This window comes from Macrotis lagotis, chromosome 5 (assembly GCF_037893015.1).
Source record: "Macrotis lagotis isolate mMagLag1 chromosome 5, bilby.v1.9.chrom.fasta, whole genome shotgun sequence".
Classification (NCBI taxonomy): Eukaryota; Metazoa; Chordata; class Mammalia; order Peramelemorphia; family Peramelidae; genus Macrotis; species Macrotis lagotis.
The window spans coordinates 191,718,896-191,859,634 of NC_133662.1; the positions used below are offsets into that span (position 1 = coordinate 191,718,896).

The following is a 140,739-nucleotide window of genomic DNA, read 5'->3' on the forward strand; positions in this document are numbered from 1 at the left end:
TCAAAAAAAAGCAAACAGGGGTGCAGTGGATAGAGCACCGGCCCTAGAGTCAGGAGTACCTGAGTTCAAATGCGGTCTTAGACATAATTACTTAGCTGTGTGGCCTTGGTCAATCCACTTAACCTTGTTTGCCTTACAAAAAAATCCTAAAAAACAATAAGCAAACAACAACTAAAAAGAACTGGACCATCAGAAGCTACTATAGTGGCAAAGAAGACCAAGAAATAAACTCAGAAGAATTCAACAATGTGAAAACAGCTACAAACAAAGCCTCAAAGAAAAATGCAAATTGGATCCAAATCCAACATGAAGTTCTAAAAGTATTAAAGAAAGTGATAAGATTGGTAGAGGGAAAACTGGGAAAGTAAATGAGAGTGGTGCAAGAAAATTATGGAAAGAGAATCAGTAATTTGATAAAAAAAAAAGCACAAAAAAGACTGAAGAAAAAAATAACTTGTCAAGCAAATTGGGAGAAGCAGGAGCTCCCAAAGAAATCTCATCCTATTCATGAGATCAATTATAGGGCAGGAGCTCTGGAGGTTTTTCTCCTCTTGTCTTCAGGTTCTTTTATTCAGAGAGATCAGAGGAATGCTGTGGAGCCATGGAGATTTATGCCATTTTATTATTGCTGTTAGTGATGAGGCAGACAAAGGGTTAAGTCCACACATAATGTCCTTTGAATGTTGAATTCTCTGCCATATGGCCAGAAGCAGTCATAAATGCTGTCATCCTTAAAAGATCCAATCACTAAATGACCAGGTCCATGAAATCCCCAGATGTCTCCAGGAGAGCTTCACGTCTACATTCTCTGGCCAGATCCTTATATAATGATTCACAGACAAATGATACCATGAAGAGATTCTGTAGCCTATGATAACCTGTTGGAAAGTAAGTTCCTGATCAGGGGAGTGATAGATGAAAGAGATGTCTGAGAAAAATTAATCTGGTTATGTTTTGTGAGTTGCCAAAAAGGCTGGAGAGAAAGAGCCCAGTTAGGTAATTGCAATAAGAGAAGCATGAAGGAATGAAGCTTGGAATATAATGAATATAATAGACAAGACAAGACTGATAGGATTTAGTGGCAGTTGTAAGGAATAACATGGAGGAAGAAAAACAAAATAGCTCCAAAGAATTGAATCTAGGGTACCACTGATAGAAAGGGGGAATTAGAGGAAAAGACCTGGTTGGGAGTAGTGAGATATGATAAATCTATGAAATAATACTTATTAGTCCTATTGCCTAGGTTACTTTTAATGTTGGAAGTGGGGATAACTAGAGAAAGAGGAATCATGAGAATCATCAAGTATTTATTTGCCTGGATTTCTGAGGAATTAATTTTCACATTACATGATTGACTAGAGTATAGGAGGTCAGAAGTGTTTTGTCATCCTTACATGATTCACTTCTGGTGATTAATATGGGAATAAAAATACTGCTATTAGAAAACTGACAAGGGACCCTAGGGACCAAGAAGTTCTGGGAATTAACTTAGAGGATTCAGGGGCATAATTGTGGTTTTGTTATTTTGTCCAATAAAAGATTGGGATTTTTAAGAGAAAGGAGGTTACGGGAAGTGAACAACTAACCGGTAGTGTTGAGGAAGTGATTAAATTTTTTTTTTTTGAACCATGGCAATGACACTGGAACAATGGGCTGTTTGCCAGGGACAGAGTACATAAAATAAAGTTAGAAAAATATATTTGCTTAAAGATTCTTTGATGAATATGATCCAAAAGAAACAGATTCAATTTAAACTGAAAATAAAGAAATAAGAAAAAAAACTTCCCAGATATAATGATTTTAAAATTTAAATTTAATTCTATATTTAGGCACCAAAAAAAGAGAGAGTGTGTGTATATATGTGAGTATTTCCACATATTATTTTCAAAATTTTTCTTCTTGTCTGTACTTTCTTCAGAACTTTCTTCTGACTTCTATTCATTTAGCAAATATTTCCATACCTTTCTTTTTGGGGAGAAGGATCATTATTGATACCCCTTTCCTCCCAAATTTCTTCAATTAAAAGTCAAGTTAAAAACAATCATTTTAACAAATAAACATAGTCAAGCAAAACAAATCCACATAGTATATCTCAAATGTATGACTTTTTCCATTCCTTGAGTCCATCTTTTTTTTTTTTTCTGGGTAACATGCTTCATAAGGGTCCTCTGGACCAACATGTCTGGTCATGCTTTTGATCAGAATTCTTAAGTCTTTCAGAATTGTTTTTCATTTCAAAGTTGTCTTTAATAAATGAATTGTTCTTCTCACTTCAATTGGTATCTATTTCCCGTGATTTTCTGAAATTATCTCTTTCATAATTTCTTATGGTACAATAATGTTCCATTGCATTAATATAACACAAATTATCTATCCATCCCCTCCCCCCACTTGATGGGTGCACCATCCTCATTAAGTCCTAGTGTTTTTGTTATCTTATCTTTTTTTTATCCCCCCTTCAGCATCAGTAAAGTTGTCTTGTTTTTATATTCCCTTTCCCCCACCCCCATTTCCCTTCCATTTTACTTCTTTCCCATTTGACTATGCATGTTTGTATGTGGGTATCTATACGTGTTCAACCATCTTTTGTCTGTTTCAGATGGTGTACTTTATCTTTTCTTGTTATTCAGTGATTTTTTTAGTTGTGTCCCATTCTTCATGATCCTATTTGGGGTATTCTTGGCAAAGATACTAGAATTGTTTACCATTTTCTTCTCTGGCTCATTTTACAGATGAAGAAACTGAGGCAAACATGGTTTAGTGATTGATCAGGATTACATAGCTAGTAAGTTTTTAAGACCAGATTTAAACTCAGGAAATTTGAGTCTGTATGACTCTTATTCCCTCTTTTCATAACACATACATACATACATATATATATATATATTATATATAATATATATATTATCTTCCCCTCTCTTTCCCATCTTAAAACCCTCAAAATAGAACTAACCAATTCCCAGATCATCTGTTTTTCTTTCTTTTTTTTTTTGCAAGGCAATGCGGTTAAGTGACTTGCTCAAGGTCACACTTCTAGATTATTAAGTGTCCTAGGGCACATTTGAACTCAGGTCCTCTGACTCCAGGGCCAGTGCTCTATCTACTGCAACACCTAGCAGCCCTGTTTTTCTTTTCTTTTCTTTTTTTTTAGACTTTTTTCAATATACTTTGAAGACATCAAGACTTTGAATGAAAGCATTTTTTCCCCTTTATCATCATACAGCCCTGTCAAATTGCTCAAATAAAATTACCTTTTTAGTTTTCTCCTGAATCTTGTGTTTACATTTCAAAGAATGTCTACTCTGCTCTAGTCATTTTATCAGAAATGAAAGTAAATCCTCTTTTCCCTTATGTCTATTTTCTCTCTGTAGAATTATATTCAGATTTACAGGCAAGTTATTCTCAGTTACAGGCCTGTTTCTTTTCCATTTTGGAATGTTGTATTCCAAGCTCTCCTCACATTCATAGTAGAAGCTGCCAGGTCTTTTGTGATCCTGGTTTTGTGGTTTGTTGAACTCCTTTCTGGATGCTTCTGCTTTTTCTTTTACATGAAAATTCTGAATTTTTACTTCTTTCAATTCTTTAGAACCCTTATTTCATTTTTTAAATCTCTTTCTTCATTTCTTATAGGTATTCAAATAGTCCTTGAGAAAAATACATTTTTTTTCCTTCCAATCTCTGTTTGCAGAAATATAATGACAATCCTGGTATGGACTTTTTTTTTAAGCCTCCCTGGATCTGCAGTAATTCTTTATATTAGATGGTTTTCAATTTCCCTTGGACCTTCTTGTTGGAGGACTCTTTTCTGATACCTCCAAATATAGTTTTCTAGCCTTCAGTTGTCTCTGGCTTGTTTTTGATTAAATTGGGCAGTTACTGGCTATTTAACAGCTGGCCTTGGTTTTGTTGAAGTTCTCCTTTTCTATTGCTTATGAACTTTTATATGACTTTTGTTCAGTTCTATAGTGGAAGAAATCACTATAGTTTCCCATTGAACTTTTTTTTTTAACATTATTTAGTCTGGAGTGAATCTCAGGGTTTTTTTGTTTGTTTTTACTGGAGAATGTATATAGTACTTGAGTGGTCTGCCTCTATTTAGATAGCCATATGAAACAGAAATTGCTCATTAGTTCTCTTTTTTGAGTTTAAAGACCTTCACAACTCAGCTCTGACCTACCATTCCAGGATGTAGGAGCAACATTTACTCCATGTAGCCTAGACAAGTTTTTCCTTAAAAGGCAAACTGTCCTCAACATTTATTTGATCTAGTCAACAAAATCTTGAAACATGGACTTAACATCCTAGTCCCTTAAGAGAGAACAGATCAGTGCCAGATAAGAGTCTAGAACTCCTCCAGCTTCATGGACCCTTTGCATTATGGTAAATGAAGAAGCAAGGGCAGACTGTGTCCCAACTTATTCAATGCTGTATCTTTGCTGAATCCATGCTATTGTTAAGTGAAATTCTTTTGTTAAATGTTATATGACCCATAAGTATCTCATTTCAATCTAATCTGGAGCCTACTCAGAGTCCTGCTGGGACACATATACCTTATTTCCTTTCGCATACTCTATAGTTTGGTCAACTTGGCTTAATTGATGTTCCACACACATGATACCTTATTGATTTCCCTGCATCTGAAATGTATTCTCTTCTCTTAGAAATTAATTTCCTTCAAAACTCAGCTCAAATGTTACCCTCAGAACTTTCCTGACTCTCCCAAGTTATTAGTATTTCCCACATAGAAATTGCCTTATATTTTTGTATGCATCTTGTATATGCTTTTATATTTCATTTTGTTTAACTTTTACATAGATTTTTACATCTACTCCTACACAATAAAGGTTCATTTTTGCCTTTGTATCTCCTGTTGGTGACACAAAATAGTTGCTAAATAATTTCAATTGATTTACAGATCTGATTAAGAACGCTTTCAATAGAAAAATGCAGGAAAAGAAATTAAAGTGCCCAGATAAAACTGTTCATTGGAGGGACTCGATTTGTTCTGCTTGGTTCCAAGAGGAGAAAACTAGGAGCTATGGTAGAAGTTATAGGGAGGTAGATTTTTGGTTTGTTCTCCTCAAGGGAATGGATTTACCTTGGGACAAATTGAGTTATCAATGGAAATGTTAGCACAGAGGAATGATTTATTCACGGAGGCCAGAGATTAAACTTAACTAACCTCTAAAATCTCAATTTAAGGATTCTAAATTTGTTTAGAATCTCTGATTTTTTAAAAAAACACGTCTACTTACAAAAATCAACACTAGAGGTCGCTAATCTTCATTAGGAGAGTAAGGTCATCAACACCTCACCCTATACCAAGATAAGACCAAAATGGATACAGGATTTAATCATAAAAAACAATATTAAAAGCAAACTAGGACATCAAGGAATAGTTTACTTGTCCAATCTATGGAAAGGGAAGCAGTTTATGACCAAGGAGGAGGTGGAGACCATCATTAAAAACAAACTAGATAGTTTTGATTACATTAAATTAAAAAGCTTTTGCACAGACAAAACCACTGTAACCAAGATCAAAAGAAATGTAGTAAACTGGGAAACAATTTTTGCAACTAGTATTTCTGACAAAGGACTCATTTCCAAAATATACAGAGAACTGAGACAAATTTTCAAAAAAAAACAAGCCACTCTCCAATTAACAAATGGTCAAAGGATATGCAAGCGCAATTTACAGATGAGGAAATCAAAGTGATCCATAGTCATATGAAAAATTGCTCTAAATCATTACTCATTAGAGAAATGCAAATTAAAGCATCTCTGAGGTACTACCTCACACCTTTCGGACTGTCCAGAAAGAACAATGAACAGTTGGAAGGGATGTGGGACACTAATGCATTATTGGTGGAGCTGTGAACTCATCCAGCCTTTCTGGAGGACAATTTGGAATTATGCCCAAAGGACAACAAAAATGAACATACCCTTTGATCCAGCAATGCCACTACTAGGTCTAAACCTTGAAGATATTATGAAAAAGGGTAAAAACATCACTTGTACAAAAATATTCATAGCAGCCCTGTTTGTGGTGGCAAAGAATTGGAAATTAAGTGAATGTCTTTCAATTGGGGAATGGCTTAACAAGCTGTGATATATATATATATATATATATATATATATATGTATGTCATGGAACACTATTGTTCTATTAGAAACCAGGAGGGATGGGAATTCAGGGAAGCCTGGAGGGATTTGTATGAACTGATGCTGAGTGAGATGAGTAGAACCAGAAAAACATTGTGTGCCCTAACAGCAACATAGGGGTGATGATCAACCTTGATGGACTTGCTCATTCCACCCATGCAACAATCAGGCACAATTTTGGGATATCTGTGATGGAGAATACCATTTGGATCCAGAGAAAGAATTGTGGAGTTTGAACAAAGACCAAAGACTATTACCTTTAATTAAAACAAACAAACAAACAAACAAACAACATTGTCTTATGTAATTCTGCTATCGCATACTTTTTTTTCCCTTAAGGATATGATTTATCTCTTATCACATTCAACTTAGATCAGTGTATACCATGGAAACAATGTAAACACTAACAGAGTGCCTTCTGGGGGGGGGTGGAGGGAGGGAAGCAAGATTAAGGGAAAATTGTAAAACTCAAAATAAATAAAATCTTTTAAAAAAAGAAGAGCAAGGTCATTAACATATGGTAATTCAGATTTATTTATTTTTAGATTTTTATTTTTTGTTATTCTGAACTTGATAAACACCAACAAACATCAGTATTTCCTCATACAAAGAACAGAGAAAGAGGACTGCATATGAAACCTCAAACCACAATTACATGCAACTTGATTTTAGAAAAGTCTTTAATAAATCCAACATGTTAGTCCTTGAATTTCCTTTCTTGTCTTCTGTGCATTAAAAAAGACTTTATTGATGCCTTATATTTTTTGCTTCATTTTTGAATCATTATTAATTAATTGATGAATAAATGAATCACTAATCCTTTCTTCGATTCTCACACCCCTAATTTTTAAACTTTTCTTTTAACATTTCATCCTATTGTAAGCTTTTGAGTTCCATATTTTTCTACCTCCTCTTGCTCCTCCCTTCCTATGACAGTGAGCAATCTGATTTGGTTTTACATGTACAATCATGTTTAACATTTCCTATTAGTCATGCTGTGAAAGAATAATCAGAACTAAAAGGAAAAACCACATAAAGCAAGTTTTAAAAAGTGAAAATAGTATGCCTTGGTCTGCATTCAGACTCCACAGTTCTTTCTCTGAATGTTGATGGCATTTTCCATCACAAGTCCTTTAGAGTTATCCTTGGTCACTGAACTGTTGAGAGGAGCTAAGTTCATCACAGTTGATCATCACACAATGTTGCTGTTAATGTATAAAATTAAACTCCTTTCTTAAAACAAAGATTATTAGGAAACAAAAATTCTACGTAGTGTCCGTATCTGAAAATGTATATAGATTTCTCCATTTCTAGTTCATCCTTTTCTCAGAATGTGAGATATTCTTCATATGACTCCTCTAGAGTCATACTTGGTCAATCCATTGATCAGAGTTCTTAGGTATTTTAAAGTTGCTTTTGTTTATAACGGTTACTATATAAATTGTTCTTATAATTATGTTTGGTTAACTCTGCATCAGATCATACAAGTCTGCTCAGGTTTCTCTGAATAATCTCTTAAAGTTCTATAACATTCCATTACATTCCTACACCATGTGTTATTCATCCACACCCCAATTTTTTCTTACCTCATCTTACATTCCAATTCTTTACTACAACAAAAAATGCCAACATGAATATTTTTGTACATGTATATTCTAACCCTCTTTCTTTGGATTTCTACCATTGAAATAACATTTTACAATTTACAATGAGGTAAGTAGTCCCATTATCATTATCCCCATTCTGAATGAAGAAAATGTGGGAGTAAATTCTCTTTCCATTCACTCCCCCCCACACACACTCTTAAGGCCTTAATCCTGAGGAGTCTTAAGTCCCACTACCACTTTTTTTAATTAAGTAATTAATTTTCCCAATTATATGAAAAGATTTTTTTCAACATTCTTTTCTTAAGGTTTTTGCAAGGCAAATGGGGTTAAGTGGTTTGCCCAAGGCCACACAGCTAGGTAATTATTAAGTGTCTGAGGGTGGATTTGATCTCAGGTCCTCCTGACCCCAGGGCCCTTGTGCTATTCACTTCGCCACCTAGCAGCCCCTCAACATTCTTTTTTGTAAAGTTTTCTCTTTCCCACCCTTCCCTACCCCCCTACCCTAAGAAAGCAAGTGATCTGATATAGATTATACATGTACAATCATGTTACATATATTTCCATATTAGCCAGACACTAGTTCTAATGTATTCTAATCAGGAGCCAAAGGTCCCAATATCAGTCTAAGAATGAATCAGTAAAATTAACATAGAATTCTTATGCTGTTACTAATCATTTTCCTACACTATTGCTATTGAACTACACTTTGTGACCCCCCCAAAAAATCTACCTCCCTATAATTTCTACCATCTCTTACTTTTCCTCTCTGGGGTCAAACAGAACAAATCTAATCCCTCCAATTAACAGTTATATGTTTAATCTTTCTACTTGCATTTTCATTTGAAAGTCTTCTTAATTAGAACAGAAAACCAGAAAAGTCATAATTTAAACCCGGATTTTCTGACATCAAATTCAGTATTCTTTCAATTCAATAATTCAAATTAAGTTGACACAACTCTGTGCTCAACTCTAGACATATAAATAAAAATAAATAAAGGTGGACTTTTTCTTCTCTATTTTCTTTCACCTCCATAATGTTACGTCTTTTTTTCTAGAAATTTCTTTATTCATTTGTTCCCTATTTGTTTTTTTCTTCTTTGGGGGGGCAGGGAGAGAGGGAAGCTCAGAGTCACAGTGTCTGAGGTTGAATTAGAACTCAGGTCCTATTAACTTATTTTTAGGCCAATCCTTGATGAGGATAGCAGCCTTTAATATTTATTTCTGTAATGCTGGTGCAGACTGGGTGGGTATTAGACAGTGTCCCTGGTGACACAGGGACATTACAATAGTGAGCCTACAAGAGATGGGCTATCAAGAAGAGAGTGTAGTTTATTATTTTGCTCACTAGGTGCTGCTCTACTCCATCCACCATCTCAGTTGCTCTGTCTAGGTCCCATTAACATAAGGGCTAAAGCAATGATGTCAAACTCACGCAGTAACTGGGTCCACTAACCTGTACATAGGCTCCCTCTAAACCTCCTCTTAGCTTTAAAATGTAATATCATCTATGTTTTATTATATTTTTGATTATTTTGCTAAATATTTACCAATTACATCTTAATCTGTTTCTGCAGACTGAAAGAGACACTTGAGCTGTGTGTTTGATAACTCTGTACTAAAGATTGTTTTTTGGGGGTGGGCAAGGCAATGAATGGGATTATGTGACTAGCCCAAGATCACACAAAGTCCTGTTATTTTAAAGCTCCCAAGATTCGAGGCTTTGTTTTGTTCATTAGTTTCCATGAATGAAGGAGGCTTCTAGATCTTGATGAATAAAGCAAAGAGATCATAATTAAAATTTACAGACCTTTTTGAATGCATCCACAGTCAATCAAAGACCTATTCAATGCTTGCTTGGCCAATAATTCTGGAACCAGTTATAGAATATCATTGTAGTTTCCAGTCTTCCCTAGACACTTCTCTTATGCATCATCACAATTCTTCCAAAAGCATCTCTCTGGTGTTTTTCACAGTAAGACATATCATCTTATTAGTCTAGGTATATGTCAGACCCCCATTATATCTCCAAGCCAACAGGCATGTTCAGTTTAACTGATCTATCCCTGCAAAGATCTGCGCAAAGATAAATTTGTGCTGTTCAGGTTCTGAATTTACCCTAGAAGATGAAATATAAGCTATCGTTTTTACATATTAATAAAGAATCTATGGCTCTTGCCCTTTACCATGCCTTGGAAAATTTCTTGCTCTTTGTTGACCAGCAATAACATTTTTAAGACTCAGATGAAGAACATTTAGTGTCTATTGAGTTTATTTAACATATCAAAACACAAGAGTTTCAGTATGAACATACTTCTTGAATTTCTTCCTCTACTCTACAGCACTGAAAAGGGAATAGGGAGGTCAATACTGAAGCCCAGGGTTCCTCACTGAGTCCTGAAATGGAATAATAAAAAACTAGAGAAAAAGGGAACTACTGGGGTTTAGGAACTAGAGGGGTTGTACTGGAATATTTTCCTCACCAGTATCTGAGATTTTTGAAATTTGTTCGGTCCTCCACCCAGTCCATTAGTCTGTTTTTGTCATCTGGATAACTGTTCTCCCAGTCCAATCATCTGTCTCTTTTGCTGCCACTCTCAGAAAGCAGGTCCCAGAAATCATACAATGGATGAGATCCATCCAATTTCAACTTTCTCACCTCTTTCTCCCAAATAGCATCTTAGGAAGAACTTGGAGCAGTAGCTCACTGACCGCTAGATCTACCAGTTTCAATACCCAAAGTCAATTGTTATTCTGCCTAGCAGTCATCCACACTGGCTTCACCCATTCCAGGGCACATGGAAGAAGAGGAGGGCATCCATCAAGCATGCCCACATTCTATTTTATCATTGCTTTTTCTCCTGTTTCTTAAAAACTCATACTTCTCCCAGTCTCTGATTGGGGGCAGTTCTACATTTCAGGTCATAATAAGAAAAGGACAATTCAGAAGTCTCCCACTGTCCTTCTCTTAGTTTCTAAGCTGCCACTATCCCCCAGACTCTGAGGACCAGAGAGGCAATTCAGAAAAATATTATGCAGTTGGCAGTGATGTCTGACTCTTTGTGACCCCAATTTGAGGTTTCCTTGGCAGAGATTTTGAAATGGTTTGCCATTTCCTTTTCCAGCTCATTTTACAGATGAGGAAACTGAGACAAAAGAGTTAAATGATTTCCTCAGGGTCACACAGCTAGTAAATATCTAATTCTAGATTTAAACTCAGATCTTCCTAACTTCAGGCCCAGGGGTCTAACCATTGTACAACTTTGGTACATTGGCAGATGCTTTAAAGTGTACTCTAGGTGTCCATAAATTCACCAAGGGATCCATGATTAGATTTCAGAAGTATATTTATATGGGGGAAAATTTTTTCACTAACTTCTAACTGAAATTTAGTGCTTCTTTTAATTGTGAGTTTTCTTAAAAGAAATATTCTGAGAAGGGACATACAAGTTTTCATCAGATGACTCAAGGGGTTCATCACACACACACACACACACACACACACACACACACACAGACACACACAATTTAGAACCCCTTCCCTTTATAGAGGAGGATACTTAGACTTAGTTCAATAACCCAGGACTTGTGATTCCCAAAACCAAATGTTTACACCATTGTCATGTTGTATCTCTATGTGTGAGGAGGCAATATGTATGTATGTACGCATATAGCTATGCATATTGTCATGTATATTGCCCAATGTGTGTGTGGTCTGTTACTAGTTTTTGATAGAGCTGGGAGGCCCTCTTTAATCCTTACTTCCTTCTCTTCCGTAAGCTCCCTTAAATTCTCTGACCCATATAAGGTCTTCTCTAGGGAAGTTGTTTAGTACTGTTTGTTCATCTTTTTTTTTTTTTTCTGTTTTAGGAACAGTGGTTTTCCTAAGCCCTCTCAGCTGGTTATTCCTCACTGCCCTGCCTCAGGTCTCGGCCTTTCCCCAGCCACATCTAAGAAGGACATTGCAATCATCTATTTGGAAGCATTTCTGAGCAAGTCAGATGTCATCATAGAGATTTTTTCCAGATCAGTGGAAAGCCTATATGTCATTGATGGACAACACTGGTATGATCAAAGAAAAGCGTTTTTAAAAAGATCTTATCTGTAGCTAAACTAAGGGGGATATGAATGGGTCTAGAGATAGTATGGAAATGAAAATGGAAATGGATGGTAGAAATGAAAGGCCTCCCTCAGAACAATTTCCTTGAGGTTCCCCTATATAATTATTCCTCCTATCTATTCACTTCTCCCTCTTCCCCTAAAAAAAAAAAATTGATATTGACAAAATTTCCTCTGAAGTGGTCCTACTTCATTTACTTCCAATAAATCACCATCCCTCATTGTTTTTTCCTTTGACCACTCTGATGGGTTCTAAAGGTAGGGTATTACTAGAACTGCCTAGTTTCATCCCATCTTCTTGCTGTTGATGTTTCAAAGGCCTCTCCCAGAGTTCCTCACAAGCCTGTGGTCCCCCTGGGATCTGAGATGAGAAAAGAGCTAATTAGGGAGGAGGAGGAGTGTTCATCCCTTTCTGAGTCTGAGAGTTGAGTAGTATTGAGTTTGGGCCTAGGTTCATCTAGTACAAACATAGCTGTGGGTTCCTAGATAGCACAGTGGATAGAATGTTGGCCCTGAAGTTGGAAGGACCTGAGTTCAAATTCTGCCTCAGACACTTCCTAGCTATGTGACCTTGGACAATTGCCTTGCATTCAGGGCTATGTCCAGTCATACTGATTTATCTGGCCACTGGATGCTCATGGCTCTGGAGGAGAAAGTGAGGCTGATGACTTATCCCAGAAACCCCCCCCCCCCCCATCCAATTCAAGTGCTTGTTATGGCATCACTTCCCTGATGTCATGTCATTCTTTGAGAATGAAGGACAAACATCATCAGTTGTGGGAAGAAGGCCCCAAGCTGGACTCACAGCCCCGGACTATAAGGTGGGAATTTTAATCTGGCTCAGGTCCAGGAAGAGGGATGGGAAGCAAGATTGAAGATATTTCCAGAGAAGAGACTTGCTATCTTTGGGGAACTTGACCTTTGGAGATGCTTGATAGGGCATCAGCGTCAGACTCTGATGTTCTTTTCTTGTCCCCTTGCTTCACTTGGCTGCTACTGGAGTTCTATCCAAAGAAACTCCTGTTCCTCTTGGCTGCTTTCAGGATCTGCCTTCACTTCCTTTCTTAGACACCCCCTTCCCCCCCATATAAATTCTTCCCATCTTCAAGACAAATTCAAGAAACCTTTCCAAACCCCATGAGCCTACCGTGATCTCTCCCTACTTCCTGAATTCTAATATTTATTTAATACATTTATTGAAGACTCACTATGTGCAAGAGACTTTGTTGAGTGTTGTGGCAGGCATTAGAGTAATAGAGTATGGTCTCTGTCTTCATGGAACTTAAATATCTGGGAGATCAAACATGTCCACAAAAATAATGTGTGATTAAGAGATATACAAGGTGCTATGAAAAGTAGGATCATCATCTTGTAGCAGTCATTTGGTACTTAGTATGAATCAGACACTAGGTTAAGTGCTAGAGATACAAAGAAAAGACAAAAATAAAGTCCCTACTATTGGAGAGTGTACATTTTCACGGGAGAGACATGTAAATCAGTAGGTATGTATGTGATTTCTGCAGAAGATGGAAGAGGGAAGAGAGAAGGCATTAGCAGCTGGGGGGAATGGGAAAGTACTCCTACAGCAGGTGGACTTTGGGCTGAGGCTGGCAGCCTGGAGCTGGAGGCAGGGTGGGGGTGGGCAGAGCATTCCAGGAATGTGGAAGAGCCAACTGAACGTCATGGAGACATGTCTGGATCACAGAGTGCATGGAGGGGGAGAAAGGTAGAAGAAGACTGAAAGATAAAGGAAAAAGGGATGTGACCCTATAATTTACAGCACTGCCTTATGGTGGAATCATGAGAAAAGCAAATCTCATACTGTAAGTTGTAGTTATTACAATATTAGTTTTATCTTTGTATATGTACATGATATCACCTCCAGAGGTTCCTTTAGAGCAAGGAAGCTTACTGGTTCATGATATTTTGGTTTCTCTTCTCCCCCTCCTTTTCTCCTTTGCCTTGTCTCCCCTTCCCCACCAGCACCTGCACAGTGGTGTCTAATTTTACTGCCACTCATCAAGGGGGCTCAGGGTGCATGTTTCTCTTGTCTTGTTTGTATTAGACAAGCAGGGGAAGGAGTTGGGAGCAGGGAGGGGACTGTTGCTCAGAGGGAAGGGACCTGGGTAGAGTTGACTGACAGGCTGAAATGGGTCCGGCAGACCTAATTTCAGCCATCTAGAGGGACTGGTGGTTGTAATGGCTAGTGCTAAGACTGAATACTGGTACAAGGTTACCGACTGGTACTAGGCTGGTCTAACTCTGCCCAGCTGCCTATGAGACAATTTTCCTTTTCCTTCTGAAACCTCTTCAGTCACCCTTTCCCATCCCCACCTCCGCAGGATAACATGGATAGCCAACATCCCCTCCATTCCCCTAGGACAAAAAGGTCTTAATCTTTGGTGAATCACGGAGGATACCTTTGGCAGTCTGTGGACTTCTTAAAATAATATTTTAAAATGTACAAAATAAAATACATAAATTACAAAGGAAATCAGTTATATTGAAATACAGTTATCAAAATATTAAAATAATAACAAGTTCACAGATTCCAGGTTAAGAACCCCTGACCTAGAATCATAGTCTGAGTATTACTAACCCATTTCTTTCATTTCACACATTCTGAACTTTATCATGTGCTGGCCAATGTCTTCCTCCACTCCCATGTCATCTTTTCCTCTCTAATTCCTCCCACTACTTCCTGAGTGCTGGCTTTTCTTACTTCTTGCTTATAAATTACTGAGGGAGCCTTCTTTTGCTTCTGTTGACTCAACTCTTTCTCAACCCTGTGTGTTTCTTTGTATTGTTGTTGTCAGTTTTCGTGATGTTCAAATTGCCAGTTTCCATCAACCACGTTTGTGCGTATTCTGCTCCCTCTGGATTCTCCCTCAGCACCCAGGACAGGGCCTTGCCCACAGGAGAAGCTGGGCAGGAGCAGAGATGGGGTAGTTAGTGGTAACAGGTTGAAGGAAGCAGGTTGAACACTTTGGCCCTATAGTCCCCTGGAGGGGAGGGAGGGTAAGAAAGGAGCCAGTTGCCTAGCCTGCGCTAGCCTTGCATCCCAAAGCCCATGCATTCCAGACAGAACAGGGGAAGGGCAGGTAGCCCACATCCCTGAAAGGAGCACATAGTTGCTGCTCAGTGAATAAATAATGAAGTTAAATTTATTAGAAAACACAATAATTCCTGCCACACACTCCTGCCATCCCCTTTGTGTTCAGGAACACACACATACACATACACACACACAGACACACAGACAAACGCACACAAACACACCTCTCATGCTTGTCATCACTAATACTTGATCCTCTGGCTAGGACCCTCTCTTCCTACCCTTCCTTGGTGCTGACCCCTCACAAACCAATGAATAAATATCAAATAAATACAATTGGGGCCCACCCTGCAGCTCCTTTGACCAGCTTTGGAGAGGGGATGGGTGAGCACTGAGGGACTCTCCCTCATCTTAGACATATTAGTCCCCAGTAGCTGGGCTGCCTGTCTCAGTTGTCAGGGCAGGGCCAGCCTGCAAGATGGGGGAAAGGGGTAGGTCCTGCCTTTATCACCACTTCCCTATTGTGCCCTATGGAGGCAGCTCCTCAGAGTCCCCTCCTATCAGTCATTTGTGTGCCCCCACTCTGCCCAGGGCTGCTCCCTGGGAGGGTGAGGTTATTTTTTGCCCACCCAATGGCGCCGTCGAAGAATCTCCAGAATCTGTGCACGCTGTCGGAGCCAGTCCTTTGGGGTGGGTCGAGGGGCTGGAGGGGTAGGTCGGGGTACAAAGAAGCTGTAGCGAAGGCGAGGATTCTGAGGGTTACCCACAACCAGGGCCTGTAAGGTCAGGGGCTGGGATAAGGGCCCATGGCCTATTAGGGTCTCCGAAGCTGCCGTGGCACCGCTGTACCGAAGGCTGGCACCTCCAGGCAGAACCACATCACTTGCAGACGGGAGCAGGGTGTATTCACCATTGAGGGCATAGGAGCCATCCTGAAGCTTCAGAGCCAAATAAATATTGTGGGGGCCAGAATCCCCCTGTTGCCGCACTAGAATGTGGGTGGCCCCTGAAGGGATGGTGACCACATCATTATAACCATACCTGGGGAAGGATGCAAGAGAACAGAGTTAGGGAAAGGAGCATCAACAAGAAAAAGAAGTCTCCCATTCCTCCTCTGTATGAGGTCCCTTACTGGGGTCTTTACCTGAACTTCTTGAAGGAGCCAGACTGCTTGCTGCAGCTTGAGCCATCACCCCCACATTTCATACACTTGTCAAACTTTTTCTTAGAGCCAATAATTCGGTCACAGCCAGCGTGGATGCAACGACCTTGAACACAGACTGAGGTGCTGTCCAATGAACAGGGGGTCCCATCTACCACCTGAGGAGAAGAAATGGAGTGAGGGTGACAGAGGTAGGGGTTTGTGGGGATGGAAAAAGAGAAGTCTCATATTATTTTGGGAAGATGCTCTAAGGTCTTGACTAGTAATAATTAATAATAATAATAATAGCTAATATTTATATTGTGTTTACTATGGGGCAGGCACTGTGTTAAGAGCTTTACAAATATCAACTCACTTGATTTTCAAAACAATCCTGGGAAGTAGGTGCTATCATTTTACAGTTGAATAAACTGAGGCGAGTAGTAGTTAAGAGATTTGCCCAGGGTCACACAGCTAGTAATTATTTAAGGCTACATTTAACTTCAGGGCTTCTTCCTGACTCTTGGTTTAGTGCTCTATACACTAAGCCATTAGATATCGTTGAGATAATAGTAAGTTTTAGTGATGAAAATAGGGTAAGACTTAGTGAGTACCCTACTTTGCTTGGTACAACAAAGTAGCCCTGAAGGGTGGCCCCTCAAATTTGGAGGCTGGTTGGAGCAGCTGAGAGGAGAGAAAAAGCAAAGGAGAGCTGAGATATTGGGTCAGGGACTGGAGCTACAAACTCTGATGGTCAGATATAGATGATCAACGATTCTCAACACTTTGTGGTTTATTTCTTCAAGAAGCTATAATGATATTTTACTGGTAAGATGGCACTGTTTCATACAGATGACCTGCCTATGATACTGATTTTTACTTCTTAGCTTTCAGAAAATAGGGTAGGAGAGGATTTGTTAGGGTAGGGTGGGAGGTCAGGGCCTTGAGGCTCTCCACACTCTATCCTTCCCCCTTGCCCTTGTCCTCACCCGAGGCTCCAGGACATAGTAGTAGCCAAGGGCCCGGGCCTGACAGGTGAGCTTGCACTGGTCTTGGGGAGCCACACCACTGTATCGAGGTACCCAGTCCATGGGCCCTGGGAAGTTCTTGAAGAGATCAGAGCGGAGGTTGTAGGCAGCACACTGCTCCTCCCGGAAGGTCAAAGCTGTAGCATACCAAGACACAGAACAAACAATCAGAATTCTTCATCCATCCCAGCCTCTATCCATCTCCCTAGTTCCACCTAGTCTACTTTTCCAATATTATTTCCAACCCCACCCCCACTTCTACTACTCATAAACTATCAGGGAGACATTGTGTTACAATGGGAGACTCAATGGTCTCCTTCTACTACTAGTATCACCAGCACCGTGGCATAGACTTTAAGACCAACTTTTTCCCTATGGGGGGGTTCTCATATGTACAGGAGTCTGTCGACCAATCCAACCATCTCCAGAGCCCACAGGACAGTTCTTTGAGTGCCAGGCCACTTACCTGTGCCTGTGGGGCAGTCCTGGGTATGGCAGGAACGGAAACGTGTCCGGCGGCCCTCACAGTATTTGCCACCATTTCGGGGGACAGGACTAGTACAGTCACGGGAGGAGAACTGGACACCACCTCCACAGGTCCGAGAGCAGTCACCCCAGGGCCCCCAGGAGCCCCAACCCCCTGCTTGGGGGGTCTGTAGAAGCATAAGATTGGAGAAACAAGGATCAACCAAGGCACCTTCCACTGCTTACCTCCCAGAACCAGCTCCAAATCTCTCATTTTGTAGTCCCACTCTCTCCATCCTTTTTTCTCTTAGTCTTTCATTCCCCCAGACAATAGTCATTCCCCCCAGCCATCAATCCCACTGACACATCTCCTGACTCTCACATTGAAATCCTGAAGCTGATCACTCTGAAGGCAGCGGCCACTCATGCAGGCCTGGTTGGGTCCACAGGGGGTGCCATCAGCCCAGGGGGAGTGCTTGGTTTGACACATGGCATGGCCATTGAGGCGGCCAGAGCACCAGAGGGCAGCACAGGGTGGGGGAAGCTGAGGACAGTGCCTTGAGTCAGGCCCAAAGGTCAGCTGGCACTGGCGGTCAGCATCATAGTCCCTGCCAGGGAAGGTCACAGGCAGGCGCAGAGGAGCTGAGGGTTTGTCTAAGAGGCAGTGTCCTGGGTAAAAAAAGAGGAGGAAAAAGAAAAGGGCTCAGGGGCAAGAAGCTGTGGGTTCTGGTCCTAGGACTAGAAGACTGGGGATATTCTAGCTTCTTAGGGTCTGAAGCCCAAGAAATAGGAACTCATAAGGACAATTGTGCTTTCTGGCCCCATCCCATCTTTCAGACAGAAGGCATTTTGCAGAGCAAATCTGGAAAGAAATAGGAGTCTTCCAAGAAGCAGGGACTAAACCTAGGAAGGGCAGAGGGGAAATGGGGAGTGGGGGGACACAAGTTTTCACCCATGGAGGTCAAGGTTCACTGTAGGGTTCTGACCATGGCCATTGTCGAGGAAATCAGTGATGAAGCGGGCACTGCAGGGGGACCAGGGTTCCTCAGGGTCCACGTGGGCCATAACTGGTGCCATTACATGACGAGAAGAGCTTCCAGGACTGTTCAGACTCACACATGGCTTGGAGTTGTCATGAAGCATATTAAAGACATGGCCTGTAGGGGCAGAAATACTACTAGAAACCTGGTTCCATCTATATCCTTCCTGATCTGTCCCAGTGGACTGGACACTGATGTTGTGACAATGAAGCATCCATCAGTTTGCAGAATCCGTGCCATCACTCTCTAAGCTCACTTTGTTGCCCTATGGAATCTCACATCCTTGCTCCCACACGCACACACACACACACACACCTACATGTAGACAACATGCACTGTAACTCTTTATGTCTTTAATATTGGAGGATTTGTAATGAAAAGGCACAGAATTGAGAGTTGGAGGACCTAGGTTCAAATCTTGGGACTTAGACAAATTACTCCCCCTTTCTGGGTCTCAGTTTCTTCAAGACCAGGATCAAAGTGATTATCTAGACCAGTGGTTTCTAAGTGTGGCCTGGGACCTCTGTTTGTCCCTTAGATTCTTATGGGAAGGTATCTTTGAAATCAAAATATTTTCATAATAATACTAAGATATTTAAAATTTTAACACAGTAAATATCCATAAACATAAACTACCTAAATGAAAATTCTTGGGGGAGGGGGATTAAGAGATCCTGGGACCAAAAATTTGAGAACTAATGATCCACTTGAACCCCCTCATTTTACAAATCACTCAATCATTTCATTAGGCACTTATCATATGCACTGTGTAGGTTACTTGTATAAGTTTATATAAAGACATAAAAGAAACAGTCTCTGCCCTCAAGAAGTTTGCATTTTATCAACATGAATGAACACCCAGTTATACACAAAATGAAAACAAGATAACCAGCAGCTAGAGGAGAAGGCTTTCATGGAACAAATGGCCTTTGGGTTGAACTCTGAAGGTGATGAAGAAGGAGTGCATTCCACGCATGAGGAACAAGTGCAAAGGTTCAGAGATGGGAAATGGGAATTTATGTATAAAGAATAACAAGTAAGCCAATATCACTGGAGTAAAGAGTTACGTGGAAGGATGAAAGTGTAAGAAAGATTGGGAAGGTAGGAAGGGATCAGGTTTTGGAAGACTTTTCCATGCCCTCAAAAGGAGTTCATATTTGATTCTAGAGGTAAAAGGAATTTGTGGAATAGGAGAACTGACAAAATCATCAAGCAAGTAAGCACAGGAGACGGGTACAATGCATAGGTAGTGTTTCTTACCCAGTTCATGAGCAGCAGTGAAAGCTGACTGGAGTCCATCATCTTCCACAATGGCACAACTTCTGGCTGGATCACATACTGTGCCCACATCAGCCATTCCTAGTGTGTCACATGTAGAAACACCACACAGGTCCTAGGGGAGTACAGAAGATGCATTAGGAGCTAGGAAACTAAGCTCCAAAAGGTTGAACACTCTAGAACATTAGAGAACCTGGGTGCTGGATGTGCTTAGATAACAATAGAGAAGGGTTTGGGGAAATGGGAAGTTGGTTGGGGCCTCACCTGTCGAGTAAATAGAATAGCTGTATCAAAATGGTCAGGGTGGCTGTCCTCAGGAATGTTGAGTCCCTGCTGCCAGGTACAAAAGCTTCGAAGGGTCTGAGCAGCACTGGGGCCCACCTCAGGCCCTTCTTCACCAGGTCCAAGCACAACTAGCCGGGTTACCACTAGACTGACTGGGTTACGAAGACTTGGGTGGCGGAAAGCCTTGGCAGCAGCTGCCATGACGGTCAGTAGGTATCTCTTCAGCCCAGCCCCATGGAATGCCGCCATCTTGTCGTCTGCCACTACCAGGGTCTCCACAAATCGACTTACTGAGGCAAAGCGCTGGAAGGAAGAGCAGAGCAAAGGAGGGTTTAATCCCCAAACACCGGTGTTTCTGCCCTCCCCGCTCCAGCCCATCCCTACCCCTTTAGGGACTGAAGTTTAGCAGAACTAGATTGGGGCACACAAGATCCCATTGGGTTCCTGCTCTTATCTTGTTCTCTCCTTCCTCCCTTCTTTGCCCCAACTCCAAGGGGGCTCCCGCGGTTACTCAGAGACTCAGCTGTCGGTTCAGGGAAGGGGAGGGGAAGGGGGTGCCACGTCCCCTGCCACGTGGGCCTCAGGGGGAAAGAACAGCTGAGAGTGCCTGAGAGAGGAGATGGGGGGCTCCCCCTGCTTGTGAGAGGGGCCTGAAAGTAGTGGAGTAGAAGGCTGAGTTGCAACGTGTCTGTGCTCTGTGGTGGTGGGGGAACAAGTCTGTCAGCAGTCAGGGCTGGGGCCAGATATCCGGCAGTGGCTGGGTTTAGAGGGAGCGTCTGGTCTGGATTAGAAGGAGAAGGAGAGGGAGGGAGAGAGAGAGAGGAAGGGAGGGAGGGAGAGAAAGAAAGGGAGGGAGGGAAAAGGGCAGTCAGGGAAAAAGGGAAAGAGGGAAAGAAAGGCTGATCAACTGACTACTAGGTTGAAAAGGGGACAACCTAAAGAGAGATCATGGATGTCCTTCCAGTTTCTGAAGTGGGGTCTGGCCCGAGGTCCAGTCTCAGACCTGTCTTAAGTCTAAGCAAAGAAACTGCCAAGTGTTAGGTTAAGTTAAGTGTGGCTGTCTAATCTCAAGGCTCTCCATCTGGGGCTCCGGGTGCTGGAGAGGGCCCGTTATGGAGAGGTGTGGCTACTTTCCAGCCCTAGTTTCCCTGACTGTGGCAAATTCACCCTCTGGACTCAGCCTTTTAGCCAAGAAACTCTGAGGAGGCTTGGGGGGGGGGGAGCAGGTCAGCAGATGGACAAGAATACCAAGGGTCCTTGCCCAGGATCTGGATGGCAAACTGATTTGACTGGGGACCCAAAAGAGAGAGGCCAATAGAAACAGAAAAGAAAGAAGGGAAAGGGGAAAATGGAGCAGGCAGGCGTGGAGGTGGGTGGGGAAAGGATGAATGGAGGTCAGTGGGACAGTTATGGTGGAGCGGATGCAGCAGGGGCTCTGAAGCTGCCTACCTTGGCTCTTCGAGGGCTGGGGCCTGGGCTCCCAAGCGGGGCCCCAACGTTGCACATGGGACCCTGGTCTCTGGTGGGGCTCTTGCGGCGTAAGATGTGGGCCCCCTTCCCCCCAGCAGAGTTGGGAGCACCCTCTTCTAGAGGTTGAAGGTGGAGTTCTGTCCCCCGGTACTGCAGGACACCCAACAGGGCTCCCCCATCCCAATGCAGAGATGCCACAGACTCGGGGTCCCCGTTGATGGTGCCTGTCAGGTACGTGCCCACTTCAGCCCCACCTAGCATCGAAGGTGCCTGGCCCAGGTACTGCACAGTCAATCCCTCAACCCGGACACCGGGGTCCTGCTCCAGCTCCAGCAGCAGCGTCTCCCCAAAGGCTGGCAGCCGATATAAAAGGAGCCCCTGGGAGCCGGGGCCAGGAAAGATGCTGCCATTGAGTTTCTCAGGAAACACGATCTCCTCCTCTTGAGTGGGGAGGCCCACCAGCTGGGCAAGAGACAAGCAGGAGTCTAGTAGCAGCACCATCAGAAGCAGCAGCCCTGAAAGTGGCTGGGATGGGGTGGAAAGCAGGGGGCTGGTCTGACTTTCCCCTAAGTCCCTCCTGGGTCCTCTCTCTGCCTGGGCCATGGCACTGCAGCAGTAGCTGGAAGGGAGAGGGGTGTTCAAGGCTCCAGTTACTCCCCCTGCCTGGTTCTTGGAGGATCCTCACAGCAGGAGGGTTCTGTCCTATGCCAGAGGATGCAGTGTTGGCACTCCAAAGTTTGAGATAAAGAAAATCCCCCCCCCCCCCCAGTTAAGAGGGAATCTGAGAGTCACCTCCTAAATACACCCACACCCCTGTGGAGTGACTCCTCTGAGGTTTCCCTTCAGTTTTCAAGTCTCCCTCTGCCCTGCCCTCTCTCTCTATGGCTCAGACTCCCTGTGGGTCTGTTCCTTTAGATTCTAGTTCTTTTTCTGTCTGTCCTCTCTTCCTCTGGTTGACTTCCTAACTGAGTGGATTCCCCAATTTCTCTATAGCTCTCAGGGTCTTTGTCTTTCTCTGGGTCTCTATCTCTCTGTGTCTCCCCAGCCCTCTCCCAGTTGGATTCTCCTTAGCGGGCTCTCCCCGCCAGCGCCTTTAAGTACAGTGAAGAGCGGGGATTGGCTGAGCTGGCGGAGCCACTCAGACTACAGCTTGAGGTCTTTGGTGGGAAGGCAAATGGGGTGTCTCATTACTTCCAAAAATTCAGGTTTTCAAAGGAAATTGGGGGTGGGGTGGGGGGAGGGGAATCCCCAGCAGTCAGATCCTAGGCACTTGGCCAGCTGATGACACAGCTCTTTTCCTAAATTTGACTCCAACTCTCAGCTGTTTCTTTCCTTTTCTGGGAGTTTATCACATCCCTGGCTGGGGGTGGGGGGAAGTGGAGTTGGGGGATAACACCACCCCCAGCTCTACTATGAACAAAATAACAATCAAAACCAAGAGAAGAACTAATCCTCCCCTGCCCTTGCTCCTGTTCAAATCTCTTCTTCCTAACCCTAGAGGGGAAGGAGGTGACCCCTGTTCCCCCAAAGCTGGGGCTCAAGTGCCCAGAGATATGAGTGAAGGAGGAACAAAAGAAATAGTTGAGGGAGAAACACATGAGAACTGCCAGTGAGTTCAGAGCAAGGACGTTTCAAGTTTAGGGATGCTGGATGCATCACCTGGGACAGTGGAGAGGATGAATGGGACGACGGGAGTGGAGGGGGGCAAGGAATTCATCATCTGAAGGGAGGGCAATTCTGCTTGAAGCAGGGGTTGGAGATGGAGGGCAGTACAAGAGGAGTTAATGACTTTTCCTTTTGTACAAGGAGGATCCCAGCCTGGGCCAGGGCAAGGGTTCCTGTGCCAGAAACCACCTCCTCTCCCCTCCCCTCCCCCCCTCCCTCAGGCTCCCCTTTCCTTAGCTTCCCTCCTCCCCTCAACACAAACCCGGAACAGTTATTCCGCCTCCATTCTCCCCCAGGGCTCCCCCTCCTCAAATCTTGTCCTCCCCCCTACTTCCTGGCTCTCCCTTTTCTTGGCCCTGCTCCCAGTCAATTCCCCTAGGGCTCCTTGCCCCACTCCTACTCTCTCCCAAAAGCTTGGGTCCCTGTCCTACCCTCCCCCCAGAGACTTTCTTTCTCCTTTTTTCTCTCCCTCCTCCCCAAACCTAATCTCTCCCTAGTTTGCCTCTCCCCTAAAGAGAATTAGAATCCATCAGGACCTGAGTTCATTAACCGAGGCCCTGAGAAGGTGTAATTTGCCTATGGTCACACAGCTGTTATGGAGCAGAATAGGGACTTCAACCCAACCTGGGGTCTAATGTGACCCCCAAGTCCAATATTCTTTCCCTATTGCTTTTCTGAGCCATCCCTCCAGAGGTCTCTATTCTCATACATCCTCAAGTCTGCAAGACTCTGCTTCTGACATTTCCATCCACCCACCCTGATCCTGGGAACTCAAGGCCTCCTAATCGTTACTGGCTTCTCCTTTCTTATCCTCCAGGGGATGTCTCCATTGTACATGTGGGGGAAATGACAGCGAGAGAGACAAGAACTGTGTAAGAGTGGTAGTAAGGCAAATGGGGGAAGGGAGGAGGACGCAGGGTCTGCAGAAGTGTGGACTTGGGGCAATTCCGGCGCTGGCCCCCACCCCATGGCCACTCCTTTCCCCAGGAAATCCCCAGGAAGGACTGAGCTGCCAAGCGGTCCCTTCCCCTTCCCAGGGGCCAGGCTGTGCTCCCTCCCATTCACGGCCGGGTGGCTCTCCCAGTCATCTCCCGCTCCTCACCTCACATCCTGCCCTGCCATCCACCCCCGGGGCCACCGGGACCCGCTCATTCTGCCCACCTCCTCCTGCACCGCCCAGCCCTGAGCCACATTTTCCTCTTCCCCTAACGCACCAAGCCCCCTGGGGTACCAGGAGCAGGAGGGGGCCCGGGTGGGACAAGGCTGGGGTCCGAGGCAGGCCGGGCCTGGAGCAAGAGGCGCTATCCCCAGAGGGTGCCCCACCCCCACCCCTAACAAAAGGGGTGACAAAGCAGTTGAAGACAAAGGGCCTCAGAGTGGCAGGGGGCGGCGATGGCAGCCTGAGGAGGGCACAAAGGGCTCAGTGTCCCGGCGGCCCCCCAGGAGGCCTCCCGGCCGGGACACAACAGCCCTCTTTATGCCCCTCCTGTTGGCGCTTGCTCCGCGGGGTGCTGGGTCTCGGGGGGCTCCGGCCTCGCCCCTCCCCACCCGGGTGCGGGCCCCGGGCCCGCCGCAGCGCCGGCCCCACCCTTTGGCCCGTTTCCTATTAGGTCAGTTCCCAGGCAAGTCTGGCCCCGCCCGGCCCCGGGTGGGCTCCGGCCCCGGGTGGGCCCTGGCCCGGGTGGGCTCCGGCCCCGGGTGGGCCCTGGCCCGGGTGGGCTCCGGCCCCGGGTGGGCTCCGGCCCCGGGTGGGCCCTGGCCCGGGTGGGCTCCGGCCCCGGGTGGGCTCCGGCCCGGGTCCCTCCTCCCCTCGCGCACTCCCCGGGGGGCTCCCCGGCCCGGGGCAGGAGGGAAGTTCCTCGGTTTCTTCAGACCCCCCAGGACTGCCCCGCGGGGCCGGGCCGGGCCGGGCCGGGCCCCTCCCTCCGCGCCGGTGGCCTTGGCCCCCGCTCCGGCTCGGATCTGGCCTGGGCGGAAGCCCCCGGCCCCGGCCCCAGCCCCGGCCCGGCCCCCGGCCCCCGGCCCCCGGCCCCCGGCCCCGGCCCCCCTCGGAACGTGGGAATCGGGCGGGGGGGCGCTTCCCAGCGCGGCTGCCGCGACCCCGCGGGGGGCGGGGCGGGCCCGGGGCTCCCCCGAATGGGGCCCAGATGTGCGAGGGCTCCGACACATTTGGGCAGCGGGCCCTGGGCGGGAGCGGCCAGAGGGCGGGGAGCCGACACCGCCTCCCGCGGCTGCAGACTCCGGCCGCCCCGGAGCCCGCGGACGCGCTCCCTCCGCCCCGCCTCGCCCCATTGGCCCGACTCGAGACGGGGCGCTCGCTCCGGCACCCCCCAACCCCCTGCCCACAGTCAACATGGAGGCTGCCCGCGGCGGACTCGAGCGCTGAAGCCGAGCCCGGGACCCGGATGTCTCCGCCCCCTTCGCCAGCTTCCAAGATGGCGCCGCTCCGTATCCGACCGAGACTAGAAGCCGGCGGAGTGACGCGCAGCGTCCGCTTCCGCCCGGTTCTCCTTCCCGTGGGCCTGCGGCGGCACCAAGATGGCGGCGCTCAGGGCTCTGGGGCAGCTGCGGACTCTCGCGGCCCCGGTGCTGCGGCCCGGCGCCGGAGTCCGGCCGACGCTTCAGCCCCGCAGGTGAGGAAGCCGGGGAAGCCTCGGGCCCGCCCCCCACCCGCTCCGGGCCCCGGAGGCGGGGGGCGTGACCTTCGGCCCTCTGACCCCCGGCTCATGCCCTCCCCTCCCCCAGTCTCCCAGAAGCCCCCGGGCGCTGGTGCGGGGTGGGGGGGGCGGGGGCCTCTTCCTGGCCCCCTTTTCGTGGTCTCAAATGGAGCCCCCGGGGCAGCCCGGGGCGTGGGGCTGCCCTCGGCCCCGGCCCCCCACGGCCTTGAGCAGCGCGCCCGGGGGGGGGGGGGCAGCCGGGCACCGGGCCGTTATCAGTGGGGGGCGGGAGGGGGCAAGGGCTACCGCCAAGAGCCAGGCCTGGGCCGCCCCTTAACGCAGATAACGGAGACAAAAAGTCAGGGGGAGAGGAATGAGGCCGGCCCGCCTTCCGCGAGCGTCCCCGTGACCCTTGGCCCCCGTGACCCTTGTGCCCCGTGACCCTTGTGCCCCGTGACCCTTGTGCCCCGTGACCCTTGTCCCCCGTGACCCTTGTCCCCCGTGACCCTTGTCCCCCGTGACCCGCTTTCTGATCCCCCAGAGGCGCGCGGCAGTGGCAGCCAGATGTGGAGTGGGCAGAACAGTTTGCGGGGGCTGTCATGTACCCAAATAAAGAGACCTCCCTCTGGAAGCCCGCACCCTGGAACGGTGAGTCTGGGGTCCTGATGCCCCTAGTCCCACCCGCTCTGTCACCCACCCACAACTGTTGTGTTTGTGCCCCTGTTCATAGCTAAACAAGGTTAATTCAGCCCCAATTTGAGATAATAAATCCTTCTCTTAAGCCTGTTTCTCCCCCGTTTTCTATACATATATACATATACATATACACTTACATATACATATACATATACATATACATATACGTATACATATACATATACATATACATATACATATATTCCCTGGTGTTTGTTGATTGAATGCCTCTTAAAACTTTTATCTTTAACAATGTTCTCCCTTTTGATCTCCAATCCTGCAAGTCCACAGCCTGTGTGATCCTTGATTCCATGTCCACTTGCCCTCAGATTCAGTTTATTTTCATCCTACCGACACCAACTCACTTTCCATTTTTCTTCTGTTAGCAGGACAACTTTTTTAATCACTCAGGTGCCATACTTTGAGCCCTCTCTCCCTCCATGTCCAGTAAATTAAATCCCACTACCTCATGTCTAGCTCTCCTCCTTCCCTTCCTACGCCTGCCAGCCACGTTTAGTCTCTTTACCACAACAGCCTCCTAACTTGCCTTGAAGCGGTCTTCCTTTGAACCCATCATACTCATTGCTACTACATCGATCTTCTGAAAGTACCATCTTCACCATATCACCACTACTCAAAAACCTTTGGAGGTTGCCCATTGCCCACAAGATAAAAGCTGACCTGCATTCAAAGCCCTTCACAAACTGGATCCAATGTACCTTTCTAACTCAATCTTCCACAGTTTACCAACATGACTTCTGTTCCAGTTATACTGTACTCATTATACCCCAAATCACCTTTCACATTTTTTATCTCCTTGCCACTGTATATTCTGATTCTCTCTGTTCCCTGATGACCTTGTCTTACCTCTCTGCCAAGGACCCTCTATTTAAAGCCTTTCTAGTTAAAAAAGAATCTTTGACAAAGCCCCCTTTGACATTTCAGTCTACAATGACCCTTCCCTCATTTGAATTCCTTTAGTATTCTTTTGTCACTTAGATATATCCTCATTTACTCATTTTCATGGTGAAATTTCTGATGCCTCCAACTGGATTGTAAAATTTGTATTATGTGCTCATTATTGCCTCAGACTCTATGAGGAATTAGGAAAAGTAAGCTCTGGGGTCCCTACCCTCAAGGAACCCAGGCAGTCTTCTAGACTTTTCCTTTGAAAGATGTGTAGAAAGAAGGCAGTAAAATTGGGGTGCTAGGGGGTTAATATGGGACAGGAATTCCTTGGTAATAGGTTAATCCTCGTAATCTTTGGGAGAATCTCAGAGGAATCACCATCTAGCCTTAAGTTTCCTCTTCTTCCTCCCCCCTACCCTCAGATGTGGATCCTCCAAAAGACACAAAGGTGGCCAACGTGACCCTAAACTTTGGCCCCCAACACCCAGCAGCTCATGGAGTTCTTCGACTGGTGATGGAACTAAGTGGAGAAATGGTGCGGAAGTGTGATCCCCACATTGGCTTGCTTCACCGAGGCACCGAAAAGCTCATTGAATACAAGACTTACTTGCAGGTGTGGAGATTGAATAAGAGATGGAGATGCGGGTAGTCTCCCCTCTGACATCTATCCTTTTGGCCCCCAAGACTAGTGTCCATGGAGGCTACAGGGGCAGTGGGGAGGCAAGATGACTATGCTTCATACCTTTTCCCTGAAACAGATGAGAAGGGTTGGGAGTAGTGGTAAACTCTGTCATGGCTGATTGGACTTGGCTTCAGCATTGAAATCATATCTATCTTTTCCTAAGTTTTCTGTCATTTTCTTGATCAACCTTTGGCCACCCTTCATCCTGTGCCTCAGTTTCTCTGATGTCATATCAGGTCCAACCAGTGCGTCACAGGTTGTTTCCCAGGGCAGGGGACAAAATGAGAGACGTCATCTTTTTTGTTTGGATATTCCTATATCTTCCAGCTGCTTGTTTCTTTTTTGAAATGTTCAGTGAGTCAGAATGACTGGGATTGAGAGGTTATGGCTGCTGCTAGCTTGTGGAATGGAGGAAGGGGGGGTCAGTGGGAATTATCACAACCAAGTGGTAAGAGGCAGGATTGCAGCATTGTTGGGCTGGTGTTTTGAGGCCAGAGCATGTAGGCTTTTATTTATTTATTTAATCTTATTTATAGCCTATGTAAAGGAAGAGAGAAGAATCTTAAAGTGAAAGGTTGTGAAACTGAAACTTAGTGACCCAGTAAAAGGATCAAACCTAGTCACAGAGATTTCCCCAAGAGATCTGAAAAGGAGGGTTTCTGGCCCTCCGGACTGTGGAGTTAAACTTTTCGGCCTCACTCCACGTCACAGTGATGGGCAAGAAAGAACAGACTGTCCTGAAGGCATCAGCCCAAGCCCCGCCTCTTTCCTGGAAGCTACAGCTTGGACAGCTTAACCTGATGAGAATCTTAGGGAGAGGCCCGCTCTAATCAGGAATGAATCCTGCCTTCTAAAGGCCCGATTCCCTTTTGACCCTTATTGACAGTTCCTGTACCCTTCTTCCCAGGCCTACTTCTGGCTTCTTTGTTTTCTATTAGCCTAGGACATGAAATGGTGACTTGGAAATTTAACATATTGTGCATTTGTCTCCTTGTTTGGGAGGCTATCGGAATATCTTAAGTTTTACTAGGAGGCCAGGAACACAACAGATAAGTGTGGCTGAGTTCAGAAGAACATTTGTTCCAGTCAGACAAGAAATCTGCTAGGAGATGAGACATAGCAAGATTTCCCTTAGTGTCTGTCTTCCTTCTGTAGGCCCTTCCATACTTTGACCGACTGGATTATGTGTCCATGATGTGTAATGAACAGTGCTATGCCTTGGCTGTAGAGAAGCTACTTAACATCCAGCCTCCTCCCCGGGCACAGTGGATCCGAGGTATGTTTCAATCTACTTGGTGCCCACTTTAGGGTATGATATATCTGAGATCTGTATCCTGACCTGTCCTGAAGAGCAGTGAATAGAAGAGGGACTCCACCCATTTTTGTTTAATGTCCTGAGATCCCGAGCACCTCAGACTGGTATATCCTTTTGACTTTTCTGAGATAGTTCCGATTCCCTAGGTCTCAGTTATTTTTCTGCTCTTTTTTTCCTCCCTCTCCACAGTATTATTTGGAGAGATCACACGACTACTGAACCATATTATGGCACTGACCACACATGCCCTGGACATTGGGGCCATGACTCCCTTCTTCTGGATGTTTGAAGAAAGGGAGAAGGTATGACTGGACCTTGAGTTTAGAGGTGGTTTGAAGAAAGTACAGGAGAGGGTTCTGGGTGTGAGGTTGGGAGAACATCCCTGACATGGAGAGTAGTGACTGGGGAACCAGTTTCTTGAAAGTTAACTTTTTTTGATGGTGGAGTGCTGCAGGCCATGGTGATACATGGATTCTTGTGGGGGCCAGGGGCTTTGTTACTGATTTTCAATTTGTCTTCTCCAGATGTTTGAGTTTTATGAACGAGTATCAGGGGCTCGAATGCATGCAGCATACGTACGTCCAGGAGGGGTGCACCAGGTAAAAAGAACCCCTTCTGTCATTCCTGCCATCCTCCCATTCCTTCTTTCTTCAACTCTGTTCTTTTTGGCTAGAGTATTTTAGGATACTCTGACTAGTTAAAATGGAAAGTTAGATGTAGTCCCAATATTCTACAGGGTTAAAGATGGAGAAGTTTGGGTTTTTGTTTCTCTGCTGTGCTACTGTTCCTTTCTCTCACTTGCCTCTACCTGGCCTCTTAGGACCTGCCCCTTGGGCTCATGGATGATATCTATGAATTTGCCAAGAACTTTTCCCTTCGAATTGATGAGCTTGAAGAGGTAAGATAAAGGGGAATGAGGAAACCTGCCTAGGTACTCCTTGGAATCACTCAAAGTGGACTGGGGTGGTACTAGACTTTGGGTCTGAAACAGTAAGAGATGCCTTAGTATGAGGTGATATATTGGCACTTCTTTCCTTGTTTGGCAGATGCTGACCAACAATCGGATTTGGCGAAATCGAACAGTTGACATTGGAGTGGTGACTGCAGAAGAAGCTCTTAACTATGGCTTCAGGTCAGTAGCTGGGCCAGGCAGGGCAGGTACAAGTCCCCTTGTATGGGGCCCATGCTGGACCCACAAATGAAGAAACTGGTCTCTTTGGATGGGAGGCCTCCTTAATCTTGGCATTTGTGGGGGTCATCCCTCTTCTGCTTCCCCTTCTCTTGGCCTTGAGCCTGCCCAGGGGAAGTATGAAAGAGAGTTGTGGCATCTTTCTGGATTGTATGTACAGTAGGTAACCTCCTCTCTCCCCCTTCCCTCTAATAGTGGGGTGATGCTTCGAGGCTCTGGAATTCAGTGGGACCTGCGGAAGACTCAGCCCTATGATGCGTATGATCAAGTAGAGTTTGATGTCCCCATTGGTTCCAGAGGTGACTGCTATGACAGGTAGGATGGAGCACTTTCCAATTCCTATCCTTCCCCCATCTGCACCTGTAGTAACTGCAGTTTGTATAGAATTTTCTACTCACTGAAATAATTCATATATACATTCTCATTTGACTCAAAGTATCTTTGATCTCATCAAGGGAAGGAAATCTTGTGGGAACTCTCTTCATACACAGCTCATAAACTGTCTAGGACTTGGATAAATTCTAGGGCTTTGTTTAAGGCACACACAAGGTGTGGCTTGCTTAGAGTCATCCAGTAAATGTCAGTGGTGAGATTTGAACCCAGGTCTGACTTCAAGCATAGCACTCTGCTCACCAATCACACTTCCTTCTTTATCATTTATCTTCATGATTACTTTGTAAAACTTAGGTCTGATTGGTGGAGTTTTATTTTACATTTGAGAAAACTAATAAATGATTTAATTTCATTTCTCCAGATTAATGTTAATAAAAACAAAGCAAGGACTAGTTTTCTTACTTGAAGACTTGCTAGTCTAGTTCTTCTTAAACCTAGCCCACTGGTCTTTATCATTTATGAGTATGCTCATGTACACATTCACTTTTTGGGAGATGGCCTGGGTAATTCTTCATTTAACAAATGAGGAAATGATCCAGAGAAGTTTTGATTTCCCCAGACCTCACAAAGTTAGAGAAGCTGCTTCTGCTGTCTCTTAGTTCCCTCTTCCTCTTCTTCACACAACCCTGATCACTTACCATTGCCTTTCATCCTAGGAAGGGCCACTGGTAGAGCTCTGGCCAGAAAATGAGAAAGACCTTAGGTCCAAGTCCAGTCTCCCAGATGTTTTATCATCTGCTCAGAGGGAGCTGAATGCTCTCTTAGTTGCTTCTGAGAGGTGGCTCCAGGGAACTTATATTCCATTGATATAATGTAGATAATTCATCTGTAGGCAGCAGGTAGAGGAGGCCTTGGGAATCCAGAATGCCTGAGTGAGAATCTGCCCTCTGAGGTTTAGTAATTACAGTTCGAGACCAAGACATTTAAACTCCTTTTCCCTCAGTTTTCCTCTATAAAATAGACTTGCTAGCAACACCTACCTCGATGAGTAGTTGTGTGAGGATCACATGAGATAATTGATGCAAAACTCCGTACAAACTGTAAAGTATTATATAAGTATTATCATTGGTGGTGGTCATTGTTATTGTTTGTCCTCTGTTCTTGAAGAAAGTGATCATAATATCAGAGATGTGATGCCATGACAAGCAAGTGAATTAGATTTAAATGATGGAGAGCTGTGCAAAGTCACCAACCAAATATCCAAAATAGAGAGGTCTAGTATAAAGGGAAGAATGAAGCTAATAGGTGGAGTTTAGCTGGTTTCATTCAGCTAAACCTAGGCAAGGCAGGACCCTAACTGGTCCTCTGACCTTTCTTGTCTCTCTTTAACTGCCTTCTAGGTACTTGTGTCGGGTAGAAGAGATGCGTCAGGCTCTCAGGATTATTCTGCAGTGTCTTAATAAGATGCCTCCTGGGGAGATCAAAGTTGATGATGCCAAAGTGTCTCCACCAAAGCGGGCAGAGATGAAGGTTCGGGATGGGGAGTGGTCTAGGCTTTTCCCATAGAGGGTACTCAGATCTTTGATGACTGACTAAGTTTTTCACTGTCCTTTCTTCTTCACCTCTAGACATCCATGGAGTCACTAATCCATCACTTCAAGCTCTATACTGAGGGCTACCAAGTTCCTCCAGGTGCTACATACACTGCCATTGAGGCCCCTAAGGTAAGGAGTGGCAATAGAGGGAGAAAACATAATAATGTGCATCTGCTAGTCTTTTGATGGGATTGACAGAAATCATAGAAGGAGGAAATGGGCAGGAATTGGCTTCTTTTGGGGATATTCAAGAATGTGACATCTGCCTTGCACCCTCTTGCACAGGGAGAGTTTGGAGTATACCTGGTTTCTGATGGCAGCAGCCGCCCCTATCGATGCAAGATCAAAGCCCCTGGTTTCGCCCACTTGGTGAGAACAACAAACCCTAAGGACTCTTTCTCTCCTTCTATTCCATCCCCAATATTGATCATCTGATAGTCTCTTCCTTTCTCACATCCCCAGGCTGGTTTGGACAAGATGTCTAAAGGACACATGCTGGCAGATGTGGTGGCCATCATAGGTATGGGTGCTTCTGGGTGGGTGGGTATAATGATCTGCATGGGCATAGCAAATGGAAATAACTTGTACGGCCCCTGCAGATACTTGTTTCTTTCTTCTTCCTTCCAGGTACTCAGGATATTGTGTTTGGAGAGGTGGATCGGTGAGCAGGAGAGCAGTAACTTATCTCTGCTATCTTCCCACTGATTACCATCTCATAAGGGAAATGGAAAGATGGCAGGGATGGGGGTGGAGAGAGAGAGAGAGAAGGAAGAGAGAGAGAGAGAGAGAGAGAGAGAGAGAGAGAGAGAGAGAGAGAGAGAATATGTGTCTCTGTGTGTGTGTGTGTGTGTGTGTGTGTGTGTGTGTGTGTGTGTGTGTAGGTGCACCAAATGGGCTGTACTTCTGCTAAGAAAAAGGAAATAACAATAAATTAGCCGCTCTGCGGTCCCTGTGTCCAACTTCCCCTGTCTCCTTCTGTCTGTCTTTCCCCTTATTTTACTTGACCTATGAAATGTATGGATTTTCCCAGGATCCTGGGTAGGAAGGGTAGAGGGCGGGGCAGAGGGGCAACTTAAACCCCTCCTCACCTCCCAATCAGACTCACATCCCTTGAGCTCTTTTACCATCCTTGCCACTCCCACATGCTCTTTCCACTTCTCCTTTCCCTGTTTCCTCTGTTCTTCCCCTTTTCTCCCCTGCATTTCCCCTGTCCTTCAGAGCTGCTTCGACTTCAAGCTATTAATTCTAATTCTTGGAACCCCCTTCCCCCCATATCCTAAATCTTGGGCAGGAAACCAGTGAGAAGGGAATGTGATAGATGCTTGGGGATTGTCTACAACCAAAGAGTGATGTCCCTATCCTGTACAGAATTCATTTGGTACTTCTCTGGAGGATATGGTGAAAACTGGGCTAGCCTTTTCCCAGTGGTTGAGGGGACTCTTGGGATTAGGTTTTGGTTCTTCAAGATCTCAGGTCTACAAATGGACTGTACTCTGACATCTTTTCTGTCCGATTTGGCCCTTCCGGGAGCTGCCCAGCCTATACTGCAGGAAGGGGAAGGGGCCAAAGCTGGTGGGGGTGGGGGTGGGGGAGGCGGGGCAGGAAGGGGGGAAACTGTGGTCAGGGAGCTGCTGAGCACAGCTGTGAGGAGCTAGCTAACCAACTGAGCGTCCAGATCACCAGCCTCTGGTCCCCGAACTCCACCAGAGATGATCCCAGTGGCGGGCTTGCTCTTGTTGCTTCTGATTCAAGAAGCCGGTGAGTTGAAGTCTTGTGGGGGATGGCGAAGGCATGGGTCCATAGAAAGCATTGATTTCATGGAAGGCACCTTGGCATGGGACAGATGACATGAACTTCAGGGAGGAATTCATGTACCTCTTCTCAAATCCTTATCTGTGGTTCCTGTGATAGATCTATCAGTATCTTCTTCCTCTCCCCTTCCTTTTTAGTCTCATTCTTCCCTCCAGATTTCCTGAGACTAAGAACAGTGGCCCTGTCTTTTTTTTTGTCTTAATGTTCAACAGGAGGTGTCTAGCCATTCCGCTATCTGTGATGAATTACTGGTATAACTAGGGAAGTGGGAGTTCTTGGCCTTGTACTTAATATTGAGGCAAGGAGTGGATGTTAAGAAGTGATTCTTGCCTCCCATATCCTGTGTCAGTATGGTGATATCCATGGGGTAAGACTGGGAGACGGAGTCAAGGGGCAGTTCCCTCGTGTTGAAAGTTCTTCAGTGTGTATGGGAACCTGGGGGGAGAGGGAAGTACTTTTGGCAAGATCGCGGAGACTTTTCTCAGCTCGGGAACCTTGAAGGTCCTTTATAATGTCTTAACTATCATTGTGTGATATATATGTTGGGAAATGTAAGGGTGATGGTGGCACGCAGGGTAGGTGGTAGAGAATTACAGGCATGTGGATTCAACAATCGCTGCTTTTATGAGGAGGAAACCAGAAAGTCTGGGTATCCTCTTTTTTCTTTTAACTGAGGAAAACAATGATGGAAGCACTAAGGAAGAAACTCAGATCGTTATAGTAGCCTAGTTTGTCAACTGGTAGATGTCTAGCATCTGGCTTAGCTTTCCTTAGTGTAGGCTAGGACATCTCAGGGAATGGTAGCTTTAGCTGTGGTGCCTTCTATAGTTCTGTTTTGTGTTGTTTTTTAAAATTATTTTTCCAACTACATGCAATGGCAGTTTTCAACGATCATTTTTTTTTTTGCAAGATTTTGAGTTTTACAGTTTTCTCCCTTTCTCCTTTCCTTCCTCACTGCCCCTGACAGAAAGCTAATATGGGCTATCCTATAGTTTTGTAAATTAATTTGCTATCTAACTGAACTGCCGAGGACACAGTGACATAGATGATAGAGTATTGTACTTGGAGTCAGACTTATGAACTTGGGCAAGTCATATATTTATATTTATTTACACACACACACACACACACACACACACACACACACACAACACAAACACATATCTTTATCTGTAAAATGAGTTTAACAAAAGAACCAAAGTGCCTCACAAACTGGTTTTGAGGTTCAAACTGGTTAATGTATATATTTTGAAAACTTTAAGGTACTCTATAAAATGTCAGTTATTATTTAAAATTACACATTTCTCTCCTGGCCTATTACCCCATGTTCCATCCACTTTAGTATTAAGAGATTTGGGGAGCCCCAGGGATTAGAAAATCAGGAAATTGGTTTTTGTTTCCAGTTATGATCCCTTTTTAGAGGGAAATGATGAGGGCAGGGTTGGAGATGAATAATAATAGACCAATTGCTCTCTCCCTTGCCCCAATATACATATCCTTCCTGTCCGGCCACATCAGCCACAGGTCACAGGACTAGTAAGAAACACTCCTGTGGTTTCTAAGCTGAAGTTGTCACTGCCTCTGTCTTGCCTTACCCTTTTGAGCTGAGGTTTTGGGTCTCAGCCCAGTGAACATTAATGAGTCCCTTGGGGAGAATTGTGCTCAATGATGCCTTTGAATTCCACTATTTGTAAAAAAAGGAAACGATCCAGGGGAAAGCCTGGGGATTCAGGATGGAACTTGAGTTCCCACTCCCTCTATAAATTACTTATGTTATCAAATTTGACAGAAATGGTTTTAGGCTTATTTTTTTCCCCAGTGGGTAAAGAGAAAATAAATTTAGAAAATAAAATGGCTATAAAATACTGATAACAGCCCACAAACAGGAGGCAGAGAGATTATGACTTTCCAAAGCCATGACTGAGGTTCCCAAACTATCCAACCTGGTAATCAAGCAAAGGCATTTATGAAGGACCTGAATATACTAAGTACTGTGTATAAAAGATAAAAGTGAAACAATCTCCATCCTTAGTAGCTCAGATTCCATCAAGGGACACATGTTCATGGATGATTTGCAGAATATACCAGCTGGTTTGGGGGGGGAGGACCCTAGCATCTGTGGAGGTAAGAGAAGATTGGGAATCAGGAAAGTCCTCAGGTATCCATAATCTTCTTTGAGAAAACTCTTGAAAGAAAATCAGGATCCCAAGAAGTAGAAATGATGAGTGCACTCCTGGCAAGAGGGACCTCCAAAGTCTAGGCATGAAGATAGAAGTTGGATTACTTTTTTCATGAGGTAGAGTTAAAAACCTAATTTGAGTGGAACAAAGAGTATGTGAAGGGGAATAAATAATATGTAAGGAAGCTGGAAGCAGATTGGAAGCAGATTGTGAAAGGCATTAAACAGTAAATAGGAGTTCAAATGTGATTCTAGATATAACGAGGAGTCTCTGGAATGTATTGAGGGAGGAGTGACATGGTCAGTCTGTGCTTTAGGCAAGTCCGTTTAGTGACTGGGTAAAGGATAGATTGGAATGGAACAACATGAGATGGGGAACACAGGAAACCGTTAGAATAGCTGAGATGATAAGGGCCTATAAACTGAATTACCATAAGGTGAGAAATGTGGTAGACACAAGATTTTGATACTAACTGGATAATTGGAGTGAGTTGAAAGAGCAGAGTTCAAGATGATGCTGAGAGTGTGCATTGTAGGTAATTGGAAGGATGGTAGTACCTTTAACAAAAATAATAAAAGGAATAGTTTGTGAGGAAAGGTACGTTCAGCTTAAACTATGTTAAGTTTGAGATGCCTAAAGGACATCCAATTCGAAATGTTTAATAAGCAGTTAGCAATGTGGGACTGAAGTTCAGGAAAGAGATCAGAACATTTTATTTGGCATTTTAAGTTCAAAGTAAAAGACAATTTAAAAAAATGGACATGATTTAGAAGCAGCTTGTATCATAGTGGATTAGAATCCAGCCTTTGGTATAGCCTTGCTTTTTGATCAAGGGAGAGTTACCTTCTCAGTGATCCAGGAAAGTCTCTTAAGACCCTGTGTTATAGAGGAATTACTGATCTGTATTGGGATGAAAAGTTTTCCACATTGATAAAATCATAGGTCCTAACAAAAATAAAAGAAAATTTCTGTTCTACCTACCAGAGGTGACAAATATAAAAATGCCTTGAAATATAATTCAAAGTAAATCTATGAAAACAGAGTTTATTAATAATCATAAATAACTGTCAATGCAATATATACATAACATTACAATTTCACATTGACTTTTTTTGGCTGCCCCATCTCCTTGCTAATTCATATTAAATTACAGTCCACTAAAACCCCTGGGTGTCAGGTCTTCTTCCATCTTCCATTTGTGAAGTTGATTTTTTGTACTCAAATCGCAAGACTTTATTTATCTCTATTGAGTTTGTAAAATTCATCGCAATGCTTGAGCCTGTCAAGATCCTTTTTGGATACCAGTATGTTAGCTCTCCTTCCTGGGTTTATGTCACCTGAAAATTGGATGAACCATTTATACTACATCTTTGATAAAAATCCTAAATGGCACAGGACCAAACACAAGGCCCTGAAGAGCACCGTTGGATACGACCAGTAATGTGGACATGGAATAATTAATAACCTCACTTTTAGTCCTGTTACCCAACCAGATATGAATCCAGCTGATCATATTATCACCAAATCCATAGCTCTCCATCTGCTTCAAAAGTGTAGTATGAGATACTTTATAAAAAACTCTGCTAAGTTCTATGGAAGCAACATTCCCCTCATCTACCTAGCTGGACAAATGAAATACCCTATCATGTCTCTCAACCAGACTTGTGATCTGTTTTTCCCAACACTTCATCCATTTCCTCTTAAATGGTCTATTAAGTGTACTCTGGTGACATTAATTGTTTCTCCCTGCTTTGACCTTTGCTCAAATATTCTGAGCCACATTTCCCCTCTCAGATTCTTGAGTTTTCTATATGTACATATAATTAACATATATTTTTACCTCACTCCTCCCTTGCTCCAACAATAATCCTGTTTTTTTAAATTTTTTTTTGCAAGGCAAAGTGGCTTGCCCAAGACCACACAGCTAGGTAATTATTAAGTGTCTGAGGCTGAATTTGAACTCAAGTACTCCTGACTCCAAGGCTAGTGCTCTATCCACTGCGTCACCTAGCTGCCCCATGTTTCTTTAACTGTTATACACACCCAAAGGTCTATTCTAGGCCTGAGATTATGTCAATAATGTTGATGATAATTGATAACAATGATGATGACATGAATAGCCAGTTGTACACAACTGGGGTCTGACCACACTTATATTCACTGGGGTCAACCAACTCCATCTTGACTCAAAATATATATTTAATTTATTAATCCTGAGCTTTATAGAAGTCTAGTGATATATTGACTAATCTATTCTTTAATACATTTGAAATCTCTCTATTTAATTAGTTTAAATCCTTCATTCCAATTCATCAAATATTAATTATTCAATGAACTAGAGAAACCACCTTTCCCAGAGTAATTATGCTTATTCATTTATATTTAAATATGTATTAAAAAACTAAATATAATTTCTTAAGGAATGGAATTGATAATAAGCATCATGACACAACTAACTACACACTATTATATATAGGTATTAAAATATCTATACACAGTATACATATACACTAGCATAACAATTATATATGTATGCATATGTTCAACCAGACACATTGCACAAATTTTGTGCTATGTGTATACAAGATTTATATAATTATGCAATAAATTATATCATTAAAATAATTTATATTCACAATAATCAATATACTATAATATAAATATATCCATGTTTAGATATTTATGCATAGGTGTCATACCATGTTATTCTAATAAAATAATATATTTATTAACATGTTATATATTTAGTATCATAATCATATAATAAATTATAAAATTATAGGTTATATTAATAAATTATATGCACATTCCAGAGAGTCCCTTCAAATTCTCAGAAGCAATTGATTACTCTGGAAATTTAGTATTACTTTACTCAGGGTTTCTCAAGATATGTAATAAGTGAAGTTGCTTCTCTTAAATTACTTTGTAAAATAAAGTTCATAAATTGCCCCTTCATAAAATATTTCTTCTCGTCTTTCTTCCTGCTTGTATCTTCTTCAACTTCACTGTAATAGTGACAGGAAATATCTCTCCAGCTGTCAAATTCATAATCTCTTCACAGTTTATCAAGGAGATCCTTTAGATAAAAAGTTACACACACACACACACACACACACACACACACACACACACACACACACACACACAAACACACACACAGACAATTTCCCTTATTCCATAGGGAAAAGCATCCACAGTACAAACACTGCAAAGATCTCGAGGGATCCCAAGTAAATATATACCTCTTTGACTCTTTGGCTTCCCATCTAACCACTTCTCAGATGTCACTTCCATTTCCCTATTTCTCTGTATTGCATTTGTTTCTACATTCTCAAGAATCAGCACCAATCTGCATGGGTTGTAACAGGGGAACACTTTCAAAGCAGGGATTAGAAAGGCAGATGATTGCTTACATGACCAAAGGAAATGTCCAGAAAGGGTCCTGAGTGAATTTGAGGAGGGTTAGAGAGCTCCGTCATCAGAAGATTAGGGAAAACTTTCTATAAATGCTAATACCTAAGTTGGTCCATGGAGAGAGATTTTGACAGGAAGACAGAGAGGTATAAGCATTTGATTTTTAAAGTCAGAAGAAACTTAAAATTATGTGTGAAACCTGTCTGATACCTATTCGTTGAATGACCTAGGGCAAGTCACTTAATCTTTTAAGTTTCACTTTCTTCATCTGTAAAATGGAAATAATACCTGTAGGGGCAGCTATGTGGTGTAGTGGATGAAGCACCGGCCCTGGAGTTAGGAGTATCTGGGTTCAAGTCTGGTCTCAGACAGTAATTATCTAGCTGTGTGGCCTTGGGCAAGCCACTTAACCCCATTTGCCTTGCAAAAACCTAAAAAAAAAATAATACCTGTAACTTCTACCTCATAGAGATTAATGTGAGCAGCAAAGGAGGTAACATATGTACAATGCTTTGTAAATTTTTAGTGTTGCATAAATATGTACTTTTAATGGTCAAAGATAAGAAGGGAGTACCTTGACATTAGAAACAGATTGAAATACACAGAGAGAGAGAAAGGTATAATATCAGAGTAAGTTAATTATTTGAAATAAGGCTGGAAGAAAAGGTTGGGACTGAGTTATGGATGTCCTCTATTATTAGTGAATGGGTAAAAAGGGCCACTGAAGTTTTTTGGGTTTTTTTTTAGGGGTTTTTTTGCAAGGCAATGAGGTTAAGTGACTTGCCCAAGGCCACACATCTAGGTAATTATTAAGTGTCTGAGATCAAATTTGAACCCAGGTCCTCCTGACTCCAGGGCTGGTGCTCTATCCACTGTGTCACTTAGCCACCCCCCCACTGAAGTTTTTCAAACAGAAGAGTAATATATTTGACCTAAAATATTTGAAAGATTATTTTGGCACATTTGTGAAAGATGGACTGGGGAAGGTAAAGACCTAGAGAGAGGGAGACCACTTATAAATTTACTACAAAAGTAAAGCTTGAATGAGGATAGTGTTGGCATAACTGAAATGGAAAAAAATGATTATGGAAAGTACTCTCCCTTATATGTATATAGACATGTTGGGTTAAAAGAGGCATATAATGAATATGTGAGTAAAACTGATAAGATCAGCTTGAGAAGTCACAGGGCCTCTCAGATAAAATATTGAGGAGAGAACACTGTTCTTTCATATATACATATATATATATATATAATATATGTATGTATGTACAAACATATTATTTTTTCAATTTTCTTTTAAAATTTTGATTTCCAAATTTTCTCCCTCCCATCCCTACCTCCACCAACTGAGAAGGCAAGCAATCTCATAACAGTTATGCATGTTGAATGATGCAAAACATTTTCATAGCAGCTATGTTTGGTTTTTTTTTTTTAAGCAAGAAAAATAAAGTGAGAAAATTATACTTCAATTTGCACTCAGAATTCACTAGTTCTTTCTCTGGAGGTAGATGTCATTTTTCACCATGAGTTCTTTGAAGTTGTCTGGGATCATTGTATCGATCAGAGTAGCCAAATCTTTCATTGTTGATCATCATTACAATATGGCTGTTACTATACACAATGAACTCTTGGTTCTTCTCATTTCAGTTTGCATCATTTTATATTATAAGTCTTGCCATGTTTTTCTGAAAGCATCCTCTCATCATTCCTTGTGGCACCGGAGTACTCCATCACAATTATAGACTACAACTTGTTCAGCCACTTCCAACAGTTGATTACCAACCACTAAATTTCCAATTCTATGACACCACAAAAGAGCTACTATATCTGTATATAAAGGTCTTTTCCCTTTTTCTTTGATCTCTTTTGGGATATAGACTTAGCAGTGGTATATTGTTGGGTCAAAGGGAATGCACAGTTTGATAGTCTTTTGAGCCTAGTTCCAAATTATTCTCCAGAGTGGTTGGGCTAATTCATTGCTCCATTATTTCATGAGTGTACCCGTTTTCCACTAATCCCTGCCAGAATTTGTCAAAGCTACAGATAGCTTTGATTTCTTCTTCATATCCTTTGACCATTTATCAGTTGAGGAATGGCTCTTATTTTTAGATTGATCAGTTCTGTACTCTAAATATTTGAGAAATTTGGCCTTTATCAGAGAAACTTGATTTAAAATTTTTTGACATTGCTTCATTGTCTATTTGCCAGTCTTTACATTGTTTCCATGGTATACATTGATTCAAATTGAATGTGATGAGAGAGAAATCATATCCTTAAGGAAGAAACATAAAGTATAAGAGACAGCAAGATCAGACAATTAAGATATAAGTTTTTTTCTAAATTAAAGGTAATAGTCCTTGGTCTTTGTTCAAACTCCATAGTTCTTTCTCTGGATACAGATGGTGTTCTCCATCGAAGACAGCCCCAAATTGTCCCTGATTGTTGCACTGATGGAATGAGCAAGTATCTATGGTATTATTTAGCAAAATGTGTTTTCTCTGATCATCTCTTTAATTAGGCGTAGTTTTGCTTTTTTTTTTGAAGCATATTAGTTTCTGTTTCAACTATTTTACCTCTGAGTATCTTTCTGTTTCAAGTGTGTCTCTTGTAAATAATATATTGTTGGATTCTGTTTTCTAATCTATTCTACTATTTGCTTCTGTTTTATAGGTGAACTTATCCCATTCACATTCACAGTTATGATTACTGTGCATTTTCCCTCCATCCCATTTTCTGTTTCTTCCTCTTTCTATCTTTTTTATCCTGTTTCTCCTCAAAAGTCAATTTTGCTTCTACCTTCTGTCTCCTTTAATCTGTCCTCCCTTTTGTCATCTCCTTTATTTTATTCCTTTCCCTCCTGGGTAAGCTAAAATTGAGGGAATTGAGAGGATCAGGATAGCAAGTGATTAATTGTGAGGACTGAGTGAACCACACAAACTTAATTCTGGAACTAGCTCAGTTCCCCTTCTATTAGATTATGGGTCTAGTCCAAATTCTGTCTTGTGAGAAAACTTTATTCAATTGTGGGACCCGAGGTAATCTTTATTGCTTTGTTCGAATCTAACCATGTGTGATGGGGAAACTAGATCACCTCTACCTGCTGTTTAAAGACCCTTAACTAAGGGCAAAGATTGGTGCATGGAGTTTTCTCACAATTATACAACTCAAGAAACTGCTCACTCAGTTTTTGTTTCTATATTCCTTTGATTATTTTGAATTCAGGGAATTATATCTATTTGATCTCCCCTCTCAACTTTGAAAGTCCCTAATCTTTCATTCAATTAAAAATCAGATTATCTAATATTGTATTGTTTCCTTTTAATTAATTGTTCTTATGATTAGTTGTTTTTGATGTATAAAAGTCTGTCTCCCCATATTGGAGGTTCATTCCTAAGCTGGTCCTGCTTTATTAGACAACTGGTCTGTGTTGCTTAATAAATTTATATCCTCAGAGGAGTTAAACTTTTGTTTTCTATCATTCACCTGCCACAAGGATCTTTTAAAATTGATGAGACAATTGGGGTTAAGTGACTTGCCTAAGGTCACACAGCTATTAAATGTCAAGTGCTGAGGTGGGACTTGGACTCCAGGGTCAGTGCTCTATACAATGAGCCACCTAGCTTCCCCAAGGCTTTTTTTTAAAATAACTTTTCAAATTCTCTTCTTATGAGTTTATGTCTTGTCTTCCCTGCCACCATAGTAGTTTTTGATGGTCAGATTAATTTTTTTTGTTGTTTGCTCATTTTTTCAGCCTATTTCTTGACTTTGAACCTGCTCATTAGGGAGTGAGAAGGTGCTATGCCAAGCTTCAGGGCTTTTTTGTGCTGTTATTTTCAGAGATAACTCTGGAGGATTGAAAGTTTTAGGGTGCTTCCCAAGTAGTATGATCCTGTCAGAGGGGTGGTTACTGCTTCTTTACCCAGGAAAAGTCCCTGGTTCTTAGCCCTAGTGTTCCTCTTTGCTTGAGAATTGTGACCAGGACCCCTGTTCCTTTGTGACCCACCACTAGTACTCCTCTCTGCCTGGGAAATTGCAATCCCCAGAAATGTATATGAGCCATGGAGTTGCCAGTCAGAGCCAACTGTACCCAGTGCCAGCAAAGGGTCCTCACAATCTCTTTCTGACCAGTTGTCCCACCCCTTTCCTATCTGGGCTGAAATCTTCTGTAGCTGCTGCTGCCACTGTTGCCATCACCACCGGTGTTCTGAATAGGTCTTCATCCCATTGTCACAAATTTCTGCCAAACTCTTTAATTTTCTTAGACCAGAAAAATCTTTCACCTCCACCTTTTTTTGTGGGCTGTCACTCCAAAATTTTTTTACTGTCTTATTTTAAAGTTGCTTGTTAGGGAATATTGAGAATTAACTGAGTGGTTACCCCCATGGTCTTGGCTCTCCTTAGATTGTTCTGAGGATCTGAAAAAGAAAATCCTCTCAGATAAATGTATTGAGAGAATCTATTTGAGTACAGACTGAAGAAACAATGGCATTCATTTTGTTCTACTAGCTTCTTTGCATGTAATTGTTTTTTGAGTCTCAATGGCTGTTGCTGATAAACTATAAATCAAATAGCTGTTTCTCATAGTCCTATGGGAAAATTTTATGTATAAGGATTGTTGAGCTCATGTCTGACAGATGGGTAGACTTTCTGAGTTTCATACCATAAATTAGAGAAAGTCACTGCTTAAAAGGAAACCAGATTTGAGGTATTCACGGACAAGAAGAGAAAAATATAGAAGGAACAGATGATCTGATAAAGAAAAGTAGGTAAAAGCAAGGACAGGAAAAGTCACAACATCTATACAACAAAGAGTAAAAGGATAATGTAACAAAAGTGGTGTAGCAGAATGAAGAGGGGAGGAGATTGTCTTAAGTTGCTGAAATAGATGCAGAACAGACTTTTTAAACCTCTTCTCCCATTACCCTTCTCCAAGGAAGACTTTCATTCCTATTAGGGCAGGAGATTGAAGCCAGAGGTTATCAATCTGTTCCCTTCAGAGAGAGGGGGTACCAGACTAAAAGTATATCTATCTGATCCCTTAAATAGTTTGCCTGGGGCATATGATCAATTTTAAGCTGAGTTTTGATTGCTTTGTCATTTTGTTGAAGTCCATCTCTATATCCAAGGCTTGACTCCTTCTCCTCCTAATACCAGTTCTACAATAAACAATGAACAAATGGCAAAGAAACCCATTTATCCAAATCTTAGCAGAATAGAAATCAGGGAAGTTATCCATGGCAGAATATACCCATGGGAGACAACACAAATGAAAGAGCTCTCCCACTGTAACTGAAATAACCCAATTCAACTAAGAGAGAGGATTCTGGATTTCACTGCAATTTCACATCATCTCTCCAAAATGAAATGATGAAAACTTCTGGCTCCCCTCATGTCTTCCCAGAGTTTTAACTTCAGCAACATAAAGTGGAATTAACTTCTTCCCAAACTGGAAATCAGGAGCACTAGGAGGAAGTTACGCAAGGCTAGAAAAAGAATCGACTCTTGATGAGTCCCTCAATGGGTTTCCAAAGGGGAGATTCTCTCTTAAAAAGTACTGAAGGCAGACTCATTGCTGACTTTTACTTGAAGAGTCCAAAAGGGGTTCTTCCTGAGAACTGAATTTTTTACTTCTATCCAACTCCGCCCTGCCCCTCATATAGGGAAGTACTTTCATCTCCACCAACAAGGAAAAAGTCTTATACCAATGGGATTTGGAACAGGAATCAGAGCAGGAGTTATCAAAATATAGTAGTTCATCCTTGAATTTGGGTCCCACACGTGGAGGGCCGCGCACATGTGGGGGAAAGAAACTTATAGAATCCTAAGAGGATGGGACTTGAATAAGAAGGTGGTTAGGGCAACTTAGAATTCTGGACACTGAGATTTATTTTCCAGAGTTTTTTAGAGAAAATTTACACCATGTGTCGCTTATTGAGCGAAGCTACTTCTTTTCTACTTCCAAGTTGTTGATGCAAGAAGCATTTTTAGTAAACAATGACCCTTAATGCTAAGAAAACATTAAACTCTTGCAGTAATATATTGTCCCCTTAAGAGAGAGAACTACCGCACTTCCCTTAGAACTGGGATCCAACTGTAGAGAAAGATAAAAGCATACAACCTTGCTCCAGCCAGCTCTTCAAATCAGGGTATTCTGTTTTGTCCAACCAGAACTCATTAAAATCATGCCTCTTCTCACAACAGAACAGATGCAAAGTCTATTTCCCCCACATCTATTTTTCCTCCTCAAGAAAGAATTGTAAAGAGCAACATGGTCGAACCCTTGAGAGGTTTCCATTCTGTTGGGCTGTGGTGCTAGTGAACAATTTTGCTTTCCTTTTTCCAAGCAAATCAGCATTCAAGTAAAGCAAATGATACTACTCTTCTATTTAATAGAGTTTCTGGATCCTGTCACCTTTGATTGGTTCCTGTCTTCTGTCTTCTGTAAGCAGCTTTTCTCATTGCCATCTCTGCTTTCCTTTCCAAATTCATGGCTAAGTTCTTCCCTTTCTTTTATCTTCAACAAGTCATGTGTTCGCTCATCTGCTATTCTTGTGTTCTAATGCCTCAAATAAGTTGTCCACATATGCAGAGACCAATAATCTGAATTTATTTTTTATATTTAATATTTATTTATTCTCATTTTGTAAAAATAATGTTTTTTATGCATTAATAAAATATTCTTGTTTAAGAGTAAACAAAATATCCCCTCCCCTCAAAAAATATAGACTCACTTGAGTGATAAAGGGGAGAGCAAAAAATTAAAATTAAAAAAATAATAGTAATAATTGTAGGTATGGCCAGGTGACGCAATGGATGGAGCCCCAGCCCTGGAGCCATGAGCACCCGAGCCCACATCTGGCCTGTACACCCAACAATCACCCAGCCATCTGACATGCAAGCCACCCCAACCCCACTGCCCTGCAAAAACCAAAAAAAGAAAAAAAAGACCCAAAATAAAATAAAATAGTAATAATAGTAGGGGTGGCTGGGTGGTGGACAGAGCATTGGCCCTTGAGCCAGGAGCACCTGGGCCCAAATCCAGCCTCAGACACCCAATGATCACCCTGTTATGCAGCCCCAGGCAGACCACCCAGCCCCATTTGCCCTGCACCCCCCAAAAAAATAATAATAAAAAATGTGCTTGAATCTTTGTTCCAACACCAACAACTTTGTCGCAGGTATATCACATTCTTTATGATAAGTTCATGCAAAAGTTACTTCCATATTTTTCCACTGTTGCCGTTGCTGATCACAACTCCCTACTTTCATATTTCTCCACTACCATATACTATATTTTCTCTCTCCTTTCACTCTGACTCTGCTGTAGGGTAGCTAAGTGGCACAGCAGACAGATCCCTGGCCCTGGGGACAAGAGGCCCCGAGCCCCCATACCACCCCTTAGGTCCAGAATCCACCTGGCCCTATGGTCCTGGACAGGCCTTCCAATCCCAGCCCCTTGCAAGAAGTAAAAAAGAAAATGTGTTATATCTGACCACTCTCCCCCCATGGTCCATCCTCTCCTCCATCACTCACTTCATCCCCCTTCCCCCTGTCTCCCCTTCTTACTCCAGATGCCTATACCCCATTGAGTATATATGCTGTTTCCTCTCCTAGACACCTCTGATGAGAGTGAAGATTCCCTCATTCCCCCTTGTCTTCCCCCCCTTCCACATCATTGCAATAGCTCATTGTAATAAAGAAAAATCTTATTATATGACAAATCTTGGCCTATTCCCCCTCTCCTTTTTCTTTCTCCCATTACATTTCCCTTTTTTCTATTGACTCCATTTTACACCATATTTTATCTGCAAATTCAGCTTTCTCCTGTGCTTCAACTATAAAAGCTCCTTCTACCTGCTCTATTAACTGAGAAGATTCATATGAGTATTATCAGTGTCATTTTTCTATGCAGGAATACATGCAGTTCATCATCATTAAGTCCCTCATATTCTCCACCCCCTTCAATCTCCATGCTTCACCTGAGTCCTGTATCTGAAGATCAAACCTTCTGTTTAGCTCGGGCCATTCCAACAGGAACATTTGAAATTCCCTTGGTTCATTGAAAGTCCATCTTTTTCCCCTGGAAGAGGACATTCATTTTTGCTGGGTAGTTCATTCTTGGCTGCATTCTAAGCTCTTTTGCCTTCCGGCATATTGTATTCCAAGCCCTATGAGCTTTTAATGTAGTTGCTGCTAAGTCCTGTGTGATCCTGACTGCAGCTCCACGATATTTGAGCTGTGTCCTTCTGGCTGCTTGTAATATTTTCTCTTTGACTTGGGAGTTCTGGAACTTGGCTATAATATTCCCGGGGGTTGGTTTTTTGGGATCTCTTTCTCAGGGGGATCGGTGGATTCTCTCCATTTCTATTTTGCCCTCTGCTTCTAAGGATATCAGGGCAATTTTCCTGTAGTAATTCTTTGAAAATGATGTCAAGGCTCTTTTCCTGATCATGACTTTCAGGTATTCCAATAATTTTTAAATTATCTTTCCTAAATCTGTTTTCCATATCAGTTGTTTTTTCAATGAGATGTTTCACATTTTCTTCTAATTTTTCATTTTTTTGGTTTTGAAGTATTGAGTCCCAATTTCTTGTAAATTCATCAATCTCCCTGAGTTCTGTTCTTTGTCTGAAGTATTTGTTTTCCTCAGAGAGTTTTCTTATCTCTTTTTCCATCTGGCCAATTTTACTTTTTAAAGCATTCTTCTCCTCACTAACTTTTTGAACTGTTTTATCCATTTGACCTAAGCTGGTTTTTAGCATGCTATTTTCTTCAGCATTTTTTTTTTGGATTTCCTTGACTAGGATGCTGACTTCATTTTCATGTTTTTCCTGCATCTCTCTCCTTTCTTTTCCCAGTTTTTCTTCTAACTCCTTCATTTGATTTTCAAAATCTTTTTTTGAGCTCTGTCATAGCCTGAGCCCAAATTCTGTTTTTCTTGGTGTGTTTAGACGCAGGAGCTTGTGCTTCTTCATCTTCAGACTGAGAGTTTTGATCCTTCTTGGGCTCATATGCAAAATATTTCTCAATGGTGTTCCTCTTTTCTCTCTGCTTGCTCATTTTCCCAGCCTAAGCCTGTTTTTGGGGGTGCTTCCTGAGCTTTTGGGACACTCCCACAAGGGTCTCAGTGTGTGAGGCTCTGTCCTCCCTCCTGGTCTGTGAATGACATAAGTGCCCCCCTCTGCCATGGGGCTGAGGTGGGGGACCCCTGCTGTTCTATGGGGGGGCCTAGACTGCAATCAGGATCTGAATGTGGTCAGAGCTCCAGAGTCCTGTTCCAGGGGCAGAGGACAGAGCTCTGCAGTCTCTCTCTTCACTCCCCTTCCTCAGCTCAATGGGCTCATGCCCTGGGGGCTCCTGCTTACCGCCTGCTTCTGTTTCTGATCAGGGCTGTGGAAAGACCATGCAGCTTGCTGTGTGCCCTGAGGGCTGGGCTCCACGTGTTCACTCTGGCAGAGGTCCCCCGCTGTTTCCCCCACTTTGTGCAGGTGCTCCCTGGGGTGCAGCTCAGGAGACTCCCCCGCTGCTGTGAGCTGAGGCTCCCAGCGCCCTGGGGCTGCCTCTGGGAGGCTGAGGTTCTTTGGCTCTGGTGGGACACCCCTCTGGCGGGCCGCCCCTCCGACCCTGGGGAGCAGAACCTTTCTGCTCTTTTCCAGGTTACCTTGAGTAGGAGAACTGCCTCACTGGGTCCCTCTGTGTCTGTCTCTCAAAAATTTAGTTAGAGTCCTTAGCTTATGAGTTTTATGAGAGAGAGCCTAAGACACAATCTGTTCTTGTTGCCATCTTGGCTCCGCCCCCAATAATATGAATTTTAAAAAATTCCATCTTTCTGTCAACAATCCACATTTAATCTTCTCAGGGTTCCCAAACCGCAATTTGATTTACAATTTATTAGTTACATCATTCCAAACTCTGAAATCAAACACATGTTAATGACCTGGTGAACCACAGTGCCCAGTGGCCATGGCTCTGTAAGTCCGTTTTAACAAAGAATGGTATAAACACATATCTGGGAGGGGGCATGGCCAATGTATAAATTTGATTTGCTTGATTTTGCATATGTGTTACAAGAATTTCAGTTTTTTTTTCCTCATCAGGAGGGAGGAAAGTGGGAGAGAATGAAAATAGATGTCTGTTTAGAAAAAAAAATTCAAAAGCACATTCTTTTTGAGCTTATTTGATCTGTTTTCCTGCACAAATGTTATGATGCTCCTTTCAGCACTGAGAGGATACAAAAAAAAAGAGACAAAAAAAACAGTCCTTACCCTCAAGGAGTTTATAATCTAAAAAGGTTAAAACACATTTTGATTGTTTAATAGATGTGAACAGGGTCTAGACATATCTCTAGGGAGGATAGAAAGTGTTCAAATGGACTTGGTTATGTTCTGGGGTGGAGGCAGAGGCATAAGACCAGCAACTAGTACAGGACTCAAGGTAGATACCTTGTGAACCACTAGCAAGAAGAAGATGTTCTAGTCAAATCTCTGAGAAGGAATCATTTGGGGTCAGGAGAGCATCTTGGCCTCCACCTCCTCCCGTCAACTTGGGAATTTTAAGGACTGAAGGATTTGAACTTTTTCACTGGCATCCTAGGAATGTCCCTCAAACAGCTGATGATAGAGTTTACATTAGGAACTAAGTACATGCTAGAAAAGAAGAGGGAAGCAGATTCAAAACTCCTCAAAGAGTTCAGCAAAAAATTAGAGGAAAAGCTTGACCACTCCATCTAGGACCTATGTCATTGCTTTGCTATACCTTTCTCTCTAGCTTGAGCCCATTTTCTCTAGGACTTTACATGGACTGGTGAGAGAGAATGTCATAGATTCTGGGGGTGGGGATGTTTTATAACAACTATATAGTCCCATAGTGATTGCATATTTCTAAAAGCTAATTTACTCTATCTGACTGAATGGTATCAACCAATTATCCTAAGGGAAGTGTACATGGATGAAGGCATTAGAAAGATACCCCTACTCCACAAGGCTAACTCTAACTCTGAGGAAACAAGTTTGGCACAAACCTTACTATGGGAAACCCAACTTCCAGTGTGCATGGAAATTTGGGTTAGGGAGTCAGTTAGGTGGCCCAGTGGATAGAGCACTGGCCCTGGAGTCAGGAGGATCTGAGTGCAAGTCCAACCTCAGACACTTAATAATTACCTAGGTGTGTGACCTTGGGCAAGTCACTTAACCTTTTGGGTTGCAAAAGAAAAAAAAAGAAATTTGGGATAGAAATCCCAGAGCTTATGCTCATATGCTATATATAGAATATGCTACAATGGGACCCTTCTCATTTATTCCTTTTCAGACATTTAGTTATGATACGCTCTCCTTTCTTGCTTCTCACTTGAATCTTCATTTTCTACCGGTTAAATGACTTTAAATGAACTCAAGAGGATAAGCTAAGTAGCTAAGCTACTCATCACACCTAATAAATGTGTTTTGACCCAAGAAATGTACCAGGGCTAAGTGAGTTGACATCATTGTGACTCTATCCTTATAAAAGAAATATTAGGACTGGAAGAACCTTAGAAGACACCTAGAAGTGAAAGAGAAGGGTTAAAGATGACGCAGGTTTTGAGTCTGGTTGACTGGAAGGATAATGATGTCATCAACAGAAATAGAGAAGTTAGGAGAGAGGAAAAAATTGGAGGAAAGAAAACAATGAGTTCAATTTTGGACATATTAAGGTTGAAGTACTGGAAGAACATTCATATAAAGATGTGTAGCATTATCTTAGAAATATAAAATTAGAATACAGAAGAGAATAGTTGTATAGTTTGAAAGTAGCAACTTAAGTAGGTGTTTTCAAAATGGAGAACCAATTCAAATTTTCTTTCCAACCTCTTCACATAATGGTTTCCTTACAACATTCACTTTAAAGATAGACAATTATCTTCAAAACATAACTGTGAGTTAGAAAGCAATCAGTCCTCATACATAAATTTTACACACTGCAATCAAGTGACTATACATAAACCAACACCTATGACTTAAAAGTCATTGAGAGTAAAAGAGATTGAGCATGTAATGTTTTACAGTGAAAGTACCATCCAACAATCCAACAAATATTTATTATAATAACTAGAAAATTATTTTAATCAATTGTATGTACATTTAGATTTGGGGATCATCTACATAGAAGTGTTAAAAGAAGTCAAGGTACATGCCTTCAAGTCAGAATCAGAAAGAAAACTCATACACACCTATTTGTAGTAGCTGCCCTTTTTGTGGTAGCAAAAAAACTAGAGACAACAGCCCTATCAGTTGAGGAGCAGTTGAATAAAGGTAGTCCATGAATGTATGAAAGATATGAATATAAAGAAAGCTGAGTATGAACTGATGCAGATTGAAGGACCAAAAGAATAAGGACAAGGCATTGAATTCTAATTTTTTAACTGGACTTCACTTATCTTGAAATGGAGAACAGATGGAACCCACTATCTTTCATCTGAGGTATATAGGATATTGCACATCCTGTCTGTCAAGCCAAATAACAGATTTAGAGCTGAAAGAGGCCCCAGAAATCATCTAGAAAACCCCCTTATTTCACAGAGGAGGAAATTGAAGCCCAGAGAGGTTAAGCAATTTGCCAAAGTTCACAGAAGCATTGTGTCAGACCTAGGATTTGAATTCAGATCTAAAATCACCACTCTTTCTGCTTAGTTGGCCTTGGTTTAATTGTTATCTTTGTGGCAGTTATCAGGGAAGAAGGGGTTTTCATTATATTGGAAAATAATTATAATGAAAAGATATAAAAAATTCCAAGAAAATGTTTAAAAAAATGAAGCCAGAGAATGAATGAGACTACCAAGAGAGAAGAGCAGTAAAATGATGAACAGTGTTAGGCCTGATGACAGAAGGACCTGAGTTCAAATCCAACCTCAGACCTTATTAGCTTTGTGATCCTGTCCATGGAGTTTTCTTCACAAAGATATGGGGTGATTTGCAATGTCCTTCTCCAACTCATTTTGTAAACTGAGGCAAACAGGGTTAAGTACTTTGTCCAGGATCACAAAGGTAATAAGGTCTGAAGTTGGATCTATATTCACAGAATCAAATGACCCAGAAGAGAATTTGAGGAAGCATCCACACTTAGGGTATGGGAGGAGGAAAATGAATTACTAAAGGAGTATTTGGATAAAAGAAACAAGAAGCAGTCTTTCACAAATTCAAGAATAGAGAAAGTATACACAGCTCTGTACTCAACCATATCAAAGGCTTACCTACCCTCTTCCGCATTCCCCAACTCATCCTGAGGAGTTGGAGAATTTGATAGTGAAACCTGTACACTGTTACAGGAGAAATCCGCTGTTCTTTTCTCTTTCCTCCGCTCCTCCCCTCAGGACTTCCTCTACTATCCTTCTGACCCCTGAAGCTCTCTGACTTGTTGGTTTTCCCTTTTCAGAGGCTCTGTCTGAGCCACAGCTCTGTTACATTCTGGATGCTGTGCTGTTCATCTATGGCATTGTCCTTACTTTGCTCTACTGCCGCCTCAAGGTACTGGGCTCACAGAAAGGGGTAGGGGTGCTGGGGCAGGTTCTGGATCATTTATGGGAAAAGGGGGAAGGGAAACCTGTTTTGTTAGGTGGCTATGTGGAGGAAGATATTGTTTTTCTACGTTGATAGCTTTCTTTTTCTCTTCTCTCAGATCCAGGTGCGAAAGGGAGCAACCAGATTTGAGGTATGGATCAATTCCACACTCCCCCACTCCTCAACATCCAGGAGCTATTTACTATTGACTTCTAACCCTTAGATCCAGTGAAGCTGGGCACCTCTGATTTTGAAGACTCAAGGGGGAGGATGTTTAAGATCCTGTTAGAAAAAAGTATCCATAGATACTGGGAATACAATATTTCAAGACAAGACCATCAAATCACATGTGCTAAATGAGCCTAAGGAGGAGGTGGTTGTGTTTGTTTAAGGAGGATGTCCTCAATGAGTCTTAAGGCATGGGTGTACTTACTTAAATATTAGGTATTTGCTGAGCAAACCCATGTCCATCTACCCAAGGTGGGGATCTGCAGCCCTGACCTTCTGAATGCTTCCCAATCGCAAAGTAAGATTTCTAGTCTGTCCTGCTTTAAATTTTTTTTTCAATCATGTCCAATTCTTCAGGACCCCACTTAAAGTGTTCTTAGAAAGATACTAGAATAGTTTGCCATTTTCTTCTCTGACTCGTTTTATACATGAAGAAACTGAGTCAAACAAGAATAAGTGACTTACCTATAGTCACTCAGCTAGTAAGTGTCTGAGGCCAGATTTGAACTCATCAAGATGAGTCTTCTTGGCTCCAGGTCCAGCAGTTTATCTTCTATGCCACCCAATTGTCACCTGTCCTTAGTAAAAAGGAGTTGGGAGCTTCCTGTGAGCTACAGACCAAGATCACAATTTTATCCATGGGCCATAAAGGGGTAGTAATGGATACCAAGAGGATTCCTAGAATTCTAGATCTCTTATATTGTATATCCTTTCTTTTTACAGAAATCTGAGGAAGTCTACACAGTAAGTAATGCTTAGTGGTCTTTGCCATTATTGTATGCCATAGGAATGGGGGGGGGGGCTCAATTCCTTTAAGAAATTGAGAATCTTGAAAAATGATCAAGAAAGAGTAAGCACTGGGGAAGGGTGTGGTTACAGGTGCCTGACTGGTCAGTGGGAGGGCTATGGTCATTTAAGAAGTAAGGGGATTGGGGAGATGGAAGTGCACCTTGGGTTGGCACGATGATTTTGGCCCCCTTGAATGAACCCCTAACTCACTGTCCCAGGGCCTAAGTACCCGGACGCAGGAGACTTATGAGACACTGAAGTATGAAAAACAGCCACAGTAGAAGAGGAGCTAAGGAGAGAGCCACCATGATCACAACAGATCTGTCCCTGGGCCCTTGCCCTCTTTACACCTGAGAACCCTTCGTTGTCTTAATATATGACCATTAAGATCAATATATGAACTATCCCCATCCTCTTTGTTAACATGGTGTAACTTCACTTCTGATAATCAGTTGACTATGCCCATTTATTAAGATGTAATCCCAACTGCTCATTTTAGTATCCTTGCCCTTCATTAATATGCAAAGATGTCATTAACCCTTGTTAACATTCTTGTACTGACCCTTGACCATCCCATATTATTAAAATGTCTCCTATACCTTGCCCTATGTCAATGCCATCTCTGTCCCCATCTTTCTTCTATTGATTGTGGGGCTTCTCCCTCAATAAAGCTACCATTGACTGGAGTTTTTGTTCTGCTGGATATTGAATACTGATCTTGACCAGGATCTACAGTCTACCAAACCTGACTGGAGAGTAGGGGCTGCAGAGTTGGGGGAATACTATATTAGGTCACTTAGGGAACATAAATACCATTCCAAGTCAGTCCTAGGGTCCATCCAGCACCCATAGCACTCTGTCTCTGTCAGTGGATTGGGGTAATGTTGAATGGAGTTTTGGAAGGCTTGGTTATTCCATTTGGTAACCAACCATGCTCAAGGTTTAGGGATCTGTCAGAGGAAGCAGGATGTAGTGAAGAGAGTACAGAACTTAGAAGCAGGGAACCTGGGTTCTATTGCTGACTAAACCTGACTAGTTCTATGTCCCTTCAATGAACTCCCATTTTGTACTATGAGGTATGTATGGTAATTTTGTAAATGAGGAAGCCAAAGTATGAAGCAACTGACTTTTCTTAACAAAGAGGTCAAGTGATTTCCCCTAAAGTAACACTGTTTTTAATAGATTCAGAACAAGAATACAGGGCACCAGCGCAGGCACCCAGATTCTTTTTCCCCCCATTATCTTCCCCTCCCCCTGATAAACTATTACAAAAAAGGTGAGCTTAGTTGGTGAAATGTAATGAAAGTTACGTAGTGGAGGTTAGGCCTTGTTATCTGGGATATAGTAAGATTTCAGAGCAGAGGAGGAAAAGTTATTAGATTTAAAATGGAGACTAATGGAAACAGTTGTTTTAAAGGTAAATTAAGGTTGTTTCTAGGAAGAAAAAATAACCTCAACCATTCTTGCCCCACTTTCCTGGATTTTAAGACCCCAAGATAACTATCACCAAAGTTGCTAAGATAGTAATGGGGTGGAGTTTGGTCTTCCCCAGGAAAGGGGTCTTTTTCATAGGTGGCAGTGACTCTGAATGGGGGGGATTAAAGAATTGGTGAGGATGGATGAATGGGTAGGGAGGAAGCATGAAGAGAAAACAACAGGTTATTTTTTGAGGGTAGGGATCCTGGATGTTGTGTAGGTTCTTACTGACACCTTTTAAAACCATTACTTTGACATTTATTCCTGGGTAATTTGTGAATCTACTCCTTCCCCCATTCTAGAAAGCTCCTCAAATACATACTTTTACCTAGGCCCACAAGTGAACTCCTTTCATTCCTATGCTGCAGAGGGATTTCTTGAATTGGCACTCCCTAATTTTGTCTTCCCACTTTGTTCTTTTACACCCCTCTTCAGATTAGGTTCCCCCCCACCTCCTCCCAATTCAGGTCATTATTTGAATGGAAAAGACAATCCTGAACCCTAAATATCAAAATTCAACGCGACATTTCCCTTTGAAAATACTTCTGTCTGCTTTGTCCTTTGCCCTTTCCCTCCCCCATTGCATGCCCCCCTCCTGCTGCCCTCCCCACCTGTTTGAGACCTCAGAAACGTATCAGACATGCAGTATAATTCATGAAGCATTTATTGTAGAAAACAGGGAATGGGAAGGAGAAGGCAGCTTGAAGACTGGTCTGAAAAGGTTTGGGGAGGTCGGGCTGAGTTATATAACACGTGTGTTCAAAGATAAGTTGGGGGATAGGAACAATCCTACTAGCTGGCAGTCTTCTTGCCCGACTCCACAAGAGAGCTGAAAAAGCTCATTGTGTCTGTGAAAGCCTTCTTGGCCAGTGGGATCATTTGCTCTTGTGACTTTTCAAAATAAGCCCTAGGAATGGATGAAGACAGGGGTCAATATGTATGGGGGGGAGAAGGGGAAAGGCCGTGAGGGAGAAATGTGGGATTATATCTAGGTAGACTCACCCAGGTTCCCAAACTCTAATCTGACCTTGGTTTGGGGAAAGAGGAGAGAGAGGGAACCCTCTCAGAAACAAACTGAACCGCAGGGGCCTCACTGCTACCGCTCTTCTCAAATACCAGGAGGTGCTGGATGGCAATGGGAGTTACTAAAGTATATTTCCCTTTCCCTCCCACACCAAAACCCTAAGTCCCTCAACCTTAGCCTCCTAATCCTCTCTCCCAGGCCTATTGTTCCTACTCACTCTCCAGTGCCCATTTCCCTTTCCCATACTTACTTGACTTGGGACTGAACCTCTGGCGCTTGAACCTTCTCAACTACTCCCTTGCCTACATCAGCTATCTTCTGTAAATACTGATAGAAGATGTTTTCAGTATCTTCTGTCTGTCTCCGAACCAGGGCTCCTGGACAGACACACAAACCAAGCTCATTCTTAACCCAGGGATCTGGCTCAGTCTTCCTGCTCATAACCTTAGTCAAAAACCAGGCACCTGGTTCCTTGCTTCTTTAAAGAACCAAATTCCTGGCTTAAGAGGAATGGAGAATGACCCAGGGAACTTCCCTCCTTGGAGCCTTAACTGACCAAATCTGTATAGGAGAACAGACCACTGGGCAGTTTGCCTCTTCAGGACCCTTTTGCCCTTGTCCCCAAGACATACCTTCCAGGTAGCAGATGCTCAGGAGCAGTACAGTCAGGGTGAGCAGCTTCATGGTGATAGCAAGTCAGAGTTAAACAGTCTAGGGACAAAAGGGTTGTGGAGAAAATTGGAGTAGGCAGCTATAGCCCAGGGCCACCCTTCTTGGTTCTCTTTCCCCAAATTTCTCCAGCCCACCTAAATTATCCAGGATTGTAGCCCAAATGCCCCAAAGACACTAGCCCCCCCCCCCCCCAGCTTTCATCTTACCTTGTCTAGGTTGGGTTGCTGACTCTGTGAATGTACCCAGGGAGAAAAGGGGTTATATACCTATCTACTTCCCTCCCCCCATCAGGTGACCAAGTTTGTGGAAACCCAGTGGGTCAGGGATCATGGTTAGGGTAAACAGATTACAGCGATAGGAAAGATGAAGAGGGGGCAAGCCAGAGCTCAAAATGTTGATAAGGAGAAAGGCTGATTTGGATCTATCTTCAAAGGAGTTAGGGTACTGGCAAAGAGGCACAGAGGACTAAAATCAATCAATCATTCAATTAGCATTTATTAAGTTTGCCACATTATTGGGCACTGTGCTAAGAGCTAAGCATATGAAAAAAGAAAGGAAGAGGAATGGAAGGAAGGAAGGAGGAGAAAAAATGTATTCTCAAGGAACTTATTTTCTCATAGGGGAGATTGTATGGGTGTGTTATATGCATTCAAGATAAATAGAAGGTAAGTGAAGGGATGACATTAGTAGAAACTAGGAACAAGAAGAGAATTTCATGTATACAAAAGTATCATAGAGTATTTAGACTAGAGCCCAGTACAATATAAAAAAGGTAGAAAGGACTCAGAATTCCTAAGTCCTTCTCTGGAAAGTTTTGCATATGTCCTACCAGGTTTCTGGGTCCCAGTTTTTTAAAATAAATTTTTTTTATTTGTTTTCCAATTATATACAATAGTAGTTTCTACCAATGATTTTTTGCAAAGTTTTAAATTTTGCAAATTTTCCCTCCTTCCTCCCTTCGCTCTCCTCTCTCCACAACAGAAGGCAATCTGATAGTCTTTACATTGTTTCCATGATATGCACAGATCGATATTGAATGTGTTGAGAGAAAAATATATCCTTAAGGAAATAAAATAATATATTATATTATAATATATAATATAATATATTATATTATAATATATAATAATATATCCTTAAGAAAATAATAGGGATAGAAAAATTATGTTTTACTTAAGACAACTTTTTTTAAATTGAAGATAATAATCTTTGGTCTTCATTCAAACTCCATAAATCTTTCTCCAGATACTGATGGTATTCTCATCACAGATCCCCTAAAACTGTCCCTGATTTTTGCACTGATGGAATCTATCAAGGTCGATCATCACAATACATTGTTGTTAAGGTGTACAATGTTCTTCTAGTTCTGCTCATCTCATTCAGCATCAATTCATGCAAATCTTTCCAAGTTTCTCTGAAATACAATACCTCCTGATTGCTATTAAAACAATAGTGTTCCATTGCATACATATATCACAATTTGTTTAGCCATTCCCCAGTTGATGTACATCCCCTCGATTCCCAATTCTTTGCCACTACAAACAGCTGCTATTAATATTTTTGTGCATGTGAGGTTTTTACCCTTTTTCATGATATCTTCAGGATCTACTGGGTCTCAGTTTTATCATCTCTTTTGAGGGAACCCTTTCTCTCTCTCTTCCCTAAACTTAATTTAGGGAACAGTGGGGAATGGAGGTCAAATTGGAGGTCTATAGGTTGAGGTTCAAATAGGAGGATTGGAGGATGGGGGTGGGTGGATATCTGAGCTCTCAGGTCAGAGGGTAGAGATTGTTGTTTTTTGTGTTTTCCCCAAGTTAATATGTAATGAAATTTGGAAGACCACAATGTGTGTCCTTCTGGAGGATGGCTAATCAGTGGTTTGCCCAGTCCCCAACCAAAATAACTAGGGTTGCAATACTCCCCAAGTGAATGATTCTGGAGGGAGAGATTGGGAGAAAGATTGAATAGGGAACTGCAAGAGTGCTGGAAGGGTTAAAGGTCTTCCAGTCACTTGAGTAGCTAATCTGCTGCAAATTGCAGCTGGTCAGCAGAGCTGGAGTCAGCAGGTTTCACAGGATTGACCCTGAGGTGAGAGATTGTGCTTAGAGCTTAGAGTCTTGTAGCTGACTATGGATCAGAATTGTTTTCAGGGGTAGGGGTCATTTGTTCTGATCTTAGTTTATAATCTTGCAGATATATGGCATTCAATGGGAAAAGCAAGTAAGGATCTAAGCCTAGGCAATTTATCTCTACCGTTAAGATGACTCAGACAAGTTGGCTGGAAGATACCTTTTCTGGTCCTAACAGGCTTGTGGGTGGGGGGAATAGAGAAGAGAACTGGGAGTGAGGACTTCTAGATTCTGTTACCCTATTTTTTTTAATGGGTTCTTCTGTGGAGGAAGAATTGAGATGCTTTAAGGAATGACATTCTTCCAAAACAAGTTTTCGTAATTTTTTTTAACCACACTTGTGTTCCTATTCCACTCCACCTCCTTCCATACCAACAAGAGAACTAAATTAATTTTTATGCATTCTGGAAATAACCTAGCTGTGTGATCTTAGGCAATTCACTTAATCCTGTTTGCTGCAGTTTCCTCATCTGTAAAGTGAACTGGAGACGGAAATGGCAAACCACTCTAATATCTTCACCAATAGAACCCCAAATGGGGTCATGAAAAGTACTACAGGACCAAAAATGATGCCAACACTCTTAACTCTCAACTCCCCAGATCTTCACTGACTGTCCCACATGCTTGAAATTCTCTTCCTTCTCATCTCTATCTCTGGTTTTCTTCAAGTCCCAGCTAAATTGGCACCTTCTTCAAAACGCCTCCCCTCATGCTCTTTAATGCTTGTGCCTTCCTTCATTGATGTCTCCAAATTAGTCTGTATAAATATATTTTGTTTGTACATAATTTTGTTTGCTTATTGTCTTCCCCATTAAACTGTAAGTTCCAGAGACTGCTTTTCCCCCTCCCCCCCTTTTCTTGATATCCTTAACATTTAGCAGTGTCTGGCATCTAGTACCTGACTGATAAAACACTTGTTGCACATTATAATGTGTGAAGTCAAAAGATGTCTTGAATTGGTGGTAGCTATGGGGTTTGGATAGAGAGTCTGTAGAAATTGGGTAGATGTGGGTTCAGATGCTGCCCTAGAATCCAATCACGGTCAAGTCATTCCAATCTCTGGGAGCCCTGGGCAACTCTAATTTAGAGAGGAGCTGCCAACGTGCATGGGCAGAAAGTGTTTCTATATCTGGAATTCAGTGTGCCCATGAAACCAAAACACTCCTTGACTTACATGAACTGATGCTGAGTGAAGTGAGCAGAACCAGAAGAACATTGTACACGCTAACAGCAACACGGGGGTGATGGCCAACCGTCTATGATGGACTTGTTCATTGCAGCAGTACAACAATCAAAGACAATTCTAAAAGACTTGTGTTGGGAAATACCATCCATACCCTGAGAAGGAACTCTGGAGTTTAAATGCAGACCAAAGCTTACTATCTTCAATCTTTAAAAGTTTTCTTATGTGTTGTGTTTTTTTTTCTCTCTCTAATTTTTTTCCTTCCTTTGATTCTTCTTTCACAACAAGATTAATATGAATCTCTCTTTAGTATAATTACACATGTAGAGGCTCCATTAGATTGTTTTCTATCAGGGGAAGGGAGGGAGGGAGAAAAATGTAAAACTCAGAATCTTTATTGGGGATAACCATTGTTGCATGTTGTAGGAAAAAATAAATGCAAATTTTTTTTTTAAAAACTGGGCATGATGCGATGCCCTCTGGCACACGCAAACTCCTAGAGAACCATGGCACGCTCTGCGCTGTGGGGGTGGTGCAAGAAAGAGGGCAGAGGTCTTTCCTGAGTTCTCGCTTAGGGGGCTGGCATCCTTGGCAGGCATCCTTGGCATCCTCCCAGCAGCTTTGGAGGAATAAGCCCCCTGGGCTTCAGCCTGGACCGATGCCCCCGGGGTCTTACCGCTTCTCAGACCCGCTTCCCTTTGACCTCCGAAACAAGGAGCTCTCCTTCCTCATTGGTGGGCTAGAGGCAGGGGGCGGGGCCCGGGCCTCCCCTAGCTGCCAGGCTCCAAGATGGCGCCGGCGGCCGCGCTAGGAGCGCGCCGTGAAGCCGCGGCTCTGCCCTCACTCAAGATGGCCGCCTCCATCAAGATGACCGGGGTGTGCCGGGGCTAGAAGGGCGGCGCGGTGGCCGGAGCAGGTGAGGCCGCAGGTGCAGAGCCAGACTAGGCTCGGGGCCGGCCGGCCCGCGAAGGGGGACGGAAGGGGGGGCCTGAAAGCTGCGTGGCCCGGGGGCAGGGGCGGGCAGGGCCAGCGAGCCCCGGGGAGGAGGGGGTGATGGGCTTGGGGGGTGACAGGTGGGGGACGCAAGGGGTGCGCGGCCCGCCGGCCCCACTGATCTCTCTCTCTGTCTCCACTCCCCTCCTCCGTTCCAGCTGCAGGGTCCGAGCATGTCGAGGCACCCGGGGTTGGGGTGCCGGGGAGCGGGGGGTGGGGTCGGCGGGGGCTGGGGAGGTCCGTAGCGACCCCTCTCCTGGACCCCGCCCCCACCCCTCCCCAGGCTGAGATGGGGAACGCGTTGGGCCTGGCTCCTTTGGGAGCTCTGCCCCGCCGAGGCGCCCGTCGGGAGGAGCCGCTGCCCAACCCGGGGAGTTTCGATGAGTTGCACCGGCTCTGCAAAGGTGGGGACCCGGCCCGGCACTCCCGAGGCCGGCATTGATTGAGCACCGGCTGTTTGCCAAGCCCTGCACTTCCCGGCCCGAGGGACGCCTGCGGCGGCCCTCTAGTCCGGGGCTGGCCCTGGCTGCGCCCGCGGGCCTGGGCCAGGCGCGGGCCTGGGCCAGGTGCTGGGCCTGGGCCAGGTGCTGCGGACCTGGGCCAGGTCCTGGGCCAGGCGCGGTCCTGGGCCAGGTGCTGCGGGCCCGGGCCAGGTCCTGGGCCAGGTGCTGCGCTCCGAGGGGGCCGCTCTGTCACCCACGCTGTATACATGTCACTGGGAGGCGCTGGGACGCAGGGAGGGGCGTCCGGCGGGCGCTGGGGATGGCCGGGCAACGAGTGCGGGAGAGGGATGGGGGACCTGGGCAAGAGAAAGCACATAGGCCCCCCCGCTGGACTGCAGAGGCTGTGGACAGGTGTAAAGTGCAGGAAGACTCCAACACGCAACCTCCCCTGTCACCTTAGAGAAGCCTAGAGCGCCGGGGAGGTCCGAAGGGTGCGGGACAACGGGGAGAGGCAGGAGACGCTGCCCGGAGGAGGGAGAATTGGAGTTAGGCTCTTCGGGATGAAGGGAGGGGAGACTTCTCATTTCTAAGGATCAGCGTGACCACAGGCTTGGAGGTGAGGGAGGTTGGGGACTGAGTAGTCCAGTTTGGTTAGAGGGTAGATGACAATGTTGCCTTCATTTTCGAGGAAGACCAGGACTTGAGGGAGGTGATGCCATGACAAGCAAGAGAACTGGTTCTGAGTGAGGGGGAAGCTGTGCTAAATCGAGGGGCTTGGCATGACATAAAATAGCACTAGATTTTGGAGAACTTTAAATGTCAGACATGTATTCAGTCAATAGGGAATCACTGAAAGGATTTAGGAAAGGAGCATATGGAAGAATATTCTGGTTGTGGTTTGAAGGATATATTGGAATGGAAGAGAGAATAGAAGTGGGGAATCTCTATTAGGAAGTGATAATGATAATAGTATCGATGGGAGAGACCCCTATGAGAATGGTGGGAATAGAGACAGAGAAGTGGACAGATGTGGAATGTATTCCAGAGGAAAAATTGGTAAGATCGTTTTCCAAAGTCTGTATGAATAGCCCCAGAAGTAGTAGGTCACAGTTAGATGGGAACCTAAAAGCCTTAAGGATGAGTAATTCTTATACACATATAATTTACATTAGATTGCTCTCTGTCAGGGAGAGGCAGGAGGGAAGGGAAAGAGGGAGAATCTTACAAAATCTTACAAACAAATGATTGTTAAAACTATATTTGCATATAGTTGGCAAAATTAATTAATTATTTTTTTAAAAAGGATGATGAGTAATTCCCTTCAGGAATCAATCCTTTCCCTTTGGGAGGAGGTTTCCTTGTGGTTAGAGAACTCCTGTCTAAACTTATCCTTTCTGTTATTCCTGATTTTTAGATGTGTTCCCGGTACAGATGGAGGGCGTGAAGTTCATTGTCAACAAGGTTCTGAGCAGCCACTTCCAGGTGTTCTCATTTTCCTGTAGAGTTCCCTTGGGCCTGATGCCTTCCACCCAGCCCAACACTCCCTTATTAAGACCTATTCTGAACCCCTTCATGCAGTCATCTATTGTTTCCAGCCTCTAGCTAGGTTGTATGACTCAAGATGGAAGGAAGAAAACCTGCAACTCCTATATCCTTTTATCTCTTTTTTTTTTACGGGAAGTGATGCTAGTCTAAACCCAGTGAGGAGTAGTGGAGGATGGAGAATGACTAGGATTGCAAATCAGGGTGACCCTCATATATGTGTTACATTAAGGGGCTCCTTGAGCAGTAAGAAAGAGAGGAGCTAACCTGTACTTCTCTAACCCTTTCTTCCTCAGGTGACCCACACAGTACACATGAGTGCTCTGGGCCTGTCTGGCTATCACCTCCATGCTGCTTTTATTGGTGACCAGCAGCTCAGTTCTACTGAGGTAAGGGGGATCAAACAGTTGGTTTATCTCACCAGAAACCAAATGAATACCATGAAGATGAGATTGAAAAGATGTTCTTCTTTCAGGTCCTGACTCTGGGAAGGTCTGATGAAATATTTCTTGGGAAATAACCATTCTATCTCCATCACACTGACTGCTTCCAACCAAGTTTCCAATCAGTCAATTAAAAGTCATTTATTAAATGTACCAAACACTGTGCTAAACACTCCTGCTCTTAAGGAGCTTACAGTCTAATATATAGGATTCAATTTTTTTTCAATTTACGTTGTTATTGTTTTCATTGTTTTATTGGTTCTGCTTACAATTCTGCTACAGTTCACATACTCTTTCCCATACCTTTCTGAATTATTCATATTCATTATTTCTTACAGTATACTAATATTTAATAACATCCATATACAAATCTGTTTTATTTTAGATAGAAACCTAGAAGTGAGATCTGTAAAAGGGTGTGGACATTTTGTCACTTTTTCAACATAATTTCAGATTGCTTAACAGAATGGTTGGATCAATATTCAATTCCTTCAACAGTGTTTTCATACATATGTTTGTGCCAGTCTTCATAGATATGTTTCTTAGATGGCATTACTAAGATCCTTTGCAGCTTTTATATATATTAGAGTAGACAGATGTCCCCTTTTGTCATTGTGCGTTAGATCCATCCTTATGGCTCCACCAGAGGGCGCTAGATACAATTGTGAAAGTCCTACCATTGCCTTTTGGAATGAGATGTTGGTACCCACTCAGTGGTACCCCTTTCACGAGGCTACCTTCCCCAACAGGTGTTTCCTACTGTTGTGGGGGATCTGGACAGCAGTGGTAGCCTCAATGCCCAGGTCCTGCTTCTCGTGGCAGAGCGACTCCGAGCCAAGGCAGTCTTTCAGGTGACCCATCAGTACTGACTCCCATAACACACTGCCTTCCTCCAGTCCCCGTTCTAAAGCTTTGAAGAGAAGGTCGATGTGGGGTGGCGGGTTTTCAGGGTTTGCAAATGTGAAGAGGGTTGTGAATGTACTGGAAGGTTGGCATGAGGAGGTCGAGGCTCATTTCTTTTCCATCTAGACCCAACAGGCCAAGTTTCTGACGTGGCAGTTTGATGGGGAATATCGGGGGGATGACTACACTGCCACTCTGACTCTAGGGAACCCTGACCTGATTGGAGAATCTGGTGAGGAACCAAGATAGGGATCTGGAGGGGGTGAGGGTGGAAACCTTTCCTTTTTAACCTCAGCTGCCCAGTATTTCTGGTTGCTTCTCCTTTTTTGTCCCTTTCTTATGTCCATAATTTAAGGGTGGAATTAAGGGGGAGGCTTCCTTCCTAGAATGATACTGCTTTAAGGGATGTGTAGTTGGGGAAGTGCCTGGTGGGGTACTGGTCCTGGGTAAAGGGGGGTTCCTTGATTATTCCCTGACCCCTTGTTTCCCCACCTCCCACCTCCCCCCCCCCCCCCACAGTGATCATGGTCGCTCACTTCCTGCAGAGCCTTACTCAACGTCTGGTGCTGGGGGGAGAGCTGGTATATCACCGGCGCCCAGGAGAGGAGGGGGCTATCCTGACACTGGCTGGGAAGTACTCTGGTATGAAATGACACAGGATGGGGAAGAGGTTGGGAGGATTCTGTCCTGCTCTGGGGTCTGTAGCCTATGTTCCATGAATGACCATTAGTGATCGCCACCCCTTCTTGGTTCTTGCAGCTCTGCACTGGGTGGCTACATTGAATGTGGGGTCAGGCGGGGCCCATGCAAGTTACTACCACAGGGCCAATGAGCAGGTGAGGCCCCCTCCCAAACCAGGCTCATCATATCTGCTTGCCCCACCATGCCTGACCCTCATGAGCTCTGAGCCCCCCCTGACCCTTTGATGGTCTTCCTGATGGACCTCACTAATGCTATTTATCTTTCCATCCCTTGCCCTTGGGGCTCAGGTTCAGGTTGGAGTAGAGTTTGAGGCCAACACTCGGTTACAAGACACTACCTTCTCCTTCGGATACCACTTGACGCTGCCCCAGGCAAACATGGTGTTCAGAGGTGAGGGGAGTTGAGGGGTAGGACAGAGGATCCTGGGGTCATGGCTAGAAGGACATCCCTTAGCATTTATTGACTTGACTGAAGGATGTTTGATCCAGAGCGTTCTTTCCCATCCTCAAGATATAATGTTGGCTCTCTGCTCTGAGAGTTTGTGGTTTTTTTTTTTTTCAGGTCTCGTGGATAGTAATTGGTGTGTTGCTGCTGTGCTCGAGAAGAAGATGCCCCCTCTACCTGTGACCCTCGCACTCGGAGCTTTCCTTAATCACTGGCGTAACAGATTTCACTGTGGCTTCAGTATCACTGTGGGATGAGAAATCTGGAGATAGCTCCCTTGAACACTTGAAGCCATCAGAGACAGACAGAGAGAGAGAGAGAGAGAGCCAGTGTCTGGGTCTTCCCCAGAGACCAGTTTGCTCAGTGTGACTCCATGGGATGAGTGAGGGCCTGGATGGAGCCCCCTTGCTAACTGGAGCTATCGAAATGGGCAGGATGGGAGGCTCTCCTGACTTTCCCCAGAACTCTAGCCTGACTGCTTTCCTCTCCAAGCCCTTGAGTCTGGCAGGCTCTGGACTGAGGGGGAGGGCTGTGATTATGTCTGATTGCTTTCTTCCAACCCTGTGTATTAAAGCCAATCCCTCTCCTCGCTGACCCTCAGCAGAGCTAAGAAAACTAGGTGGGTACAAGTCCTATCCTACTCATCAGCTCTGGGTCTAGTGCTGGAGAAGGGAACAGGGCTGTGGCTGCTTCAGCCTCTACCCAGTGGGCACTGCTTCAACTGTGAAACCAGCTCTGACCCCTTCCCTGTGCAGACTAGAGAATGAATGAATGAATGAATATATGGGCCTCCCTCGACAGCAGCATGAAGACATTGCGTTGCCTTGGTCGTTCATTGTTAACCTCGGGTGGGGTGTGTGGTCACTGGACCTCTTTTCTTACTACTGATCTGGACTTCAGATCTGGACATAAATCCCTCCACGGCCCTGTAGGAACCGTGCAAAAGTGAAGGGCAGGGCCACCTGTTGCTATTGCTTAGGAGAGCTAAAGTAGATGGACGGACAATCTCCCAGATGGGTGGGTAGGGACAGGTGGTTAGTTGAGGAAGTGCTGGGGGATGGGGGCCAGTAGCATCTCAACTGTAAATTTCCTGTAGCAGAGGCATCATGGCGGATAGCTCATGAATGTGCTGCAACTGGCGCCCATACTCCATGTTGAGACTTCGAAGTTCTGCCAGCAGCCCAAGCATCTTGGCATACAAGAACCTGCAAGGTTGAAAATCACTAATTGGGTCACCTACTCAGAACTTCTAGGGCTCCTTCATCCTCCCAGGGGAAGAAAAAGGCAAAGAAAAATAGGCCCAGGGGCCTATTCTCCACCAAGAGCTGTGAAAGTGAGGCCCTGGCTTGTAAAGTAAAAAACAAACAAACAAACAAAAACAAAAACCAGCCAACAGACCCAAAATACAATTGGTTTGGTGGTCTGTCAGGCTCTGACCCCCAACTCTGATCTAACTACCCGCAGTGTGTGTTGTTCACAAGAGCCAGGGGTCTCTATAAACTGTGAAGGCTGGAGGTGGGAAAAGGGACAGGAGTGTGTTAAGATAAAAGTCAACCTTTTTAAAGGGGTTAGGACTTTAATTTAATTATCTGAGACTGGCTTGAAACTAGATTTTAATTGCTGTGGTGGGAGAAGGAAAGCAAGTCATAGTCAGTTCTAACCTTTTCTTAAGGTGGTTCTACAGAGAATGGACAAGGCAAGATAAAGAAGAATAAATTGAGAATGACTTGACCCTTGGCCAAGTACAGGTCTTAGGGACTGTTTTCATCCTTGAATTCAAAGGGAAATTAGAATCAGGAAAACTTAATGAATTGCGTAAGGTAGGGCTGGAAAAAAGAGGATATAAGGAGGAAAAAGTGAAAGAGGTTAGGATTCTTTAGAGAAACAAAGATTGGGATTGTTGAACGTCAGGGTTGGTTATTTTAAGCCCTGGAAGAACCATAATATAGAACACAGAGTTCAGCTATTTTCTATCACTAATGAATAAAGAACTAGGAAAAAAATAGAATTAAATTGCAGCAGGAGGAATTTAGCTATGAGACATGTGAGATATAAGGCCCATTTAAGTCCAAGGGGAAAGACTATAATGACCTCTGGAGAATCTAGTCCGCAAATGGAAAGGGATATTGAAAGGCATTCATCCTGAGCCTGAACATCAGGTCTCAGTTTAAGTCAACAAATTAGACTCTTATTACATGGAGGGTACAATGCTAGGCCTTGAGGTACAGATGTATTTTTTTTTTTTTTAGTTTTTTGCAGGGCAATGAGGCTAATGACTTGCCCAAGGCCATATAGCTAGGTAATTATTAAGTGTCTGAGGCTGGATTGAACTCAGGTTCTCCTGATTCCAGGGCCAATGCTCTCTTCACTGTGCCACTTAGCTGCCCCTAATGCAGATTTATTTCTGAAGAAACACTCCCAAACCTCAAAGAGTTTATATCTTATTGTGGGGATAAAACATTTGCAGATAAGTAAATGCAAAATAATTCTGGAGAGGAGATGGCACTAATAAAAGAGATTCAAGAAAGGCTAATACCAGGAGGTCATCTCAGAGCTAAGGTTGAAAGAATAATGCCCCTAGAGCTTACTCTCATTTAATAATAGAGAGGTGTGAACCCCTCTTCTTCAGATGAAAAACATTCATAAAGGGATACCAGGGTTCAAGGCAGGTTTTGAATTTGAGATTTGCTGACTCCAAACCCAATCACTGCTCTATTTGTTATCCCACACTTCCTCTTGAAGGTAAGATTTCTACAGGAGTAAGGAGGGAATGCATTCCAGACTTGAAAGGGGACATTCTTTGCAAAGGCCTGGAGTTGAAGAAGCTGTGAAGTATTAGTTATATGAAATATGTCTGGATAGAAAGGCGGGAGCTAGGGAAAGGGGAATAGATTAAGGCCCTTGACCACCTCAGGCTGAGGATTTTAGGGTTTATTCTAGAAGCAATAGGATAATGATGTTGCTGAAGAATTTTTAACAGAGCCGGACCTGAAGAGTAATAATTTAGTAACTCTGAAGGATGAAAAGGGAAAAGGTGGATAGAGATTAGAAGTAGGGAAGTCAATTAGGAGTTTATTACAAGAGTCCACATTAGAGATGAGGAGAACCCAAACTGGAGTTTTGGGTTGGGAGGGAAATGTCAATCAGTTAATCAAGCCCGTGCCTGCTATTTGCAGAATGAGTGACTGCCAGGGATATAGTGAAGATAAAGTCATTAAGACTTGGCCTCTGATTTCCCATGGGAAGAAGAAAAGTGTCAAGGACGATTCCAAGGTTATAAGTCTGGGTGACTGGGAAGATGATGGTGCTCTCAATAATAATAGGGAAATTTGAAGGAGGGATGAACTGAAGAGGAAATGAACTCTGGACCATTTTGAGTGAAATGCTAATGGGACATTTAGCAGGCATTCAACTGCCTAGAGCTCTAGAGAGAGGTTAGAACTGAATATGTAGATATAGAATTCCTGTGGAAAAATGATCATTGATCTGTGGGAGTTGATATCATAAAAGAGTGAGAAAACTCACCACATAACCCTAGATAATACCCATAATAAATAGGCAAGAAATGGATGATAAAAGAAAAGAAACTAAGGAAAGATCAAAAGAAGAGGTAAGAGAAGCTTCACGTAAGCCAAGGGAGGAGAGAATCATCCAAGGGAAGGGATGGTTGCCGAGATCAAAGTGAGGATTGAGAAAAAGCCATCGGATTTGGTCATTGATATCCATATTAATGTTGTGTAAAGTACTTTTAGTTGATGGGTGTGCTGAGAAGCCAACTGGAAGGGGTTGAGAATAGAGAGTGTAGATGATGTTTTGTTGAAATTTAAATGAGAAAAGGAGAACTCTAAGAGGATGGACTAGGCCATCCCTAAGATCCCTCCCAAATCTCCCAATTGCAATTCTGGATAATGTGAGGTGATGGAAGGATCAACTGGAACTTTTTTTTTTTTTTTTTGCAAGGCAATGAGGTTAAGTGGCTTGCCCAAGGCCGCACAGCTAGGTAATTATTAAGAGTCTGAGGTTGCATTTAAACTCAGGGACTCCTGACTCCAGGGCCAGTGTTCTATTCACTGCGCCACCTAGCAGCCCCCAACTGGAACTTTTTAAAGCTTGTTCCAAGGCAGAGAAGAAACTGGTACAAGGAGAGGTTGAAGATGAGAGAAAGAAAGGGATTTATTGATTGATGTAAACAAGAATGAGATCAACAGCACAGAAGAATGGACCTTGGTACAAAGAAGGACAATCACTTCTTTAGAAGACTGGGGCAAAGGGGTGGACAGGATGTGATGAAAGGTGGTATGGGAAGCTCATAATTGGGGGGGGGGGTCTCTATTTTCTCAGTAAAACAGAGAGAAGCTCTCTTGCTGAGAGATGGTGATTGGGAAACTTGTTCCTACCGGCCTTGGGGTCGAGCTTGCTGACCCCTGATGTAGCTCTGCAGGGTCAGCGCCATCTCCTCTTGCAGCTGGTCAATCTGCTCCCTTTGTGTCACGCCAGGTCGATCTAGAGGGACAAGACAGAGAAATGGAGATGGTAGAATTGTCTCAGGTGCCTCTGAGGGATGGGAGGTGGAGAGTGATGACTCTCAAGAGGCTGAGTCAAGAGGTGACAAAAGTGGAGCACTGGGAATTTGGGGGTTTCTCACCTGGAGAAAAGAGGGCCAAGGCTGCCATAAGTGTGTACTCAGGCTCCTGCAGCTGCAGTCGCCGCAGTGTCACGTGGAAACGAATCATCAGCTCCAGAAACTGCTTCTGGAACCCCACTGAAGGATACAGTAGGTTCACAGAAAAGACCATAGCTTCCAGATATGCTTCCCAAGCCCACCCTGACACTGGCTCTGAGGGGAAATGCATGGGGAGCTGTGCCTCCTCACCATGAGCTGCATCCTGGACGGTATATCGGAGAGGACCGCAGAGGAAAGTGTGGCTGTGTAGGCAGAAAGTGGAGTTGAGCTCGATGTGACAGATTTCCAGGGCTGCACCCTTCAGGAGGGAGATCTGGTCTTCTATGGGCAGAGACCTAGAGGGTGGCACAACAGCAGAGGAGTTGAGCTGAATGACTGACTCTGTTGTAGAGTAAAATAGCCAAAGGTTCTGTAGATGGAGTCCTAGTGAAGGTGGGCAACAAGGATGGAAGCCTTAGAGAGAGGTCAGAAAGGGTCCTTTTCCAGATTGTTCAGAGGTAGAAAGACGCACTGACCGGAAATGGGGCAGGTCCTTGGTGAACTTGATCACTTGTTGTACCATGAAAGTACTAATGTCTGCTAGGTGTATGAGCAATGGCAGCACAGGTGGCAGAGCCGGTGCAGGCTGGTTGTGGATGAACAGATGGTCTGGGGGCTGGAAGAATCGGAAGTCGGGGGCTTTGGCCCAAGGCTCTACTTGATCTTTTCACCTCTCCCAGGGAGGGGGGCCTAGGCTTAGGGGGCTAATGGCCATTCTTTGACCATTAAGAAGTTATAGCTTCTGGATCTGGCATTCTGTCCCCTAATCTTCAAACCCCTTCCATGGGGCAGTGGGGGTAAGCTAGGTGGTGCAGTGGATAGAGCACTGGTCCAGGAGTCAGGAGGACCTGAGTTCAAGTTTGACCTCAGACATTTAATACTTACCTAGCTGGGTGACCTTGGGCAAGTCACTTAATCCCATTGCCTTGCAAAAGCCCCCAAAAAAGCAAAACCCCAAATCCCTCTTCCTAGTGTTCCAGCCGTAGTTGCCCCACTCTTCCTCTCCCACAACTCTTCATACCTTGACCCTAGCAAGTACTTACCCGGAACTGAACAAACTGGTCAAATATTATGGAGCCCCCATGGCGGGCATGAGCTTCCAGTAACATCTGGACCAATGCCTCCTGCTTCTCACTCAGCTGCACAGGTTCCTGCTCTGCCCGTTTTTGTGCCTGCCTTGCCCGCCTCTGTGCCAGGGCTTCTGCTGACAGGATCACTGTGCTCCAAAAGAAACAAAAGAGATGCAGAAACTGAGAGGTGGTGTCAGTCGATACCAGACTCCTGGCCTGGGAGATTCTTTGGGTCAAAGACTGAGTTCTACCATGGTTATAGAATTGTACAAGCTTTCCCTCAATGGTTTCAGGGGCTCCCAAAGGTTTTCAAGGGTCCTAGGATAAGGTCTGCTTTCAGGGATCTTGAGCTTATTTTCATAGAATATGCAGTTTGCCCCCATAAAGAAAGTTCAGAGGTGGGAGAGCATCCCTGATGCTATGTTAGTGATGTTAGGGCCTCTCAACGTCCTCTGGTAAAGGGAGAAAAGCTGTTCTATGGGTGTAAAGGTGATAGAGAGGGTGGGGATCACAGGTGTGAAGATGGAAGGGAAGGGCAACAATTCATGGAGTTACATGAGCAGTAAAGCAGAATTTGAATCCAGACCTATCTAGTCTAGTACTCTCCCACTGTACCACCCTTCCCAGGGGATAGATTGGGGCTGACTCACTGTCTTTCCTCATGCCTGCATTGAGGCATTTCTGTAGCCTACAAGCTGGGCAGTGGCGCCTCTGGTTCTTGCTGACCTCACAACATTGTTCAAAAGGACAAGTGAGTCCCGTGCCCTTCTTGATGGTGCGTCTATGAGACAGAGAGTTGACTGAGGACTAGTAAGGCACAGGAAGAGTCCAGAGAGAAATGAAAGTTTGTGTGGCCTGGTCTGTGGAGTGTCTTTAGGAGACCGATTGTGGATGGGCCAGTCTGAAGCACATGAGACCAAGGATATATGGAAACAGGCAATTCAGTGCTTTGCAGGGAGTGGCTATTAGCAAAGCCAATTAGGAATTAATTGCATCCAAGTCTTGAGAGAGGTATAGGGACCTCAATCCCCATTTTTCTAGAGGTTTTCTGTAGGACTATATGCAACCAAGTTGTGATATTCTATACAATCAAAACTTTAGTCATTTTTATATCAATATATTAAGGGTTTGGCACATGGTTAATATTTACTGCTAGGAATAGATAAGTTGGCGCTGAATCTAAGGCAAAAGTTCAGGGTTTTATCTTTTGTCTTCTACTTGTTTGCACAACGTTGGTGTTGGCAGGACTGTGAGTGCCAGCTACGGGTCATTTAGCTGCAGAACATGATAATGGGGCCCCAGGACTGATATGATGTTGTATTGGGACCCATGGGCAAAGTAAGCAACTGTTTGACAACTTGTTCATTCGGGTGTCTGGATGGGGAAACGAACCTCACCTGAAGAACCCTTTGCAACCCTCACAGGTCAGAGCATGGAAGTGGTAGCCAGTGGCCCTGTCCCCACATACAGCACAGCTCCGTAGTTCATCATTTCTGCTTGCTATTGGTGTTGGCACTTCAGATGGGTCCCAGCCCCCTGAGAATGAGGAAGGTTGAAGCATCTGCCCTTGGCAGCCTTGGAGTTGTCCCAGTTCCTCCCTTCTTCAGGACCCATACTCAAGCCTATTGTAGTTTTGCTCCCTTTTTTCTTAAGTTGTCAAGAGTCTTGGTTTCTCCAATATTCCCACTTCCTATGACCTGGAGTTATTTGCACTTTCCTGCCCTTTCTCAAAATTCCTGTTCTCTCTCTCTCTCTCTCTCTCTCTCTCTCTCTCTCTCTCTCTCCCTGCTCAGCCCACACAAACCATCACTCCTGCTGCACTTACCTGTCTGCCCCTCAGCTTCCACAGGAGTCATCAGGCTCCCTCCCCTCCCCACCTTGGAACTTAGTTTTTGCTCCATCTGGGACTCCGGTTCTTAGTATTAAGGATTGTGGACCTCAGTACTTGAGATGGACAGTGGAACCCAGTGATGTGAAGTCTCCAGTTGTTCTCAGTGCTTGGACTTAACAAGGGAGACTTTGGACCTAAGAAGGGGGCCAGGATGGGTGGTTCTCCCAGCATGCCTAAAGCGTTGGCATTGGCAGCATAGAGGAGGAGCTCAGTGGGAGGGAGAGAGCCTAAGGACTCACACCTCTCCCAGTTCAGGTCTGCCCACCATCCTCAAGGTGAAAGTATCTGTGGCAAACTTTAGGGATGTCCAGTGTACATCCACAGGATGAAATAATCTGGCTTTATTAAAGGGAATTCCTCCCTCTAGAAGGAAAAACTGGATAGACAGGACAAAATGTAGGAATCTGACACATTAATAACTATGTATATTAATAGAGTAGGTGTAGGAGGGTAGAGACTACTCTGGTATTAACATGCTATCGCTTTGTTCTCAGCCCCAAGACAAAATTTGTTATCAGAAATTATCAGATCCTTTAAGATTCTACCAGGGTCAATTCCTTTTTTTCTTCTCCACCATATATACTAGGAAATAGTGGACTATTGGTGTGGAATGAGGCATGTGTTTTCAGGCACATGGCTCATGTGATGCTATGTTTTGCTTGTCTTATTTTGTTCCAAAAAGGTTAGAAAATCATTGAGAAGTATTTTTGTTCATTCATTTCATTCATGTTCAACTATCCATGACCCCATTTGGTTGGGTTTTTTTTTTTTTTTTTGGTAAAGATACTGGAATGTTTTGCCATTTCCTTCTCCAGCTCATTGTACAGATGAGACTGAGGCAAATAAGGCTAAAAGTGATTTTCTCTAGTCATACAGTTACTGAGTGTCAAAGGCCAGATTTGAACTAAGGAAGATGAATCTGGTACTCTATTCACTGTGACAGGCAGCTGCCCTCAGTATAGGGGGAAATGACAGTGATATTAAAAAACACTTTTTAAAAGACAAGCAAGAGAGCATTATTAGTCAATTGAAAATAAAATAGCAAAATTCAAGGGACTAGAGTTACTGCAGCTTAAAAAAATGTATTGATTGGTGATGAATGTAGCTTGATTGGTCTTTGGACAACAGTCAGCGGCTTGGTACAATAATCTCAAAGCTTTTCCAATTTTAGAAAAACCCACCAGCGCTTGAAAGTACAGGGCATCTCCACATGTGAAGACCCATCAGAATAAGTCTGAGTGGAGGCAATGTCCAATCATCACAGGTAATATTGGTAAGCAGCATACCTTTACTTTATAGAGATGTGCCAACCTGGCTCTCTGTGAATAGACCTTTCTTTACATTCCTCTGTAGGATTGGGTTTTTCATCATTTTTCCCACTGACCCACAAGGCCACATCATTAGCAGGTTCTGCCTTCTTCCTAAACTCCTAACTCCAACGACAGGTCTTTATAAACTTCTCACTTTACTCTCAAGCACTTTGGGGAGGTATAAAAGAAGACGTCCCTGGGGAATTACTTCACTTTTATTCACTTGGACTGGAGAATCTCTAAGCTTCCTTCTGCCTCTAATATTCTATGACTGAGATTTGGTCTCCATTCTTAAAGAATTCAGAATACAGAGAGATGAGACATATGCATTAAACTAGATAATATCCAAGCCCATAAATCATAGAGGATGAAATAATAGCTAATAATAAAAACTAACATTTATATGGTTATTACTATGTGCCAGGATCATTACAATTATCATCTCATTTGATCTTCATAACTACCCTGGATAGTTGGCGCTGTTCTCATTCCCATTTTACAGGGGAGAAAAACTAAAGCAGACAGTGATTAGTAACTTGTCCAGGGTCACACAATCTAAGGTCAGATTTAGAACTCAGATCTTCCTGACTCTAAATTCATACTCTGGCTATGGTCACACCTAGTTGTACTTCAGGTGTAGTAAAATGTTTCGTCCTTGAATTTAAGGGATTCAGACAGGAAAATTCACTGTTGAGAAAAGAGTGAGGAAAGGTTTCCCAGATAAGCTAAGGCTTCCTCCCAGAATCTCTGACCTGTGAGCCATATTGGTCTGGTGTTGCCAAGGCAATCACAGGTGAGACTCAAAATTCAATAAATTGGTTTTTAGGGGTGAATTAAATGTTTGACCAATTATAATCTGAGAATGATTTTATATTCAAATGGCCTTTGGCAAAAAAAGTTCCCCTCCCCTGGTTAAAAGAATTGTTAATCATTCATTTATATATATATATATATATATATCATTATTATTAACATTTTAATCATTAAATATTATTTTTAATTCATACAAAACAAGCATTTCCAGAACATATTACAACAAAAAAGATAATTGCACATAAAGCTGTGCAAATCTACTATGTACAATTTGCTATTCCTTTCAAATATACTACAAAATTATCTTGAAAATTTTTTTTGTTTCCTCCCCATCCCAAAGTTGACTATAATTAGACACACAAATATAAAATTATTCTCTACATATTTCTATTTATCAACAAATATTTATTGAGAACCTACTATGTGTACCTCCTCATTAAGAGGTGCAGAGGATATTCTCCATTTACCTGTACCATATTTATCTATACTGTATTTTGTTTATAAGCTGTATATATTTTGATGTTTCAAGGATCTCCTTTGATGTGATGTGGATTATAGTACCATAAAACAATCAATAATCCTTTATTAAGTGCCTGTCACTTCACAAGAGACTGAACCTTTATGCTTCCTTATCCCATGTAATTCTTGTCCACAATGAAATCTTCCTTTGAAGAGCTGCCCAGTGCACCAGAGACCTTCTTCTGGTTCTTTGAATATTTTATAGAAACGAAGGCAACACTCTGGCTGTCCATCTGTTATCCCTTGCTCTAAATGAGTGATAGGCACGTTTCCTTTTCTGTGTCATAGGTGCCCTTGAGAAGTGGCACAAAAGACATCATTAAGGGAAGGCCATTTTTGGCAATATGGCACAACTTACTTATACCCACATGATGCACCTTTCTGTTGCTTTAGGTCACCTGCTATTTTGAAGTCCCCATAATCATGGTATTTCATTATTCACAGTCACATAGCATTGCCAGAAGAATATGGATGTCAGGAAGATGGGAACAGCTTGAGATCATTGAAAGTGCTATTGTTGCCCAGTCCCCTAATCCAATCTAATCCAATCAAGAAGCATTGGGCAATAAAGGAAAGGACAAAGTGTTGGACTTGGCAGGGGAAGCATTGGGGGGGGGGTGCAGTAACCTGTAGAATCCCTTCTGGCTTTAAAGCTGTTATCCTTAATTATTTCTCATCAGACTGGACTCTTCTATCACCAGAGACCGCTTCATCTTGGAAAGTCACTTCAACCCCCAAACGCTATCTCCTAAATCATTAATACCCTCTATCTCTAGGGCCCCTCCTTCCTCCTGTTGTAGGGTGAAGAGCTCTTCCCAAAAAAGTTCATCTAAGGAGGATGCTTAGGTCAGCCGTTTCTTTATTCCCCTTACCCCTTTGGAGAGATTTTCATTCCTGAGAGAGCACAGGTAAAACTTTTAGCAGACAGCTATTATTGTTAGCATTTATTAAAATGTACTTACCATGTCCTAGATGTGGTATTCATGTCTCCTTGCTATGCTAGGACTTTCCAGTCTTCTTCCCATTCCAAACCACCCCAATTCACCTTATTGTCGGTTTCCTTTTTTGTGTTATCTTCTCCATTAGAATGTAAGCTCCTTAAGGATAGGGACCATCTTTTGCCTCTGTATCCCCACTGCATGATGCCTGGTACATGGTAGGTGCTTAATACATGATTTTTGACTGATGCACACACACCCATAAGGTATAAGAGAAATAATTATTTCTCTTATACATATTGATCAATTGATCAATAATAATCATGTATCAAATAAATTACAAATAAAATATCAAATAAATCATTATATTATTATATCATAAATAATCAATTGAAATTTGGATCCAGATTTTTTCAGAAACCTTAGGTTGTTCAGTCTCCAGAGTAATTGCTATTAATGAAATTAAATTAACTTTTTCCTCAGTCTTATTCAGATCCCACTCAAGTGGGGAAGCCCATTTTACTCTACTCAGATTTGGGTGAGAATAAATTCTTTTCTTAGACTGCCCCAAACTGGGCAATTTAGAAGTAAATCAAAGTAATATCTCCCTGTCCCTCATTAGTAGGTCCACCTCTTACTGTTATCTTCATTCTTCTCATTCACTGTTAACCAATCAGAGTTGATTGACATTCTCAAGAACATCCACTCTTCCAAGGGCATTTAAACTATGAGCCTATCACCAAGAATCCTCTTTGGCATTCGAGAGTATTGTTGAGTCATTTCATTTTCAATATGCTCAATTATTAATAAAATGATAATTACCCAGAAATTATGTCTCTTGAACTTTTTAAACATCACAGATATCATATAAGCATGTGCATACTGTCCACAAAATTGTCTTCCCAGTGTGTGGCTTTAATGCTTCCTCAATTGTACTTATTTTCCCTAGACCTATCATTTAATGTGGAGCCTGATGTCCTGGCCATTGGTAATTTTCCTAATCCCTCAAAGCAAATTGTTTTCTTGAGTCCCAGAGAGATGTTGATTATATTACCCAAAACATGTGAAAAGAATTTTGGTTCTATGCAACTTGCTTTGGGGTCCTTGGGTTGATTTAACCAATTAACTTGGTTGATTCTCATAGCTGGGTCCTATTGTATTTCCTACATCTATTCCCTATGTCTGCCTTGATGACTAGTCCACAGTTTTCTTTCTTATCTAGGGAACAGCAAAGAATAATGTTTATTGTTTAAGTTCCTGTGGGCCTTAGCCCTCCCCAACTAAAGCACCCCAAAAGTTTATAAAAACACCGTATATCTTCACATTGCGACTGAGGCAAACAAAGGTTAAGTGTTTTGCCTAGGATCCCACTGCTAATAAGGGTCTGAGACAGGATTGCTAACTCCAGTGTTCCTGTCTCCAGGTACAAACCCTATCTACTTCACTGCAAAATTAATTGGCCTTAACAAAGGCTGCCTCATTATCATATTGAGGATAGAATGGGAGATATTGTCAAGGGCTTTGGGATGAAGAGAAGGATTGAAGAGGGAAGCTCACAGCAAATGGCTTTGATATTCTAAGTAAAGGGGCAAAATTCTCACTGAGAGGAATGAGAAGGAAATATGAGAAGCTTGAGAAGAGAAGATTCAGAACAGTTTTGGTGAAGAGGGGTATAGGAGGAAATAAAAGCACTGTCTTGCTGCAGTGAGGGTCCAGTTGGGGCTAGATAACATATATTTTTAGCATGTTCAGTCAGCTGGGCTGTGTGACTTCCCTGGGCTCTATTCAGCAGCACATGAATAGGAGGCAGATGGTGAGAACAATCCAGAGCTACAGTTTCACAAGGGATGAATGGTGATAGGGCTCTGGAGAAGGACTGAGAAAGGTTTCTTGAAGAGAACTAGAGATTCTCAGAAATGGAGACGAGGAGGGGCAACATTGCAGGCTTGGATGGGAGTCAGCCTGTGCAAAAGTATGGGAGAGACATAGGGCTTCTGCTGGGACCTCCTACTCCTGTACGGAACACAGCAAGTATAATTATTTAGAGTACCTGAAAGGGAGTAGAAAGATTGTGAAAGGTTTTAAATGGGAAATAGGGAGCTACTGAAGATTTCATGGACATAACTGTATTTTAGGATTATCAGTATATTAGCTGTGTGGAGGATGGGTTAAAGAGAAGAAAGCAGAGAACAATAAGGAGGTTAGTTAAGGCTAGAGGTGATGACTGTTATGAGAGGAGAGAAGAGGTCAAGCGTGAGTGAGAGATGATCTAGAGGCTAATTTGACAGGATTTCAAATTGATTAGATATGGGGCATAGGATATGGATGATGAAAAGTAATGGGTCAAAGATAAATCCAAGATTGGGAATCTGTGTCCTGGGAAGAATGTTAATACCTTCGACAAATGTAAATTAGGAAAAGGGGTGGATTTAGAGGAAAAGTAATGAAATCCAGTATAAGTATGTTGAGCTATCCAGACAAAACATCCCCTATTCAGTTTATATGCCATGAATTTAAGGCCCTTCCCATTGTGGGTGTGTCAATATTTAACAACTGACTCTACTACCCAATAAGAAAAAAATGTATAAACAATACACTTTTAAGTTTAATCTGCTCTTTAAACATTTTCTCCATTACTTTCTTAAATCTAGACAGACAACAAAACACTCAGATCCTGATTTCATCATTTTCTTATTTCTCATGTGTAAAGGCACATACTGAAAATTTAACAACTGGCTTTCAGGACCCTTAAGAGTTACTGGAACCCATCCCTGCCTTCATTGTCCTGGTCATCCCTCTTCATTATCCTGGTTAATCCCAGTTTCTCAGTGTTCATTCTTTAAATGTGAATCACTAGAAAAACGTGGAACCCAAAATCCTTAAAAAAAAAAAAGAATGTTTATGTTTACATGTAATTGAAAAAAATTAAAAAATGAGTCATGAAGAGTAAGAAACAACTGAAAAATGAATGAATAACAGATAGATATCTGAAAAATAACATAGATTACCAGAACTGAACTCAAGACTTGAGATATCTGACAGGTCAGTATACAGTATGGCTAGCATCTACCAAGATTGTATTAGTCTTTTTCCCCCTATTATACTACTAATCAACACTAAATGCACTTGAAATTGACTGATATGTGACCCTGGGCAAGTTGCTTAATTTTTCTGTTCTTCAGTTTTCTCATCTACTAAAATGGGAATTATGATGCTGCCCACCTCACCAATGGTTGGGAGGATCAGTTGATATGACAGATGTAATGCTTTGCCCCTGTGATTATTATTAAAATCTTCAGTTCTTTTTTGGGCAATCTGCTGATTAATCATATTCTTTTCAATTATGATAATGATATTTTGAATCAATCAACTGACCTTTATTATCAACCATTCTGTTTCAGGCAATATGTTATGGCTTGTAGACAAAAATGAAACAATTCTCATTCTTAAGAAGTCTTCATTCTATTGAGAGAATCAGCTAAACATTTATGAGTCTTTGTAATTAATAAGGAGACAGCACCAGCAATAAGGGGCAAGAAGAGGCTGCCTGTGGAAGGTAGGGGTGCTTCAGTTTGAGAGAAATTAGACATTCAAAGAGGTGGGAGGTGGGGAGAGCATAGGGGAACCCATGGGTAAAACTCTTCATTTATCCTTATAAAGTTTTATCTTATCTTGTGAGATTTGGTCCCATGTTCTAATTCCTTGAGATGTTTTTGGATCCTGATTATTATCCTATATGTTATCTTTCTCTCCCAGCTTCATGTCACCTGAAAATTTGAAAAGCTTGCCATCTCTATTTTTATCTAGATCACTGAAAAAAAAAGTTAAAACTCATAGGATCAAGAACAAATCTTTGTGGTCCTTCACTACAGATGTTTTTACAAGAATTACCTGACTAATTACCATCATCTAATCTCTCACTGCTCCATTTTATTGACTGTGGCATGGCAGATAGTTGTCTAGTAGTGTTTTGCTGAAATCTAGATAAACTTTATCTACAACATTCTCTTAATCTCTCAGCCCAGGAACCCTGTCAAAAAAAAGGAAACAAGCTTAATCTGGGACTTGTTCTAGATAAAGCCCTGCTTTCAGGCTTTGTGACTTCCTGTTTTCATTAACCATCCCTTTCATGATATATTAGCTCGAGTTTTGCCAGGAATCAAAGGTAAAATGACCTCTATTTTGCAGGTGCTATTCTCTTCCCATTTTTTGAAACTGTCTATGACTCTCTCTATATATATTCCTATAGAACCTTTCCCATTCTCTATGGTTTTTCCTAAGGTCACCCTACCCTTTGACCTGTATCTCTTCCTTTTAACAATCTTCTCTTTTTTCCTACGCTCAAAATCAAATCCTCAGCATCCACTGTGGATCTCAGTCCTTTCTAATACCTCATTCAGTTCCAACATTCATTCCTTTCCTCCAAAACATCACTGACTTCTCCACTATCTCCTTCCTCTCTGTCCAATTCTTTCTAACCTTGAGAAACATTGTTATGGTAACTCCTTCCAGCTATCACCCCATATTCTCATTCTTTATAACCTTCCTCTGGCTGTTGTTGATTGTGTCTTACTCTTTGTGACACCATTTGTGATTTTCTCGGTAAAAATACTGAAGTGGTTTGCTATTTCCTTCTCTAACTCATATTACAGATGAGAAAAACAGGATTGAGTAAGTTACCCAGGATGACACAGCTAGTAAGTGTCTGCGGTCATCTTCCTGGTTCCAAGCCCAATGCTCTATCCACTACACTGTGTAGCTGCCTCTAACTATTTTGGACCATTTCCCACACTTGGGGCTCAGACCTGCTTACATTCAGAGACTTGTTTTGACCATGGGCAGAAAATCATTCATCCATTCACTCATTTACTCTCAACATCGATTGAGCCTTCCAGGCACTCAGTTCTGAGTATGTAAGGAGCTGCTTCAGGAGGGCTTCAACTCAGATGAGATCAAGCTCCAGGCTTGCTCGTGCCCTCTCCCTCTTGTAGCCCAGGCCTTCTGCCTTGGGGAAATGACCTTTTAGTTTTATTGGTTTATCAGCCTGAGTACTTGGCTGCTTCTTCCACTCTGGAGATTTCTTTGAATTTGCTTCCTGACCTAATATAAAATAGCTTGCTAAGTAACCCTCCTTTGGGGCCAAAGTTCAGTCCTGGTTCCTCTTCTCCCACCCCATCCTTATGCCAGCCAAGTCTTGGCATGATATTTTGAGCTCAAACGTCTTTTGGAAGGAGGATTAGGCGATACCTCTTTCTTTTGACCTCTTGCTGTCAGACTTTCATCCTATGTTCAATCACTTTAGGTCAAACATAGTAGATTCTCTCTGCCTACCCTCCCTCCTTCCTTTTTTCAATAATTCTGCTGCATGTACAACACAACCTACTTTTCCCTGAAATTCTTCAATGTCTTCCTGGCTTCTGTGATGATGTACTTGTGCTTCTCTTCAGAGCTGAAATGAGAAATTCTAGATCCCAAATCATTTGTCCCAGAACGTTAGGGGCAAGGAGGGGCGGTAACACAGAGAGCAGTCTGAGAGGGAGGCAGAAGGGGGAAGCAGAAGAGAGAACCCAACTTAGGGTGCAATCACACTTGGAAAAGGGGTGACCAGTGTCCCAGAATCCCACTTTTTTATTCTATTTATGAGAAGTACATTGTCCTTCAATTTCCAAGAAGATCATGACATCTAGTAAATGATGCTATGACATGCCTGTAATCTGGATTAAAATGTGAGGGTGTTGTGCAAAGATACCATTCTCACTACCTCTTACAGAACAATCTGAACCCAGTGGCCTGAGCACCACAGAATAGATCCTTTAGGAGACAGGTTAGGTTTTTTTACCCCACTGATGAAGATTTGACACTTAGCATGAGTAGAACCAGAGTGTCAAACATTGGATATATCTATGGGAAGCACTGGCAGAGGGATCTCACGGTGATAGGACCTGGGAGTGGAAAACCACAAGGTGCTCAAAGGGAGGGATTGAGTCCCTCTACTGATCAGTGTCTTGGGACAAATCCCCCAAAGCCCTATTTCCTGCCCTGCTCCTCTGTTTTTAAGTCTACCGCTTTCTTTTCCTGGTGGAGACCCTTCTTTCCTGACTTCTCAAATCACCATCTTCTGACTTCCTTCAAGTTTCACCCAAGAGCTTTCTGTTGTCAAGAAGCTTCTTCCTTACCCTTAATGCTGGTGCCTTCTGAAATTATATCAAATTTATCCTGCATGTATCACATTTGCACATAACTATGTTGCATTCTCATTAGACTAGGAACTCTTTGATGGAAGGGACTGTTTTTCTTACCTTTCTTTGTAATCCCCCAGCACTGAATATACTGTCTGGTACCTAAAGGGACTTGATAGATACTTGACTGATTGACTCTTCCTTTGATGAACTGTGTTTTCAAGACTCGGGCTTAATTAGTCCATTATTTTCTCTTTTCTGGTAGAATCCATCTATTCATATAACATAAATTTACATATGCATTTTAGACACTGCCATCTGTAACTTCATTCTTATATCCTTTATTGTCTTCTTTCAACGACTTCCTCATTCTTAGTTATCTTAAAACCTTGAAATTAATTATCTTTCATTTCTTTCATTCATTCATTAGTCAATAAGTCCTATCAAAAATTACTTTCTAACAGCTTTTATATTGGTCTGATAGTCTTTAAGAAAAAAAGATCATGTTCTTAATGACTTCTGTCTACATTACACTCAAATTATTTTGGAAAAAAGAAATTAAAAAGCCTTCATTTTTTAAACAAATAATTAAGCAGCAACATCTAGTCCAGTGACTTCACCTGGAAATTTCTTCAATGTCCTGCCCTAGTAGAATCTCATTCCCCTCACCTTTTTGACTTCCACCTCTCATCTTTGAGGGAGGAGGCATGCTTTACTAACGATTCTCCTGGCTCGTCAGTGGCCTTCCATTTGTTCAGAGCTCAACTCCCTGCTAGCAGTTCTTTCAAGTTGTTATCAAATGTATATTGTTCTTTTGGTTCTACTGATTTCAGTCTACATCAGTTCAGAACTCTCCATATTTCCTTGAATTCTCCTATTAATCATTTGCTTCTATGCAATAATATTCCATTAAATTGATATTTTTTCCAGTTATTCCTCTCTAGATGGACATCCATTTTGTGTCTAGTTCTTTTCTACCGACAAAGGGGACTGCTAGAAATATTTTGGTATATATTGAGCTTTTGTTTCTACATTTGACTTGCTTGGAGTATCAGCCTAGCGGTAGGATTGTGAGGTCAATAGGTGTGGACAGTTGAATCATTTTTCTTTTCTCAGTTCCAAATTAATATCTACATGAATATTTAAATATCCATTTGGACAGATGGACAGTTAGGTTCACCAAAAATATATTAATGTGCTTGTTCCCACAACTGCTCCAACATTAACAGTTCCTATTTTTGGTCATCTTTGTCAATGTATATGATGTAAGGTAAAACCTCAAAGTTGCTTCAATTTGTATTTCTCTATTAAGGATTTAATGTATGTTTTCAAATGGTCATTTATACTGTGAAATTCTTTTTAAAATTGTTCATAGCCTTTGACCACTTATCTATTAATCATCTATTATCCATTAAGAAACAGAATACTTGCTGTTATATGCTGTTAACCAGTCAATATAGGCAGCTAGGAGGCACAGTGGAATTAGGAAGACCTGAATTTAATTTTGACTTCAGACCCTTATCCATTGTGTGAACTTGGACAAGTCACTTAATCCTGTTTGCCTCAGTTCTTTTTTTAAATGTTTATTTAAGGGGTTAAGTGACTTGCCCAAAGTCACACAACTGGGCAATTATTAAATGTTTGAGGCTGGATCTGAACTCAGGTCCTCCTGACTCCAGGGCCTGTGCTCTATCCCCTGTGTTACCCTTGCCTCAGGTCTTCATTTGTGAAATAAGTTGGAGAAAGAATTGGCAAACCACTCCGGTGTCTTTGCCTAGAAAAACCCCAAATAGGGTCATGAAGAGTCTGAAATGACTCAACAGCATCAGTAGGCATTTGCCTACTAAATGCTGTACTAAACACTATAATACAAAAAAAGAGAGCTGCTCATAGGGAAGGGAATAAGCGTTTTACATAGTAGCATGCCAAATAAAAACTCCTGTATGGTAGGTGTTGTCATGACTCCATTTTATAGTTAAGGAAATTGAGCCAGAGTTAAACAGTTACTAGTCATCTGAGGTCAAATTTGAACCCAGGTCTTCCTGTGTCCAGGTCTAGTGCTCTATCCACTGTACCATCAACCTCGTGGCTGAGAGGCAACAAGCAAATGAATATGTACAAAAAAGGAAGACTGAAGAAGGATTGGGAAGACCTCCTGAAGAAGGTAGGATTTTAGTTGGAACTAAGGAAACCAAGAGGCAGAGATGACAAGGAGTCTTGATTTGGAAGACAGCCAGAGAAAATGCCGGGAGCCAAAGACCAGTGTTTTGTTTGCAGAACAACAAGGAGACCAGTGTCACTGGATGAAAAAATATGTGGTAGGTCTGAATGTAAACCCAAGCTTACTATTTTCAAATTTTCATATTTGTTTCATGTTTTATGGTTTTTCCCTCTTATTTTTTCCCTTTTTGTTCTGATTCTTCTTTCACAACATGATTATATATGTTTTTTAAAAAAGAATATGTGGTAAGGACTAAGATTTAAGAAGCCTGGAAAGGTGGGTGGGAGGAGATAGTTATTAAGGACTTTGATAAACAGAGAACTTTGTATTTGATTATAGAGACTATTAGGGAGTCACTGAAGTTTGGGGGTGGAGGGGAGGAATGATGTGATTGGACCTTCAATCTAGGGAAATGTAGGATGGAGTGAGAAACTTGAGGAAGGCAGACCCACCAGCAGGTGATGAGGGCCTTGAACCAAGGGGGTGGTGGTATTAGAGAAGGGATCCAATGGAGAGAGAATGCAAAAACGTCAATTCTTTATTTATCTCGACTATCAGACTTTTATTGGCAATATTCAATGTAGTTACTTCTCCCACTTTACAGTGTCTCTTATTTTTTTCCTTGACCTTATTCATCTCTTTTTTCTCATTGTCACTACGTTATATCTGGCTGCATTATTAATTCAGCTGCTGTGATATGTGTAGAAAGCATTTCAAATCAACTCATGTACTGTTTTCCTTAAGCCAACATAAAAGTAGAGTTTCTCTATTAATTCTCTAGTGAGGAAGCACAGTATCTGAGGTGCCTATCAAATGGGACTGTACCAGAGGAATCAGACCAGTGGTCTCTTCAATCTCTCTAGTTTATGTAGTATTATAGTGTCCCCAAAGGGGGGATGGGGTGGCCGCTACCAGTGAAACAGTGGATAGCACTGGACCTGGAGTCTGGAAGAGGAGATCAAATTTGACCTCAGATGCCTATCAGTTGTGTGACTCTGGGTAAGAATATGGAACAGGTCTGAATGCAGATCAAAGATTACTATTTTCAATTTGAAAAATTATTTTATGTTTTATGATTTTTTTCTTTTTTTGTTCTGATTCTTCTTTCACAACATGATTAAACTATGTTTAAAAAAAACAAAAGAATATGTGGTAGGGAGTGAGATATAAGAAACCTGGAAAGGTGGATGGGAGGAGATAGATTATTAAGGACTTTGAATGCCAAACAGAGGACTTTGTATTTGATTATGGAGGCAATTAGGGAGTCACTGAAATTTGGGGGTGGAGGGGAGGTATGACATAATTGGACCTCCATTTTAGGAAAATGTAGGATGGAATGGGGAGAGATTTGAGGAAGACAGACCCAGATCAAATTTGACCTCAGATATTTACATTTGACCCAGGGTAAGTCACTTTTTTTGCTTCAGTTCCTCATCTTTCTCACTGGAGAAGGAAATGGCAAACCACTCTAGCATCTTTGCTAAGAAAACCCTGTGGACTTCTCCATAGGGTCATGTAGAGTCAGACACAATTGAACAATAGCCTTCCTAAAACCGTGGCGCTATTACCACCGTCCACCAGAGGGTGCTCAGTCTGCATATTTTTGTTGTTCAGTTGTGAGAGCCATCCACCCACCCTGAGGCCAAGGTTTCAAGTAGCAGTTCAGAACCTGATTCAGTGGATGATCCGGAATATTATTCAAATTATTAAAATATGGAATCTACAGTCAATACACTCTGCTCTAGAGCCTTTAGATAGATGCGGATTTTTCTGCCTCTGCTCTGTTCCCTTTGGTCATAGCTCCACCCACATTCACAGACCTCATTCTCAATATTGAACGTTAAAAAAAAGTGGTGCAGGTAAATACATTGATTAGTATTCTTATTTGCAGTTACCCACCTCTAATCATCTCATAAATCTCTTCCCTCTTCTTTTCTCAGATCTTTAGGGGGACATTTTTGGAATCACTGACTCCTATAACTTAAAGAAAAGAGATAACTCAAAGGTGTGTGGTGTATGTGTGAATGTGTGTGTGTGTGTGTGTGTGTGTGTCCATTTGTGTGTATGGGTGGTGCAGTCTTTTCATCCTTCCTCATCTGCTGATGGAATTCTTAAATGGTAGCCTTTGGTCCGAGATTTCGATTTACTCCACAGGCTGGTCTCTGGCAGTTTTATCCCATCTTCTCAAGTCCACTTCTCAGTTCAAATAACTGCAATCTTACAACTTAATGGTCTAAAGAGAGTTAACTGGGACACTGAGGAGTTAAGTTATTTGTCTAACATCACTCTGCCAGTATGTGGTAAAGCCAGATGTTGAACCTATGAGCTGAACATGTAGCAGCAAAAGCTAAAATTCAGCATAGATGCCAGCAGATAGCTGACATTTACAGAGTTTTTCTTTACTCTATCTATAGATCTATCTATCATCTGTCTGTCTATATACCTTGTCTCATATACATCCCTAATTGCTGACCAGGGTAGTCAATGGCAAAGTAGCTTAGTTAGAGCAGAAAAGCATCTTGAGGATGTGTGGGTCAAACCATTGCCACCTCTCAATGGAGACTGCCTCTTTCACTTCCACTCTCAGCCCACCTGGATTACAGCTCCAGTCCCTGTAGCCATCATCCAGGGTAGCAACCTTTGTATAGATAAACCCTAGCCACTGCTGTTGCAGGTGCTGCAATCCCTACAACCTCAGGAGCTTTGACTCCCAAAGACTCAGAATAGAAAGTTCTCATCACCAGGTTCCTTGGCACAGTCAGATGGTTGGTTGGATAAGATTTTATCCTTGACATTCAAGAAGAAGCATTCCCATCTTCTTTGCCACTGCACCCTAAGAAATCTTTCCATCTGACTTGTATCCACAACTTATTTATGTTGTATCCACCTATTAGAATATTAACTCATTTAGGGGAAGACCTGAATTATTTTTCTATTTATACTCAGCACTCAGTACATAGTGCTTAATAAATTTTTTTTCATTCATTTTTTCATATGGTCCCATATGAAGCAGCAGTGAGTGGCACAATAAAGAACAACTCAGTAGAGAAGCCAGCAAAGAGCAGTGAAGAAGGCAGATCATCAAAGAACCCTAGCTGAGCAGAGAAAGTTTATCACATGGGGCGGCTAGGTGGCACAGTGGATAGAGCACCGGCCCTGAAGTCAGGAGGACCTGAATTCAAATGTGACCTCAGACACTTAATAATTACCTAGCTGTGTGGCCTTGGGCAAGCCACTTAACCCCATTGTCTTGCAAAAAAAAAAAAACGCTAAAAAAAAGTGTATCACAACCCACTAACACCACCAGTGAATAATTGATACATCAGCAGGTAAGCAAGCAACCTCTACAGAGACAGAGATTTCCAACATGAAGTGACTCTCCCTTAAGACAAGTCATGTATGTTCCCTGGCATCATGTACATATAAGTGACCCTTTGTATTCATTTCCCCAACAAATAATACTGACCCCACTTTTAATCCCATCCCCAAATCAGCTTGGAGATGTGAATTGCAGATGCTGTAGCATCCTCAATAGCCCCCTTAATGTGCCATACTTGCTCCAAGCTGGTATCTTATTTCCCGCTGGTGGTGTGATCATCTGTGAGAGTCTACTATAACCTTGTATGTATTTTTTTTTAGGTTTTTTTTGCAAGGTAAACAGGGTTAAGTGGCTTGCCCAAGGCCACGCAGCTAGGTAATTATTAAGTGTCTGAGACTGGATTTGAATCCAGGTGCTCCTGACTCCAGGGCCTGTGCTTTATCCACTACGCCACCTAGCCACCCCTAACCTTGTATGTATTGGAGTTGGAGGAGCTATATTATGTTTCATTTAATTAAATGTTCTATGCTTTGAACAAATATATCTTAGTTGACTTAGTAGAAGAAACACATTGGAGGAGCGGCTAGGTGGCGTAGTCGATAAAGCACAGGCCCTGGAGTCAGGAGCACCTGGGTTCAAATCCTGTCTCAGACACTTAGTAATTACCTAGCTGTGTGGCCTTGGGCAAGCCACTTAACCCTATTGCCTTGCAAAAACAAAACCTAAAAAAAAGAAAAAAAGATTATATTGACCCATAACATGCTTTAAATTTAGAATAACTTTTCAGGGTTCCATCTGTGAAAGGGGAGGAGAAGTTGCTAAATAAGAAAATCTGGAAATGGAGAAGACTAACATTGAAGGGAATCAGAAAAAAAACTTTTTTTTTAGGTTGGTTTTTTTTTTTTTTTGCAAGGCAAATGGGCTTAAGTGGCTTGCCCAAGGCCACACAGCTAGGTAATTATTAAGTGTCTGAGACCAGATTTAAACCCAGGTACTCCTGACTCCAAGGTAGGTACTTTATCTACTATGCCACCTAGCTGTAGAAAAAACTTCTTGAGGAGGGTTGGGGAGGTGGAATAGGGAGACCTGAAGGAAGCCAGGGATTCTAAGAAGCAGAGAAAAGAGAGCCTCGGGATCAGAGCAAGAAAGCATCTCGAGGGATGATCTAGTCCAGCCCCTTCTGCTACAAATAAGGAAAGAGATGCCCAGAGTGCTTCAGTTCCTTGCCCAAGGGTATACAGGTAGTGATACTTTCCAGCTTGGATCTTTTGATTCTAACTCTAGTGTTCTTCCTGGCTGTCTAAGCTAACTAGAAAAGTGGAGGGAAGGTGATGGGTGCTAGGGATATGGGATTGACAAGCCTTGACAAGTGATTATATGTGAAGAGGTGAAGGAGAGGAAGGATTCAAAGCTGATACATGGAGAACCTGGACTACAGTGCTCTCAACTTAATTGGGAAGTTTGGAGAAGGAATCAAGGAAGGAAAAAAAAATTTTAAGTGCTTCCTATGTGCAAAGTGTAGTGCTTAAGTAATAAGGACTCAGAGGAGTGAGACTGTCCTTGTTCTCAGGGAGTTTACATTCTAAGGATACATGCAAGTGGTTTTTGATGCAAATCAGAAAAGACCAACAAAACAGTAAAGCTTGTTCTTTTTTGTTATTTTCATTACTAAAACTATACTAGTTTCTGATTTGACAATGTCAAAGACGTTGGTACTAAGGGTTTTTTCCCCTGGGTCTTCTGAAATTTAGACTATTGAGGAGGTAGGGCTTACAGCTCTTGCAGAGTTAAGAATCAGGTCATATACCCATGATGGTTTTGGGGGTAGAGCTAGAAGTAGAGCCAGCAGTAATTGTTGGGGGAAGGACACTGCTGTTCTCTAGGCTCTTGGGTCAGTAGTCGATGTTGGGTTAAAGGGAGAAGATCAGATAAAAATCCTATTTTGGACAAATTGTGTTTGGGATACCAGTGAGAGGACTCGCTAACAACTAGGCTTGCTGTTTGTAGGGTCATCAAGGAGTGTAAAACTTGTTCCGTTGTTCAGAAAACAAGGCAGGCTATATATGTGGTAAGAGCAAGGCAGTGTTACCCCTTTTAGATTTTTGTCCATTTGTACTTTTGAAAACAGAATGCCTTGACATGCCTCTGTATATATTATATCCAGTATGTATGTATATTATACCCAGCAAGTATGCATATTATATCTATCTGAATGAACTGGAGGAACTCAACTGATTAAGGAAACCTCTGATCAATCCCCTGTCACACTTGGAATATTAAACAATTTAAAGAAATCTGGTAGCCTGGAAGGGGTCTCTGTGGAGAATCTAAGGGAGGACAGAGACAGGGAGAAGCAGAAAGGTTATGGACAGGTTTGAATCTTCATGTGCCGTGGAAGGAGTGCTTTCCTGGATGAGATCATGGATCCTTTGAAATGTAGAACTGAAATATTGAGATAGCCATTATATAACTATTTTAAAACTGCTGGAAGGCTTCCTTTAATAAAGGCAAAAATTTTTTTCCAATGCTAATTAGCCACTCATTAAAAAGGAAAAAGGAAAGGAGGTAGCAACATAGAAAAAAGTTGGAGCTGCCCTAATTAGCAACTTAGTAACCCAGGCTACTATATCCTTGTTGAAAGGTGAGTCATGGAATCTTACTTAGAGGAAGGCAGGATGGGGTGGCGCTCGGAGGGAAGTGGGGAGAAGGTCACTGGTTCCACTCCCGTCCTTTCGGTTCTATTTCAGAGGTCATTTGTATAGACTCTCAGGTTTTCCACTGGCAGCACTGAGGAGGTTAAAGTGAACTCACCACAGCTCCAGCCAAGCCTTTTCAGTCCTCTCCTGGTACATTCTATAGGACCCAGGTTAGGGTCAAGGGTATGGTAGTAGTTAAAATGAATTTTCTGACCATGACTCAAGAGTTTAACTACAGTGTTAAGTGGTGGCAGAGGACTTCTTTAGTTAGCTGACTGTATGCAGCTGTCTGGGGTCTGAAAGCATAAACAGTTGAATTAGCCCCTGTAGCTATGCTAGTGAAAGTCTTCCCCTTTGGGGAAAAAAACTGTACAAAAAGTGAAAATCAACACAGAGCAGTTTAGTGGAAATGACAGGAGAGAGCAATAAAGAGCAACCATTCATGGAGAATAACTCAGCAGAGGACTCCAGTATAACAGAGAAAGAAAGCATCTTACAGTCTACCATCTTCAGCAGAAGATATCAGAGAAACATGCAGCAGTTAGAGTCAAGCAAAGGATTTTAGTGGGGGATGCAACCTTCGGTGTATGAATAAGCACTTTCAAATAGATATACTTTCTAGCTGTGTTCTTTGGTTATATTTCTCCTGGTGCTGGGGGTGGAGGTGGGGGAGGGTATGCCCCTGGTGTTTATTCGAGAATCTTTTTTCTATTTATTTCTATTTATTTTCTATTTCATTGAACTGTGTCCTCTGGTTAGTCTAGTAAATGAAACACATAGTTGGGGGGACTTGTGAGCTATGGTTTTGAATGGATACAGATTCCCAAAGTGTCTTGGAACTAGGGAGAGAATCAGAGATCCAGACATGCGAGATGTTTGGGAAGAAGGAAGAGTGATATGATCATGGAAAAAAGAAAGATCTAGATATGATTAGAGGGGGAAAGTTATTTGAGACTTCTCCTGAAAGTAGCTATTTAAAGAAAGCTAAACAACAGCTATGAGAGTGGTGAACCTTTGCCATCAATGAGAATAGTAGGGGAAAAAGGCATCTTAAAGGTTTTTGATTCTAAAACTGCAAATGGTCAGCGTTGCCTGTGGCCATTTTTCTAGAGAGTCTGAGAGTATCTTAAGTGACAGACTTCAAAGACTAGTGAAATGAAAGGCAGAGATTTTGATAAATAATGATAATTGCTGAAGCTCAGTTAAGGTGTATGACTTGTGAAAGGCAGCATAGACTATATAATAGCCAGAGAGCTAGGAAGCTAGGAGGCCTGAGTTCAAGCAATCTTGGATTGTTGTTGAGATATTTCGGTGGTGACCAGCTCTTTGTGATCCCATTTGGGGTTTTCTTGGCAAAAATACTGGAGTAGTAAGCCATTTCCTTTTCCAGATCATTTTACAGATGAGGAAACTGAGGCAAATAGAGTGAAGTGATTTGCCCAGGGCCACACAGCTACTAAGGGTCAGATTTAAACTCAGGAAGATGCTGAGTCTTCCTGAGTCCAGGCTCAGCCAGGTGACATAGTAGGTAGGGCACTGGCTCTGGAGTCAGAAGAACCTAAGTTCAAATCCCATCTCAAGACACTTGAGATTTAACAAGCTGTATGGCCCTGGGTAAATCACCTCACCCTTGATTGTCTCCCATCCAGTTATCCAGGGTCAACTTCAGTCATTCTGATTCATATCTGGCTGATGGACCCAGATAACTTTAGAAGAGAGAGTGAGGTTGATGACTTAGCACAGCTCTGTCTCATTCAAATCCAATTCACTTGTCATGGCATCATCTCCCTAATGTCATGGTATTCTTGGAGAACAAAGGACAAACACATCATTATCCACTGTGTCCCCTAGGTGCCCAGGCATACAAACTCACTTATGAGTGCTCTAGGTAACCCTCTTCGATGATGGTTAAGTGATAGTTATGACTTCCATTATGAGAAGATGCTTTTTTTTTCAGGGAGTTCCCTATATCAATAAAATTATAGCTCTGGTCTATGACTTGTATCTAAATGTTCTCTTAAATTTTGAATTGATTTCCCCTTCACCCCACCTTCACTCTCCAAATCATGTTGATAAATGCTATGAAAATTTTTCAACATTTATGCACATTCAAAATAAATATTGATAGTAATTAGAAAGTAGCATCATTGTGAGCCCAATGGAAAAGCAAAATTCAAGAGACCTGGACTCTAGTCCTGATTCTTTGTTCAGCCTCCCAAAGGTCCGTTTCCCAGCTTTAGTTTCCCCTTCTGCAAAACGAGGAGCCTGGACATGAAGATCTCTCGAAGGAACTGTGGTATCTGTGACGGGGGTAGGTATACGACACAGATTGGATTGGGTACATTTTCATCCCTATCTCTCCATCGGCTCCTCTCCTTATCTGAAGGTATTCCGGTTGCCCGGTGCTTAGTAACCAAATTCTTGGCACGGTGCTTCGGAGGACCTGACCCGACTTTTGAGGGCACGCTCTGCCAAGCCAAACATCTTCAATCCAGAAATGTGTCTTATGTGTTCGATTTACCAGAATGTAGGCACGATGGAGAAGCCTTCTTTGTGGGGTCCACAGGGACCAGAAGGGTAGCAGCTATGTGGCTGGCCCTCGGTCCTAGGAGGGGAGGGTGGGAATGGGCAAGTTCGGACTGGGTCAGGCAGGGTGGTCTTCCTCGGGGGCTCTCTGGAGTGAGCACGGCTTCGCTTTCTCCTTTGCCCCCCACCCACAGAGCTCAACAAGAACCAGCGGTGGTCCCGAGTGACATCTGTTGGCTCTCCCGTCCCCAGTCCATGTTCTCTGTCTGCTTCCCATCACCCCTTGCTATTCCCTCCCAACTTTTCCCTCCTGGTTTATCTCTCGAATGAGCCCTCCCCGCCCCCCATCTCCCCCTCCCTCCGGCTCGCTTGTCTATCTTACCCTAGTTTGGAAATGCTGCAAACCCTGGAGCTCGCTGCCATTGGCCGGGTCCCCCTGCCAGTCGGCCGCAGCCGGGGCTCTCCATAGGCCGGGCCGGAGGAGGGGCCCAGCGGCCGATATAAAACCTGGGGCGGGCAGCGGGGAGCCGCTTTGACAGGACAGGTCGGAGCGGGAGCGGGCTCGGGAGCCCGGAGCGGTCAGTGGGGTGCTGAGTGGCCAGCGGCCGTTCCTTCCGCCGTGCGCCCGGCCCCGCGCGCCCCGCTCCTGGGCAGCCCGCCGAGACGACCGCGGACGGCCAACGGCTCCCGGAGACAGCCTCCTGCCCAGCCGAGCCCCTTCACCTGCCCCGAGCCCCGTCCTCCGCCATGAGCGAGGTGAGCCCGGCCCCCCACCTGTCCTGGCCCGGGGGGGATGCCCGAGGGGCTCCTCGAAAGGGACGCGGGGCGCCGGAGCGGCCCCCTCCCCACCTGCTCGCCTCGAAGAAGCCGGGAGCTGCAGGAGGAGGGCGACTGACCCTTGTGTCCCAAGGGCGGACGGAAGCTTTGGGGAGACTGGAATGTCGGGGGATGGATTAAAGTCCGAGTGGCGGTCTGGTCCCTCCTCGCCCCCCCTTCCCAAAGCCCCTCAGCATCCCCCCACTCTGCCGCTCTGGTCTCCCGATTTCTGGGGCACCCCAGGTGAATTCCTCCCCCCTCCAACCCAAGTGAGGATTCATCCCTCTTTTATTATTTATGTACTTCGCTGACAGCCTCCTCCCTTCTTCCCCTACCCTTCCCCCAGCTCAGGAGACTTTTTCTTCTTTAGGAAAGAAAATGGGGTGGGGGCAGCCCTCTGCTGGAGTCTAGGGAAGACTGTTTTAGCATCTTCCACGGTGTCCCTTACTGGGCAATTTCCATACTCTCCCATTCAAAGCCCTTTTCTTTGGGGGGAGGGGGAGTGGATCGAAGGTGGGGAAGTACCCTTAAGTAGTCTCTATCTCTCCCTCTGCAGTGTTAGGCAAAGCTGTATTGTGTGGCTGCCAGGGGGAACCTCACTGGAAATGAGCGTGGCCAGTCTCAACACAGGCGTCTTATGGCATCCTGGACTCAGATGGTATCCATGGGGGAGGGCAGAGCACTGGCTTTGAGGAATGTCCCCCAGTTGGTTGTCTGCTTGTGCTAACTTGTTCACAATCCCCGATCCAGAAATCAGCTTTCTCTTGCTCAAGGATAGCTATCTTGGGTAGGGACAGCTCCAGCTTGCTTCCTGATGCTGCTTTCTTCTCAGGTTATAGTTCTCATTCGGTCCCCACAGTGTCTTGGGATTGTCAGGAGGATTTGTAGAATTGTTTTCTGGGGATGAGTTAACCCCAACTTCTTAGTTAGGTGCCAAAGCCTTCTATTACTACTCTTTTCAAGTTTTGAGATACTGAGGAAGGAGGGAGGGAGAAATAGAACAAATACTCCCAAGGTCACCTGTTTGGAAATAGGGCCTTGGAGTTCTGATTCCCAATCGAAGACTCAGGCTACAGAATTGCTCTGCACTCTCTTGCTAGGGGATGTCATCCAGGGTGCTAATTAGTCCCAACCGCAAAGTTTCCTTTGGTTGCTATGCCCACTAAGTTTATCTTAACAAATTCCATTAGTCTGGGGGCTGCCAGATGAATGGAAATGGTTCCAGACCCCCAGCTGATTGCAACCGTGACCAAAGGGAACCTTTCAGAGAGGGAGCAGGAAATGGACCAAGACTACCTCCTTCCTATACCCCCAGCTTTGTTATTGAGAACTAATATGAGAGCTGAGATGACCTTAACATTTACCTTGTCCAACCCTCCTTCCCCTTTCTCTATTTGGCTGATGAGAAAAGTAAGTCCCAGAAAGATGAAATCACTTTTCCCAGAGTCACCACAGCTAAAAAAAAAATGGCAAATGTAGGCCTTGAACCCTTGCCTTCTGATTTCCATTACATCATACTTTTACCTTTAATGTGGATGCCCAGATTTTCTTCTTTCTTCCCTCACTGAGGTCTAGAGTTGATCCCTCCTGGCTGTTTCTAAATTTGAAAGTTGCAACTCAAGCCGCCCCTGGGAGTCTAAGCTCTAAGAGCTGTGGCTGCATGGCTGATGTGGTTGGCCCCCTCTGTTGTAGAGAGGGCACCACTTCTGTGGGACACCACTCTAGGGTTTGTTATAGGGTTTTGATCAGAGAAAAAGACCCTTTCATTGGAAGGAAAAACAATCTGAAGTCCTAAGGATATAAGGTCCTGGTGTGTGTGTGTGTGTATGTGTTGGAATAGTACCCTGACTTAGCAGATGAGTCTGATCTCAATCTGGTGGGGTGGTAGAGTGGTGTGGGATCGTCAGGACAGGATTAGCCATCTCTGTTCAGTACTGCTGGGTATTTTCAGTCTGTCATAATGAACTAGATTTAATAAAAATTTGGTTATTGAAACTGTCCTCCTTAGTATGGAATTGAACCCTCCTCTAAGGATGGATATTTATACAAATCAAACTGCCCCAAATGAGCCACCTGGGTGTGTACAGGGACAAGCTGACTCTGGATCCATTCCCCAAGGAGTCCCTGCTTCCTAGGGAACTCAGGCCCAGTCTGTTTTCTTCCTCTGGTTAAGACTGTTGTGAAAATCGGAAGTGCCGCCTGAAGGTCCGGAGCTCCAGGGAGACTCTGAAGTTCCTCAGCCTTCTTAGCTCAACCCTTCATGCAGAAATGCCCAGCTTGGGGAAACCCTGGGTACCCTGCTTCTTACGCAAGCCTCGCCTCCTCCGCTTGTCCCTTTCCTTACTCCCGAGAAGCTGCAGGAAAGGGGAAGCAGCTTTGGAATTCCCTTAGGAGATCCCTATTTCATCTGGAGAATGAGTGCTTGGGGGAAGCCCTTGGGCTTTACTGAACTGAAGCTAGAGGGGCTTTAGGGTCAGGGCGGAAAATAACCGTGGGGACAGCAGCCCGTTTTGTTTCCCTAGCCTTTATCATCTAGTACTGCAGCAAAGGATTTCCCTTTGAGTGTGTTGGAGTCTGTTTGCGCAGAAGAAGATGCTAGTGACTAGCTTATGTATATTTACAGCTTCAAGTAGGATTTGGTGGCTAAGTAGGGAGAGCTGGGGTGGGGGGGTCCAGATCTAGAAGCCGGAGACAGGGAGCGCAGCGCATCTGGTTTAGTTCTAGAGCGTCTGTTTCAAGAAGCGATGGGGATGGAGTTTACCCTAGGCCCCTAGTTCCTTTCTCTAATCCCACTGTTATGCAGTGAATCTGGATACTTGAAGCATCTGGTTCCTCTTCTCCTTTTATTCTGCTGCATTCCTTACCTGATGGAAAACAGAACTGCAATCCTTTAGCCCAGGAGTCATTCTGTGGAAATGGGGCATATATGTATGTCTAGGTGACTATTCAGATGAATCAGAGCAGCCCTCCACATATTAGAATCTGTGTCAAAGTCACACAATTGTATTGTGACCTCTCCAAACTAGTAGGTTGGAACCAGACTTGGAATGACCCCAGATTTCTTATTAAATACACGTTAATTGTTTTTGACCCCCCAAATGACCGCTTCATCCTTGTTAAAAATTCTTACATAAAACACAAGAGAACTTATCATTAGAATACTTAACATACATTGAAGCAATCCAATATTCTCCACTCTTGGATGGACAGAGAGAGAAAATTCAGTGTTTTTTTTAGGTTTTTTTGCAAAGCAAATGGGGTTAAGTGGCTTGCCCAAGGCCACACAGCTAGGTAATTATTAAGTGTCTGAGACCAGATTTGAACCCCAGGTACTCCTGACTCCAGGGCTGGTGCTTTATCCACTGCGCCACCTAGCTGCCCCCAGTATTTTTTAAACTAAGTAAAATAAGGTATTAAATTATGCAGTCTATAAGAAGATTTGAGACAGAAGACCAGAAAGTCCTGGTTCAGCACAGTTTCTTGAGATTGGTGTGATGGGTTGGTGTGCTAAGCTGCTCCTCTGGTCTAGAAAAAATGGAGAATTCTGTGGCCCCATGGCTTAAAAAGATCTCTCTCCTCTTTCCAGCAAGAACAGTAATCCAGGGGCAGCTAGGTGGTGTAGTGAACGGCCTTGGAGTCAGGAGTACCTGGGTTCAAATTCTGTCTCAGACACTTAATAATTACCTAGCTGTGTGGCCTTGGACAAGCCACTTAACCCCATTTGCCTTGCAACCCCCCCCCCCCCCCCCAGTAATCCATGGACTCTTGGAATTGGAGAGGGCAGGACATGAGGGAGTCTCTGGGGCTGTTAGGGATAAAGCAACATTTCAGATGGCTAATCAGAAACCAAAATGGATGAATCTTGCACTTAAGAGACTAGGAATGAGCTCTGGGTATTTACTAGTGCAGTTAAAGGTGTTAGAGTTTGGGGGGAATCTAGTAAAAATGGTGAGTCAGAGAGGAGATTGTTTCCTCTGTCACTATTCATGTCCATTGGGAGATGCAGGTGCAAGATTATCTTGGAATATAGAAATACAACTGTGTTCTGTCTTAAGAAAACCCCACTCAAAATTTGAACTAAAAGAGCATAGGAAGTTATTTTATTTTTTATAAATAATATGACATAAAATTCTTAAATCACTTGTTTCACCAGTGCATTTAATTGGTTTACATGCATTTTTTAGGAAAATATTTTTTATGTCCTCTTCTGAAAACTTACTTTTATGTTCCATAGTGACCTGCCATATCAGAGAAGTATAAACTATGGCAGGTCCTGCCAAGATGGAAAAGCTCTGAGTACATGTCTGGCAATGAAACATAGGTTTCTCATCCAAGGACCCATCTAGCTAAGGACTGAGAGGCTTAGTGCCAGAAAGTTGGCCACCAGGTGATATATTCTTTTGGCCCCAGCACTTCATGAAGATTTATTGTTGATGAAACTCCCACACTGGCAAAATCATAGTTCTTTTTTAGGGCAACTATTATGTATAGTTAATTATGAAACAGAGACTGTGACTAAAAAATTAACTTTTGCATATAGAGAGAGGGAAGTTTGTTATGGGTCAAAATATGACAAGAGCAATTGGAGGGGGCAGGGACACAGTTTAAATCCATCTCTGTCCATTTTCTGTTGCAAAGTAGCTAGTCACTTTAGTGATGGGCCTTTCTGGTTGACAGATGCAATGTAAGTTTGGAGGTAGTTAACTGGGAGAAAAGAATTATCATGTCTCTTTGTGCTATGGTGATTTCTGTAACAATACTTACCACATGTGGGTGTGAGGATCAAATTGGATAATAGATTTGAAAGTGCCTTTTACATTTTAAAGCACTAAATAAATGCAAGGTGGTTATTATTACTTGTACTACTACTACCACCACCACCACCATTAGCTTCTGGAGCTTATCAAAAACAGCTGCTACTACTGCATTGCAGAGAGGATTGATAGTATGAATTTCTTAAGACATAGCTAGCTGCTCCTAGTCCTGAGCAACTGTTAGGTTCCCTGAATGTTCGGGATAGGACTGGTAGCCCAGGTTTGGCTATTTAGTTCTTGACTCAAAGGCATATCATTTCCAAGTCAAGTTCACAAAAGCCATAGGAGGAGAAATGTGAGAGGAGGAGAGAAGAGAGAATCTGCTGAGCTGGTTGATAAAATGAATATAAACAAAGACCTAGAGAGCAGCCACCCCTAAGTCTATACTTTCCAGCATCCTTGCTTCTCTCTTACTCCTTAAACTGAGAGGATTTTACCTAGAATCATTCCTCAGGGATGGTAAATAGAGATTTCCCCCTTTCCTTTAGTTGCCTAGAGCTTAAGGAAATCTTAAATCACTTTATGGTGTCTAAGTTCTCTGGTTTTCCTAAGGGCTGGGCAGAAACCTTTGTAAGCAGATCATTAGAAAGTCATATGGATGCCACCTCTCTGTTTCCCACTAGGGTGACTCCAGAGGTGATGCCCACCAAGGTTTCCTGGCCTTCTCTCTAGTGAAAGGAGATATCAGAACTGCTCATGCCCACTTGCCCCCATTGTCCATGACACCTTTCTCCTCCCACACTAACCCCTCCTGCTTCGAACTTGCTAGTTAGGCTGGAGGGGATTAATACGTTTATTTTGAGTCATTACCACCATGGGTGGGATGCACACTGAAGATTATAGTAATAAATGGAGCCTTGGCACTACTCTTCCCCCCAGTGTGAGGTGAAGGCACAGCCCAGAGCTGTGTGCAGTGTGCCGCAAATAACCACTCATTAAATTGGTGCAGCCCAAGCTGGTGGAAATGGGGCTGGGGCTGTTGACTCACTGCATGCCGGGAACTGGCTCGGTCAACCAAGGGGGGGGGGATCCTGCTATTCCAGGACTCGGGGGAGATTGTTAAATGGGGGACCTGGGCTGGCTGGAAATCTAGTCTTCCTTAACTGTTTTTGGAGGAAGTTGTAAAAAAATGATTTCTGGCATTTTTTTGAAGGGTTGGTGATGAATAAGGATGAGGGATACCTGAGTTCTTTATTCCTATTATTATCTCAAGAGGTGACCTTGAGCAACTATTTCTTTTTGGAGCTGTGCGAGTGCTGCAGCTGGATCCTATTCTGGAGTGAATGTAGTTCCAGCAATCTCTCCAAAACAGAAGTATGGAAGAGCCTGCCAAGGGCAGGGAATCACAGAAAACTTTCCCTCCTTTGGCAGTGCCCTGTGTTTGCCAGTAAGACTCAGAACAGAGCCAGGGAGGGATTGGATTGGGTCTGAAGCCCCAACTTGCCGCATGAGCTCGGAGTATTCTCCCATTGACTCCTCGTCCCCCTCTAGTCTTTGCCCTTTGAGGTTGGGGAGCTCATCCAATCTTGACCTGTTTTAGGATTCCCTGCCTCGGATGTACAGACACAGGTTCATATCCTTGAGCACTGTGTTTGATGTGGTGTGTGTGTGGCTCCGTATGCATATTGAAGATGCAGCCCGGAGATACCTAGGCTGAGGAGGTCAGTCTTTTGTTCCTGATGGCTGAGGCCCAGGACATACTGCTGATTTTTCTTGAAGGGGGCCAATGAGATGGAAACCATGGAGTGAACTGTGCAGTTCACCCCTCCTAAGATGAGTTCCAACTTGCTGTTTGGAAGAGAGAGGGTGACACTATCTTGCCTGTTCTGGTGGCAGTGGTTGCTGTGGCAACACCATTAAAAATGAAAGGGAGATGAAGGAGGAAGAGAGGAGGGGCTTCAGGAAGGGGAGGGCTGAGCTGGAGCCTAGGAGCTAGGGTTATTCACAGCAACAAGAAAACCACCCCCAAGCTTCTTGGGCCTTGATTTTCCCCTAGTGCCCTGACCTGCTTCCTCTTGAGAAAAAAAGGTATGAAGGCAAGGATGTAGAGCTTTGTCTAAACTCCTGGCTTTCCAAGGGCCTCTACCCAACCGGGAGAAATATCCCATCCTCAAATGGCTGTGACTTTACTTCTATACTAACATCATCCTCACAAAATAACCTAAACTCTGGGTTAGACAAAACTTGTCTTCCATTCTGGTCCTACAGGCTTTAGGATCAACCCTCTACCTCTTTCACAAAGTGCTGTTCCATCTTGGGGAGGGAGAGCCACCATCAGGGGGTATGGACCCCCTTATCAAGAAAGTTATTTCTTTCTCGAATCCTGTCACTGGCTCTGGCTTACAGCAAACACACTTTGAGTTGAGTCTAAGTCCCAAAGAGGCATGTAAGCCTGAATACATACCCCCTCTCCCCACCGCTGGAAAGCTGGAACCATTCTGGAGGTTTTTCAGTTAAAAACTCCAGGATGGAGATGCTGTGGACCTTTTGGATATCTGAGATCTCCCAGATATCATGATTTATAGAACTAGTCCATATGGAAGAAACCTTTCTGGGTATTCCTGTAGTACAGAAGAGGTTGCTTTGTCTTCAATTCTCCACGCCTCCTTCCAATTCAGAAGACCTGGGGGGGGGGGAGTCCCTCCTCCCATTTAACTTAAGTTGGGAATATTCTATGGCAACTTGAACTCTTTAACATTAGTACACCAAAAAGGACTATGAGCACCTTACCAGCTTGTTCTCACCAAATTGTTGGACTACCCATAGACCCATGGATTTAGAACCCAGTTAAAGAGTATCCCCTAGACTTATGGATTTAGAACCTACTTAAGTAACAGTGTTCACCTTTCTTTTGGTTTTCTTTTTCAAAGCCATACATTGAGGTGAAGGTTCCCCTTTTGCCCTTCCTAATAACAGAATGAGTTTCTCCAGTTCTCAGAAGCACATTCTACTGCTTTCTAGACCCTCAGCTCAAGTGGACTGGCTGAGAAGATGGGGAAAACTGGTTTGGGATTTTAAAGGAATTAGGACCTCCTTCCCCATGAGAAGCTAAAGTGCTTTTATGATCTAGTTTACTGACTCTTACAAGGCTAAGAGGATACAAAGGGAACAAGTGTGTGCCCATTTTCAGTTGCTGGGAGGTAGGGAAGAAGTAGGGGCATCTAGTTTTGGTGAAAACAGGAGCTGGGATGGGGGTTGACGGGGGAAGAGAGGGGAAGGTTGCTACCCAATGTGTGAAACATCTTGAACCAGGGCATTGGATGGGTTAGAAGAGACAACACCTGAGACAGGAGGCCAGCCCCTTCCTTTGCTTTTGCTCCTTGTTTGGACACATTCTCATGTGAGAGTCCATGCAAACAGAGGAAAATAAAGTATGCCCAGAGGGGATTGGCAGCTGAGCTTGGCTGATGGAATGGAACATGGTAGCAGGCTAGGTGCCCTGCGTGGAGGAAGACAGGAAGGCAGGGAGCCTAGGAGAGGAGAGATAGGCTCCAATGGGAAATGGCTGGCTGGGCCTGATGGCTCTCCAGGGCGGAGGTTCTGTTGCTCATACATAAGTAGGTGTTGGCGTGGGGGAGGAAGGGTGGTGAATGAGGAGCCTGCTTTGGGGGGTGGGGCAGAGAGGCTCTGCCCACCAGGTGACACTTACACTGGTGGGAAAACTTGGGGTTGAAGCCATGGAGTGTGAGAGATTTAAATCAAAGAAAGAACAGCTCAAGAGGCCAGGGCCCTGGGCAGGATCAAGAGATGAGAGTCTTGCTAGATGGACTGGGAGAGCCAGAGCTCCAATGAGGAGAGTGCAGGCTCTGGTTGGGGGCCATTCCCCAAACTTTAGCTTTTTGTACAAACCCTGACCTTATAGATCTCTCTAATTCATATGTTGCTAATTTGCTCCCAGTGGACTATAGAGGAAAAACTGAACTATGGAACTATGTAATAACATTTTAGCTCTTTGATGGGGGGGGGGGGGTTGGGGCAACGGGAGACAAAATGACTTGGACTTTCTTTCCAACATGGGGCTTTGTCTGTTCTAATTTGTGATTGGAGGATTTAATCCAATAGTGAAGTTTGATGACCACCCCCCAACACACACACACACACACACACACACACACACACACACACACATTTTTAAGGGTTATGGGATGCTTTTCTGTATTTTCCTCCTGCTTTTCTGTGCCCTAGAAGAGGAAAAAATGTTAACCCTAACCAATAGCTATTGTTTCTTATTATAGAACAGTTTGCCTATTAGGGATTGAAAGAGGTGGAGCAAATCTTTGGGAAAAGAATTTGTTAATTATCTATGACTAGAGTAGTAGGAAATTTGGTAGAGAGTGTAGGAAATAAATACTTAGCCCATTGCCCTGGTGGCTCTGTCATGTGTGTGTGGTATGCTTTTGAGTTGTGGGGTTTTAAGTGCTCCTGTAGAACTACTCTGGCACCTCCTTCATTTTGTTTGGCTACAGAGAAATAGACAGATGCTCTGTACCCCCTGTTTCACTTGCAAGAGGATAAGGGGATCTGTTCCCATTATTTTAATTGGCACCCCAAATAGAGTAGGAAAAAGCAATGAGAGGGAAAAGTGTATACTCACTGCAGGTCCTGATACTACAAATCATAGTATGAACAGGGGACCAGGATAGATAGAATAAGAGCATAAGGAGTATATGTGTTGAGGATGAGGGGCCAGGGTTATTCCTAAGGCCTTATTGCCTTGGGATTCCATTATCTTAGCTCTACAGGATATTGGGAGAGGATAAAGGGAAGAGAGCCTTGTTTATGATAGGTGAATATTCTGGGTTTTTGGAAAATAGAGGTTAGGTGCCAGTGGGGTGCCCCAGTAGCTGTTGGGGAGGTAGTAAAGGGCCAAATGCCAGAAAGAGGGTGGGAGCTGGCAGCTCTGACCCTAAAAAGAATAACAAAAACAAAAACCAAAAGAACTAAATTGAGAAAAAAGAGTGGCTATTCTGAGAGCTAAATGTTGGGGGGTGGAGAGAGGGAGAAGAGAGATGAGTAGAAAGAAGCACAGGATCATTGGAGTCTTTTGGATCCAACAGGAGGTTGCAGGGGCTATGAGGAGAGCCAGGAATCTTCTCTGGGGAAGGGGAGACCTGTAAAATGGTGTTGCCCATTGCAATCCCCCCAGCAGAGCCCCCTGACTGTAGTTCTTTACAATTTAAGCCAAATTGGAGCTGGGAGTCCCCAGGAGGCCAGACGGCTGTTGAGCTGTGGCTTCATTCCAGAGGCAGTAATCTCAGGAGAGGTTCAGGCAGGGAGGAAAGGAGGAGGGGGGGGTCCTGACATACATCCATGTTTAGAGAACCCTCAAGGACAAGTACTATGAGATGAAGGAAGAGAGAGAGAGAGAGAGAGAGAGAGAGAGAGAGAGAGAGAGAGAGAGAGAGAGAGAGAGAGATGAAAGTGGGCCACCTTGCAATGAGGCTCTTCTCCAGGCCCCCAAGCCGGGGTTGGGGATATTGTCACAAGTAGGAGCAGGGGGTGAGAGAAGGGAGGGGGTGGTGGTGGAGGGATTGTGGGGAGCAGCTCAGCGGCAGATAATTGGATAATGGCTGAAGCAGGAATCAAAGCTGGGGGATTTACTGGCAATAGGGAAAATGGCATAGGAAGAGTCAGCGCATAGGAATTTCCCCTCACTCTGCTCATGTTGGGGTGCTGGGGGCTCTGCCCCTGTTCCCCCTTTACCTTTTCCATGTTAGGCTCTTTCTCTGCAGTCACAACCCCTAGCATAAGCTGGCAAGTTGCCAGAGTTAGAGCCGGAAGCATTGCCAGAGCTTGACTATTGTTAGCTTTCTGGATCGGTAATAACATGGAAAACAATTTGCTTCAGGGGATGAATCTGAAGACCGAAAATGAGGAAGGGACAGAGAAGTATTAGACAAAGAGTTGGAGGACCAGTGTTCAAATCCCAATTTAGCTCTTCCCTCTCTGGGACTTATTTTCCTCTCTGTAAGATAAAGAGTTAAAGACTTTGTAGGTAGGCTCCTTCCATCTCTAAATCTATGATAATCCTATAATTCTATGCTGCCTCTATGTTTACATTTACCTGGTTGATTTGCTGTTCAGAGAAGGGAAATAAGAAATCCCTTGTAGAGTCACATATAGGATAGTGGGGTTACTATAGAGGACTTTTGAGCATTTGGGGGGGTGGAGGGAGGGAATACAGACTTTAATTCTCCCCAGGGGTGTCTTCAGGCTGTGGGTGTCTGTGTGGGTTAATTAACTTTCTGGTGTGAGAAGTGGAAAAGATGATTGTAGAAGGGACTTTAGAATCAGAGTTTAATCCCCTTCATTTGAGTCAGGTTTTTCTGACTCCAGATTCAGTACTGAAAGCAAAGCTACGAAGACTTGGGTTCAAATTCTAACTTTGACATTTACTGACTGTAGGAACCTAGACTAATCACTTAATTTCTTTAACTGGAGACATTGCATAAAAAAACAATCCTCATCCTTAGACTATATCCCCTAGCCTAGGGGCTAGGGCATGGGTTGGAGCAATTCTGGTGGTTATAACTATATAATATTTATGTTTATTGTTTTTGTTTACATTTTTGTAGTTAGTAAGGGTCAAAAGACATAAATAAACAAATAGTTCTCAAAAGATTTATAGAGTATGAACCATATGAAAGACTGTTGCAAATCATTAATTAGAGAAATATCAAAGTAACTTAATTCTGAAGTTTGACTTTGCTAATACCAAATTGGCAAATTTGAAATGAGATGGAAATAGTCAATGCTGGAGAGAAGTCACATAAATACACTGTTGAAATGTTCCATCAGTTCTAGAAAACCATTTGGAATTATATAAAAAAAATGACTAAACTGTTCATGCCCTTTGATTCAGAGATTTCACTGTTTTGCATATACTTGAGGAAGACCAAAGACACAAAGCTTCATAAATACTAGAATATTTCTAGTAGCTCTTTTAGTGGTAGCACACAGTAGAAGTAAAGTAGATAGAAGAATAGTCAAACATTCTTGTATAAAGGAAAAATCTGAAACCCACGGAGGGCAAGTTTTCCCTCAGTCAGCATTCAAATACATAACTTACCCTATTTTTCTTTTAATAAACAGTCACTAGTTCATTTTAAATGTTTTTCTGTTAAAAAGTATAACTTTGCTAAATTTTATTCCCTTTTTTGTAAAAGAAATTTTACAAAGAAAAGACAAGAACACTTAACTATACATGATATGACCAGACACACTCTTGAAAGTATTCCTCTTAGTAGAAACTCTTTTGTTTCAAATTCTTGGTATAGTAAGAATTGAGTATTACCACACCTGTTTAAATTTTTTTGAATTCTTGTGACTATTAATTAAGTTCTTGTGACTATTGAATGAAATTAATATTAATATCCTGTACAAAGACCATAATATTGTTTTAGGAAGCAACATTGGAGAGAGTTCTCTATTAGGATTATAGCTCTTATTCCAAACCCAGGATTCTTGAGGCTGTAGTATCTGGAATAAGGAGAGTTGAAAAGTATGGTGGTTGAGAAGGCTGCTTCTCACCTCCACTGAGGAATTCTTTTCTAAGGCACTCTCTGAGTATTGTTTTTTTTGTTTTTTGTTTTTTTCTCAGCTCAGCACCAACCAGTCTCCAAAAGCCAACCAGGCATCCAGTCCAGAAGAAAAGGGTGAGTAGCATTGGAGCAGGCAGTTTTCAGAGCAGTGGTATCAAACAAATATGTATTGTTAGTGTAGAAATTCCTGAAAACAGTTGAGTTATGATCATAGGATGGGTTCGGATGGGTTAGGATGGGGATCTGGTTACACCTGTGGAATTGCAGGTCTGCATCAAATTTGAACTGGGATTCAGATGAGCAAAAGGACTTTAGGTTTTTGCAAGGGAAACGGGGTTAAGTGGCTTGCCCAAGGCCATGCAGCTAGGTAATTATTAAGAGTCTGAGAACAGATTTGAACCCAGGTACTCCTGACTCCAGGGCCGGTGCTTTATCCACTATGCCACCTAGCTGCCCCAAAAGGACTTTTTAAAGTCAGAATAACCACCCTCCTGACTTATCTAGTCTCTCTCAAGCTGTGTTCCCAAAACCAAAGGGATGAAATGTTTTTGCCTTTTAACTTTTAATACCTGTTTTAGGATTAAATTAAGTATGGTGCCAAAACTGTAGGAAGAAATAGATTTCTGGACTGCCTCATACATCAGTCTAGGAGCTTAAAGGGCATTCATTCTAAGAAGAAAGACACAGAAGACAAGGATGGTACTTTTGATGTCGCAGAATATCTGAGACTGTAATTCCTGAAGGCCTTTGTCTTGGTTTAGAGGTAGAGAGACTCCTTTGGGCATACCAAGAACCATCCCCTACCGGGGTATCTTGTTTAAATTCATAAAGTAGTATTACTCAGGAAACTCTTGGCTTGGGAGGGGTAGGGAACCTTGGAGTCCAGTAAAAAAGGGTTGTTTTTTTTTTTTTTAACGATCTGTTGGTTTCTGGAAGGGAAAAGGAATTGGCATTGATAAACTCACCCAGGGGTGGTCCTTACTGTCTGCAGAGAAAACGGATGCCAAGAAGGGTGAGGAAGAAGAAATTGATATTGATCTGACTGCACCGGAGACAGAGAAAGCCGCACTTGCCATTCAGGGCAAGTTCCGCCAGTTCCAGAAAAGGAAAAAAGATCCCAGCTCCTGAGCTACCAGCCTGAACCTTTGTCTTAGTTCCCCTTTTCCCTTGTACCCTTTTCCATAGGCCCTGATTCTTCTGTATTCTTCTGTTTCTATTTTTTTCCACCCTGTCCTGAGACAGTCTCAACCCTCAGAATTGTCCCTGCCTCAGCCATCCTGATGGCTGGTAGCGTAGCTATAAGGTTCTGAGGGAAGTAAAAGAATTCATTTAGCAGTCACTTAGACCTAAGAATGAGTCTATCTCTCCCTGGAGATAGTCACCCCCTGCTTGGTGTCTAGGCCTTATGTCAGACTAGGGGTGGCTTTGGTGGGAAAGAAGCAGCCCTGAGGCTGAGTAATGGACCCCCATCCGCAGGAAGAGAGGACAACAAATCATCAGAAAAGATTTTTGACACTGATCTGACTGCACCTGAGACAGAGAAAGCTGCACTTGCCATCCAGGACAGGTTTCGGAGCTACCGGAAGAAAAAAAAAGTTCCGTCTAAGCTGCCAGTCCTGCCTTTGCCTATTACCACCTCTTCCATAGACCCTGATCCCATGCATCCTGCTTTCTCTCTCCTTCTAACATACCTGTGAAGTGTAACTGTAAACCCTTGCAATACCCTATTGTCCCCATCATCACAGTAGCAAAATTTTAAGGAACTTGAGAAAGCCAGTATCTTCTACCTGAATAGTACTCTGTAGCAAGGTTTAGGGCCACGGACTAGCAGTGGCTCACATGGGGGCAGGGCAGAAGATGACAGACCCTTGGGCAGTTGAACAAGGGCAAGGGCTTCAGGGTGTTGAGCGCAGAGGGGGACACTTCTCCTTTCTATCACGTGCTAAGCTTAGAATTTAGATATCATGTATTCTCTTACAGCTATCTATGTCCCTATTCCTAATCTCCTCTTGATGAGCTGAGCCACAGCCGGTACTGGAGCCTCCCCTTTCCACATCCCCACTTCAAACTCAAACTCAAGAGCTTCTCACAATAGTGCATGCTGGGTAGATTAGAATTTCAGGGGAGGAAAATTGGGAGTGGTAGAGGCAAAGAATTTTATCCCATTTCCCACTACCTCTCCCATCTTGACATTTTTCTAAGATCAGGGAAATGGGAAGAGACAGATTGAAGGCGAAAGGTTGAGAGACAGGGAAAAAAAGAAGCAATGTCTAGGTGAATGCCCTCTTTGAAAAACTATCTACGGGTTGTGACTAGCCTCCTTGCTGGTGTGCACTCCCTTTGGCCTCCTGATAGCAGTGTCTTCACCTTTCCCCCCATCCCCACCTGCCTCACTGTGGAGACAGGGCAGAAATAACCATTCTCCCAAAGGTTTTAGCATGTTTAATAAAAACCTCAAGTGAGTTTGTTTCTGTCTCTACTTTCTCTGGGGATCAAGTATGGAAGTTGGGGCAAAATGGTCCCAGGGTGACCTAGGATGGAGCGCGGCCATCTACATGAAATCCAGGTAAGTGGTTTTCCATTGCTCACCTCTTAAATATGGACTCTTGACGGTGAGGCAAAATTGCTTCATTCGTGTTCGCTGAGACCCCAATTCTCCTGTAAATCTCCTCCCACCTCTACCATCCCACCCACCAACCTTGCCCTCACCTTGATTAACCTCTCAAGTTTCTTTGTCTGCTACTGTCACCTCCCCCGCCAGGCACCTGCATTGCTCTCCCATCACCCTCCTTCCCTCCCCCTGAGCACAGAAGTTAATGCTTACTCCTCTCAAGAACAAACCTCAAATGAATTTACCCCTCTACTAATTTTGAATTGAGAGGGGAATGACATGACCACAATATCAGGGGCCAGAGGAAGTCACATTGTAAATTTATTAGGACTTTAACCAAATTCTAACATCCCTCAGTTCAGTTGATAGTTGCTGATTAATGATACACAGTATGAGAAATCCAAAGCCCTATTTAGGGAACTCGGGTCGAGGGAAGTCCTGGCTCAAAGAACAAACTGATTGTTCCATTCTCCTGGGACAGGCGTGAGTGGTCCTGGCAACTGTGACTTTGCCTGAGAATGACTTCTCTCCCTAGACATCTTTTATTGGGATTGGGTGCTAGGGAGGCCCCACATTCTAGCATGTAGAAACCGTGACAAATGGGAATGGAGAGGTTTTATAGTCCATCCTGAAAGGTCTACCTAGGGCACCAAGAATTAGCTGCAGGACGCCAGGTTTAGAACCACCCAATGACTGGCATCTCAGGTACTACCAGGGAAGAGAGTCGACGAGGGGCCGTTGCTGGTGGGAGCTCTGTTCTATGCATGTTCTCCATGTGCCTGACCTTCCTGAAGGTGTAAGTATGGCACCTCAAGCTCTGTTTGATACAAGGAAGGCACAGTGGTAGAGGTAGTGCAACTTCCTCCTGGCATTGTGTGTGTCCTTGTCATATTCCCATTCCTATTTGCATTATGGTCATCTCAATGTCCCCTTAAATTATTCCCTAACATGTGTGAGGTATGGCACTTTAGGCTAGGCAAGAGACAATTGTGAGATGACTTGTATGTCCTTTTGGGGCTTTGAAGTTTAGTATCCCTGTTGTTGGTTTTTGGGGGTGGAGGGCATGTTAGTCACTGTGGTATCCCCTGTTTCTGATCCAGTTGACAGGAGTTGAAGGCTGAAGGCTGGTTATTCCATGCCTGCCTTTCAGGCTCTGATGTAAAAGTGATGCTCCCTGCTCTACTGCCTGGACGATGCTTGCTTACTTGTTTTACCTTAATGCTCAGGGACACCCTGTCCCAGAGACTATTTTCAGTCGCTCTTGGAAATCCCTACCTTGTTCTTTTTTGTTAGGGAAACACAAGGGTGGTTGAAGAGGTTTTGGGTTTTTTTTTTTGTTTGTTCATTTCTTTGTATCTTCCTGTTGGCCAAGGAGACTTTCCACTTTTCTTTCAATCATTGATATTTTCTGCTGTCGCATTTAAGTCTCTGACACCTTTCTCTGTCCCACTGGGAGTTCTTGCTTTGAGCCCTGTGGGCCTTGGGGAATCATCTTTCAGGTTACCAGACTCTAGATGGTAGGTTTATCAAGAGCTGTAAGATATCTGACATAATAGTGCTTTCCCAGGTAGATTTGGCAGAAGAGGCGGATCTGTCATATGTGGCAACAGCATTGGAATTGGGATTCTTAGGTGAAAACAGCATCACATTCTCACACAGAATTTGCTGCTGCCTCTCCAAGTGTTCTCAAGATACACAGATGGCAATGCCACAATCCTAGTCGTGACATGTACAAGGAGGGGCTGAGGCACAAGGCCATCAGATACCCATGCATGTGTGCCCAAAGTCTATTTTGGCAGGCAAAAACCTTGAAACAGCCAAAGTTGGTGGTTGTGTAGAATAGTTTTACAAGCAATGAGTGAGGACAGTAGTGACAGGTGTATGTTCTTCAGAGGGAACATATTGGTACTGAGATTGGAGAGGGTCAGTGAAACTACATCCACAGGTTTAGCAAGCATAACAGTGCCTGAGCATGCAGCCATTTGTGTCTTTGCGTGTTGCTGTAGTTACTGGATTCATGGTCACAGGGAGGACAAACATAGGATGGTTTCTTAGGGTCCAGCTTTTTGGACCATTTGCTCTTCTTTCTCTTCTACCTCCTAGGACTCCACTGCTTCTGCCTCTGGCATCCAACACTTTTGGGGGCATCCTTTCTGGGGGTGGCCACTTTTGTTCCCCTCTTTTTCTTTTTTTCTTTCCCCTTCAAGGAATATACTTTCTATGGCACCTTCTAGAACTGCCCTCTATGCCTCCTCCTCATTTCTATTCCCTTTCTTCTCCGACTAGTCCTTAGCCAATCCATTTTCTGACCAATTGGTTTCATTTTCTTATCCTCGTTACCATACATGAAGCACCAGAAATTAAAGAAATGAAGAGAGTAGGAGCCAGGTTCCAGTTTTCTGATGCAGGAGGGATTGGACTTTGCTGGATTTTTGTCTTGTGGCTGGATTGATGATTTAAAAAGGAGAGGAAAATTCTTAGCCTATCAGATAGATAAACAGCAAAACAGAGACCCCCTCACTACATCCCCAGGCTCACTGATCTATGTGGTTTCCTGTCCCTCTTGGATTGACTAGTCTCTTCCTCAGCCTTGAGGTATTCTTACCACTCACAATGACCTCTCCAATTTTTCCTTAGCCTGGGTAGTGGTAGAGATGAGGTAGGTGAGCTGCCAACATATATAGGAGTTTGGGCAATTATTTGCTCTGTCTCTTACCTTTTAGGACCATGACATCATCTATCTTACCTGGCCACTATTCTTTTTTTTTTAGATTTTTGCAAGGCAAACAGGGTTTAGTGGCTTGCCCAAGGCCACACAGCTAGGTAATTATTAAGTGTCTGAGACCAGATTTGAACCCAGGTACTCCTGACTCCAAGGCCAGTGCTTTATCCACTACGCCACCTAGCCGCCCCCTGGCCACTGTTCTTGACTCTTGGATCATAATCAGTTCTGGAATCCATAATTATTAGCTGAGTCCAAGGTCTAACCATCTCATTAGCCTCTAGTGTTCAGGGAGCACGTGCAACCAGTGGCAATGCAACCCATTTGGCTCTCATTCATTCCCTGAACAAGAATTAAATGCCCACTATGAATGTACAAACAGTCTACTAATTTTTTTCTGAGATAACGGGATTGAGTGACTTGCCCAGAGTCACAAGCTAGTAAGTGTCTGAGGTCATATTTGAACATGAGTCTTTCTGACTTGGAAGTTTTACCCACTGTGTCACCTAACTGCTATTCTACAGGTGCTAAGGATACAAAGACAAAAACAAAAGTCCTTTCCCTTTGGAGATTTGCACTCTGCAGAGGAAATACAACATAGATACTCTATTCTTTTCCTCCAGCTCTCTAGCTCTAGAACCATAATCAAACACTGCCATGGTTCCTGGAAGAGATGTGTTCCTCATGACCCCACTTCCAGACCAAAGCGTCCCTCCCTCGATACCATTCTTCTACTAGAATGGAAGCTTCTGGAGGTCAGGGATTGCCTTTGCTTTTGGTCTGTATCTCTGGAACTTGGAAGTTTCTGCCACAAAACACTTAAGAAAATGATTTTTCCATTAATTTATTCCTAGCAAGTGTATGCAGTGTATATGCAAAGCAGTTTCAAGAGGGAGCAAATGCTAACCACTAGGAGATCCAGAAAGGTCTACCTGTAGCCACCTTTAGGAGGCTAGGTGGTAGGTAGGTGGTGGATCTGTCTGAAGCCCAGCTGGTAACCTGATTGAAGACCATAGACCTTAAGGAAGAGGAACTAAAACCCTAGATGGAGAGGGGCCCCTCGCCCCCATCTCCCCAGAACCTCTGCCCTTCTTGAATTTTTGTACTTCTAAACATTATAAAATTTATCTAAAAAGGGAAAATGGTGTCAAGGAATGAGAATCCCAGTCCTGGTCTAGTAATCCCAGTCTGGTCTCTCTCTCTCTCTCTCTCTCTCTCTCTCTCTCTCTCTCTCTCTCTCTGTCTGTAGGTAGTGATGGGATAGATGGGTGAGAAGGGAGTAGTTATTGTGGGACTGGGTGAGAAATGGGACCATAAGCCAAAAGATAGTTATATGCTAACTAGGACAGCTACCAGGACAAAGCATATTGTTTTTTAAAATTCTTTATTCTTTTTTGTTTTTTTTGGCAAGGCAATGGGGTTAAGTGACTTGCCCAAGGTCACACAACTAGGTAATTATGAATTGTCTGAGGTAGTGTTTGAACTCAGGTCCTCTTGACTCCACTGTACCACCTAGCTGCTCCGTCAAAGCATATTGGACCTGAGGGTTCAGAGCAAAGTTACTCTGAGGGGATTAAGCCTTCCTTCCCTTTTCTAAGATTTCCACTGCCTTCTGGCGTACTACTATGGCTTTCCTTACTACAGAATCTTCCCCTCATCCTCTAACCTTGCCTTCCCAAGTCTGGGTCTTTCAGGAAATGTGAGATAGAGTCCAACTTGGAGCCTTGTCATTTTAGGGCACCAGCTCCTGGAGGAAAGTTGTAAGCCTATGTATTTTGGGGTGACCCATCCAAGCCTGGTTAATTCTAGGCAAGGTAGGATGAAAGGTCTCATTAGGGTGTTTGATCCTTATACCAAATCTGCCAAAAAGGAGGGTTTGCCAAATGATTCCGGACAATCTACTAGAAATAGTTCCAGAAAGAAGTTAACTAGTTACAACTAAGGGCAGGAATAGCCCCAGTAAGAGAAGGGAAATTGAGGCTTAGAGTCAAGAAAAAAAAATCAGAGGCCAGAAGAATGGCAGATGGGGCAAAGCTCTGAGGATTCAGCTCCCACTTCAGTCCTTATCTCCATGACTGTCCAACACCACCTTTATCCCCTATCACTGTTTTCTTCTCCAGTGTCCTGCCCCTAAGTCTTCCAGCTGTGCCCTAAGTTTCTCACCTTCAAATGTGTGCCCCAGATAACTCAGAGGTGAACCACTTTTAACTTCATTTCAACTCTTTATGTGATGGAAGGAGAAACAGATGGGATTAAGTTAAGAAAGAAACAACTTGGCTGAGGATGGGAGCCATCCTCACAGGTGTAGCTCAAATGTTAGGTACCCAATAGCAAAGACCAGTGGGGGCTTAACTGATTCTCCCCTCACCACCAACCCTCCCCATGTTGGCGACAGTTGAGGGAGTCATACAAAGCAAACTGAAATAGTCACAGGGCCACTAACTGATAGGTAAGGACCTTGGCTGATCAGGGAGTAATACATAATGGGACTGGAAAGATAAAGTGAGACCAAGTTGTAAAGAACTTTGAAATCTAGAGTTTATTTATTTTATTCTAGAGGTAATTGTCACTGGAGTTTATTGAGTACAGGAGAGACAAATCACCCAACCTTAGCAATTATGTGAAGGATAGATTGGCGTAGGGATAACAATTATAATAGCCCAGGTGAGAGGTAACAAGGATCTGAACTAAAATGGTGGGGAGGTGATGCCATGACAAACACATGAATTTGATTTGAGTGAGGGGGGCTGTGCTACATCACCAGTCTTACTTTATCCTCCAGAGTCATCTGGGTCCAGTGGCCAGATATGAATCAGATGACTGGAGATGGCCCTGGATGCAGGGAAAACAGGGTTAAGTGACTTGCCCAAGGTCCACAGCTAGTAATAGTCAAGTGTCTGAGGCTGGATTTGAACTCCTGTCCTCCTGACTCCAAGGTCAGTGCTCCATCTACTGAACCACCTAGCCACCCTCTGACAGACCACATTTACATGGAAAACTATATATTGACATTATACATGTTCTAAGTGGTGTTTAGCTAAGTGGTGTAGTGAATAGAGCACCAGCCGTAGAGTCAGGAGAACCTGAGTTCAAGTTGGACCTCTTGACATTAGCTGTGTGACCTTGGGCAAATCACTTAATCTTGATTGCTTCCCATCTAGGGCCATCTCTAATCATCCTGATTCATATCTGGTCCTTGGATCCAGTTGGCTGTGGACGAGAAAGTGAGGTTGGTGACTTATCACAGTACTCCCTTACTCAAATCCAGTTTACTAGCTTGTCATGGCATTATCCCCCTGATGTCATGGTCTTCTTCAAGAATGAGGGACAAATATCATCATTATCATCACCACCACCAGCAGCAGCAGCAGCAGCACAATGCAGCAGCAGCTTTTGTGTTAACTATTTCCCAGTTAATTTTAATTTAGTTGGGTTGGCACTCAGGAGTGTGATGTAAAAAACCTAATTTCCAGCACTAAAGAAATTCATTCCTGTAGTCTCCTATTTCCAACTTTTCTTTCTACTGTCCAGGATTAAATATTAAATAAATTTTGTGAGGTCCAAGGAAGGAAAAATTCTTTACTGATTCAGAAGATCAGGGAAAGTTTTCTGGAGGAGATGGAATTTGAATTGATCTCTCAAGAATTGGTAGAAGTACAAGAGAATTCCTTGAAGGAATTCCAAGGTGAAGGCAAAGGAATTCCAAGAATAGGGAGCAATATGAACAAAGGTTCAAAACATATTTCTCCCACCTACTAGTTATGTGACTATTGGTAAGTCATGTCCTTTCTGACCCTTCATTTCCTCGTCTGATAGAGACAATGAAAACAACTGGAAATGGTTGAACAACAAAAGTAACACACTTAAGAACTTGGTGGTTGAGAGACTCAAATGAGAGTGGAATGTTGTTTTACAAACATCAAAGCATTCTCTTAATGCTGACTGTTCTGTGGAATGTACCAATGTCTTCTTCCCATTTGCCTACAAAAGTGATGATAATAGCCAGCATGGATATAGAACTTTACAAATATGCTATTTGTATGATATTATGAATCCCATTTTACTGATAAGGAAACTGAAAATAGAGATTAAGTGATCTTCAAAGGATCATGCAACAAATATCTGAGGTGGAATTTGAACTCACTTCTCTGACTTCAGCATCAACACTGTCCACTGTGCCACCTATGTCTGACTTCTCCTCCTCTCTATATACTCCCTTACATTATACTTCTCTATTTCTATGTTAAAGGCAGGGAACATTTCATTCCTGTCTTTGTAGCTTCTGGCTTGGCACAGGTGCTTAGTAGTCCTTTAACACATGATTGTTGAATTGCATTGAATCACTATATCACAGAATCACATAATTTTTTTAAGATTGGAAGAAACCCCTTGACAAAATGCTCGTAAGGTTGTCATTTCTATCCCTCTGTCATCTTTCATCCAACCCTTTCTTTCTACTCACTGTGCCACCATTTTAGTTCAGATCCTTGTTACCTCTCACCTGGGCTAGTATAGCTGGTCTCCCTACACCAATCTGTCTTTCACATAATTGCTAAAGTTGGGTGATTTGTCTCTCCTGTACTCAATAAACTCCAGTGACTATTACCTCCAGAATAAAATAAATAAACTCTAGATTTCAAAGTTCTTTACAACTTGGTCTCACTTTATCTTTCCAGTCCCATTATGTATTACTTTGTCATCTTGTACTTTGTAGTCCAGCCGCATTCATCTTCTTGCTATTTCTCATAAACTGTAGTCTTTGAGTCTTTAAACTGACCATTCTCCATCCCTGGAATTCATTTCTTCTTCATCTTCATCTCACTGAATCCCTACTGCCTTTAAGACATAGCTCAAGCACTGCCTTCTGTAGGATCCTGCTATGTAATGCTTTTCTTAATTCCTGCAGCTACTAGTGATCTTTCTCCCTCTCTAATCTGCATTGTTTTTTATTCTGTGTATATTTAATTTAGATCTATATATACATACATGTTGCCCATCTTATAGAATGTAAGCTCCTTGAGAACAGGGATTGTTTCATTTTTTTGTCTTTTTTCCAGTACCCGGTAAATAGTAATGTTTAATAAATGTTTATTGATTGATTAAGACAACATATTTTTACAAATGTAGAAGTAGGGTTGGAACCATCCCCATTTGGGTCTAGTGTCTTTTCTAAATACAAATGCTTTTTTAAAAAAATTGAAACAAGGGTGGCTAGGTGGCTCAGTGGATAGAGCACCTGCCATGGAGTCAGGAGTACCTGAGTTCAAATCTGACCTGAGACACTTAATAATTACCTAGCTGTGTGGCCTTGGGCAAGCCACTTAACCCTATTGCCTTGCAAAAACCTAAAAAAACCCACACAAAACTAAGATGGAAACATACAATCATAGCCTAGTGTGAACAAGGCCTGTATAACTCCCTGAATCAGAGTTATTGAGTGAAGGATTGAATTACACTCTAAAGAGAAGTTATTTATTTCTAAATTAAGGAAGAAGGAATTTTGAGCATCAAGAAGCGGCAGTTAGGGGCAGCTAGGTGGCGCAGTGGATAAAGCACTGGCCCTGGAGTCAGGAGTACCTGGGTTCAAATCTGATCTCAGACACTTAATAATTACCTAGCTGTGTGGCCTTGGGCAAGCCACTTAACCCCAATTGCCTTGCAAAAAAAAAAAAAAAAAAAAAGAAGTGGCAGTTAACAAGGGGCAATGGGAGAATTGTGTTGTGGATGAGAAGGGAGATAAAAAAGAAGTCATGGAGAAGAGATTTAGCATAAGGGAATGATGCATGATAAGAGTGGTTCTTAGGGATAGCTAGATAGTATAGTATAGTATAGTATAGTATAGTATAGTATAGTATAGTATAGTATAGTATAGTATAGTATAGTATAGTATAGTATATAGAGCACTGGCCCTGGGTTTGAGAGAATCTGAGTTAAAAATCTGGCCTCAGATACTTATTAGCTGTGTGACCCTAGGAAAGTTACTTAACCTTGATTGCCTCAAAAAACAAGAACAACAAAAGATTGCTTCTTTCCTCAACTTCCTCTTCTTAGGCATGTCTAACCACATTTAGTATGATCTATTATTTTGCTACTCAAACAAATGTTTTCAGTAAACTTAGTTTTTCCCAAAATCACAAAGAGGCTCAAAGTTAACTAGAAGATATAAAATTAAGGTTAAGCAGAGAACCCAACTTTTCTCTAAGTGTTAGGAACTTTTTCCCCTAACTGGAATTCAGAATGACTATGATTTAACTCAGAATTTTTCATCGAAAATAAACATTCTAAAACCAAAGAGAATGAAACTAAGTGTTTCAGTGTGAAGAATTCCAAGGAGATTAATGCTGAGATCAAGTAGCAGCTTCATTGGACCAGAAGAGATGGGATCTGGCAGGAGCTCAAGCTGCTGCTCATAGTGGACACTTGAGAAAGTGGCAAGAATACATTTATCAAGAGTACATTACATTTTCTCCTAGGCTTAAACTGAGCTAATCATTGTAGCAAGGTGCCACTTAAATATAGTGAGAATATATAGAAAAAAAAATTAATGTCAGATGTTTTTGGAAAGGAGGGTGCTAGCAGCTGGAAGGTGATCAGGGAAGGTATGTATAGAAGGAGGCACTTGAGTCAGAGCTAATCCTTCTCCACATGATAACATTTCAAATACTTGAAGGCAGTTATCATGTTCACCCCCTCACAGCACTGCCCTCCCCCGATCTTCTTTTCTCCAGATTAAAAATCCCTAATTCCTTCCACTAATCTTTATAGAACATGAATTTAAGGAAAGAGAAAGAATTTGGGGGGAAATGAGTGCATTTTTATACATAATAAATTTAAGATGTGTACTAGATATCCAGTTAGAGACAGCTAATAGACAGGTGAAGATACTCCTCTAAAGGTGAGCAGAAAAGTTAGAACTTCTCTGTTAGGATAAATTAGTCAAAGTAGATTTAAGAAACATTAGGAGGAAATCAAAGCAGGCCCATGGAGCTGCCCAGCAGAGGGCCACCCAACAGAGAGCCAACCAGCAGCTGCTCCATGAGTGCTCCGCCCAGAAGGTAAGGGAGTAGAGGGAGACTGCCAAGGTCTCTCCTCTGCCCCTGGGACAAGACTCTGGGGCTTTGACCATATTCAGACCCTGGTCACAGTCTGGGGTCCCAGAGGGGTACACTTGTGGCCATTCAATAGACTAGGAGAGCAGTCAGAGCCTCATATTCTGAGATCCTTGTGGGGGTGTCCCAATAATACTCAAAAGCTCAGAAAGTACCCCCAAACCAGGCACAGACTAGGGAAATCAGTAAAAAGAAAAAAAAGGAACCTGACCATAGACAATTACTTGGGTCCCATGGAGGACCAAAACACACAATCTGAAGATGAGAAAGTCCAAGCTTCTGCATATAAATCCTCCAAGAAATATAGAAGTTGGGCTCAGACTGACAGAACTCAGAAAAAGATTTTGAAAATCAAGTAAGGGAGATAGAAGAAAAATTGGAAAGAGAAATGAGAGAGTTGCAGGAAAAACATGAAAACGAAGTCAGCAGCTTAGTCAAGTAGATCCAAAAAAATGCTGAAGAAAATAACATTAAAAGCTAGTTTAGGTCAAATGCATAAAGCAGTTCAAAAAGTTATTGAGTAGAAGAATGCCTTAAAAAGCAGAATTGTCCATATGGAAAAGGAGATAAGAAAGCTCTCTGAAGAAAACAAATCCTTCAAATGTAGAATGGAACTAAAGGAAGCTGATGACTTCGTGAGAAATCAAGACAATAATCCAACACCAAAAGAATCAAAAACTAGAAGAAAATGTGAAATATCTCACTGAAAAAACAACTGATCTGGAAAAATAGAACCAGGAGAGAGAATTTAAAAATTATTGGGCTACCTGAAAGTCATGATCAGGAAAAGAGCCTTACTTCATTTTTAAAGAATTTCTAGGGGTGGCTAGGTGGTGCAGGGGATAGAACACTGGCCCTGGAGTCAGGAGTACCTGAGTTCAAATACAGCCTTAGACACTTAATAATTAGCTAGCTGTGGGGCCCTGGGCAAGCCACTTGACCCCACTGCCATGCAAAAAAATAAAAACTAAACTAAAGAAAAAAAGAATTTCTATAAGAAAATTGTCCTGATATCCAAGAAGCAAAAGGTAAAATAGAAATTTAGAGAATCCACTGATTTCCTTTGGAAAGAGATTCAAAAAAACAACCCCCAGGAATATTATAGCCAAGTTCCAGAACTCCCAAATCAAAGAGAAAATATTATAAGCAGCCAGAAGGAAACAATTTAAATCTCATGAAATTACAGTTAGGATCACACAGGATTTACCAGTAACTACATTAAAGGCTCATAGGGCTTGGAACATAATATTCTGGAAGACAAAAGAGCTTGGAATGCAACCAAGAATCAACAACCCAGCAAAACTGAACATCCTCTTCTAGGGGAAAAGATGGATTTTCAATGAAACGGGGAAATTTCAGATGTTCCTGTTGAAATGGCCAGAGCTGAACAGAAAGTTTGATCTTCAAGTACAGGACTCAGGTGAAGCATAGAGAGGGTGGACAAGAAGGGTAAATTATGAGGGACTTAATGATGATGAACTGCATGTATTCCTGCATGGAAAGATGATACTGATAATACTCATATGAACCTTCTCATTTAATAGAGCAGTTAGAAGGAGCCTATATAAACAAGGCACGGTAGGAAGCTTAATTTGCAGGTATAATATATTGTAAAAATGGAGTCAATGGGTGAAAAGGAAATGTGCTGGGGAAAAAAGAAAGAAGAGGTAGAATAGACTAAGATATTTCAATTGCAATGGCATAGAAGGGGGTAAGGTAGGGGGAATGAGGGAGTCTTCATTCTCATCGGAAATGACTCAAAGAGGAAACAGTATACACACTCAATAGGACATAGAAATCTGCAAGGAAAAGGAGAGAAGGGGGACAGGGGGAGGGGAGGGGGGATGTGGGTGATAGAGGAGAGGGTAGATCATAAGAGAGGATAGTCAGATATAATATATTTTCTCTTTTACTTTTTGCAAGGTGGTGGGATTGGATGGCCTGTCTGGGACCAAGGAGCTGGGTGGTTGCTGGGCCTCTGGGATGTAGGCTTGGAGCCTCCTGGCCCCAGGGCCAGTGCTCTGTCTGCTGTGCCATTTGGCTGCCCCACAACACATTTTTGAAGAGGGATGGAGTGAAAGGAGAGAGAAAATATAACATATGGTAGTGGGGAGAAATGGATGAAGGGTATTACAATCAGCAATAGCGACTGTGGAAAAGTATGGAAGTAACTTCTATGATGGACTTATGATAAAGAATGTAATCCACCCAAGACAGAGCTTATGGTATCAGAACACAGACTGAAACACATTTTTTCTCTTTCATTCACTTTATTTCTCATGAGGTTTTATAATAATTAAGGGGAAGAAGGTGAACTCTTAAACTGTGGTACACAAGACTGAACAAAATACTTCAAACAGGCACTAACAAGGGCAAAGCACAGCCCTTGAGGATGATCAGTCCCAAAAGCTCTAGAGCATTTAGAGTTTGGACAGATATTGAAGACACCAAGGTCATCCTATGCACCCTGGGGCCATTGTCATCCTGACTTTTGTCCTGCCACTGGACTTTGATGACTTTGGAAGAGAGAATGAGACTTGATGACTTTTTGCAACTCTGCCCAAATCCAATTCACTTGATAGTCAAGACATCACCCAATGATGTCATTGGTCCTCTTTGAAACTGAAGGGCAAAGAACAATTATAGCCTTTCTTTACACTGTCCAAATCAAATGAGTTTTTTGATGGCTGCCACATTCCACTGCTGATTCATATTGAGATTGTAATCCACTAAAAACACTAGCCCTTTTTCAAAGAAACTGCTGTCTAACCATGTCTCACATATCTTGTAAATTAGATTGATTTTTTTGACTCAACTATAAGATTTTATTTATTGTTACAATTAATATTGCTATTAATTTAAATAATATTCATTACTAATTAATATCACTATTGAATTACATCTTAATTAGAGTATTGTATGCCAGTTTCATGGCAGCGTGCATGTCTGGGTTCTGGACAGTGGACGATGTTCTCCAGATACCTGGTCACCAATGGAGTAAAACAAGGACATGTCTTTGCTCCCATACTTTTCATTATGATGTTTTAAACCATGTTATCAAATGCCTTCACTGAGGATGAACATGACCTCAAGGTCAGCTGTTGCAATGATGGCAAATTCTTCAACTTGAAGGCCCCAAGCCAAGACCAAAGCAGAGGGAGTGTTGGGGCATGATCTTCTGTTTGCAGATGGTTGTGCACTCAATGCAGCCTCTGAAGCTGAGATGCAGCAAAGCATGGATGGATTCTCTGCTGCTTGTGTTCATTTTGGTCTAACAATTAACACCAAGAAAACACAGGTGCTCCATCAGTCAACAGCACACCATACATATGGAACCATCAGTTACAGCAAATGGAGAAGTTTTGAATAGACAAGTACTATGGGCAGCATCCTTTCTAAAGAGATACACATTAGCAATGAGGTTGACACCCTCATTTCCAGAGCTAGCTCAGTCTTTGGGAAGTTCTGAAAGCCTCCCAAAGGTATTAGAAGTGGTATCAGACTGACTACCAAACTGAAGGTCCAGAAAGCTGTTGTGTTGATCTCATTGCTATATTCTTGTGAAACCTGGACAGTCTACCAGTGCTTTATCAGCTTCCATTTAAATTGTCTTAGGAAGATTCTGAAGATCACCTGGCAGGAGAAGATACTGAGGTCCTTTCTCAAACTAAACTGCCTAGTATTCCAATATTACTACAGAGAGTGCAACTACAATGGGTTGGACCCGTTGTTAGAATGTCAGACATACACTTGCCAAAAAATCCTATTTTATGGAGAACTCACACAGGGCAAGGGGGTCAGAAGAAGTGATACCAAGACTGCCTGAAGGTCTCATTGAAGAACTTTAGAACTGCTTGTATAGCATGGGAGACACTGGCACAGGACCACCCAGCATGGCATGCCCTCATCAGTGAGGGGGCTGTGCTCTATGAGAAGGACAGAACTGAAGCAGCTGAAAGGAAATGTGACATCTGTAAGTTTAGATACCCACCCCAGGGGTTCATATGGACTATTTGTGCCCAACCTGTGGTAGAGCACTAATTTGTCCCAAACATAGTGATATCATTTTGATCTTCTTCAATAATGAACAAGAACCAAATAGTTTTTTTATTCTTTCTCTGTCATTAATTGTGCTATCTCAATTTTGTACCATCTGAAAATTTGATGAACAAACTATGAATGAAATGAATAAATTTAAAAATTTTTAGAATTTTAAGTATTTACTATGTGTTATCTTGGAAATTGAATACAAAAATGGCAACAATTCTGGTCCTTAAGTAGTTTTTGTTCTATTAAGGGAAGATAATATATAAAAGGGACTATTGATCAGGGAAGGGTGATTTGGAAGGAATATAGAATGGAGCCATAGGAAAAGAGATTAACGTACCCTTTCTCCTAGAAATGACAACATTTATTAAATTAGTGGGGGGGGGGGAAGGAGAAGGGGAATAAAGAGGAAGATGACTTGATTGTAGCAGATGACAAAGAGAGCCAGGGGGTAGAGTGAATCACAGTTAGGGTCAGCTAAATATGATAATCTAACAAAATGGTAGAGTAGAAGGGAGCTGTGCCACTTAGTTCTCCCCACCACAAGATTCCTATCACCACCCAACTAATGCAAAGTAAAATAAATACGATCAGAAGAACAATTTATGGGTTTTTTTTAGCAAGGCAATGGGGTTAAGTGACTTGGCCAAGGTCACACAGCTAGGTAATTATTAAATATCTGAGACTGGATTTGAACTCAGGTCTTCCTGACTCCAGGGCTGTTGCTCTATCCACTGTGCCACCTAGCCACCCCCAAAAGAACAATTTATATTAAAACTGCAACAGTATAAAAGAACCCAAACAATTCTGAAAGACAACTATTCTGATCAACTAAAAGAACAACTATGATTCCAGAGGACTAATAAAGAACACTGCCCTTTTCATGAAAAAAAGAGGTGATGGCCTAATTAAGAAGTAGAAAAAAAATGAATTTTTGGAAGTGACCAATATAGAAATTTGTTTTGCATAGTTTGTTTTTTCCTTTTTTTCCTTTCTTTCTCTCTCTCACCAGAAGCATGGAGGCAAACTGGGGTTTATTTTTCTCATCATCATTTATCCTTCCCTACTGTGAAATCATCCTATTCCAATTCGGTATGACTATCATCATACCTGATAGAGTCTGTGGCCCTAATAAGTCTTGGAACTTGTTTTTAACTCTCTCCTCTTCAGGAAGAACCTCAAATACTTTCCTTTTTATACCTTTCCTTCTATTTTCCCTATGTCTTCTTAAATTACTTTGTATCCTCTTTGTGTGTGCGTGTGTGTGTGTGTGTGTGTGTATCTATGAGTGTTTATGTGTTGTTTATTTAGATATGAAATGTATGTATATATGGGTAAACATATAAAGGTATGTGTATATACATATATGTGTGGGGGGTTATTTGTGTGTTTATATGTGAGGATATGCTGTTTGCCCTTATTTCAAAGAGGACTAATGACATCATTGGGTACTGTTTTGACTGTGAAGTGAATTGGATTTAAGTGAGGAAGAGTTGCACAAGTCATCAGAGTTCAACGGTCAGATGAAAGCCAGGACACTGGCAATGCCCAAGATGCAGTGAATGACCTTGGTATCTTTGATGTCTCACTAACCTAGAACCAAGCATACCTTACCAGAACCTAGAAAGGCATTTTCCTTACACTCATCAGAAGTGTAATAAATGTTTGTTGAAGTAGAAGGTGAACCTGTGTTCTGAAAATCTATACAAGCAAAGTACAAGGTCTAACAGATTCTATGAAACTGAGACAGATCCAAAGTGCAGACTGGATATGAATTGTATGTCTGTCATCTGAGGACTAATTTCAGAGTGGTTCATCACCAGATGCTTGGTAATGGATATTTTTGGCTCCAAAACTCAAGGCTTAGAGGGATTTCAGTCCACATTGGTGGATCGCCCACTACTGATGATATCACACGTCATTCAGAGCTAGAGGAGATTTTGGAAGTCATTTAAACCAACCCTCACATTTTGCAGATGGAGTGAAGAAGAGGTGCCTAAAGTCATATGGGTATTAAATGACAGAGTAGTGATTTGAACCCAGGTCCTTGGTCAATATCATGTAAGTCTTTTTGACAGTTCTCCAGAATGGACTTATGCCACTCTCAATAATATCAGAATGGATTTATACTAGACTTATTCTACAATGTAGGCCAAACACAATATTAATAATTATAATTAATATTTATATAACACCTTAAGGTTTGAGAAGTACTTTACAACTATTTTCTCACTTGAACCTCATGGCAACTTCAAGAGCTTGTCTCTTATTATTATCCCTACTTTGCACATGTTAAATGATTTGACCAGGGTCACACAGGTAGAAAGTATTTGAGGTCACATTTGAACTCAGAACTAAGCTCAAGTAAAGCAGATCTAGGAAATCCAAACCAGAAATGACCAGAGATTTGAGATGAAATCACAAAGTGAGCCTTCAGCTTTCCAGAGTCCAGAGAGGACTGACCTCAGTCTCAACAGAGACCTTCCAAGTTCTTTCCCAGTCATCACATCCCATAGACCCCCATTTGGGTCTATCTACCCAAATCCTGCTTCCTCTAGGATCTAGAACTAAAGCTCATTGCTTCCAATACAACATCATTTCCAGTAGTTTGAATGTGTTGTTAGGGGTGTGCTGGAGCCAACTCTAATAGACTTGCTCCAGTAATTGTTGAATTTTCAGTGTCAGCATTTATACCTCAGAAATTGGTAATCAGATTCAAATCAGGGCTTTATTTATTGTTTTCTTGATTGTCTAGGCTTAAGAATATGTTAATAATGCATATTAAGGATAAAAGTATGTGCATACATCTCCCCCACTCTCCTCATTCATATCCACACGCAACCCTGGTTTTACCAACATGCCTCCTTTGTGGCTCTATAAATCTTGCTTGACCTCACCGAAAGTATAATAGAAGACTCAGGGAAGGAAGTCATCACAGGGCTGAGGCTAATAATAATAACTGACATTTATATAACATTTTAAGGTTTGCAAAGTGTTTTAATCTAGATCATCTGAACCTATTTGCTCATCTCTGGGAATTCAAATAATTTCCATTATGTGATATGGAAATGAGTGGAAATTTTCCACTCTCTACTAAGTAAATTGACTAAAATAACTAAGAGCACATATATTAACTAAAATAAATAACTAAAAGTAATTTGATTGACCAAAACTTTGAGAGTCTTACCTTTTTAATTGGAGGGTATATTCTTAAGTTACGATCAAACCAAAGGCTTCATATAAACTCTTTGGTACTTTAGTGATCCAAAGTAGAACAAAATATAATTAGGAAATATTTAACAAAACAAATACAAATATGATAAAACATAGATGACATTACATTTTAAAACTAAGTCAATATGTAGCCCACAGAAATTCTTAGGTACAGATTAGTGTCCCCCCCCCCCAAATGAATGAAGAAACCTTGGGGAGTTTCACCAGAGACTATCTCCAAAAATAATACTCCTTCCAATGCACAATACCGCCTTTAAGAGTTTGATCTCTACACTAAAAGTTTGAATTATAGAAGCAATTTCTTTATAATGAGATACACAGCATTTTAACATAGACTATCCATTGGAGCTAGGGAGCATTTCAATGAAGTAAATTTTTTGTACTTGTAATGGGATCTTACTTATATTAATAATACTAATAACAAGGGTTTATGTGTGTACAGGGATAGGATATGATAGGAGGCTATTTCTCTTCCTATTGTAAATTCATCCCATTATTTTCTTGTGAGTTTAATTAGCCATCTCAGGAGGCATACCCTATTGGTAAATTATGCCAAGGAAGTTGACTGAAAATTTTTTAAAAATCATACCTGGTTAAGCAAGTTTTTCTTTTTTTCTAGTTCCAAGTCCTCAGCCCACCCCAAGCAGAGTCCATTTAACATAAGTATTCTATCTATAGATGTAAATATTAAAGAATGTTTGATGAATTGAATTAAATACAATTCAGAAATTTTGAGGCATCCCTAGATTGCCACATACTTGGTTTGCATCAATTGCCCCAGGCAAAAGTATGTCACAGAAACATGATGGCTAGGTATTAAGAAGGAGCTTACCAAACTGACAAAGAGCTAACAAGATGATAGATATGAATTCTTCTTTCACAACATGCCTAATATGGAAATATGTTAAACATGATTGTACATGTACAACCTATATCAGATTGCTCTCTGCCATGTGGAGGGGAAAGAAATGATGGTGGGAAAATGTGGATGCAAAAGGATGCGTGTTAAAAACTATCTTTGCAAGTAACTGGAAAAAAATATTTTTTAAATTTTAAGAAATCTTTTAAAAATCCAAGATAATAACTAGAAAAATACATGGAAAGTAGGGGGGAAAGAAAAGAGGGAATACAGTACTCACAAGATCATAGAGATCATAGATTTAGAGCAACATGAGATTTCAAGTAAGATGAGATCTTGAAAGTCAACAGATATATCCTTATTTTTCAGATGAGGAAATTGAGAATCTCCAAAAGGAGAAGTAACTTGGTCAAGGTTGCAACACAAATAGGAAAGTAACCAAACCATGATTCAAAATGAGGTCCTATGACTTCAGATCCAACATCCTTTACACTGGGGAGACACCAACAACTGAATTAGAGGCTCTTGCTTGAGAGTGGTCCTCAGAAAACCTTGGTGATCATATTGGATTTTTACAAATTTTATTTACTTAAGGCTATGGGGTTAAGTGACTTCCCCAAGGTCACAAAGTGAGGCAATTATTAAGTGTCTGAAGTTGGATTTGAACTCAGATCCTCCTGACTCCAGGGCTCTATTCATCATACCACCTAGCTACTCTCTGATTATATTGGTTTTTGAGAGGAAGAGGGAATCTACTAGAGCCAGGTTATAAGTGTTGACTTTGTGATCCTGGTGGGGTAAATGAAGTAGCAAAGAGTCAGAGAGAACTTTTAGACTGAGAAGCATTTTAAGTGTCTACCAGAGGTATCAGATCTGAAGCCCTTGGGTCGCATTTGGCATTCGACACTCCTAGGTGGACACAAACTAGACTAAAATGGAACTGGGAAATATTTAAGAAAACAAATAAGACTACAATAAAACTTAGATAATATTATATTCTAAAACTAAGTCAATATGCAAACCTTATGGAAAGGTTATTAGCCCCACTTCTACTTGGATTTGACTGCATAATGTAAACTCATTTCTAGGGTCCTGAGTTGGGTCCTCAAATACAGGTCTAACATGGACCCAGGTACAGTCTCAAAGATCATATTCTTCTTTGGCTTATATGCCACTACTCATAGTTTATTCTGAAAATCACCAAGGTTTCCACAAATATAACTCCTTTTCCTAATTACATGTAAAAGGTATAAATTTTGAAAGAACTCAGAGAGGTTGGCCAATTTATCTTGTAGAGGCTAGCATAGAGTAGTCTCCTCCAACAAGAATCTCTCTTCCTAAGGGATCAGTTAAACAAATCATCTTGGGAGCAGCCCCAATCACTGGAAACTGGTAGGAAGTTGTCTTTTATCCTCCCCTTGCATTAATAAGATACTGCTGTTCTAAAATATCTTGTAATTGTTCCCTGCCTTTATAAGCTCATGGTCAGGGTCAGCTAGTGGTTGTCTTGGCAGAGATACTGAAGTGGTTTGCCATTTCCTTCTCTAGATCATTTTATAAATGAGGAAACTAAAGCAAACAGGGTTAAATAACTTACTCAGGGGTCACAAAACAAATAAGTATCTGAGATACTAATAAGTATCTGGGAAGATGAGTCTTCTTCCTAACTCCAGGTCCAGTACTCTATTAATTGAGTCACCTAGCTGCCCGTGCTAAGTATTTTATAAGTATGATCTCATTTTAACCTCAACACCCCTGGGAAGTAGGTGCTATTATTATCTGAATTTTGCAATTGAGGATGCTGAGGCAGATAAAGGTTAAGTTGCTTGTTTAGATCACATAGCTAGAAAATATCTGAGGCTGGACTTTTTAGGTTTAGTGCTACCTAGTTACTTCTGGCAAGAGGCAAAAGTGTTATTCATTTTTATTTTTTTCTCTACATTGTTTATTGTGTATTAAAAAGAAAATTATATATATATATATATATATATATTCTGAAACAGACAATATCACGGACTATTTTCTGAATGGTAAATGGGTATAAATCTCTTTTTAACTATCTTCTTCTGTAAGATTTTTCAAATGAATGTCTTTTCTAAGTCAGTTGCATTCTTAAAATCATATCTCTCTGCTTGGCCCAGAAATCAATTGCTTTCTGGCTCAGGGAGTTTCTAGAATTTTTTGGTTTTTGTTGTGGTAATTGTTTATCCTCATGAATCATTCAGAAAATAGTTCATGATAATGTCTTTTTCAGAATCATTTATTGCACTAACATACTAAGGTAACAAAAAATTTTTAAATTATATATATATATATATATATATATATATATATATATATATTTTCCTAATTACATGTAAAAGGTATAAATTTTAAAAGAACTCAGAGAGGTTGGCCAACTTATCTTGTAGAGGCTAGCACAGAGTAGTCTCCTCCAACAAGAATCTCTCTTCCTAAGGGATCAGTTAAACAAATCATCTTGGGAGCAGCCCCAATCACTGGAAACTGGTAGGAAGTTGTCTTTTATCCTCCCCTTACATTAATAAGATACTGCTGTTCTAAAATATCTTGTAATTGTTCCCTGCCTTAGAAGCTCATGAGGTTGAATTTATCAAGGCAACTCCCTTGATAACCCTCTTGATTGTGAGAGGAGGCTACTGCAATAATAGGCCAGATAATTATTGGCCCTGTAGTGAGGGCCTGCTCTACTTCAGTGGTAGTGGAAATAAATAGAAAGCAGGAGAGGGATTTGAGTGAGATTCTGTAGGGCTTAGTAACTTATTGGATGTGAAAAGGAAAAAAAAGGAAAAGTCAGATTAGCATAATCAGTGTTTTTATTTTACATATGAAGAAACTGAGTCCCAGAGCAAAAATAGAAATTGAGATCCTTTGACTACAAGATTTTCATTCTTTTTACAACACTGTCCACAAGGTTTTGAAAGTAGGTGATAAAATGAATAGCGGTGCTACTTTCATAGGACCAGTGAAGATCAAAGGAGGAGAAGGTTTGGGCCAAAAGATAATAAACTCAATTTGGGATATGGGGGCAGAGGTACAGGTCTAGAATTTATAAGGTTCATTAAGACTAGAGATATAGATCACAATTGGGATTCATTTGTGCCAAAGTCATAGGAGTGAACAAAATTAGCAAGGTGACAACCTACAGAATCCTAATAAGGGACAAATTTGGTCTTAAGAAGAATTAGATTAACATACATATTTATTGAAATTTCTCCAAGCTTGCTGATTATGCAGCATGCATGGGGCAGAAAACTGAACTCCAAAATGGTGGGTTTTTTTAATTTTTAAAGATTTTATTTGAGTTTTGAGTTTTACAATTTTTCTCCCAATCTTGCTTCCCTCCCGCCAACCCCACACAGAAAGCAATCTGTCAGTCTTTACGTTGTTTCCATGTTGTATATTGATCCAAATTGAGTGTGATGAGAAAGAAATCACATCCTTAAGGAAGAAACAAAAAGTATAAGAGATAATAAGATCAGACAATAAGACATTTTTTTTCTAAATTAAAGGGAATAGTCCTTGAAATTTGTTCAAACTCCACGGCTCTTTATCTGGATACAGATGGTATTCTCCATTGTAGACGGCCCAAAATTGTCCCTAGTTGTTGCACTGATGGAACAAGCAAGTCCATCAAGGTTGAACATCACCTCCATGTTGCTGTTAGGGTATACAGGGTTTTTCTGGTTCTGCTCATCTCATTCAGCATCAGTTTATGCAAATTCTTTCCAGGCTTCCCTGAATTCCCATCCCTCATGGTTTCTAATAGAACAATAGTGTTTCATGACATACATATACCACAGTTTGCTAAGCCGTTCCCCAATTGAAGGACATTTACTTGATTTCCAATTCTTTGCTGCCACAAACAGGGCTGCTATGAATATTTTTGTACAAGTGATGTTTGTTACCCTTTTTTCATCATCTCTTCAGGGTATAGACCCAGTAGTGGTATTGCTGGATCAAAGGGTATGCTCACAAAATGGTGATTTTGGAGAGAAATTCTTGTACAATTCTACTATCAGAAGGTGGGAATCTGAAAAAGCTGCTTCTGATTTGTTCATCAACGTTACAGCCCTCCATCCAGGAGGAAGCTTCCTTATAAAAAAATTCCACTTAGTTAGAAATGCCAGTTAGGAGCGTCCCCTCCCAGCTTTGTTCCTCACCAAGCATGTGAATCTTCCCCCTCTAGGATGTTGATGCCACCCAGTGACAATGGGGAAGTCATATTTGTTATTGAGATCAATAAAGGGACACTGTATGCAGGAAGAAGAGGACAGTGAAAACAGTCTTAAGGAGTACCCGCATTAAGAGACTGGGAAGATGTCAAAGAGCAATTGAAGGAGACTGGAGACCAAGAAGGGGCAATTAGAGAAGAATGAGGGAAAACATTAAGAGTGAGATAGCTCTTCCCTAAGAAAGGGAAGAGAGAATATAGGCAAAAACTTCAGTAGGCAAGAAGGTTAAGGACTGGGGGGGGAAACGCTATTGGATTTGGAGATTAAACGACTGCTGTTGTTCAGTCATATTTTTAGTCATATCCAACTCTTGGTGACCCCATTTGAAGTTTTCTTGGCAAAGATATTGGAATGATTTGCCATTTCTTTCTCCAATTATATCACTAGTCATCTTATTTTCAGGAGAGTAGTGTCCCTGGAAACTGGAACATAAGATACTTCTGGGAAGTCAGGAGGCAACAAGTATAGACAACTTCTAAATGACATTTAGCCAGTGAAACTACAAGAAAAGCAATAAAAGGCAAAAGAGAGATGAAATGGTGTTGTTAGTAGATCAGATTATTTATTACATCACTGCTAGTTGTTATTATTATTTTTGTTGTTGTTTTTCAGTCGTTTCCTGATCGTCATGACATTTTTTTTTTGGGGGGGGGGGTTCTTGATAAAGATACTAAAATGGTTTTTCCATTTCCTTCTCCAGTTCATTTGACTGATGAGGAACTGAGGCAAACAGAATTAAATGACTTGATCTGGGTCACACAACTAGTGTTTGAGGCTGGATTTGAATTCATGAAAATGAGTCATCCAGTTCAAATGTCTATCCATTTTGCCATCTAACTGCCCTAGTTGTTATGATAAATAATACCAATTCCACATTTCTTTTTTTTCCTTTATGAGGCAATCAAGGTTAAGGGACTTGCCCAGGGTCACACAGTTATATGTGTCAAACATCTGAGACTGGATTTGAACTCAAGTCCTCCTGACTCCAGGGTTCTTGTCCTATCCTCTGTGCTTACTTATCCCCCACCCCCAATTCTATGGGAGAAATTTGTGGGAGAAAGAGCAGGAAAGGAGAGTGGAAAAATCTTAAAAATCTTAAAAAAAAATCCCACATGTTCAAACATATTTAGAGCAGCTCTTTTTGTAGTGGCAAAGAATTGGAAATTGAGGTTATGCTCATCAATTGGGGAATGGATGAACAAGTTATGCTATATGAATGTTATTGTTCTATAAGAAACCAAGAATGGTAGACTTTAGAGAAGAATGGAAAGGATTATATGAACTGATGCTGAGTAAAGGGAGCAGAACCAAGAGATCACTGAACACATTAACAACAACATCGCGAGTTGATCTAACTAGGTGGATGCAGCCCCTCTCAGCAGTTTAGACGTTATTGATAACACCATTCTCATTCAAAGAAAAGCAAAAACCAACCAACCAAAAAATCCCCACAGAATCTGAATGGATAAAAACTGTTTTTATGCTTTTCTTTCCTATTCTAAGGTTTTCTTTCTTTTCCCTTATTCTTAAATTCCTCATACACAAAATGATTAAATGATTAATATGTGCACATGTTAAACACAAATGTGCATGCTTCACTGCTGAAGAGAGGGTGATAGAAAAAGGTGTAGCTTAAAATATGCAAATGGATGAATGTTGAAAAACTTTCATAACATAAAATTGGAAAAATAAAATAAGTCTTGAGCAGAATAATAAGAATAGGAAGCATCTAATCTCTATTTTGTATATGACTATCCATTTACATGTTGTCTCCTCCATTAGTGTGTAAGCTCCTTACACACAGAGACTGTTTTTGCCTTTCTTTGTATCCCTAACACTTAGCACAATGCTAGTCCATTCAAAAATCCATAGTTGATGCTTAATAATTGAGTGCTGATTGATTGATATAGGTGTTTGGAGAAGTTTGAGCTGGTAAAGAAGGTCAGAGATTGAATATGAGAGGAGAAATTTATAAGAAATTGAGGAATGGGGGGGTGGCTAGGTGGTACAGTGGATAGAGCACTGGCCCTGGTACCTGAGTTCAAGTCTGGCTTCAGACATTTAATAATTACCTAGCTCTGTGGCCTTGGGCAAGTCACTTAACCCCATTTGCCTTGCAAAAAACTAAAAAAAAAAAAGAAAGAAAGAAAGAAAGAAATTGAGGGATGTTTGAAGGAGAACCATTTCTAGTTCCAGATGCTATTTCTAGATCTATGGGGGGAAATTGTAAAGTTCCTTTTAACAAGATCAAGGATTACTGAGGATTATGGAGGATCAAAGAAGATAACATAGTAATGAATTGAAAAGGAATGCTCAAAAGAAGGAAAAGGAGAGGGTACTTGGCAAGAGGAGGGCAAGGTAAGTAGAACAATTGGAGGGTTAAGTAAAACTGGCAGAGTGATTAGTGGACTGGACAAATTGGTGAAACAGATCTTAGGTTGGTGCAGAGCAGAAAGGAAGGGAGTGTGTGATTGTGCAATTGTTGAGACTTAAAGGAGAAAACTGGGGTGGGGCTGTCAAGTGATAACTGGAAGTGAGAATTTTAAATCTGAGTTGAACTGTCAACCCCGGTTGATATACAAGTAGTTTTAGAAAAGAAAGTTGAAATTCCTTACTAGCCTAGAGCATGGAGGAAATTGTGCAACGATTTGCAACAGGTGTGTAACAGTCATATTTCCGTTACAAGTAAATGACTATCACCTGTTTTAAGTGAATTGTGTTTCCACACTCCAGGTTGTTGGAGACAATGAAGTGTTCAGTTCTTCAGTTCATTTTTTTTTAGGTTTTTTTTTTTTTTGCAAGGCAAACGGGGTTAAGTGTCTTGCCCAAGACCACACAGCTAGGTAATTATTAAGTGTCTGAGGTTGGATCTGAACTCAGGTACTCCTGACTCCAGGGATGGTGCTCTATCCTCTGTGCCACCTAGCCGTCCCTTTCTTCAGTTCATTTTACAGACAAAGAAACTGAGGCAAACAGTTTAAATAACTTGCCCAGAGTCACACAGCTAGTAAGTGATTGAGACTGGATTTGAACCTGTGAAGATGAGGCTTTCTGATTCCAAACCCAGTAGTGTATCCACTGTGTCACTCAGTGGCTGTTTGGAGATAGGGTAAACTTGACTTTTGTCTAATGAGTGGAAAGATTTCTTGTAAGAGTTGGCACCCTGGGTTAAAGAAACTGGGAATTTGGGGAAATAGGGATAGAAATGAGAAGGGAATCCCAGGCATTGAAGATCACCCATACAAAGACATAAAGGTAGGAAATGGAAGACAGAATGTTGTATAAAGGAAACAGTGGACTAGTGTGAATGTGGAATGTGAAATATGTTGAAAGAAGTCATGTGAAACCAAACTAGATAGTCTAGAAATTAGATTATGGAGGTCAAAAATATTGGACTGAGTAGTTTGTGCTTTATCCTGGGGTCAAGAGATTTTTGAAAGGGATTTGTATGATTGTGTTTGTGTTTGAGGACTATAGATTTGGCAATTGTGTGAAGAAAAGATAGACTGGAAGCAGGCAGTTCATTTAAGAGAAAATTACAATTATGTCAATGAAAGGTACTGAGGAACTATACCAGAGCAGGGGCTTTGTGAGTGAAAAGAAGGGGGATGAATTGGGAAAATGTGGAGGTACAACTCAGGAAACTTGGAAATTGATTAGACTGGGGGAGGATTAAGAAAAGAGTTGGAAATGATCCTACAGTTAAGCAATTAGGGGTGTTGGAAGAACAGCAGAAACCTTGACAGAATATGGAAAATATGGAGGGAGAGGAATAGGTTAATAAGTTTTGAACATCTGGAGTTTGAGATGCCTCCAGGTACAGCTGTCTAACAGTCAGATTTGGGAGTGAACTACATAAAGATGACAATTGAATCCATGAGAGCTAACAGGATCACTGAGAGTGAGATTGTAGACAAAGAAGATAAGGTAGCTAGGTAGTGCAGCCCTGGAGCCAGGAGGACCTTAATTCAAATTTGACCTCAGACACTTGATACTTACTAGTGGTGTGACCCTGGGCAAGTCATTTAATCCTATTGCTATACAATCCTCCCCCAAAAAAAGAAAGAAAGGAAGGAAGGAAGGAAGGAAGGAAGGAAGGAAGGAAGGAAGGAAGGAAGGAAGGAAGGAAGGAAGAGAAAGAAGAAAGAAAGAAAGGAAGAAAGAAAGAAAGAAAGAAAGAAAGAAAGAAAGAAAGAAAGAAAGAAAGAAAGAAAGAAAGAAGGAAGATAGCCAAGGATAAAGTAAGTAGCAGAAGGATGATAACCTAGCAAATGAAAATGAGAAACAGTAATAGAATAAGATCAGAGAAAAGGCTATTGTATTTTTTCCATTTAGAACATCATTGGATAACCTTGAAGAGAACAATGGTGGGGTCAGAATTCAGATCCTAAAGGACTAAGAAATATGTAGGAAGTGAGGAAATGAAAGCACATGGCAAAAATAGACATTCCCAGGAGTTTGAAGAAAAAAGAAACAGAAGTTTAGAAAAGGTTTTGCTAGGGTGAAATTCAGGCTGCTACCAGAAAATGTCCAAATAGGACTTGAGGGGACAATGAGTGATAATGATTCACATTCATATGATATATCCCTCACAACACCCTTGAGAAACAGGTAATATAAGTATAATTATCCTCATTTTGCAGATACTATGCTAGTAAAATATCCTTCTTGCATTCTCTTAATCTTTTGTTTGTATGTTATGAATTGTCTTGCTTAGGCTTTGTGAGTCAATACTGAAGCTTCTAAAATCCCCTTAGTTATAATGGTATCCCTTCTTGCCATTCTGACACTCATCAGTTGAACCCATCGTTGTAGGAAATCTAAACCAGGGATTATTATTTATTGAGTGATTGAGTGCTCCTTTTAAATAACCTTTTACGCAGCTTTCCCTCATTCATTTGTTATTGTTGAGTCATTTTTCAGTCCTCTCTGACTCTTGGTGACCCCATTTGGAATTTTCTTAGCAAAGATACTGGAATGGTTTGTCATTTTCTTCTCTGGCTCAAGTGACTTGCCTGGGGTCACATAGCCACTAAGTGTATGAGGTTGCATTTGAAATCAGGAATATGAGTCTTCTCTATCCACTGCCCTCTGTTCACTGCACCACCTACTAGCCCTTCCTTCAATTAACAAGTGTTTATTAAAAACCTACTTTGGGGCAAGCACTGTTTTAAGATTTACAAAGTACTTTATTGTATCATCTCACTTTATTCTCACAACAAATCTAATGAGACAGGTACTAATGAATGATATTAGCCTTATTTTACATATGAGGAAAGTGAGCATCAAAGTGAGATGTGGCTAATAAATGTTAGGGACTTTTATTCAAACTTAGGTCTTACTGATTTCAAGCCCAGCACAGGTCTGGACCCATTAAATTCTTATTAAACATTTAACACTTAATTAATTAAGCATTAGGAATGAGAAATATTTATTGCAACAGAGCTTTTGGAGAAAATATAGTAAGTTTTAAACATCTTGAATATGAGATGCCAACAGGACCTCCAGGAAGAGCTGTCCAACAGGGGTGGAGATCTATGTAATTCAGGATCTTATAATAGGAGCTGACCTATTGGACACCTTTTATTAGAATGATAGTATAAATTTGAATGTAAATTACAATGACCTTTGATTTCCATCATTTTTTTTTTTTTTGCAAGGCGATGGGGTTAAGTGGCTTGCCCAAGGTCACACAGCTAGGTAATTATTAAGTGTCTGAGGTCAGATTTGAACTCAGGTTCTCCTGACTCCAGGGCCAGTGCCCTATCCACTGCGCCACATAGCCATCCCCGATTTCCATCATTTTTGAAGCATATTCAGATACAATGAAAGAGAATTAATGGAATAAAAAACTCTTGGATTTTGTCTATGGGAAGAAGATTGTTCTGAGATGCAGAATTCTTCAAGGCCATTCATTTGGCCCATTTTCATGTTTTTGGTAATAAGGAGATTTAATGGGCTAAACATACTCAACATCTCTGGAGTTGTTCAATTATACTGTCTTTCCAATTCTCAAAAGTGCAGTGTAGAATATAGAATGATTTTAATTTTAAGGTAATTCAAAATAATTTGTTTTAGTAGAGTTTTATGAAAACTCTCATAATAAATGAAGGTATTTTCAAATGTTGCTAGGCCAGTGTTGGTACTCACTGCTCTTATTGATTTTAAAGATGAAAGAGGAGGTAACTGAATTGGAAATTTCTCTCTCCTTTGTCAATGCTGGTAGGAGACAGGAGGTGGATTTTTTTTTGCTTTGTTTTGTTTATAAGATTAATTATGGATGGGGGTAGGCATTGATGATGCTAAGATTTGGGGGAAGATTTATTCTATGGTATAAAATGGGATTATAAATTATCTGGAATGCAAAACCAGAAGTTTGATATGCTCATGTGGGGGAGGAAGCCCCCTGTTGTTTGATACTAGGTACTGCACCCTGCTCTGTGTCTAGAATAGATAGCATATATTGTTATTTTTTTGTCCTTTTCATCACTAAACTGTTCCATATGAAAATGACCTAAAAGAACAATGGACCTCCCAATAGAGTCTTTAATAGCAGGTTGTGGTTGCATTGGTGTGATGGCTATGTGAATTATAAAGGGGATGTGATTGTTCTAGGTGTCTGATACCTTTACTCTTAAGCTTGAAGCTCAGGAACTTTAACAGGGAGGAGAGGGTCTGGGAGGTCAGGTCTTTGGGGCAAGGGAGAAAGTATCTGGGTTTATCTATCTTTTTAGGAGATTAAGGAGATTGAGAGTGGAGTGGAGTGGAGTCTGGGGGGTTGCCAGGAGTTTGGGGGAATAAGAGGCAGACCCTACAACTTCTGGAAATGTCAGTGTTTATTAAACATTTAACACATTTGGGGAGTCTTGAGGAAATAGACAGAATGTAGAAAAATTCTAAGCATTCTTTTCCCAGTGGCTGCGAGTGCTTCCTATGTCACCTTTCTTTTCTCTTTCCACTTTTGCTTCTGGGTTTAGTTTTTTAAAAGTCATTCCCCAAAGTCTTGGCTCAGCCCCCACACCCTCCCTGCCCCCCACCCCACCTCCCCACTTCCCCCTCCACAAGTCCAGCCCCAGATCCTTGCTCCAAGGGGAAGGGGGGGTTCCTATCCCAGAGACAGAGGACCTGGCTTGGGCCAGCCCGCTGATTGGCCTGGCTATCCCGGTGTGGACCGAGGATAGAGCAGGGAGTAACACTGAACATCAGAAGCCTCATGACGTCATTTGTTCTCAGTCATGGGGGGAAGGGGGAAGAAGGGATGCTATAAGAGAGCAGAAGGGGTAGGCTGGATATGGATAAAAAATAGCAAATGGATTATTTTTTAAAAAACCCTAAATCAACCCCCTAGGAAAGCTTGATCTAGGGTGTTAGCTGGGGGGGGGGGGGTAGGGGAAGGGGGACTAAAGAAGGGAGCTGGGTGATGTGTTTTGGAAAAGAAGGAAGAGGGAGAGGGGCAGGCTGAGCGGGAATGGGGGCCCCTCTCTTCTCAGCACCAAACACACAGCCATTCTTGGGATTCTCGGTAGTGGGGAAGAGCAGGCACTGCTGGACTCCCTGAGAGCCAGAGCTGGGGGGTGAGGTCTATGGGGGCTACGGCTTGGAATGAAACTTACACCTTGGGGCGGAGTGGGGGAGGAGGGAGAGAGACCAGGTAGAGGTGGGGGGCAGTGGGCAGGGGTGGGGGGAGCCTAGGCCCCCATGTTCTGGCAGGGCCTGAGGGGGTGGTCACTTGTCTGAGTCCAGGCCCATCATGGTCTTGAGGGCGTTCTTGAGGCTGGTTCTACTGGGGGACTTGACCGCAGGCCGGAGCTCAGCGCCCGGCTCATCCCCTCGGAGCTCCATCTCAATGACCACCACTTGGGAGCTTTTGGAGGGCTCTGCCCCAGGCCCCCGGCCCCCTGCCCGGCCGGCTAACCGCTATTTCTTGT

General features: G+C 42.5%; 8 protein-coding genes across 17 annotated transcripts in view; 4 read left to right on the forward strand and 4 right to left on the reverse strand.

Annotated features, from left to right (window-relative positions):
* Window positions 1-14,367: 14,367 nt before the first annotated feature.
* On the reverse strand, window positions 14,368-25,299 carry ADAMTS4 (ADAM metallopeptidase with thrombospondin type 1 motif 4). 3 transcript variants are annotated; one of them, XM_074188151.1, is made up of 10 exons: window positions 24,069-25,299; window positions 21,627-22,344; window positions 20,157-20,480; window positions 19,875-20,007; window positions 18,561-18,731; window positions 17,957-18,243; window positions 17,576-17,762; window positions 17,071-17,246; window positions 16,085-16,260; window positions 14,368-15,981 (listed from the first exon to the last, which is right to left on the reverse strand). In XM_074188151.1, exons 2-10 carry the CDS (start codon window positions 22,248-22,250, stop codon window positions 15,555-15,557), a joined length of 2,505 nt encoding a protein of 834 aa, XP_074044252.1. In that variant the 5' UTR covers window positions 22,251-22,344; window positions 24,069-25,299; the 3' UTR covers window positions 14,368-15,554. The 3 variants fall into 3 exon arrangements, with proteins under 3 accessions (XP_074044252.1, XP_074044251.1, XP_074044250.1); XM_074188150.1 differs by having other exon boundaries at window positions 21,627-22,349; XM_074188149.1 differs by lacking the exon at window positions 24,069-25,299 and having other exon boundaries at window positions 21,627-23,505.
* Window positions 25,300-25,826: 527 nt separating this feature from the next.
* NDUFS2 (NADH:ubiquinone oxidoreductase core subunit S2) lies at window positions 25,827-33,648 on the forward strand. The gene is made up of 14 exons (XM_074188152.1): window positions 25,827-25,945; window positions 26,511-26,617; window positions 27,997-28,187; window positions 29,412-29,532; window positions 29,761-29,873; window positions 30,096-30,170; window positions 30,392-30,469; window positions 30,618-30,703; window positions 30,956-31,075; window positions 32,494-32,623; window positions 32,722-32,817; window positions 32,974-33,057; window positions 33,151-33,208; window positions 33,316-33,648. Exons 1-14 carry the CDS (start codon window positions 25,851-25,853, stop codon window positions 33,351-33,353), a joined length of 1,392 nt encoding a protein of 463 aa, XP_074044253.1. The 5' UTR covers window positions 25,827-25,850; the 3' UTR covers window positions 33,354-33,648.
* A 660-nt stretch (window positions 33,649-34,308) lies between these two features.
* Window positions 34,309-55,332, forward strand: FCER1G (Fc epsilon receptor Ig). The gene is made up of 5 exons (XM_074188154.1): window positions 34,309-34,446; window positions 53,505-53,596; window positions 53,748-53,780; window positions 54,581-54,601; window positions 54,865-55,332. Exons 1-5 carry the CDS (start codon window positions 34,398-34,400, stop codon window positions 54,925-54,927), a joined length of 258 nt encoding a protein of 85 aa, XP_074044255.1. The 5' UTR covers window positions 34,309-34,397; the 3' UTR covers window positions 54,928-55,332.
* A 1,436-nt stretch (window positions 55,333-56,768) lies between these two features.
* Window positions 56,769-58,062, reverse strand: APOA2 (apolipoprotein A2). Its single transcript, XM_074188153.1, has 4 exons — window positions 58,025-58,062; window positions 57,779-57,857; window positions 57,397-57,523; window positions 56,769-57,029 (listed from the first exon to the last, which is right to left on the reverse strand). Exons 2-4 carry the CDS (start codon window positions 57,828-57,830, stop codon window positions 56,915-56,917), a joined length of 294 nt encoding a protein of 97 aa, XP_074044254.1. The 5' UTR covers window positions 57,831-57,857; window positions 58,025-58,062; the 3' UTR covers window positions 56,769-56,914.
* A 3,924-nt stretch (window positions 58,063-61,986) lies between these two features.
* Window positions 61,987-67,194, forward strand: TOMM40L (translocase of outer mitochondrial membrane 40 like). 3 transcript variants are annotated; one of them, XM_074188162.1, is made up of 10 exons: window positions 61,987-62,046; window positions 62,282-62,527; window positions 63,981-64,048; window positions 64,405-64,497; window positions 65,301-65,402; window positions 65,581-65,686; window positions 65,974-66,096; window positions 66,214-66,290; window positions 66,444-66,546; window positions 66,718-67,194. In XM_074188162.1, the coding sequence occupies exons 2-10, from the start codon at window positions 62,413-62,415 to the stop codon at window positions 66,855-66,857; spliced, it is 927 nt and encodes a 308-aa protein (XP_074044263.1). In that variant the 5' UTR covers window positions 61,987-62,046; window positions 62,282-62,412; the 3' UTR covers window positions 66,858-67,194. The 3 variants fall into 3 exon arrangements, with proteins under 3 accessions (XP_074044263.1, XP_074044264.1, XP_074044265.1); XM_074188163.1 differs by lacking the exons at window positions 61,987-62,046; window positions 62,282-62,527 and adding an exon at window positions 62,878-63,057; XM_074188164.1 differs by lacking the exons at window positions 61,987-62,046; window positions 62,282-62,527 and adding an exon at window positions 63,064-63,182.
* Window positions 67,143-95,405, reverse strand: NR1I3 (nuclear receptor subfamily 1 group I member 3). Of its 6 annotated transcripts, none has more exons than XM_074188157.1 (9): window positions 95,188-95,405; window positions 88,164-88,238; window positions 73,791-73,929; window positions 73,044-73,174; window positions 72,367-72,539; window positions 71,800-71,939; window positions 71,246-71,619; window positions 70,998-71,103; window positions 67,143-67,805 (listed from the first exon to the last, which is right to left on the reverse strand). In XM_074188157.1, exons 2-9 carry the CDS (start codon window positions 88,171-88,173, stop codon window positions 67,676-67,678), a joined length of 1,203 nt encoding a protein of 400 aa, XP_074044258.1. In that variant the 5' UTR covers window positions 88,174-88,238; window positions 95,188-95,405; the 3' UTR covers window positions 67,143-67,675. The 6 variants fall into 6 exon arrangements, with proteins under 6 accessions (XP_074044258.1, XP_074044257.1, XP_074044259.1 ...); XM_074188156.1 differs by having other exon boundaries at window positions 88,164-88,244; XM_074188158.1 differs by lacking the exons at window positions 88,164-88,238; window positions 95,188-95,405 and adding an exon at window positions 74,219-74,681 and having other exon boundaries at window positions 71,246-71,362; window positions 71,474-71,619.
* PCP4L1 (Purkinje cell protein 4 like 1) lies at window positions 95,399-110,438 on the forward strand. Its single transcript, XM_074188165.1, has 3 exons — window positions 95,399-95,561; window positions 108,036-108,090; window positions 108,968-110,438. Exons 1-3 carry the CDS (start codon window positions 95,553-95,555, stop codon window positions 109,102-109,104), a joined length of 201 nt encoding a protein of 66 aa, XP_074044266.1. The 5' UTR covers window positions 95,399-95,552; the 3' UTR covers window positions 109,105-110,438.
* Window positions 110,439-139,858: 29,420 nt separating this feature from the next.
* The window catches only part of MPZ (myelin protein zero), a 5,606-nt gene continuing 4,725 nt past the window's right edge, over window positions 139,859-140,739 (reverse strand). Inside the window, exon 6 of the mRNA XM_074190302.1 lies at window positions 139,859-140,739. This exon is cut by the window's right edge and continues 91 nt beyond it. Coding sequence (XP_074046403.1) covers window positions 140,729-140,739 — 11 coding nt within the window. The 3' untranslated portion in view covers window positions 139,859-140,728.

Excerpts from the sequence above, each read along its gene's own strand:
- FCER1G (XM_074188154.1), top strand. The coding sequence starts at position 34,398 with ATGATCCCAGTGGCGGGCTTGCTCTTGTTGCTTCTGATTCAAGAAGCC. Across the intron at positions 53,597-53,747 it reads TGCTCTACTGCCGCCTCAAG|ATCCAGGTGCGAAAGGGAGC; the intron begins GTACTGGGCTCA and ends CTCTTCTCTCAG. Across the intron at positions 54,602-54,864 it reads AATCTGAGGAAGTCTACACA|GGCCTAAGTACCCGGACGCA; the intron begins GTAAGTAATGCT and ends TCACTGTCCCAG.
- TOMM40L (XM_074188162.1), top strand. The coding sequence starts at position 62,413 with ATGGGGAACGCGTTGGGCCTGGCTCCTTTGGGAGCTCTGCCCCGCCGA. Across the intron at positions 62,528-63,980 it reads GTTGCACCGGCTCTGCAAAG|ATGTGTTCCCGGTACAGATG; the intron begins GTGGGGACCCGG and ends CCTGATTTTTAG. Across the intron at positions 66,547-66,717 it reads GGCAAACATGGTGTTCAGAG|GTCTCGTGGATAGTAATTGG; the intron begins GTGAGGGGAGTT and ends TTTTTTTTTCAG.
- APOA2 (XM_074188153.1), bottom strand. The coding sequence starts at position 57,830 with ATGAAGCTGCTCACCCTGACTGTACTGCTCCTGAGCATCTGCTACCTG. Across the intron at positions 57,524-57,778 it reads GAGCATCTGCTACCTGGAAG|GAGCCCTGGTTCGGAGACAG; the intron begins GTATGTCTTGGG and ends GTGTCTGTCCAG. Across the intron at positions 57,030-57,396 it reads GAGGTTCAGTCCCAAGTCAA|GGCTTATTTTGAAAAGTCAC; the intron begins GTAAGTATGGGA and ends ATCCATTCCTAG.
- PCP4L1 (XM_074188165.1), top strand. Across the intron at positions 108,091-108,967 it reads ATCCAGTCCAGAAGAAAAGG|AGAAAACGGATGCCAAGAAG; the intron begins GTGAGTAGCATT and ends TACTGTCTGCAG.
- NR1I3 (XM_074188155.1), bottom strand. The coding sequence starts at position 74,294 with ATGGAGCAAAAACTAAGTTCCAAGGTGGGGAGGGGAGGGAGCCTGATG. Across the intron at positions 73,930-74,218 it reads GGAAGCTGAGGGGCAGACAG|GGGGCTGGGACCCATCTGAA; the intron begins GTAAGTGCAGCA and ends CCTCATTCTCAG. Across the intron at positions 72,540-73,043 it reads TGCAGGCATGAGGAAAGACA|TGATCCTGTCAGCAGAAGCC; the intron begins GTGAGTCAGCCC and ends TTTGGAGCACAG.
- ADAMTS4 (XM_074188151.1), bottom strand. The coding sequence starts at position 22,250 with ATGGCCCAGGCAGAGAGAGGACCCAGGAGGGACTTAGGGGAAAGTCAG. Across the intron at positions 16,261-17,070 it reads ACTATGTCCTGGAGCCTCGG|GTGGTAGATGGGACCCCCTG; the intron begins GTGAGGACAAGG and ends TCTTCTCCTCAG. Across the intron at positions 15,982-16,084 it reads GGCTCCTTCAAGAAGTTCAG|GTATGGTTATAATGATGTGG; the intron begins GTAAAGACCCCA and ends ATCCTTCCCCAG.
- NDUFS2 (XM_074188152.1), top strand. The coding sequence starts at position 25,851 with ATGGCGGCGCTCAGGGCTCTGGGGCAGCTGCGGACTCTCGCGGCCCCG. Across the intron at positions 25,946-26,510 it reads CCGACGCTTCAGCCCCGCAG|AGGCGCGCGGCAGTGGCAGC; the intron begins GTGAGGAAGCCG and ends CTGATCCCCCAG. Across the intron at positions 30,704-30,955 it reads GCTCTTAACTATGGCTTCAG|TGGGGTGATGCTTCGAGGCT; the intron begins GTCAGTAGCTGG and ends TCCCTCTAATAG.